At 36.9% G+C, this 144,179-nt stretch overlaps 9 protein-coding genes, 1 long non-coding RNA gene and 3 pseudogenes across 13 annotated transcripts; 10 read left to right on the top strand and 3 right to left on the bottom strand.

Moving 5' to 3' along the window:
* The first annotated feature begins 5,891 nt into the window (after nucleotides 1–5,891).
* Nucleotides 5,892–9,737, top strand: LOC143552691 (mediator of RNA polymerase II transcription subunit 27-like). The gene is made up of 7 exons (XM_077042840.1): nucleotides 5,892–6,181; nucleotides 7,733–7,898; nucleotides 7,974–8,424; nucleotides 8,514–8,573; nucleotides 8,656–8,724; nucleotides 9,263–9,306; nucleotides 9,393–9,737. The coding sequence occupies exons 1-7, from the start codon at nucleotides 5,989–5,991 to the stop codon at nucleotides 9,499–9,501; spliced, it is 1,092 nt and encodes a 363-aa protein (XP_076898955.1). The 5' UTR covers nucleotides 5,892–5,988; the 3' UTR covers nucleotides 9,502–9,737.
* A 14,550-nt stretch (nucleotides 9,738–24,287) lies between these two features.
* Nucleotides 24,288–25,565, top strand: LOC143552692 (putative ascorbate-specific transmembrane electron transporter 1). Its single transcript, XM_077042841.1, has 4 exons — nucleotides 24,288–24,437; nucleotides 24,533–24,581; nucleotides 24,706–24,905; nucleotides 25,407–25,565. Exons 1-4 carry the CDS (start codon nucleotides 24,288–24,290, stop codon nucleotides 25,563–25,565), a joined length of 558 nt encoding a protein of 185 aa, XP_076898956.1.
* Nucleotides 25,566–44,970: 19,405 nt separating this feature from the next.
* On the bottom strand, nucleotides 44,971–46,568 carry LOC143552693 (uncharacterized). The gene is made up of 3 exons (XR_013138696.1): nucleotides 46,079–46,568; nucleotides 45,305–45,466; nucleotides 44,971–45,215 (listed from the first exon to the last, which is right to left on the bottom strand). It is a non-coding gene; the product is annotated as an uncharacterized LOC143552693 (long non-coding RNA).
* A 13,525-nt stretch (nucleotides 46,569–60,093) lies between these two features.
* LOC143552694 (miraculin-like) lies at nucleotides 60,094–60,972 on the top strand. Its single transcript, XM_077042843.1, has one exon. The coding sequence runs from the start codon at nucleotides 60,232–60,234 to the stop codon at nucleotides 60,943–60,945; it is 714 nt and encodes a 237-aa protein (XP_076898958.1). The 5' UTR covers nucleotides 60,094–60,231; the 3' UTR covers nucleotides 60,946–60,972.
* A 908-nt stretch (nucleotides 60,973–61,880) lies between these two features.
* LOC143552719 (binding partner of ACD11 1-like) lies at nucleotides 61,881–64,272 on the top strand (annotated as a pseudogene). Its single transcript, XR_013138699.1, has 6 exons — nucleotides 61,881–62,032; nucleotides 62,947–63,015; nucleotides 63,089–63,201; nucleotides 63,282–63,357; nucleotides 63,412–63,495; nucleotides 63,572–64,272. The product of XR_013138699.1 is annotated as a binding partner of ACD11 1-like (transcript).
* A 10-nt stretch (nucleotides 64,273–64,282) lies between these two features.
* Nucleotides 64,283–70,634, bottom strand: LOC143552677 (uncharacterized; annotated as a pseudogene).
* A 4,742-nt stretch (nucleotides 70,635–75,376) lies between these two features.
* On the top strand, nucleotides 75,377–85,597 carry LOC143552718 (dynamin-related protein 3A-like). 2 transcript variants are annotated; one of them, XM_077042865.1, is made up of 20 exons: nucleotides 75,377–75,730; nucleotides 77,569–77,851; nucleotides 77,942–77,970; nucleotides 78,071–78,172; nucleotides 78,521–78,589; nucleotides 78,655–78,714; nucleotides 78,804–78,917; nucleotides 79,632–79,680; nucleotides 79,777–79,886; nucleotides 80,000–80,092; nucleotides 80,179–80,271; nucleotides 80,347–80,484; nucleotides 81,419–81,532; nucleotides 81,797–81,892; nucleotides 82,203–82,254; nucleotides 82,364–82,497; nucleotides 83,394–83,540; nucleotides 83,628–83,680; nucleotides 83,760–83,859; nucleotides 85,149–85,597. In XM_077042865.1, the coding sequence occupies exons 1-20, from the start codon at nucleotides 75,398–75,400 to the stop codon at nucleotides 85,416–85,418; spliced, it is 2,439 nt and encodes an 812-aa protein (XP_076898980.1). In that variant the 5' UTR covers nucleotides 75,377–75,397; the 3' UTR covers nucleotides 85,419–85,597. The 2 variants fall into 2 exon arrangements, with proteins under 2 accessions (XP_076898980.1, XP_076898981.1); XM_077042866.1 differs by lacking the exon at nucleotides 81,797–81,892.
* A 2,557-nt stretch (nucleotides 85,598–88,154) lies between these two features.
* LOC143552695 (vacuolar iron transporter-like) lies at nucleotides 88,155–91,031 on the top strand. Its single transcript, XM_077042844.1, has 4 exons — nucleotides 88,155–88,454; nucleotides 89,720–89,805; nucleotides 89,901–90,015; nucleotides 90,632–91,031. The coding sequence occupies exons 1-4, from the start codon at nucleotides 88,228–88,230 to the stop codon at nucleotides 90,927–90,929; spliced, it is 726 nt and encodes a 241-aa protein (XP_076898959.1). The 5' UTR covers nucleotides 88,155–88,227; the 3' UTR covers nucleotides 90,930–91,031.
* Nucleotides 91,032–96,326: 5,295 nt separating this feature from the next.
* LOC143552696 (SNF1-related protein kinase regulatory subunit beta-3) lies at nucleotides 96,327–100,873 on the top strand. 2 transcript variants are annotated; one of them, XM_077042846.1, is made up of 3 exons: nucleotides 96,327–96,563; nucleotides 100,046–100,182; nucleotides 100,321–100,873. In XM_077042846.1, exons 2-3 carry the CDS (start codon nucleotides 100,156–100,158, stop codon nucleotides 100,645–100,647), a joined length of 354 nt encoding a protein of 117 aa, XP_076898961.1. In that variant the 5' UTR covers nucleotides 96,327–96,563; nucleotides 100,046–100,155; the 3' UTR covers nucleotides 100,648–100,873. The 2 variants fall into 2 exon arrangements, with proteins under 2 accessions (XP_076898961.1, XP_076898960.1); XM_077042845.1 differs by having other exon boundaries at nucleotides 96,331–96,563; nucleotides 100,088–100,182.
* An 8,510-nt stretch (nucleotides 100,874–109,383) lies between these two features.
* LOC143552697 (coniferyl alcohol acyltransferase-like) lies at nucleotides 109,384–113,797 on the top strand. The gene is made up of 3 exons (XM_077042847.1): nucleotides 109,384–109,945; nucleotides 112,084–112,641; nucleotides 113,214–113,797. The coding sequence occupies exons 1-3, from the start codon at nucleotides 109,526–109,528 to the stop codon at nucleotides 113,619–113,621; spliced, it is 1,386 nt and encodes a 461-aa protein (XP_076898962.1). The 5' UTR covers nucleotides 109,384–109,525; the 3' UTR covers nucleotides 113,622–113,797.
* A 1,319-nt stretch (nucleotides 113,798–115,116) lies between these two features.
* Nucleotides 115,117–122,043, bottom strand: LOC143552699 (UDP-glycosyltransferase 76B1-like). The gene is made up of 3 exons (XM_077042849.1): nucleotides 121,746–122,043; nucleotides 119,692–120,004; nucleotides 115,117–115,985 (listed from the first exon to the last, which is right to left on the bottom strand). The coding sequence occupies exons 1-3, from the start codon at nucleotides 121,956–121,958 to the stop codon at nucleotides 115,117–115,119; spliced, it is 1,395 nt and encodes a 464-aa protein (XP_076898964.1). The 5' UTR covers nucleotides 121,959–122,043.
* A 1,666-nt stretch (nucleotides 122,044–123,709) lies between these two features.
* LOC143552678 (coniferyl alcohol acyltransferase pseudogene) lies at nucleotides 123,710–124,205 on the top strand (annotated as a pseudogene).
* A 382-nt stretch (nucleotides 124,206–124,587) lies between these two features.
* LOC143552698 (coniferyl alcohol acyltransferase-like) lies at nucleotides 124,588–125,974 on the top strand. Its single transcript, XM_077042848.1, is given in 2 exon segments — nucleotides 124,588–125,094; nucleotides 125,314–125,974. Coding segments are annotated over 2 exon segments (906 nt in total). The 5' UTR covers nucleotides 124,588–124,596; the 3' UTR covers nucleotides 125,722–125,974.
* The last annotated feature ends 18,205 nt before the right edge of the window (nucleotides 125,975–144,179 follow it).

The raw sequence follows: 144,179 nt of genomic DNA on the forward strand, positions 1-144,179 counted from the left end.
CCATTATGCGGGCTTTGGCTGTTTGGAAAGATGGGGCAGGTTTAGAAGAGTTGGTGCTACCGCTCCTTGAACTTCCAGTGATGTGGGATTGCCAACATAAAGAAGAGGGAGGGGGCAATATCAAGCAGTGCCTCCGGAAGGTAGCGGACGGCCATTACACAACGGCGATCAAAGTCTTGTGTTCATCCGGGGTCGCGCCTGCCGGGGGGGATACTTTGAGAGCATTGATTGATAAACATCCTGTGGTGGACACCCCGACCATGCCCTCCGTCGTGCCATCGGAACCAGCCTTGCAGGTGGACGGTGATTGTGTGTTGGAATGTATTAAAACCTTTCCGAAAGGTACATCTTGTGGGAGGGATGGTTTGCGGGCCCAACATATTTCAGACGCTTTCTGTGGCCAGGGGTCTCCGACCGCCTCCGGGCTCTTAAAGGCCATCGCTGATATTGTCAACTTGTGGCTTGGGGGGCTTTGTCCAAAAGTTCTAGCGGAGTTCATTGCTTCGGCACCGTTGACCCCCCTGTTGAAGCCTGACAATGGAATTAGACCCATCGCAGTGGGGGCCATTTGGAGAAGATTGGTGTCGAAAGTCGCTATGCGTAAAATAGGGAAAAAGGTGGCTGCTTATCTAGGGATTTCCAATTCGGGGTTGGGATCCCTAATGGGGCAGAAGCGGTATTGCATAGTGCTAACAAATTTTTGAGCGCGTTTCATTCTGACGGGTCCCTGGCTATGCTCACTGTTGATTTTTCTAACGCCTTCAACGAGGTGGATCGGACGACCCTTCTCAGGGAAGTTAGCTGCATACGTCCATCAATCTTCCCATGGGTCCAGTTTTTATATGCCCGCCCCGCCTGTTTATATGTGGGGGATACTCATATCAGGGCTTTTACTGGGGTGCAGCAAGGGGACCCCCTTGGCCCTCTTCTTTTTGCGTTGGTCCTTCATCCGCTCACCCTTAGGGTGCAGGGGACCTGTTCCTTGCCCTTCCATGCTTGGTATTTAGGCGATGGCACTATTATTGGTAAGGCTGAGGAGGTCGCTAGAGCGTTGGGCATTATTCGCTCAGAGGGGGCGTCTCTAGGGCTTAGGCTTAATATTCGAAAAACAGAGGTTTTTTGGCCGTCATGTGATGATTCGAAGAAAGTGTCGGGTTTATTCCCTGGAGAGGTTAGCAGGCCTGCGATGGGAGTTAAACTCTTGGGGGGGAGCGGTTAGCCGGATGCAGGGTTTATTCGGTCTTTGGCAACTAAAAGAGCTTTGAGGGCGGTTGAACTTATGAAACGCCTGCCGGACCTGAGGGACCTCCAAAGTGAGCTCCTTTTGTTACGCTCGTGCATGGGGGTTTCTAAGTTAGTGTTTGGGCTCCGGACCTGTCAATCTGAACATGTCAAAGAGGCTGTGTCCATCTTTGATGCGGGCCTGCGGGGGGCAATTGAAGATATTATTGTGTGTGGAGGACCGCATTTTGGGGACCTCCAGTGGAGGTTGGTTTCCTTCCCTATGCGTTGCGGAGGCTTAGGAATTTTCTCGGCTGAGGATGTCTCAGCATATGCATTTGTGGCTTCCAGGTCTCAGTCGTGGAAATTGCAGGACCACGTCCTGCGAAACGCTGGTGTTACGGGGGTAGATCCTGACTACTCTTTTGCACTTGGTAATATTGGAACAACTCTCCCGAACCTTGATATAGGCGGTTTTACTGATAAGGAGACCGCCCCCAAGAAACCTCAACAAACCTTGGCGAGTGCTCTTTATGGTAAACACATACATGATTTGGAGGAGCGATTCGATATGACCCCGAGACAAAAGGCAGTTTTAGCTTGTCTCAAGGGGGCTCATGCCCAGGATTTTTTGACTGTTGTGCCCATTGAAGGTCTTGGGCAACGGATGTCAGCAGTTGAATACAGAGCCATCCTTAAATACCGGCTTATGATTCCCCTTTTCCCTCCAGATGAATTATGCCCCATTTGTAAAAAAGCTTGTTTGGATAGATTCGGTGAACATGCCCTCCACCGTAAGGAATTGACGGGATTCAAATATCGTCATGACTGGGTTAGAGATGTGTTATGGGATGTGCTTAGACGTGCCGGGATCTCAGCCAAGAAAGAGGCACCTGCTCACTTTTTGACTGATCCGCGTGAGGGAAGATCTACCCTGCGTCCTGCAGATGTTCTTGTGTTTGGCTGGGCAGGGGGTAAGCATGCGTGTGTTGACCTCACTGGGGTGTCCCCGTTGGTGGGGCTGAGAGACAGTGGCTTCGTACCGGGACAGGCGGTTTTGAGAGCGGAGTCTAGGAAGGTTGCTAAGCATGAGACATCGTGTTTGGAGAATCAGCACGTGTTCATTCCATTTGCCTTCGACACTTTTGGATCCCTAGCTCCCGAGGCGGTTCGCTTCTTGGAGCGGGTGCAGAAGGTGGTCCACAGTGACTCGCAGAGCCCGAGGAACCAAGGATTTATATTTAGTAGAATAGGCTTTGCGATTCAAAAGGGGATAGCGGCGCAGCTTGTTGCTCGCTTACCCATTATCAAGATGTAGTTCGGTTTGTGTTATATATAAAAGGATCAATAAAAAAATTACCATATACTTATAATAATATACCAAAGGCCTTAACATATTAATGACTTGTAGCCTGATGGTATCAAGACGTTAATAAGGTGAAGTCCTTTCTAAACAATGAGGGTTAAGTCCCATTTTGAATAAAGTGATATACTTATCGTTCATTTACATTGTCGTTAAATTGAGAAAAGTTAACGATCAACGGAATAAATTCCTAGAGACCATCAAGAGAACATATGAAAAAACAATATATTATTCGTATATAAACATGGGATATTGGTTTTTAATACTCTCAACTTTCACTCATTAGTAGATAACACTCCCAACTTTTGATTTGTCACCCACCACTTCCAACTTTCACCCTATTTTCCTGTACCACTCCCCGTCTAAATGAACACTAATCTCGTTAATGTTTTGGACTAAAATTGCCATTCAAATTAGTTGAGGGGGTAAAACAGAAATTTTATTTTTAACATACAACCTCCATTTCTGGTGACCTCGTTTTTCCGGCGACCTCGTTTTTTCCGGATAATTTGAGTTTTCCAGCTATCTTGTCTTTCAGAACACCATATCCATCATTTCACCGAGCTTCACATATGAATTTGAGTTTTCCGGCGAGTTGAAGGTTTCCGGCGAACACCATATCAATCATTTCACCGCCCACCGCCCCAAAAACGCAACCCCCACCCCTCGCCACCACCATTGTCTCACCCAGCCACCTTCCGGGATCGCCTGCGTGCCGGAAAATCGAGTTGCAGGTTTCCGGCGAACACCATATCCATCATTTCACCGTCCACCGCCCCAAAACCGCAACCCCCGCCACCACCAGTGTCTCACCCAGCCACCTTTCGGGATCGCCTGCGTGCCGGAAAATCGAGTTGCAGGTTTCCGGCGAGCACCATCTTCATCATATCTCCACCGGTGCACAATCTTCATGATCTCCATCACCTTTTTACACCTATGAACCATCTGCATTTTCTGAAAGACGAGATAGTCAGAAAACTCAAATTCGCCGGAATAAAAGAGGTTGCCGGAAAAACGAGGTCACCGGAAATGGAGGTTGTGTGTTAAAAATAAAATTTATGTTTTACCCCCTCGACTAATTTGAATGACATTTTTAGTCCAAAACATTAACGAGGTTAGTGTTCATTTAAACGGGGAGTGGTACGGGAAAATAGGGTGAAAGTTGGGAGTGGTGGGTGACAAATCAAAAGTTGGGAGTGTTATCTACCAATAGGAGAAATTTAAGAGTATTAAAAACCAATATTCCTAGAAACATTCATATAAAAACATGTACTTTAACCCACACATGTTTAAAATCGTGTAACCCAAGTAAAACTCGTTTAACCAAATATTTAAAAGTGTCACACGGGTTGACATATAGTAATGAAGTTTTAACATCTGAATCGGGTTGTAATCAAATAACCTAAATACAACCCGTTTAACTAAACATGTTAACTCAAACAAGACCGTTTTTTCAAACAGATTAGATATATAACATAAAACTTGTTTGTTTTCGCATGGCGTTCGTTTCTCGATTTATTTAGTTTTAAGGATCAGTTTAGTTTCTTTTAGCAATGTTAGGATCAATTGGAGAGAAGAGATCGTTAATTATAATTTTATATGTGGCCTCAGTGTATATAATGTATATTCCTCGTAGGCCCATTTAATTGATCAGGGTTATTGAGTTTGGTGTAAATTTATCTTTTTAAGTAATAGTGTTGGGAGTGCAAATTAACCGAGGCGAACCGAGTTATTTGAGCTTGGATCGATAAAGAGAAAAAAACGATCTAAGCTTCCATGTATGAGAAGGTCATTTAGGTTAGGCTCGTTTAGTTGTGTTTGATCTCTTTTGAACTTCTAAAGTATTAACTTCATATTACACAACCGAGCTTTGACTCGCTTAAGATACCACATGAGCTCGAGTTGAGCTTAGGTCCATTTAAGGTTTTTCTCAATATATATTAAAATAGTAAAAAAAAACATATCTAAACTATTTAATAAACAAAATACGATCCTTCGAAGTTTAGAAAGAATTCTCTAAGCGAGTAGATGTGCACAAAACGAGTATTTTCAGGAACCAGAACCGGGTATAAACCATCTTTGGGTGTGGTCAACAAAAGTCAAAAACCGAGGCGGGTAGGAACAGGTTCCAGGTATGGTTGGGTATTTGACCGGTTTGCATGTTTTTATTGGGTTTCAAGTAGGGTCAGGTTCGGGTTTTACCAGGTAATGGTGAAACCGGTTCTTGCGGGCCCGGAGAGAAACCCAAAACCATGTTTGTAACCCGCTAGCAACCGATCGGCGGTGAAGATTACCGTAGTGGCGACAATTTTAGTAATTTTTACATTTCAGTTTTGGTTTAGCTTTTAATAAAATTAAAAAAACTAAATCGAAATGTATTTCTAAAATTTTATTTTGAAGTAATTTATAAGAATTGTCTAAATATGTAACTAAACTAAAATATTATTAGTCAAATATATCATAATCAATTATCTGTCTATTGGGCCACTTTATGGCACCCTTGGTAAAGTTTTTTTGTTTTTTCTTTGTTTTAGTTTCGGCCCGCAATGAACGCAATGAAAACATACCGAATGTGAATTTATTTTTTTTCTATTTTCATTATTTTGTTTTAGTTACGGTATTGCGTCGAACGCGATGGAAACCGACTTAATTCGCTTAGACTCACTTTGTTTTGTTTTAGTATCAGTACATGCTTTATCAACGATTGAATTTTGGCGAGACGCCACACCATTGGTCCACCCAATTTTTATAATATTATTTGTTTTATTTTTGTCTTAGTTTCAATACTATAACGCGCGTAACCGATTGAATTCACGTGACTTACCGTATCAACGCTTGAGTTTTACCAGCTACCGGGTTTTATCGACTTGCCGGGCACAACGCGCCGGCAAAAATTAGTAGTTAGTTAATAATTAACAAAAAATTATTCACAACGTAAAGTCATTATTTTGGATCACTTTTTTAATATTAAATTTTCAAACTCAAATAACCAAAACCAAAACCAAAACCAAAACCAAAACCAAAACCAAAACCCTATCTGTACCCGGTACCCATAAACTAGCTAGTGTCAGGTCTAGTTTCAAAACTGGTTTTTTTTGCACCTCTAGAAAGGCTTGTCTAGTTATCATAGTTATCACATAGTCAAAAGAACAAATGAACAAGGCCCAAAACATAACATAACAACATAAAATAAACATAAACAAACATAAAACTAAAGACCACAAACATTTATTAATTTGGAACCACTAGTGCACGTGTCACCCAAACTTACCACCCACAACAGACAGAAACACCACCACATCAAAATGCAATCACAACCACCACCGCTGCAACCCGCCGGAACCCTAACAGTATCTCCACCGGAATCTGCCACCGACGCGCCGCCGAAGCAAGTAGCCTTGGCAATGGACCGGCTAGCTCAAGCGGCTCGGCTCATAGCCGACATCAGGCTCGGCGCCGATCGGCTTCTGGAAGCTCTGTTTATTGCCGGTCAACAGTCCGGGAATAATAATAGTAATAATAATAATAAGCCGTTGAATTTGATTGTTCAGGAAGGTGCTTCTATGCGGCAGTATTTACAGGATCTGAGAATGATTGGTGAGTGTTTAGGGTTTCTAGGGTTTGTGTTTTATTTATTATTTAGGGATAAAAGATCGGATCTTTTGTTGTTGTGATACACCCGGATTGGATATTGATTTAGGGTTTTGTTGTTGTGGATATTGATGTTTCATGTATGTAATGTTTAGCCACTGGCTAATTGATGAATAAAATTTCTGTTGGCCGTTCAAAAAAAAGACTTGTTTAGTGGCAAATGGGTCGGGTCGGGACGAAATGGATCATGGGGTGGAATGGGTTTGGGTCGAAACGGGTCAATTGAAAAAGGGTTGTTTTGGTTTGGGTTGGAACGGTCTGGGTCGATTTTTTTTTGTGTGTGATTTAATGTGGAAGATATCGGATATCGGTCAAGGACCAATATTTGAGATATCGGTTATCGCGGTGGGATATCGGATATCGGTAATTTTAATATCATGCGGAATTTATATATATAGCACTTTTAACACTAACAAATTAACCTTTTGCAACTTGCAAAAAATGAAACAATTGTAGCGAGTAGGAACTGATTAAGATTTAGAACACTTAACATTAAACACTAAATGTTGAAAATTAAGACTTAAAACACTGATATCGGGAATCTCGGTGATATATTGGTTAATATTGCCGATATTATCGGTATTGACATTCTGACCAATATTTCACACGAGGACCAATAACTGAGTAGGTTGTGATACTCCCTGATTAGGGTATTAAATGTGTGTGAATTGGGTATTGATTTAGGGATTTGAATTAGGCTTGTTTAGTGTGTGTTAAGGCCGGTGAGATTGATACTTATTGCTGTAGGGGTGGCAAACGGGTCGGGTCGAGACAGAGCATGGGTCGAAACGGGTTAGGGTCGGAACAGGTCAAATTAAAAAGGTTGTTTTGGTTTGGGTCGGACCAGGTCAATTGAAAAAGGGTTGTTTTGGTTTGGGTCGGAACAGTCCGGGTCCAGGTCAAAATGAGAATAATACTTATCGGTTATCGTTCGGGCTGTAAACGAACATATAAAAGAGTAGTAGATCTTAGAATGATTGGTAATTGTTTGATTGTTTGGAGCTTCTACGCGGCAGTGTTTACAGAATCTGAGAATGATTGGTAATTGGTTGATTTTGGGGGTTTAGGGTTTCTAGGGTTTGGGTTTGTTTTGAATAAGTGAGGTTGATATCGGTTATCGGTTCCTTGGTAAAATATCAGTGCAAAATATCGTCCCCGATATTGGACCAATATATCACTGGTATTCAGATATCAGTGATATAAGTCTTAATTTTCAATCTTTAGTGTTAAATGTTAGTATTTTAAGTCTTAATAAGTTCCTAGTTGCCAGTTGCTAAAATTGTTAGTGTTTTGCAAGTTGCAAAAGGTTAATTTGTTAATGGCAGGAGAGTACGTACACTGAATTATTACTCTTAAATTGCTACATATATGAATTTTACATGATGTTAAAATCACTGATATCCCTTTATCATCTTTAGCTAAAGCTTCTGCGGGAAAGAGTATAAGTATTGTGAGTGAAACATTTGAATTTGAATAAAAAATCTTTGCTTTTATTAGGAAGACAGTTGGAAGATTCTGGAGTTCTAAATGAATCACTTAAATCAAGAAGTAACTCATGGGGCCTTCATATGCCTTTAGTTTGTCCAGACGGTGCTGTTGTTGCATACGCATGGAAACGACAGCTTGCAGGTCAAGCAGGAGCATCTGCTGTTGACCGAACCAGGTGCGTTTTCACTTATTTATTATCCCCAACATTTTCTTAATTTCCAGTTTCTGATAATAGTTATACTTGTTGTAGGTTAGCTTTGAAGGCATTTACTGATCAAAAAAGGCGGTTTTTTCCTCATCTTGATGACAAATCAGCAGACGGGCCAGTCTCAAAAAAGCATCGTGGGACCCACACGTCAACCGCGAGCCAACACGAAGACTTTAGTGAGTTAAAAACAGTGTCGGACGTATTAACAGAACTCGAGAAAGAAATCCCAGAAGTCAAAACCTCAACTTATCAGCGACTTGACTGGTCAAAACGAGCCTCGTTACTTCCTAATGATACCCTTGATGATTCACCAAAAGATCATAATAATTTCCAAAGTTCACGAAACATCATATCAGAATCAAGAACCGCAGTTAATGGTGATCAGATTGGCATCATTGAGTTGTTAATCCCGTTTGTATTTAGAGCAGTAATATCATTGAATCCAGCCGGTTCACTTTACCCTGATGCAGTAGCTTTCTTTTCACCCGACGAGGTATTATAATTAATCTTTATATCAATTAAAATTTAATTATTTCACATTTAAAACAATCTCTGTTAATCTCTTTCTAAATGTCTTCACAGGGTGGCAGTTATGTACACACAAGAGGTGTTTCAGCTTTTAACGTTTTTAGAAACATCACGGTAAAGAATTTATACAATATTAGTAAGTCAGTAACAATGATTAACATTTCGTCTTTCATAAATGTTTTTTTTCTTAATGTAGGAACATGCTGCAATGGCTCCACAGCATTTTATCGGTGTCAATGCTGACTCAGCACTATATAAATTACTGGTATAATCTTAGTTATGTTATAAAATAGAGTAAACCGCGGTTTTTTTTGTCCCTGTGGTTTGTCCAAATTTGCGGTTTTAGTCCAGCAGTTTTAAATTTGCGATTTCGTCCCTTTGGTTTCATTTGCAATTAAACCGAATTCACTAACCCCGTTAAGTTTGGTTGTTAAACCCATCAGCGTGCTTCTCACGTGAAGGGCAAATTTGTCCCTTTTCTCCCCAAATACAACCCAACCTCTCACATGAGGGGGCTTGCGAATTAGGATCGGGGATTATTTTGGGAGAAAAAGGACAAAACTGCCCTGATGTGAGGGGCACGCTCATGGATCTAACGATCAAACTTAACGAGGTTAGTTAATTCGGGTTTACTTGTAAGTAAATTGAAACCACAGGGATGAAAATCGCATATTTAAAACTATTGGACTATAACCACAAATCTGGACAAACCACAGGGACAAAAACCGCAGTTTACTCAATAAAATATGTTTATACATCGATTCAAGCATGTAGGCGTTATTTAAACATTGACTTTTTTGCAGCATTGGATCTGCAGTTATCAAACTCTATTCACAAAAGCTTGCAGGTATACCATACAACCTATACATACATATATGAATTTATATGGTTTTTTAGTTTATGTTATATTGTTTAAATATGTGATTGGTGCAGTAAATGTGGGAAGATACTTTCAATGGACAAAGAATCAGCTTTGATTTTACCGCCTGTTCAACGACCATACCGAAATTTTTTGGCGAGTAAAATTTGTCACAGAGTATGAATGATATCCCGGCTTATCACATCGGTTGTTTTCCCAAAGAATGATTTAGACTTGAGAAGATATGAAGTTATATGTAGATATTAAATTAAAAGTTGTATTTTATAGATTCATCAGGTGATAGATTTTCCATCATCATGTGTTATGGCGGTTGATTATTCGAGTTTTATGAGATGGTTGTTTCGTTTTTCGGCCATGTTGGTTGTATTAGTAGTGTCTAGGGATCAGATGGTATGATCTTGTTTTATTTATCGGTTGCGCGCTTAGCCGCTTATGTTGTCTTCATGTTTAACAATGAACTCAACATTCTGCATGTTTACGCTTCATATTTTAGGATTTATCCGAACATGACTAGTTAACTAGTTTCAGTAAGTTTAGTTTATGTAATCTTGAGCTAAATATATGAACATTTTTATTTAGATTATATAATCTAGACCCATAAACTAAAAGGTTAACCCAGTTTGATTTAGTTAAAACTCTTTTAAAACCTAAAAATTATAGATTTTATTTATACTAACAAATTTAAACATCTATTAGAAAAATGTAGATTTTTTTATTATTATAAATCACTTTATTTTATAAGGGCCTAGGCCCATTTTCTTGTGTCAATACTATTCATGAGGAACCCGAAGGCCGAACTTCTAGCTTAGTGGTAGAAGGCTTGAGTTATCTAGTGAAGATTTAAGTTTGATTTTTACTTGTGTCACTTTTGAGTAGAGGTGCACAAAATCGGTTATTCTTAAAACCAGGAACCGGTTTTTTGCATACCGGGTACAAAGTGTGACCGGTTCCAGTCAGGAACCGAGTCGGTTCCGTACCCGATCCGATGGACCAAAATGAGAACTTAGTGGAACCGGTTCCGGTAGGAACCGGGACCGGGTGTTACGTAAAAACCGGTTCCACCGGTTTTTTTTTAAATATTAAACTAACTAACCGTTAGAAACTGGTTCCAACGGCTATATAGCCGTTTTTGACCGTTGGAACCAGTTTTTGTAACTATAAATAGGTTACCAACATTCTATAAATAGCAAGGTATTGTGTATACTTGTTAAACCACTTTCAAAACTCTAAATCACAATTAAGCTTAAACCGACAACAAATTGCAACTAACGACGACGTTGTTATGGTGATCGAAACAACACGATGCCCCGATGTTTGGGTTCATTATGATTTATGTGTCATGACTGATGGTCGTTTAATTTGTATATGTTTTAGTTCGTTTATTATTTAGTTTTAATTGTTTATTTTAGAACTATCGATACTTCATACGTGTTTAATTGGATTTCAGGTCATAGGCGTTAAAGTACTCAATTTGGACCTGTTGTGACACGGAATGAAGACCCAGAATGTCCAGCACGCAAAACGATATCATTTATTGAAGTTGGCTGAAGCAGAACCCATCGCGGTACGCGATGGATGTGCTGAGGGTCCCATCAGGTACCGCGATGGGACTTAAATGAAGACGTTGACTATTGGTCAATCGCGGTACGCGATGGCCATAGAAGACCCCGTCGCGTACCGCGACGGGTTTGCAGACAGATTTTGGTTTATAACATCAGTTTTATCAACAAAGAAACCCTAACTTCGTTTTTGACGACCAAGAGGCGATTCCAGCAGTTCCTATAGGCGATTTCCACTATCCTAGCTTGTGTCAAGATCCTACATATGATTCCTATCATCCGTATCGAAGATTCAATGATGTCTAGGCTCTGCTTCTCCTAGAATTGCACCCGGGATGTATAGTTTGTAACCATTTACAGTTTTTCTCATGTTATTAAGAATACTTGTCTATTGTTATTGAAGATTGATATATGATTATTGATGTTTAGTATTTTTGTGTGTTCAATCGGTTTAGGTTTACGTTGGTCTAAACGATCTGTTACCAATTGCTAGATAATTAGTCATATAACTGTTTGGTTAGATTGAATACGATAAAACGTATAATTACCCTTAACTGAGTCACACTAGCAAGGACTGTTTGATAACCAGTGCCGTGTGTAAAGTAATTGTTGACGTTTAAGGTTTTGTCTAGTTGATCAGTTTTCAGTTAATCGTTAATAATAAATCTGTTAGGTTGCATGAGATACTGTTTGGTTTCTTACTTGAATTCCAGGGTGTGATTTGCTTTGTTAACTGTTTGAAATTCGTTTACTTGTTCATTGCTTAGTTCTCTACATTCACTAAAAATTGCTTGTGTGATCAGCACTAAAACCATTTACTTCATAATATTGTATCTGTTACACGAATTACATTGACCACATACTCCTTGTGATACGATACCCTACTTGCTCTAACTATTTAGAATAATTAGGTTTTTGATTGACTCAAACGACGGTCATCAAAATGGCGCCGTTGCCAGGGAGTTAGTGCGCTTAGTGTTTTTCGTGTTATTTGATTTTTGTGTTTTATTTAATTTTCAGTTTTTAGTTTAAATTTTATTTTACTTAATTTTATCTTTATTTTTTTCATTTTACGCGGGTTGTGTTAGTTGTGCAGATTACAGGTTTATGCGCACCCGCCATTCGGGCTGACAGTCTCCGTTAGTTTACGAGCCCGAAATTGAGAGATTAGCTCGGCAGAACCGAGTATAAAACAGAAATTCTGAGATGGAAGACCAAAACCAGAATCAAAATCAGAACCAGAACCAGAACGAAAACCAGAATCATAACAACACCCAAAACCAAGACCCACTTCCACGAACCAATATGTTTCACCCAGACAACAAACCCGACCCACCAAACTTCAATAACCAGAATAACCAAAACAACTCAGCTCGTGCCTCCAGAACCCGAAATCAAAATCGAAACCGAAATCCTAACCGAAACCTAAACCTAAACCTTGACTTTAACCAAGCCGGAACATCCGCTCCAAACAATAACCCCAGACGCCGAGTTCCGATAAATATTGATGATATTCGATCGAGTGTTCCGACTGAAGATGAGGATGAGGGTGAAGATAATAATGGAAACGAAGGTTTTCGGGTTGCTGACGATGAGGTTGACAGATGGGTTAGAGAAAATCGGGAGGTTGAACCCGAGAACGAGGTTGGTGAACTGGAGGTTGAGGGTGATAATCAGTATGAAGAAGAAGTGGAAGAGCCGGTGATTCGAAGACGGGCTGAACCCGTTAACAGACACCGAAGGGATCGAGAAAGGGTAAATCGGGCGGAACGGCCCGAGAGAGTTCGTGGTATTCCGGTTAACCGGGGCAGTATGGGAAACCCCGGGGGGCAAAGAAGAAATTACATAGCCCCGGCTCATAGTGTAAACAGTCGGTTCAGACCGGCTATCTCAGACGGAGCATCCCCGTTGGTTCCACAGGAACGAGTGCAGGGACAACAAACTTTTAAGTCCCAGCCATCTTACATCAACATCGTTCCTCATTTCAACGGGATTGCTTCGGAAGACCCGTATTCGCACTTGATCGATTTTTTGGCTGTTTGCGGGTCTATTGGTGATGGTACGTACGATCAGGATGAAGTCCGGTTGCGGTTATTTCAGTTCTCATTAAAAGACAAAGCGAAACTGTGGTTTAACTCGTTACCAGCACACAGTATCAGAAACTGGGCCGAGATGCAACAAGTCTTCCTAAACGAGTTTTATTCACAGTCGAAGACGACCGAGGCCCGTTCAGACATTCGTCACTTTTCACAGTTACCAGGTGAGTTATTCCATGACGCTTTTACCAGGTATAAGGATATGATCAGAAAATGCCCACATCACAATATCGAACTGTGGGAACTGGTAAAATGCTTTGTTGATGGTTTGACATACGAGGACCGAAAGCATCTTAAGGCCTCGTGTAATAGTCAGTTGTTGAATCAGCATGAGGAAGATGACTGGGAATATTTAGAGTTCATGTGTGAAGATTCCAAGGCAGAAGCAGCAGCTGAAAGACGAAGACGGGGTAATTCATCCAGATCGGTTAAGTCAGTCACGAGTGACTCTGAAAGAATTACTGAGTTGGAACGTGAACTGGCTGAGTTGAAAAGGGGTAAGAAGAAAGAGGTCGGGAAAGTTGGTGTGAAATTCCCGTTTTATGAAGATTGTGGTGAACTCGGGCATAAGACAGAAAATTGCCCCTAGTATTATGATGATGAGGAGGAGGATGACACCGAGGAATTTAATTATGCCTACGGGGATTCCAAAGGCCAAGGGTTCAATTCAAACACATATCACCCGGGCCTGAGAAATCACCCGAATTTTCGTTACGGGAATGCGTCTTCTCAGTTGAACCCGAATTTTCAGGGATCGAGTCAGAACAGATCGCAGGGTAATTACCGCCAGAGCGGTTATCAGCAGGGCTCGAGTAATCAGAATCGGGGGTATAACAGAGACGGTAACCGGGGGGAAATATTTCGGGTAATCAGGATCAGCGGAAACGGTCCTCGGGTAATTCGGACGAGTCAGTACACTCGAAGTTGGATGCACTATTGAAAGCCATGACTGAGCAAAAGGCCGAGACGAAGCAACAGTTCGAGTTACGGGATAAATCGTCGGAGGCAATGATGAAGCAAATTGGTCAGCTCGCGTCAGACATGGCGAAATTACAAAAGAATGCGGGCCAACGTCCGAGCGACACCACAGTCAACCCGAATCATCACAGTTCAAGTTCGAAAAAACACATCAACCAGGTAAGTATTTTGCGTAATGGTAAGAAATATGATAATAAAGTTGGGGGTCCACCACCTTTGGTTGATGGGGTGGCGGAAGAAATTGATGAAAATCTCGTCAGTGATGACGAGCCGGAACCAATTGAATTAAATAAACCTAACAAAAGTGAAACTAAAAATAATAAATCGGTTCCGAAGGATGACACCAACAACTCTAAGGATAAGGAAAAGGTGAAAACTGTTCCATATCCAGATGCTTTGTTGGCGCCATCAAAGGCGAAGATGACATCAAAACGAGGCCCGCAACAAGAAGAAATGTGGGAAACGTTTAAACAAGTCAAAATTAACATTCCTCTTTTACATGCCATGAAACAAATTCCCGCCTATGCTAAGTATTTAAAAGAATTGTGCACACAGAAAAGGAGTCATAAGATTCCTAAACAGATTGATTTTACCGATAATGTGAGTGCAATTCTTTCGGGTGCTCTTCCACCCAAGCTACAAGATCCGGGAACGCCCATTATACCCATTCAAGTGGGTGATTTTAAAATGACTTGGGCGCTTCTAGACCTTGGAGCTAGCATCAGTATTCTCCCGGGCAGTTTATACAACCAGTACGATTTTGGCTCGCTTCGTGCGGCTGCCATCATGGTTGTCTTGGCTGACCAGACACCGAAACTGCCCCGATGAATATTGACTGACGTGATCGTCAAGGTGGAAGATTTTTACTTTCCAGTTGACTTTTTAGTCCTCGATTATGTTTCGGGTGAGAGGACTAAACAGCCTACGGTTATCCTCGGTAGACCATTTTTAGCTACCGCAAATGCCAACATTAATTGTAGAAATGGTACTGTTGACATGGCATTCAGTAACCGTAAGCTGAGAATTAATGTTTTCACACGTGGAGATAACTCTCCGGTCGATGACGAGTGCTTCATGGCCGATGTCATTGACGAGTGGATTCAGCTATACGACTCTGTCGTCAGTTCGGATGGCACAACGGAGACGTGTTTTTTGTTTGACAGGTTACAGGTAGAAACAGACAAGTTGCTGGAAGATGAGGAACAACAGATGGAGATCGCAGCTGTGCAAGGAGACCGTCTACCATGGTCAGTTCAGGTGGAACCGCTTTCCGAGAAGATTGATACCGGGTTGAAACCGTCAATGCTGGAAGCACCGAAAGTTGAGCTGAAAGAGCTCTCAAAGCATTTAAAATATGCTTTTCTTGGTAAGAATAATACATTGCCTGTTATTATAGCTTCTAATTTATCTATTAAACTGGAAAATGCTTTGATGGAGGTGCTGGTTGCAAATAAAGAGGCAATCGGGTGGACGATAGCGGATTTGAAGGGAATCAGTCCCTCAATTGTGATGCACAAAATTTTAACAGATCCGGCTGTCAAACCCGCGCACGATGCTCAGCGGAGGTTGATCCTGAACATGAGGGAAGTTGTGAAGAAGGAAGTGCTGAAATGGTTAGATGTTGGCCTTATCTTTGCCATATCAGACAGCACGTGGGTGAGCCCGACACAGGCAGTACCGAAAAAGGCGAGCATCCAAGTCGTCAAGGCCGACTCAGGTAACGAGGAAAAGACCATGTTTACGTGCCCGTATGGCACATTCGCGTTTAGGTGAATGCCATTCGGGTTATGTAACGCCCCAGCCACTTTTCAGAGGTGCATGATGAGTATCTTTTCAGATATGGTGGGGGAGTCTTTGGAAATTTTCATGGATGATTTTTCGATTTTCGGCACATCTTTCGAGTCATGTTTAAACCAACTCGAAAGAGTTTTGAAAAGATGTGTCGAAACGAACTTGGTTCTTAGTTGGGAAAATAGCTATTTTATGGTACAAGAGGGAATTGTATTAGGCCATGTCGTTTCGAGTCGGGGGATTAAGGTGGACCGAGCTAAGGTCCAAGTTATTTCCACTTTACCTCATCCCACAAATGTTAAAGGCATTAGATCATTTCTGGGGCATGCTGGGTTTTATAGACGGTTTATTAAGGGCTTTAGTGACATTACCAAACCCTTATGTAATTTATTGCTTAAGGATGCCTCGTTTGACTTTAATGATAAATGTGCTAAGGCCTTTGACATTTTGAAATTGAAATTAGTTGAAGCCCCGATCTTGCAATCACCCGATTGGAGTTTACCTTTTGAAATAATGTGTGATGCAAGTGATTATGCAGTCAGGGTTGTTTTGGGTCAACGGGTCGAAAAGAAACCCGTTGCTATATACTATGCAAGTAAAACCCTCTCGGATGTTCAATTAAATTATACCACAACCGAGAAGGAGTTACTAGCAGTAGTATATGCTCTAGATAAATTCCGGTCTTATATTTGGGGTAGTAAAGTTATTATCTATTCTGACCATTCTGCTGTCAGGTACCTCATGAACAAAAAGGATGCAAAACCGAGACTTATCAGATGGGTTTTGCAGTTGCAGGAATTTGATTTAGAGATTCGGGACAAGAAAGGGAGTGAAAATGTTGTTGCAGATCACTTGTCCCGAATTATGGTGGATAATGGGAACACTGATGGGCCCATTAACGAGTCCTTCCCAGATGAACATATCTTGGCAATTTCACAAAATCCTTGGTTTGCTCATATTGTTAATTTTAAAGTTGCAGGTGATTTACCAGAGCATTGGCCAAAGAGAAAGAAGAAACAGTTGATGACCCAGGCTAAACAGTATATTTGGGACGATCCGGATTTGTTTAAAATTGTTGCAGATCAGATGATCAGACGATGCATACCCGAGGAGGATGTAAGATCAGTTTTGGAACACGCACATTCATCTGCGTGTGGTGGTCATTTCAGTGGCCAGAAAACCGCTCGAAAAGTTTTAACGAGTTCGCGACACACTGTTTATAGTGTCAACAACTCAGGAGTATTTCTAAGCGGGACGAGATGCCCTTGAACCCGATCCTAGTTGTTGATATTTTTGATGTTTGGGGGATCGATTTCATTGGCCCGTTTCCGAATTAACACGGTAATTTTTATATCCTAGTGGCCGTTGATTACGTTTCTAAATGGGTTGAAGCGATAGCCACTAGGACAAATGATCACACAGTCGTTTGCAATTTTGTTCAAAGTAATATATTTTCGAGATTTGGAGTCCCCCGAACCATCATAAGTGATAGGGGATCTCATTTTAAGAATTTTAAGTTCGGGAAATTGCTTAAACGATACGGTGTTGATCATAGGATTGCAACTCCTTACCATCCACAAACGAGTGGACAAGTTGAGGTCTCCAATAGGCAAATTAAACAGATTTTACAGAAAACTGTTCGGACGGACCGAAAGGATGGGTCAACTAAGTTGACCGATGCCTTATGGGCCTACCGAACCGCTTATAAAACGCCAATTGGAACCACTCCTTATAGACTTGTGTATGGAAAGGATTGCCATTTACCGGTTGAAATTGCACAAAGAGCATTTTGGGCTACTAAACAGGTTAACATGGATTATGATGATGCAAGCAAAGCGAGAAAATTGGCTTTATGCGAGATTGAGGAGTTGAGAGACGAGGCATACGATTGCGCGTCCGTTTACAAAGCGAAAATGAAGAAAGTTCACGATGCTAATATCCGGTTGAAGAATTTTGAAGTTGGTCAACGAGTGTGGTTATACAACACGAGGATGAAGCTCTTTCCGGGTAAGTTGAAAAGTAAGTGGACGGGCCCGTATTTGATTGTTGGAGTCGGAAATCATGGTCAGTACGAGATTGAATATTTCGATGATCATTTGAGGCAAGTGGTAAATGGCTATAGATTGAAGCCATATTTGGAGATGAAGGACATACACGAGCTGGATAAGGAATCAGTGAATTTTATTGTAACTTCACCGGTTTATGAAGATAACTGAGTTCGAGGCACTGTCGAGCTGTAGACTTTAAATTCAGCGCTTACGGGAGGCAACCCGGGGTTTGTAAGTGTCTGTCCAGTTTTATTTTTATTTTATTGAGTCTTGTACTTAGTGTCGTCTCGAGTTTTGTGCAGTAAATGCCAAGTGTGGGAAAGCTCGTTGAAGAATGGCAAATTAGAGAAATTCGGTAAGCATGGGTTTAGCACACGTCAATCCAGGTATGTAAAGGTATTTTCAGTTTTGAACGTGTCCAGGGTGATGTCGGGATGCCGAAACAGGTGAGTTTTTGAAAAAATTTCAAAGCTGATGTCTAAACCCATCGCGGTACACGATGGGCATGGCACATCACCTCATCACGTACCGCGATGGGGCAAACCCTAATTTTTTTTGTTGGGCGGCGGTACGCGCCCAGTGCACGTGAACCCATCGCGGTACGCGATGGGTCATGGGGCACCGCCTGACCCGGCCCTTATAAATCCCTTCGTCTTCTATCTTTCTCTTTTTCTTTCCCGTCTTCTTCTCTTCCTTTCTTTCTGTTTTCCGGCGAACCATTACAACCACCCCGCCGCTACCCTCGCCAACCACCACCACCTACCCAGCCGTCCATCCACCGTCTCCCTTCACTCCTGTCTACCCCCAGTCACCATCGCGTCCCACCAGTCAACACCACCACACACCATCACTGCCGCTTCCAACCACCATCATCCTTCACCTCCATCCACCACCACACACAGCCACTACCTACCACCGCCGTCAAACACTATCACCACCACCCCGTCCACCTCCATCACCTACCCCGCCTCCTTCTCCATCCGCCGTACACCATCACCATAGTCACCACCATCTCCATCCAGCCACTGTCGTGTCCGTCACCGCTATTATTATTATTATTCTGTTGACTTTCAGATCCGACATTGAGATATGGCTGATGCACCAGAGTCCTCGCGCACCCGGCGCAAGAGGCAGCGGACTGACCCTCGTGTCATCCGTACGGTAGTGACGAGGTACAGATTGTACCGGGCATCGAGCCCGCAGATATTATGGGTGATGGACGTATTCCTCATCAGGTTCTACGATTTGACTTGACATCAGAGGAGTCTACTAGATTTGAGTGGGTTCGACAGATGCAGCTGCTTCGCCACCGTTTGTTTGACTGGACATTGCTGACTCAGTTGGGGATTCACGACCAAGTGCGTGCTTTGTTGACAGGTCCGTGGGCAGCTGTGCTCGCGTGTGACTCACCTTCATACGTCGAGCTCACACGTGAGTTCTACTCGACCTTTTTACGCCCACGGACTTCAGTGGGCCACGTGCAGTATCATTCTCACTGGGACGACAGCTGTACGAGATGTCAGTCCCAGATTTTTCCGTGGCCACTGGATTTTATACGGCCGAGGACGTTCAAGCGCCTGCATTTCTGCAGAGTATACGAGGTTACACCACACACGCTTAGGCGCCCCGTGAGCACTGGCTCATGGAGACTCACCTCGACCAGTATTGAGCGGAGATCGCCGACGGGGCCCACTCCAGTTCGGTGGTGGAGTCGTCTATTCGGGACCCCGTCCATCGCTACATTCACAGGATCGTTGGCTGTACTCTCGTAGGCCGACATTCGGGCCACGAGAAGTGCAGCAACTTAGATCTGCTGTGTCTATATTCTATCCTTGGCCAGCGACTGGCCAATGTGGCGATGCTCCTGCTCACATCTTTTGCTCGGGGCAGCAGACTTCAGGGATCCTCGGCACACCTACCCTTAGGGCCTTATATTACGAGGATCGCTGACCGACTTGGAGTATTTGAGCGCTACCCGACCATATATTTTACGTTGGGGCCAGCCACAGGTGTTTTTGGGATATCAGAGGCCCGTGGGGCTAGGATTGTTGAGGAGCAGGATCCAGTTGCTTTGGTCCCGGTCCGACAGGGTCCACAGGCACCACCACCAGAGGGATCGGAGGCTGCAGTTTCACTTAGGAGAGGTATTCCGACACGCCGGCAGCGTCGTCCGACTCCACATATCGAGCTACCGCAGCAGCAGCATCCGCTCCGACAGGCCTCAACATCTTCCTCCTGCCAGCCGCAGCAGCCAGTCACATTAGATATGATTTATCAGCAGCAGCAGCTTTTAGAGACCGTGCTGGCACAGGGAGAGCAAACGCGGGCCCAATGGGCCCGTTATGATGATTACTTTCGTTTGTTGTTTGTTTCTTCGCAGGTACCACTACCACCATCATTGATTATTACAGTGGACCCGCGGGTAGATCCGCAGGACGAGGCAGCTGATGATCCACCAGCACAGTAGCTTTTTGGTTACCTTTTTCACTTTATTTTGTTTTTATTATTATCATGGTCTGTATTATATTATATTATATTATATTATATTATATTATATTATATTATATTATATTATATTATATTATATTATATTATATTATATTATATTATATTATATTATATTTTGAGGGATCATGTTTGGGTAACTGGTTGGGTTTATATGTTCATATATCTTTTGTTTGCTACTGTGTTTGATTTTAATTGTATATTTTGTTGTAATCGAACTTTGTGGGTGTTATTCACTATAAACCCTCACGAGACCCCACTCGTCCTCCCGGGCTACCGGGGGGTTTACAGGGCTTGTTGCATACGCTAAATTCAATCGTGATTCATACGAAAGTGAGTTAGGTCTTTTAACGTTTTTAAATAACTTAACAAATTTTATTATGAAACGAATTAATTTGGTTCGGTAATTGTTTTAATAAAATTAACAAATACTCATTTTCATAACTCTTAAAAGACCTATGTCTTACACTTGTGAGAAGCTTGCTTCTACACATCTCGAGATTTTGCAGGTTCGATTGTCAGTTTGGTAATTGGATGAGACAAGAGTACACGAGTGTTTTGAGAGTTCACGAGCCGACTGGTCCTTCTCCAGTCACGTTGATATCAGGTGATTTCAGTTTCATAATTTAATTTTGTTTCTATTATTTTAAACGTTAAAAGTGTAATTGTATAATTGTCAGTAGAACCGCCTCACATAAGCCCCGAAATTTTAAAAATTGATTAATAGTCAAAAAGTCAATTTCAACCCCGTCCCTCAAATGTTCATTAATCGTTCTATCAATTTTTAAATTTGAGGACAATGTTAAGTATTCTTACATTGAGGACAATGTAAACCTCAAGTGTGGGGATGGGGGGAAATTTGAAAAATTTTAGCCCGATAGTATCTCGAAGAGTGTTCAGAAACCAAAGTTGTTAACTGTTAATTATTGCCATTAATGCCAAGTCATAGGTTTCTGGTCATGGTTGGTTTTTCAGCGTATCATTAGTCTTACTCACAAATGTTTTTATTACGAGAAGTTGAAAATGGGGTCGTTTAGGCGGGGATAACGAGTCATGGGGACAGGTACACATGTTTATATCGTCAACCCTATTCCTCCGGCACGTGTGTGAGTTGACCCAAATATATATAATACACATATAATATATAGTACAGACATGTCTTTTGAGTGCTTTCACTGATGTTCATTGATTACGAGATCACAGTTGGCAAAATGCAAAAGTGATAGAGGCAACTAGGTTAAGCCTCGTCTGGATGAGCATGAGTGTGGGTATTGGGGGGTTGGGGCCTCATTATTACACATGTGAGGTGTGGTTTATGTTGGGTCCCTTATAAAACATTTCTTGGACTTATTTTTCGTTTGTTTAACCCCGACATTATGTTACGATACGATCTGGCTTACTAGGTTTTATTTGTATCTGTAATTGTAGTTGCTTTTGCTTTGTATTTGTATTTATCTTATTGTTAAGCATCACGTTATTATGCTTGAAAAAAATGAGAAAAAGACAAAAAGATGTCTGTTTATATTCAGTTATGTATTCTGTAGTTCGTTAAAAAAATGTGAAATCAGTACTGTAGTTTGCTTATTTAGATGTTCAGTATGTTGATAGTTTGCTTATTTAGATGTATATAATCAGTCATTTAATTTTACAGTAGTTTCATTTATTTAGATGTTTTGTAATAAGACGGGTCGGATCGTTTGAGCTACTTAAATATTTCCCTTCCATACCCTTACACCTGGCCCCGTTACAACCCTTTTAAAGACCTCTTGATTTGCATTTGTGCCAAAGCAGCTTGATGGATTAATATGTACTTATGAGTGATATTGAGAGCTGAGTGATACTGGCACATCTTTTGCTAGTCCAGATATTAAACCGAGAGGAGAGATGTTATATTACGAGTGGTATGAGCATGTGTGCCTTAACCGGAAACAAAGTACACCTGTCTGGGCGGCTCTATTATTTTTATTATAGCATTTAACTGTATTTGTGAGATGTCAATCTAAAAACAGTGTCAGTCTGGAAAACTGGGTATGACCTTAAACCTTACTAGTATTAATGTCGATAATCTACATACCTATGATGGAGGTCGATGTTTACTTTAGAGTTTTGCTTGAGGGCAAGCAAAAGATAAGTGTGGGGATGTGATGGTCGGTTAATTTGTATATGTTTTAGTTTGTTTATTATTTAGTTTTAATTGTTTATTTTAGAACTATCGATACTTCATACGTGTTTAATTGGATTTCAGGTCATAGGCGTTAAAGTACTCAATTTGGACCTGTTGTGACACGGAATGAAGACCCGGGATGTCCAGCACGTAAAACGATATCATTTATTGAAGTTGGTTGTAGCAGAACCTATCGCGGTACGCGATGGGTGTGCTGAGGGTCCTATCCCGTACCGCAATGGGACTTAAATGAAGACGTTGACTATTGGTCAATCGCGGTACGCGATGGCCATAGAAGACCCCGTCGCGTACCGCGATGGGTGTGCAGACGGGATTTTGGTTTATAACATCAATTTCATCAACAAAGAAACCCTAACTTCGTTTTTGACGACCAAGAGGCGATTCAAGCAGTTCTTATAGGCGATTTCCACTATCCTAGCTTGTGTCAAGATCTTACATATGATTCCTATCATCCGTATAGCAGATTCAATGATTTCTAGGCTCGGCTAATCTCCTAGAATCGCACCCGAGATGTATAGTTTGTAATCATTTACAGTTTTTCTCATGTTATTAAGAATAGTTGTCTATTGTTATTGAAGATTGATATATGATTATTGATGTTTAGTATTTCTGTGTGTTCGATCAGTTTAGGTTTACGTTGGTCTGAACGATCTGTTACCGGTTGCAAGATAATTAGTCATATAACTGTTTGGTAAGATTGAATACGATAAAACGTACAATTACCCTTAACTGAGTCACACTGGCAAGGACTGTTTGATAACCAGTGCCGTGTGTAAAGTAATTGTTGACGTCTAAGGTTTTGTCTAGTTGATCAGTTTTCAGTTAATCGTTAATAATAAATCTGTTAAGTTGCATGAGATACTGTTTGGTTGCTTACTTGAATTCCCGGGTGTGATTTGCTTTGTTAACTGTTTGAAATTCGTTTACTTGTTCATTGCTTAGTTCTCTACATTCACTAAAAATTGCTTGTGTGATCAGCACTAAAACCATTTACTTCATAATATTATATCTGTTACATGAATTACATTGACCACATACTCCTTGTGATACGATACCCTACTTGCTCTAACTATTTAGAATAATTAGGTTTTTGATTGACTCAAACGACGGTCATCAATGACCGACACAAAAAGTTTTGAGTGATATATGCAATGAACGATTTTAGCTAGGCCTTGCAAGGTTGTCAGTTTGAATTCAGAGCCCACTCAAGTTTTACCCCATTGTGTGTTATATATGAGAGTTCAACTCTTGTGGTGGCACAACGACTGTTAAGTGATAGTCGGTGGTATGGTTTCCCGGAGGGAAAAGCCCCAGCCAAACTCTGAAGCCAGCGTGAACCCGGTTAAGACAACATAGTCTGATCAGAGTGAGACAACAAGACTCTCCAAATTTAGGGAGTGCGTGACCTAACACACAAGAAAGTCACCGTTCTAAAGAATAATAGATATGAGGAAACTGAAATCTCGAAGACCGGCCTGTTCTTATTTGTACGCCTTTTCAAATACAAAGATATTAAAATGGTATAATATGATATTATAGTATAGTATGGTATCATTTCATATTATATCATAATATAATATGTTACTATATTATACGCGTTATACTTGTATAACATATAATATGATAACAACAATTACAAATATCATATATATACAATATCATTCAAGACTTGTATATATACATGCTTTGTAAAGATATGTCTTCAATATTGTTTTACAAGGTAAAACAACAAGTAAACCTATCATTTTCAACTTGTGTCATAGAAAACAACCGCTCGAGTTATCGAATGTCAACGTTCCTGATGACCGTGTTCTCACATTTGCTAGCGGTATCTATTGCCATCCTTGGATTGTATTGGCTTATAAAGTTGAGGGAAGGCGTTGCTTTCACATCTCATGTAAAAATCCAGATTTTCAATATAAGTTTAATAATAAATGTGTATTAAATAACTGAATAATTGAATTTTAATAATTTCATCATTTTCTGGTTAGCCGATAAAAATCTCACCTTAGAGTATTATTTGATTCACAGATGCATCCACTTCTTACGGTACTTGAATTCATTATTTTTTTGGGTGATGGTAAGATTATTATTATATTTATTTTAAGCAATTAAATTCACTTTAAGGTAAGATTATTATTATATTTATTTTAAGCAATTAAATTCACTTTAAGTGTGCTAATCATATCATTATTTTGAATCAGCAATTATAATATACAAGGGGATTCCTGCAACAAGACAAACCCTTAAACTAATTCACCTAATGTTGCATTTGATTGCCCTTCTTGCTGGAATATTGGGCATTTACGCGGTTTTTAAATTTCATAATGAACTCAAAGCCGGACATGCGTACACTTTACATTCTTGGATCGGTTTGGCTACCATATGCTTATTCGGCCTTCAGGTAATCTTTCTACATGTTAACACAGGGCTGCTAAACGGATCGTGTTCACATGTTGATGGACCCAACCTTGTCAACCCAAAATAAAGTTTTGTATATTAATATTTTAAAATTTTAAAGTTTACATATTAGTTGTAGTTTTTGAAGCACCTATATTTAAATTATGCCAATTTATTTGATTATTATTAAATTTTTGCATAAAAAGATACTAACATAGTTTTTAATTTTATTTTATAAATTTATTTAGAAAATTAAATAAATAGAATATTATTTTATAAACTTATTTAGAAATCTCACTTGGCTAACATGAACACGACTCAATTAGCTAATTAATGTGTTCGCGGGTTTGACCCCAAAGTATTTATTTTGACTAAATCAAAACCCACGCCGTTTCGTATAGAAAATTAACATAAGTAATTAATTCAATCCCGAAACAAGGGATTTATTAATCACCTTCCAACATGTTCATATATATCTTACTAACACAACCTTAACAAATGCTAGTTGTTACTTGGAATTGTCACCTTCTTGTTTCCGGGTGCCAAGTCAGCAACACGCGCTACATTTGCCCCGTGGCATATTTTTACCGGTGTAGGCATAGTTTTCATGGCGATCGTGACTGCAGAAACCGGATTAATGGAGGAATTTATGTTTCAGAAGTAGCATAAAGGTCACGAAGCCCTTGTGGTCAACTTTATAGGAATATTGATACTTATGTTTGGGATATCTGTTAGTCTTCTTGTTGTTATTCCTTTGAAAAGGAAATAGTTTACATTTTTTTTATTCAAACATATGTTAATGTTATTGGTCTTTAAAGGTACCTAAACATAATCAAAGTGACCATTTCATCATTTTACTTAAGCAGCTATTTCTATTTATGATGTCATTAATTAACTTACGGATTGACGGTTTTCTTGGATCACTAATTAATTTTGGTTGATTGATATAGAAGATTGCTTGAAAATAAAAGTTTTATATAATAGTGTTGTGCATGCATACAAAATGAATGACATCACGTTGTTGAAATCATGTTAACTACATGATGATAGTCATTACGTATGCATGCGTAGCAATGACGATATAAACGTTTACTTTTTATGCAATCTTCCATATTGATCAATCAAAATCAATTTTGACAAGAAAATATATGATTTGAAAATAAGCAACATTATGAATATAGAATGCAGGGACGGCTTTGAGAAGTCGAAATTTTTTTGGGTTTTAAGTAAAAGGAACATTTTTTAATGTTTAAACAATTTAATTTTAAGTGGGCTTACTTAGTTATGATTTGAGTTGTGTAAAAAACTTTTGTGTAAAAATAAACTTAAAAATGTCTTAAATAAGATTAGAACCCACAACCTCTTGGTTATAAGTCATACCTCTTTGCCACTAGACCAAACTTATGTTTATGTAAATGTGTTGAAACATTGATTATACATATTTTTTTTCATAAAAATACATATAATTTTTTTTAAAAAAAAAATTTCGGGCCTAGCGGGGTGTCGGGCCTGTGGCCGTCGACTACCCTGCCACACCCTTGGGCCGGGCCTGACGGAATGAATGACATCACGTAATTGAAATCATGTTAACTACATACATGATGCTATTAATTCTGTATACATGTATAGCAATGATAATATATAATGTTTAATTTTTAATGCATTCTTCTATATTAATCAACCAAATCAATTATGATATGAAAATAGAAGGCCCACAAATCAACAACATAGTGCATACGGAATAAATGATTGAAATCATGTTAATTACATAATTGTTATTCATTCCGTATACATGTAGCAATGATAGTATAAAACGTTCAATTCTTTTGCAATCTTCTACATTAATTAGCCAGAGTTAATTAATTATCATGTTTAACTTTATTTGTGGTCGATACCATCTACAAACTTACAGTTCTTAATTTCCTAGTAGCAAAAATGAGACAAATACACAAAACTAAGTTGTATTTAGCTAATAAGTAAGAGAAACACAAGTTTTAAGAAAGTACCCAATTTGGTAAATAATTCTACGCCAAATTAGTAAATAATTTTTGTAACTACACTAGTTCGGTAAAAAACTCCTTATTTAGAGCTCATATATATACCGGGAAACATTGCAGTGTATTAAAGTGGGGTTTCATGTGAAAAGAAATGATAAATTTTCACCAAAACAAATGAGTATTATCGACGGATTCTTGTCTGATAGTATAATTTTTTTTACCATCAGTAACAAGTTTATAATTTAAAAATTGTCATAATCTTACTTTGACATTCAGTATTCATTCTTTTTTTTTTCCTAACATAGGTAATAAGCCAAAACTATTATCGCAGTTAAAACAATTCGCTCGTAGCATTCAACCCCTAGTGCCACAAATAATATTTGTTCGCTTTACCTCCAATGGATGGTCCATCCAAGAACTCACATATTTGTTTTTGGTTGTCATGGCGGAGACTCATAGGTTGCCACCCGTCATTAACTAAGGAGTTTTGATCTATTCCACAGTCAACTAATCCCAAAATGCATTGATGTTTTAAGAACAAAGACATTTATTATGAATAAATGATCTCTCCAGTTCACGGCCAATGTAACATTTGCCTAAAGTGTTACAACTGGCAAAGTTCATTTTCTCTATATCATTACATCAATAGTATGCACATCGCCTGAAAATATATCAAAAAAGGGTCTAGAAACTCATCTAGTAAGGTAAATGCCTTAGTTAAACTATAAGGCTTTCTATTCCAAGCTTGCCTTTGTGCCCGGTTAGGTTTTTCTTTCCGGGTATGATTTTTATTCCAAACTTGCCTTCACAAAATAAAAAAACTATAAGGCTTTCTGACATAACACAGACAACTATACAAGGTTCGCACGTAAAACTATTAGTTAAAAGGCATCAATCTCGGATTTTTTGCTATGTCTATTTTGTTCACTAGACCCATAGTTTCACATCCACACATAGTCCTTGCTTTATATTCGGTTTTCACTAAAATCAATAACTTTTGGCTTTAAGACAAAAACACTAGTTTAAGTGAGAGCATTATCTAAAGCGAAAACTATGTCTTAAGCAAAAACGATATTTTTTTAACGAAAACTATCAATTAAGTGAAATCTATGTCATAAGCGAAAAATACCATTAAGAGAGAATTTCATTCATAAGCGAAAGCTACTAACTAAATCGAAAACTACCTATTGTAGCATGTTCTTTGTGAAACACTAAAACCCTAGATCTGATCTTCTGAATTCAACGTTTGAAGCCGAAACCGATCAAGATTATTGCTTCATTGTCCTCTCATAACCCAAACCTTAATTATTTTCATTTATTATTCTATTTTCATTTATGATTTATTTACAATCTTTCCCACACATGCACTTCAATTCTTGGCAAGCACCCGAATGTGCTGTTTGTTCTTTAGTTGTGCACTCATGGTTACAATTTCTATCCGAGAAGCAAGCTCCTTTGAACGTCGAGCTTTTAGACCAACACGTCGCTTTAGGTGGTGCTGGTGGTGGCGCTGGTGCTCCGATACTTTCTTTCATCACTACAATTACACAATTAAGCATTCATTAACATATATAAATTGATTCTAAAAAATTACCAAAAGAATTAAGCAAAGACCACATGATGTGATGATGACAACAACTAAAATAGCTTTTGTAAAGCATAAACGTAATAGATTTGAAGGGTGCATTTTGTTAATCACATGTTAGACATCTTAATTAGTTATATAGTGTTAGATGCATGCATGCGTTCGTTGCATGAAATATAGACATTTTATATTACTATAAACACGCATTTAACATGATTCCCATAACATGGATAATTAAGGTCTCCTAGTAAGTTGAAATGAGATATAATGAAAGAAAGAAGGAAAATTTGTTACTAGTTTAACTTAAAATGGTAAACCCTAATTGTTATTATACGGGTACGAATTCGCATTTTTTTCTTAAATCATTTCTTGATGATTAATTTTAAATATTTAACCATGTATTTGAGCCCTTTAGCTTACGTCGTTTGTGTCTTTTCGTTTAATTAAAAGACGTTCGATCTTTTTACATCTAAGGGACTATTTATGTAGATAAGTAAAAAATGGGTTATTTGTGTAATTTACTTAAAATTAATTATATATAAAGTTTTTTTTATATATTTAATAGGTAGACCAAAGTACCCTTCCTAATAAAAAAAGGGTGTTGCTAAACGTACCCCCGTTTCATCCATTTTTACTAAACATACCCATTCCCTCAAATCTTACATTAATACAATTTACACATTTTTGTTGCTTCTTTTGTTATTTTGTTATCTTTTATTATCATTATTATTATTTATATAAAAGAAATTTTTTTCTATTTTAATTTAATAATTTTTTTTCTATTTATCTTTTTATGTAATTTTAAAAGCCTTTAATAAAAACATATTTTTCTTACTTAGAAAAATGTTTTTTTTTCTTATTTAAAAAATGATTTTTTCTTGTTTTAAAAAAATGTATTTTTTTCTATACTTCTTTTAATCTTTTTGTAGAGTGTTTTTTTTTAATTAAGAGATAGTTTACATTATTTTATAAAAAATCATATTATTTTTTATAAATAAAAAGGTGTAATAACATACAACTTGATATAAAAATTGACTCTTTTCTCATATAACATTAATCTCATGTATCCAAATCTAACAAAAATATTAAATTATTTTGAATACATTTTATAAATAAAAAATAAATAAAAAAAAACTAGCTAGATAAAACATACAAAACTTTTTAAAACATGTAAAAAAATAATAACAAACTTTTAATAAGATCTTAAAGAAGTAAAATAATAAAATCAATAACAAAAATATATAAAAAACTGTAAAACAAAAATAAACTTAATAGTTTTTTATTTGATAATTTGAGATCAAGAATTATAAAATAAAATAAGAGGGACTAACATGTCAATTACAATTGTCAAAGGGAAATGAAAGTTCAGGGGGATGTATGGATAGCAATAGAGGGGGATACGTTTAGCCTAAAACAAAAATTAATATATACATATATAAGAGTTAATTACATGAAAAAAAAACACCACAATGATCAAAATAGCAATTTACTTTTTGTTTAATAATCTGTTCGCCGTTTCTATTAACGTTTATATTTTATATATTATATAAATAATAGACCCACATGGATACATGAAATCTTCTATATATCTTCATTCTTATTTCTTTCTTTGATGGTCCATTTAATCTTTATCCAATTTTTCTTTATAAAATAGTAGCATATTGATTTGATGTATATTGAATGCTAAAAGTGCCTTTGCGGTCCACTTGAATGATCACCAATCCCTACAAGAAATGACGAGCTTTTGCCCTTTGTAATTGCAATTATTTAAAGAAAAAATATTAACTAATATATTTAATCTGATTCGGGCCTCATTAGGTTCTTTGGGCTAGTGCTACCTTTTGGATTTGGACCTATTGATATGATTCATTGGCTCATTGCCAATTTGCCATCAATTTATGTTAGCAGTTTACTGGTATGTCTCTACATAAAAGGCTCAAATTATTTAATAATTTTATTTTGATAATCTAAACTACCAAGTATTGACGTACGGTAATAATGCAATTTGGATTATAATAATCTTATCTGTATGCGGTGGGCCATTATCCCACATGAGACTGTTTCTTATTGGAAACCCCCCCCCCCCTTCCCCCAACCCATTTAAACAATGTTGTCTCATTAGACCTCCTAAAAAAACTTAACGACAATAGATGTTATCCGAATTTCAATTTAATGTTTTAGGGCTTTTAATTGAAAGAATGATACGAGTCGATTGATGTAAAACTTACCCCGAACCGGTACTCCAAACTATATTCGAAGGAGGATACGGTTGTTTAAACTTCCAATTAATCAAGTCAATCATCGTTTGGAGCACTGTTTCGATGTAAGTTTTACATCAATCATCTCGTATCATTCTTCCGATCAAAAGCCCTTAAACCTAAGTTTGAAGTTCGGATATAAACTTAACACCGTTAATTATGGTCCAATAATACAGAAATGTTAAAAAGGTGGGACTTCCGGCATAAATATTCTCAAGTAAGATTATTGGCCAGCCACACAAATGTGGGATTATTAAAATTCAATATGCATAGTGATAATTCATATTGGCTATATAATTAACGGCATTCTAACTTCCAGTTTCGTAATTGAGGGCAATGACTACTCTAATGGCAAATAACCTTGTGCGCCTCTATATAACTTTCATTTATGTTGTTCCCAGACAATATATAACGATTTAATGATAAAAAAATCAGTCAATTGTTCATTAGGGACAAGTGAAAGTATGGTACTACAAATATGTAAGAGTGAAAATGCTCTTAACAACGAAAGTGAGTATTATGTGGTTGAGACATTCAAGAAGATCTGAGTTAACCATACTCCATATTCATACAATTAGGGTCGTAAGACTACTGTAAAAGTACAAGAAAACGATTGCTTTATATAACGCGTATTAGTTAAAAAGTTATCCGAAGCGTCAATGAACACCTTTGAATTGAATACGTCCATGTTAACAAATAGTAATCGAAAGGACGGGTTGTTGTGTTTCACATCAAATTATTGGACTCTTTAGTGGAATGTTTAACCATATCAACCATTATTATATATAAATACAAAAGATTTAATAACAACATTAAAAGACAGGCCATGGCCAAACTGCCATCAAACTCGATCGTACATATATTATCTTAATTATGGCACAATTTGCCCATCATTTCATGGGTACAATTATATAAAGAGTTAGATACAGAATAATATTAATGTAACTAAATAAATAAATTAAAGAAAACTTAAATAATTTTAATTAACAATTAATCAAGCTTTTTTGGTGGCAATTTTGTCTGCCACTATACTCAAAATAATCCGCTTACAAAACCGGACCCCGGGCAGATTACGGGTAACCTGGGGGTTAGATAGATGTTTCCCACGAGGGGTTAGACCCGGCAAAGATGGTTCTTCTGATAACCTGCAAAACAGACACCGTGAGCTCGTCACTGAGAAGGGGGGGTTCCTCCTTGTGACCACCCTCCGGCGTGAGAATCAGACTAGATTGTTCTTTAAATATAAATGTATATTAAGAGATTGCTAGAGCAGATATCAGGTATAATATGATGATAATGTGATTAGATGAGATGATCATACCATTTGGGGTATTTATAGCCGAAGGTAGGTTTCCAAGGAGGTGTGGCCGGCTGAATAGTATTCCTGTTATACCAACTGTGGCCTACGCACGTGCCCTGCTGGTAGTTGGTGGGTAGGCAGCGGCTGATAGTGACCAGGCCTGCTGTGTACTATTCCTTTTCCACCAACTGCCGGCTATGCACGTGGTATGACAGGAGTTGGTGAGTAGGCAGCGGCTAATAGTGACATACAGTACAAGAGCATGCTGCTCGCCATACTGTTGTCAATAAGCTGTCGTATCTTTAGTCAGATCTTTTGCCCATACCTCGTCAGGTACAGTACAAAAGATCTTCCCGTATCGTACGGACTGGCTTTTGGGCGGGAGTATTCCCCCTCCCGCCTTTGTGCGGGATTGTTCCCGGCTTTGCTCATTCCTTCAGGTGACACTGAGTGATTGAGAGCTAAGTGCCTTGTGCGTGTAGCCTTGCTGCGCGGGTGGCCTTCCCTGATGGCTTGTATCCGCAGCTGCGGGAACAGGCAGAGTACTTCACCATTGGGAGGCATTTCCTGCGGGAACAGCTTGCGTACTGCGCGTAAGGACGTCACGTCTCTGAGCATGGTTGGTCCTGCGGATCCAGTTGGTTTCTGCGCAGACGTCCCTCTTCAAGGTGAGTCTTGCGGGTCCAACTGGGCTCTGCTGGGACCTACCTCTTCAAGTCCCCCCAGTCCAATGTTCTTATGAATGTTTAATAAAGTGAGGTGAACTTTTGGACTTAAGCAAAGGGTTTTGAAAAGGGTTTAATTTTAAGGTTTTCCATATGGATTCTTCCCGCGGAAGTCCTTGTCACTTGCAGAAATTCCCGACTTTCCTGCTTGATCTTTGGGTATGATGCGGGTAGGTCAGTAACCTCCTCGCAAGTCAGGAGCGTTGAGTCCTACTTGTGTGGATTCTCCATGAGGTTTTGATAGTTTTGAACATAGTGATCAATTATGTTAAAACCACCAATTCCATCCTGGAGCTTCAAACAATGTAGTTCTCGACGTTCCCGCTATGCGGGGATGTTATTCCCGTTTCCGCAAGCATTGCCCAGAAGATCCTTCTTGGTTTCAATTCCCTGCGGAGCGCTAGGTATGTGAAGGGTTTTGCCTTAACACTGTACCCGCGCTCGTCTTACGGTTACTTTACTTCCAAGGTATTCCTGGCGTCCATTCCCTGCGGGTGCTAGGTATGTGAAGGGTTTTGCCTTAACACTGTACCCGCACCCGTTTTATAGTTACTTGGTTGCCGAGGTATTCTTGGCTTCAATTCCCTGCGGGTGCTAGGTATGTGAAGGGTTTTGCCTTAACACTGTACCCGCATCCGTCTTATGGTTACTTGGTTGCCAAGGTATTCTTGGCTTCAATTCCCTGCGGGTGCTAGGTATGTGAAGGGTTTTGCCTTAACACTGTACCCGCATCCGTCTTATGGTTACTTGGTTGCCAAGGTAAGGGGTATTTTCCCGCTTACTTTTGAATCTTTTTGAATTTTGAAATTCGAAGAGTTGGTGAGAGGATAAGAACAGTCCAAACCTCTGAAACGTCGTGCGACGGTTTCTTCTGACTGTGTCAGGACGTGCAGGAAGTTATGGTGACGTGACAGTACCTGGTCATTCCAGACGCTTTTTCAGGCGCGTGGGCGCGATTTTTCGGGCGCGTGGCCGCGAAATTAATGGTACGCGTCCTTTCAACGGCTGTTGCCAGCTTGCTTTTTGTCACGTGTCATAGTTTCATTGCACCTTCGATTTCTCTCTCTTCCGCATTAAATGCATCGCATTAATTGCGATTAGTATAAAAAGGGGGAGAGGGTTCTTTGTAATCCACACTTTCAGTCTTCTCTTCATCTTCAAAACGATTTCCGGCGAATACTCACCTTTTCAGGCAAGCATTCTCTTGAAATCGTTTTCTTCTTTCATCTGCAAGATGTCTTCTCGTGATCTCGAATCTACAGCCCAGGAGGCTGGGGTGTTCGCCGATGACAAGAGTACTGCTAGCGAGTGCCAGTGTGCTCTGCCTGTCGATCTGTATCAGTACATCGTCAGGAAGTTCATGCTCGAGTCTCTCGAGCCTGAGTTTCCTGAACCCCATCAGACGGTGTATGATGCCCCCAGAGGCAAGATCGGGGTATATGCTGCATTCTTTATTTATGGGAATCTTAGGTTCCCATTGACAAAGTTTGTGTACCGTGTCCTGGAGAGGCACGGTGTGCACCTGACCGAGGTGCACCCGATGGCGATCGCCAAGGTTCGCCATTTCGAGTGGGTGTGCCGGATTCTGGGCATTGAGCCCTATGTCGACCGCCTGATGACCTTCTACTCTTGGAGGTGCATCCAGGGGTGGTATACGTTGATAACCCGGATTAAGGGTTTGAAGATTAGCGCAACCGAGCGCAGTCTTCGCTCATGGAAGCGTGAGCTCTTTTTCATCTCCGCTCGCGCCATCCCCCTTGCCATGAAGTTCAAGAATGGGCAAGCACTTCCCAGCCTTCACGCCTCCAACTACCAGGAGGCGGAATGGTTCTCGAAGATATCCCGAGTCCAATCTCCGGTTTACCGGTTTGCGGAGTCCGGGATGGTAATGCTCGGGATGAGCCGGGTGTGGAAGGATGCGGATGCGCGAAAGATCCCAATCGTCCTTGAATACGGTTCGAACTCTGTTCCTTACGGTATGCTCTGTTCCTTTTTGTTGATTTAGAATCTCTTCTAACTGCTTTTCTTTTATTTCAGAGGGGAACGACTTGCAGTCGCTCCTGTATCCGCGGGAGGCTGACAGTCCCGCTCGGATGGGTACTCGCGCTCTAGACGAGAACGAGTTGCCCGTCCTAGAACAAACGGGGAGGTCTACCCGCTAGGCCACGAGATCCTGAGCGCCAGGCGGCCAGGTAAGGCGCTATTCAACCCTCGACCCCTCAATGTTGAAACCTCTGCTGGAATTCCTCTAATCTTATGTTCTGATGAGGAATCCGCAGATGGTCCTCCGTTGGTGCGGAAGAAGAAGGCTGCCGGCGGGAAGGGGAAGGAGAAGGTGGCCTCCACTGCCGATCCGGTGCCTCGGTCTGACTCAGAGGCCGAGAGCGAGGAGGTGGCGGGGAACCCGGGTGGTGATAGGACCACTGCTCCGGAGGCTGCGACTGTCACCTCCGGGGAGCCCCAGATGACGACGGTGAGCGGCGTGAAGAGGCCGGCTCCATCGGGTTCATCCCCGCCTGTTCGCACTTTCAGGCTCAAGAAAACCCGTAAGTACAAACTTTGTTTTATCTTTAACTTCATAGCTTTCCATCATTAACACTTGTCTTCTTTGTGCAGGCGTGGATGTTGACGCATTCCAGGGTGGAGCGCAGAGGAGTACCTCTCCGCCCATGACGGTAGGCTTGGTCAGCCTACCTGAGGCGACGACCCAGGCGGCTGCGCCTGCGCCTGCTTCCGCTGGTTCAGTTGCTCACTCCGTTGAGCCGACTGTTCCAGCTGTGATGACATCACCGCCGGCTGTCAGTGCCATTTTTACCGCATCTTTCATTGAGCCGGCGGTTACTTTTGCTGCGGATTCCGCAGCGGCGACCGCGGCGGCTGTTACCATGCCTCCTCCGTCATCGGCAACGACGGCCGATCCTTCAGGTATGCATGGGGCTTATCGCCAACCTCTGCTTCCTTCCCATCTGCCTGACCTCTTGGATGGATTTCCCTTGGGTTCAAATGATGGGTTCGGCGGCTATCGGCCTGTTGTTGACCCTACAGGTGCGTAGGGTTCTTTTGGCCCTTTCCATATTTTTATCATCTTTTCCTAACTGCTTTATGTTTTTTGCAGTGTCGGATTCCAATGAAGTGTATGTTCCATGATGGAACATCCGCCGAGGAACAACCCTTCGCACGCCTGTGGAGTGCGTGGACTGGGCTCGTCACGCAGCTCCCAGCGGTGCGTTGGGGGAAGCCATGGCTAGCTACCAGGAGGGTAGGCTAACCAATAAGCTTCGGGTTCTCCTGGCCCGGATGCAGCCTCGCGTCGAGCTGCTTTGTCGTGAAAACGACAAGTTAAAAGCAGCTCGCATCTAAGAAGTAGCTCAGGCGCGGGCTGTCCGGGAGGAGAATAGGAGGCTCTCCGCGGCTGCTGCGGAGAAGGAGAAGGCGTTCAAGGCCCTTGAAGTTGAGGTTCAGGCCCGTCTCGAGGCCCGTTCCAAGGCTGCCCAAGCTGTTAATGAACAGCTTCGGCTGGCTAAGGAAACTGCTAGGAACGCAACTGAAAGGGCCACCAAGGCTGAAGCTGTTGCTGAGCCTCTACGCGTGGAGAATGAAGAGCTTAAAGCCAAATTAGAGGCTCTCCAGCAGGCTCATGATGCCTTGGCGATGGAAGACGCCAAAAAGCTCCAAGAGATCTTGGACCAGAGGGGGGTGCTTGACCACACTGAGCGGAAGCTAAAGGGCGTCGAAGAGGCTGCGGCTAAAGAAGTGTTGCTTGCCAACCTTAACAAAAGTGAAGCCGAACGCGCCCGTAACGAAGCTCAAGCTGCCCTCCAAGAAGCTCTGGTTGCCAAGGAATGGCTTCTTCGAGAAGCGTTGTCTCAGGTAAGCTTTTCATGTCTTTACGCTTTTCTTTGTAAATAGAAAAGGTTCTGATACTTGTATTTTCTTTTTTGTAGGTTGTGCATCGAGTCTTCACGGAGACGTCTTATGACGATGCTATGAGCGCAGCCCTCAACGCTTCTCATGAGGATGGGGAAAAGGCCGGTTTCCTGCTTGGTATAGGGTTCGTTGAGAAAGGCATCCCGCTTTCCAACTTCCCTTTATTTGATGTAGATACTGAAGCTGTATACGACCAAGCAGTGAATCAGTATGCCACCTTCCCGCATCCGGTGGTGGAGAAGGTAAACGAAGTTGCTGCTGCTGATGATGGGCTAGCTATCCTTAAAGCTTTCCTTGAACTGCCACGCTCTACTGATGGTGCTGGTCCAAGTGGAAGTGGCCCTGAAGCTTGATCCTGAATATCCCTTCCCACTGCTAGGATAGATTTAGCTTGTATAGATTTATTTTCTTGTAGGCGTGTAGTTACCCGGCCATTCTTGTAATGAATATTATGAAATATAAATCTTTGTGCGGTTAAGACCGCTATTTTCACTGGATTCCTTGCTTTATAAACGTTATATGACTTGCATACTTTAGTTTAAATTAGCAATTTTCCAAGTGTTTAGAATAAGTTAACCTTTGAACGTGTTAGATAATAGGTTGAAGTTTTGCTTCCTCTTTCGTGATTGTGCGGGTAGGACCGTCATTTGCACTTAGTAGGATGGCTAAACTTTACCTACATCTGACCTGCGTGGAGGTTTTCCTCATCTTTTTTGAAATTTCTAAGTGTTTAGGATAAGTTAACCTTTGAACGTGGTAGATAATAGGTTGAAGTTTTGCTTCCTCTTTCGTGATTGTGCGGGTAGGACCGTCACTTGCACTTAGTAAGATGGCTAAACTTTACCTATATCTGACCTGCGTGTAGGTTTTCCTCATCCTTTTGTTAGAAATTCTCTGTTTTGAATAAGTTAACCGTTCGACGCGCGGTTGTCAATAGGTTTGGTTTCCTCTCATGATTTGTGCGGTTAGGACCGGCACTTTCATTTAGTTGACCAAAGTTTACATATGACTGACCTGCGTGAAGGTTTGTCGTTTTTTGGGTTTATGCGGGTTTTGCCGCCTTCCCCACGCAACGACTTTCACACATGTATGCGGTGAAAACCGGCATCAGTGTTGAATAAATTAACCGTTCGACGCGCGGTTGTTAATAGGTTAGTGTTCAGTTTCCTTTATCATGATTCATGCGGATAGACCGGCACTTTCATTTAGTGGGATGACTGAACTTTACCCTTTAACTGACCTGCGTGAAGGTTTGCCGTTTTTTGGGTTTATGCGGGTTTTGCCGCCTTCCCCACGCAACGACTTTCACACTTATGTATGCGGTGAAAACCGGCATCAGTGTTGAAAGTTCATAAAAGTATAAATGTAAAATCATCAGCGTCGATGTTCTAAGGAGAATCATTTCCATTAGAAGTGGCTCTGGGCCTTTTCTTTACAAATTTGGAATTGATCTACATGCAAACTGTGTAATTGAGCTCCCTTCCATGTTGTTGGGATGGGAGTGCCATCGAGCCGATATGCACCTGGTTCGGGATCTCGTTCTTTACGCAGCATGTAGTCTCCAACATTGAAGCTGCAATTTTATTCGTGTTTTCCCCAAATGGGGTTCTACACGCATCAGCCTGCTCAGCGTTCATCGCGCCACGAGGTGCGCGAGCGTCCCATCTCTGACAAATGCTTCGACCATGTCCTTCACGTCTATGCATTCTTCAGTGTTGTGGCCTTTTGTCTTGTGATAGTCACAGTATTTGCTCCGATCAGCATTGTGACGATGTCGGATTATTGGAGCCTTTGGCCATGGGAGCTCCTCAGTGGCGAATATCTCGGTGACGCTTTTGGTGAGTGGCGTCCATCTTGAGTTCTGGTTTGACTGTACGTTATCCCTTCCGCCTAACCGATGTTGCAAGCCGGATGAGGTGTCAAAGCTTACCCTTGACTGCCAAATTCCTAGCTTCCGCTTTTTGTTTAATCGGGCGGTAAGGACGTTGTCTTCTTTTGTTTTCTGGGTGTAGAGGTTTGTGCTCTGTGGGAGATCTCTACCCAGTTGCTTCTCCGTTTCCGCAAAGCGTTTTGCTGCTGTCATGATGGCATCCCATGTGGATGGCATGCCATCTTTACCCGTTAAGGTGCGGATGAGCTCTGGGTCGTTCGCGCCCTGGATGAAAGCAGCGCGAACAAGATCTTCGCTGATATTACCCAGACTTAGCTTCTTTGAGTTGAAGCGAGTGATGAAGTTTGGCAAAGATTCATCTTCCTCTCGAATGCATTTGAGGATTGTCCATTGCTCTTCGGTATACTTTCTTTGTTGGCTGAAGTGTTGGCTAAACTTCTGTTGGAAGTCTGCCCAGTCGTAGATGTGGTTGACCGGTAGACGATCGAACCACGCTCTAGCTGCCCCAACAAGCGTCATTTGGAACATGTAACACCACGTAGGTTCCGTCCAACTACTGACGGTTGCCCCCGCTATGAACCTGTTCAAATGATCGTCCGGATCAGATATGCCATCGTAAGTGCCGATGTTAGACATCTGTTTGGCACTTTTCGGGACGATTGCTTCCGCAATGTCCCTTGCAAATTTGGACGTTCCCGCCTTTGCAGCATTTGGTGTAAATGCTTTCGAGAAGTCACGTGGACTTCCACCTGTGTTTTTTGGTTTGAAGGCTTCTCCAAAACGCCTTATCGGTTGGGAGTCCGTTTCCTTACGCTTCCCTTATGCCCTATGGCGAGGGTTCGCGTCGGTATCGGATTCCTCCGAATCATCGTCCAAGTATTCTTCGAATTCGTCAGCCTGTTGGACGGAACGCAAGCGTTCGTCCAACTCAGCTTGGAATTCCTTCTGACGTGCCTCCGCCCATGCCTTAACTTCATCGAGTGTTTGGCGGGGGAGCCTTGTTCGTTTCTCTAACTGGGTATCGGTGAATCCCAGTGAGCGATTATTTACTGCACTTGCCCCAGCTTGGGTAACTGGGGTAGTGTTCGTAAAATTTACTTCACTTGCCCCGGCTTGGGTAACCGGGGTAGTGTTTGTAAAGACTGTGTAGCCGGTATTCCCCCCAGTAGCTGGGGTTGTGGTTACCGGAGTTTCTTTAACCATCTTTCCAGAAGTTTGAAAAACTGAAAAGAAATGAAGTTCTAGCTTTTATGCACGGATGGCGCCAATGAAGAAACACTAACCGGACCCCGGGCAGATTACGGGTAACCTGGGGGTTATATAGATGTTTCCCACGAGGGGTTAGACCCGGCAAAGATGGTTCTTCTGATAACCTGCAAAACAGACACCGTGAGCTCGTCACTGAGAAGGGGGGGTTCCTCCTTGTGACCACCCTCCGGCGTGAGAATCAGACTAGATTGCTCTTTAAATATAAATGTATATTAAGAGATTGCTAGAGCAGATATCAGGTATAATATGATGATAATGTGATTAGATGAGATGATCATACCATTTGGGGTATTTATAGCCGAAGGTAGGTTTCCAAGGAGGTGTGGCCGGCTGAATAGTATTCCTGTTATACCAACTGTGGCCTACGCACGTGCCCTGCTGGTAGTTGGTGGGTAGGCAGCGGCTGATAGTGACCAGGCCTGCTGTGTACTATTCCTTTTCCACCAACTGCCGGCTATGCACGTGGTATGACAGGAGTTGGTGAGTAGGCAGCGACTAATAGTGACATACAGTACAAGAGCATGCTGCTCGCCATACTGTTGTCAATAAGCTGTCGTATCTTTAGTCAGATCTTTTGCCCATACCTCGTCAGGTACAGTACAAAAGATCTTCCCGTATCGTACGGACTGGCTTTTGGGCGGGAGTATTCCCCCTCCCGCCTTTGTGCGGGATTGTTCTCGGCTTTGCTCATTCCTTCAGGTGACACTGAGTGATTGAGAGCTAAGTGCCTTGTGCGTGTAGCCTTGCTGCGCGGGTGGCCTTCCCTGATGGCTTGTATCCGCAGCTGCGGGAACAGGCAGAGTATTTCACCATTGGGAGGCATTTCCTGCGGGAACAGCTTGCGTACTGCGCGTAAGGACGTCACGTCTCTGAGCATGGTTGGTCCTGCGGATCCAGTTGGTTTCTGCGCAGACGTCCCTCTTCAAGGTGAGTCTTGCGGGTCAAACTGGGCTCTGCTGGGACCTACCTCTTCAAATACGTCCATGTTAACAAATAGTAATCGAAAGGACGGGTTGTTGTGTTTCACATCAAATTATTGGACTTTTTAGTGGAATGTTTAACCATATCAACCATTATTATATATAAATACAAAAGATTTAATAACAACATTAAAAGACAGGCCATGGCCAAACTGCCATCAAACTCGATCGTACATATATTATCTTAATTATGGCACAATTTGCCCATCATTTCATGGGTACAATTATATAAAGAGTTAGATACAGAATAATATTAATGTAACTAAATAAATAAATTAAAGAAAACTTAAATAATTTTAATTAACAATTAATCAAGCTTTTTTGGTGGCAATTTTGTCTGCCACTATACTCAAAATAATCCGCTTACAAACAAAACACACGACTTTAAATAAGAAAAGGACGAAACATAATGCTTGCCATGAGCCCCATGTTTGATTTTCTAGTTTCTTCATTGCATTGAAATGTAATTTTATATTATTATATATATAAATGCACCTTCAGTTGAGAAGAAAATCATTTTTTGTAAAGAAACACAAATGATATAAGCATGCATGATTCACATAACGTTAGAGGAGAAAGAGGTGGTTATTTAGTTACATATAATCATCTTATTACTGGTCATGATTTAAAGTAAACAGTCAGGCCCGTCTCAACATCCTCGGAGGTCTAAAACTAACTAAAATGTTGAGGCCTTTTTATTTTCTTTTCTTTATTCGTATAGCGCTAGAGAATATACAAGAATTATAGAATATGGATGATATGCCGTGATAATGGATATGAAGCAATCATCCTTAGCTTGTGACTCATCATTGAGTTACTAATTCTAAAAGAAATATACTTTCAAAATCCCATAATACATAACTCTTATTTAAGATGGATGCCCTATAAATCTGGAGGCCTAAAGCCATTGCCTCATTTAGCTTACCCACGAGACGGCCCTGTAAACAGTTGATACTAATATGAGTAGCGTTTATATGGTTATTGTAGCTTTCCACTTAAAAATCCCTTTATATTATATATATAAATGGGTGTATTCAGTACATACATAGTTAGTTTTGAGTAGAGAACTATATAAACAGTTAGTCTATGTTTTATACGGTATATGGTCTAGGTAACACCACTAGTGTTAATAAGGTGATATCGATGGCCTCACTAAAACACCACGCCCCTATCCCCAGACCACTGGTGGTGGGGTTTCAATGAGCAAGCTCACGGAAGCCATTAAGCACCACTCCTAATCACAATTTTTTTCCTTTCCTTTTTTGATTTCTTTTTTTTTTCTTTTTCTTTTTTTTTTTACTCATGAAGTTTTATATAATTTACTATAAAACGATTACAATAAAGTGGCAGGCAAACGGGCAAAAAGTTGCGCCGCAACCCCCTTTTGAACAGCAAAGCCAATCCTGCTAAAAACGAAGTTTTGGGACCTAGAAGCTGAAGAGGTTCCGTGTACGACGCGCTGAACCCTACTCAAAAATTTCACAGCCTCTGGAACCAGAAAACCAAATGTATCAAAGGCAAATGGTAGAAAGACATGTTGATTATCTAAACAAGCTTTCTCGTGTTTAACAACTTTGCCCGATTCAGCCTTCAACGCAGCCTGACCCACAACAAACCCACGGTCCCTGAGCCCAACAAGAGGAGACACTCCTGTAAGATCCACACAGGCGTGTTTCCCCCCTGCCCACCCGAACACAAGAATATCAGCTGGTCGTAAAGTAGACCTCCCTTCAATAGGATCCGTGAGAAAGTTAACAGGGGCCTCCTTTTTAGCAGAATTTTCTTTTGAATTTCAATAATATAAATAAATAAAATGGTGTATAATAAATTATTAACACATATAGGTTAAATGGTAGAGTCAAATGGTGGAGGAAAATCTTAAGTAGAGTTGATATGACAAATGGTCCAGAGTAGTCAAGAGTAAAGTATAACACATAACCTTATATTATGGATGCATGATAATCATAAATATAACTTAACATAGAAAATAAGATGCTTATACGGTACAACGTCATCTTATATCTTATAGTTAAAATAATATTTTACAAACACATACATACAAGGCCAACTTTAAGAGATGGCCGGGTGGTTGATGGACCCCGACTGAACACCCCACTAGGCCCTGAAGTTCTTTTTAAAGTATTATATATATTTTTATGAAAAATAATATCTATATTTAATATTCAAACTTAATTACACAACAACTAGCTTGGTTTAGTGAAGGGTTATGATTTTCAAACAAAAAATTGTGGGTTATAGTCTCACTTGAGACATTTTAACCCTATTTTTATATAAAATGTTTTTTACACAACCCAAATTATAATAAAGTATGCTTATTTAAAAATCAAATGGTTTAAACCCATCAAAATACCCATAAAAAATTTCGCCTTCGACCCAAAAGTTTTTAACAATTCTCGAAGACGACCATGCGTACCTATCGAGTTATGTTACCTTAATTTGCTTTGTATGAACTCATGTATTTGTAATGCTACATCCATAAATTTATTTACAAACTTCATACATATATATATATATATATATATATATCACTTAATAAGTTTTTTTTAATCAGATTTTGTGTCTAGTTTTAATCAACTTATCAATCATAAAATTATCTTTTGAGCATAACAAAAAATAAACAATAAGCGTTTATTTTATTTATATATATCTACTAACATATTAAGAAACAACAACTTTTTAGAATTTATTTCCTAAAAAGTTAACCAAGACAAAACTAGACGCCATTAGCGACCCGACAAAGATTTGCATGAAACCACAATCTTTATGTAAAGTCCAACTGCACATGAGACACCCAGTTACTACGCCTTCATATTCTATTCCCTCTTCACACTTGTTTCTTTTACCCATTACTTTTTTTTCTTTTAATAATTTCAAAAGGTGATCAACCATTTTTAAAACGAAAACCTTTTTATATTTAAACTACCACACTCTTCAAATTTGAGAGTCTTAGTGGTCATACTTTGGTCAGACTATGTTGTCTTAGCCGGACTCACGTTGGCTTTAGAGTTTTGCTTGGGCGTTCCCCTGGGAAACCATACCGCCGGGTGCCACTTGACAGTCGTTGTGCCGCCACAAGAGCAGAATTCTCTGACGTAACACACGGTGGGACGAAAACCCGGGTGGGCTCGAAATCCAAACTTATAATCTTGTACAATGCCTAGCTCAAATCCTTCATTGTCAATATCCACTCAATATGACACAAATAAGGATCGAACTTGAGTCTCCACTTGAAAACCCAAATCTTCCTACCACCAGGTCACAGGAAATCGATCATACAATGTATTAATAGTAACATCGGTCATTATAAAACATAAATAAGAAACAGGAAACACTTGATTTTTATATCAAAAGTTTTTATTTTAAGGTAAGTAATAAAACGATGGTTAGTTGTGTTTGTTTAATACAAGTTAGCATTCCATGTATAAGCAGATGCTCGATACTAAACGATGAACGCTGGCATGTAAATATAGAATATGTGTTTTCTCCGTTGAAGGTGTACGTTCAAATGTTAGCGTTGGTTAGGTGGATTTAAGATTAGAATATTAATTGTAAAAAAAATGGTTATACTTCGATCGTGGGCGTAATCTGAATATTTATTTGTTCTTCAATTCATTTCTAAACTGGTTTTGAACATTTATTTGAGTCACAAGTTTTTCAAACTATATTAGCATATCATCTAAAATTTTTTAAAAAGTTAATGATGCAATAGTAAATACAAGCTTTGAAATTCTTTGTTTTTTTATATCTTTGTACATTACACATTAGTTGTGATAATTATTAATTAGTACTAATATATATAAAAATATATAATATATAATGATAAAAGGACATATAGGCCTAATTTTTCATTACAAAATCAAAGCTTAGATATGTGGGGTTCCTCCACCAACTAATTATATACATCGATCCCTAGAAAAAAGATGGTTTAAGTATAAAGCTAAAATTTCATCTTTTCCATATCATCAATAATTGTTTTATACAACCAATTAATTCTTCAACTCTCAAGCATAAATAAAAACCAAAATTTCCATAAAATGGAAATGTAACTTTTCTTGTAGTTTGCTGGGAAACAAATATATTATTATATAGAAATTAAAGAAGTTTTGTATAATATATCAACATAATGGAGCTCTTTGAGGAACACCCTTCCTTTTATGAGCTACACTCTTTTTAACCTTTAAACTCGAAGTTAACCATGAGTTTCGTTGAATATTTTCTTCAACCGAGTCAAGCGATGAAGAGAATGATGATTCATTTTCGATCGCAAGTCCTTCAAAATCATAATTTTCTTTACAAAAAGAATATGGCACCATTTTGTTACATTCTTGTTTTTTAAAGTCTTCGACAACCACCATCGATACCTGAAACATTTGATATTGTAACTTATAAACAACTTAAACATAAATAAAAATACTTTTTATATTTAAAATAGGGATATACAGATACGCACCTTGCAAGCAATAGAACAAAAGCGATTCGGATAATCTTGAATATGCTTTCCACAAGCTCCACAATATGCTCCATAAATTTTTGATTTTGATAGTTTCGAGTCTTTATTATGTTGAGGTCGAGGATTCAAATGCACCGCTTTTTCACCATTAATTTTGTACGTCTATGTATGAGTTAAAGATTGATTAAGTCTAATTCAATTATTAAGTACTTTAACAATTTCAATTTCAAGATTTTATATTAAGTCAAGCTAGTTATGAAAAAAGAAAGATGCTTACAATTGCATAATTGCATGAGCTAAGATAAGCCATCTAATTGAAATAGAACTAGTATGATCAATTAATTATCCATTTTGTTCCACGTGATTTAAAGTTTTAAACCCTCATCACTTTAAAAATGAATAACTTTATTCAACTCATTGTACTATTAATCTTAACAAATTCCAATTTCTTGTAACTTAACATATTAAATCATAACTAAAACCAACCGATCAACAATGTAACTACATTTAATCAATTTAAAAAAGAAAAATCAAATAAAGAGAAATTAACTTAATTCATCAACCTAAGATTGAGACAACTAATAGCATTAATCTTAAATGGATCAAGAAATCCAACCGAGTATTAAGCAATTCAGTTTCATCAAGTATTCAATACCCATGTTCATATTCATGATCATCATAAATCAACTTTAATATCATAAAAACAAAATTATAATAATAATAATAATAATAATAATAATATACAAATTCAATGAGAAAGCTAGAGAGACATACTTGAATACTGGAGCAATCAAGATGTTTCTGAATATCTTGAAGACGAACAACATCATGATAAACATATCGGCAAATTTGTAGACGATGGTGGTGGTGGCAGCACGACGGTTTAAAACTTGCAACACAATGTTTGCATAAACAAAGATTACAATCAATACAAAACACATTCTTTTCATTCTTTCTCATGTTCCAATGATCAACACAAGCCCCAAAAAATTTGCTTTCCAAAAGATTTAAGATCCATTTACAATCTTCAACTTTGCTCTTTAACTTTAGCTCTTGAATGATCATCATACCCAATATAATAAAATGTTACAAATATTCAAAAGTTAAAACAACTTGAAGCATGTATATGATGAAATGAAACAAAAATGTGTGTTTTATGAGGGAAAAAGGAGACGAGAGAGTGGAGACATTTAGCTTTTAAAGGATGGGTTTTAATCAAGGAAATAGACAAAAAGAAAATGAGAAAATTATACTTATATGTTAAAAAATTAATAATATTGTTAAAAATTAATTCGGGTCATCCATATTTTGGTAATGAATCATTGCTTTATTAATTATAGCTATCCGGTCAAAGTTCTTTTCATCATACATTTTCACTTTAGAAAAATTATTTTCATGTTGTATACCTTATAAATTATTGAAAAGTTAAAAAGATGTTTGAGATTACTTAATGTGTGAGTGAAAAAGTTTCGTAAGTCACAAGGTTGTAACTTATAACTTATGTATAAGTCATAAAGAAGTAAAAATAAGAAAGGAATCCCAAACACCCCCTTTAATAGTTGTATATATTGTAGAAAATATTATAAATGATTTTTCTAACTATCAAAACACATTATTAAAGTGACCAAATATCAACCGTTAAGATATATTTAGCTCAGTGGTATCTGAGGGTGCAATAAATGTTTTCCCTTTTTAAAAGTTGATGGTTCAAATCTCATCGCAAGGAAACTAAGTAGATTTAGAAAACTAGAAATGGTTTTTCTTAACAACTAATGTTATTTTTAAATGAGACTTGAACCTACAACCTACAACGTTTTAATTAAAGGTTATACAACTTTATCGCTATACTAGTTGTCGTAAACTAGAAATGGTTCAACAGTTAACATTAACAAAAGGTGACGAAATGTTTATTGGTATGCCTAATTTTTATATTAATATAACATTTTATGGTGGTGTCAATCAATCAATTACGTCGTTATTATCTGTTTTATTTAATTATTTTGCACAAATCTTTTGAAAAGTTTATTACCATTTTTCTAACAATTTTTTTTCTCTTATTTTGAATTAATCATATTTATTTATTAATTAGTTCAACCACATGGTAAAATATTAAAATACATTTAATTAGAATTAGTAATATAATTACAACAAACTAATGCATTTATTATTGCTAATGAGCTTTTAACTCAACTTGCATGAGAAGAAAAATAAAGATTTAGACGGAAGACTAAACGATTTCACGTTAAAAGTAATCCAATTCCAACCGGCTATTCAACATCGTTTATAAGGTCGCTTTTGCTATTGGTTACCCGGGTAGCCGTTAGGGGTGTTCTTCGGGTTTGTTTTTATGGTTTCGGGTTTTTTGGATCGGGTTCTTCGGGTTTCAAAGTTTTAAATCTTGACCCGAAACCTAACCCGAATATCTCATGGGATTTTCAGGTTCGGGTTTTTTCGGGTTGGGTTAATCGGGTTTTGAGTATCATAGAAAACAAAACAAAAAACAAAAAAAAATAAAAAAAATACAATGCTAAAATTAAAACGTGTTATTCTTTGCTCGTAAGCAAATAATCAAATAATAAACCAACATAACTTGATAAAACAATCCAAAGAAGAGTAAAACTAACTCGAACAATAATCTTCTTCAATCGGGCGTAATTTGGTTGTTCGATTACGGTTGCTATTAGCAATAAACGAAAAACATAAATTCACAATAAATAGTCGATCCATACTAGTTGTTATGACAACAATCGATTAGGAACAGATTTTGATAACATTAGTGGCTAAGACCAAACCTATTATACCTAAAATTATATTTAATTTCAAAACTAAAAGTTTATTCGGGTTCCAGACTTACTTCGGTTTGGGTCCGGGTTTTTAAGGTCGGGTTAGTTCGGGTTCGGGTACATGTTTTTTCGGGTTGTTTGAGTTTCGAGTAAAAGTGACACTAGCCGTTGTTGGTCGTTTAAAATGAAATGCGTTTAGTGTTAGAAAATTTATATGTTACGGAAGGCAAAAAGGAGATGATAAAAAAAGTAAAGTGAGAGTTATTTTGGAAGATTGAACACGTGGAGACGTATGAAACCAATCAATTTTTTAAAGCCAATCAAACAAAAGATTTGGGCCGTAGATTACGCACTTTACGGCGGCGCCGTTTTGCCTCCCCAAAATAGATGAATCCATAAAAAAATGTTTTGTTTCATAAAACTTAAAAATCATTTCACTTTTTGTTTAATTAATATGTAACTTAATTTGATTAAATTATTTCAAACCTTAAACACAAAAATTAAGGATATTAATTATGTCCGGGTAGCGAGTTGTCAGGTTTCGACTGTTTGATAGGCTGAACTTTTGAACTCGAACATAATTGTTTATTTGTTTAGCATAAACACTTAAAGTTGTGTAATCTAAACACAACATGTTTAATATTATTACATTTATATAAACGTGTCAAGCTGGTAGACGAATAGTAATCAAGTCGTAAACAAGTTCATGCGGCTGGTAAGCTGTGTTTAAATGGTTGAACATGTTGATGGATCAATCTATTGTTCTTTTTAACGGCCAACAAATCCTCCAAAAGGGTTGCTTTCATCTTTCGATTTGAGAAAAACCCTCACCTAAGGCCAACACCCATGAGCACTCGCTCGAAGGGACGATAATGAGGTGAGATAAAATTTGTTAAGTTCAAGGATCTAACTAGTGAAAACCACTTACACACCTAGTCTTCAATCATCATCATGGTGTCTTTGAAATTAACTACTGGGGGGGGGGGGGGGGCATTAATCAAATCTGGATAACATGAAATACCAAGTCTCTCTTACCACTCTATCAATAGCTAATTGACGATTGATCGATCTATTTAATTACATAGGTTAGTATATCAAGATGTTCAATTAAAAGTGTTTAACATACTATATCAGCCTAACACAACCCATTAATTCAGCATGTCAATCAGAACACGGTCAATTTATTAATGAGTTAGATATAATAATACAAACTCGATAATTGTCGTCCTAACCGAAATTATGCAAATTGATTTGGAAGATTATGCACGTAATAATCATTATCCCTTGATATTTTCACTCTATAAACTTTTTACCCGATTTGGAATAGTCCACAAATACAACTTAACGTTCTTTAATTTGGATTTTATTTCAATTCTTTACATGCATTTCAAAAGTAACATTGGGACTTTTGATCCAACTTCTTTCGGTGGACATTAGTACAAATAAAATAAATAAGAAATTAATAAAGTGAATTAAAGAATATTAAGTAAATCGTTCTTTTATTTACTCTTTCTCAATTTAGGGAAAAAATTATACTATAATTTCACATTTGAGAATTGCGACGGGGAAAACTCGTTTGGTGGATTTATCGCAACTATAGTTTCGTGGACTATGGATAAAAGAGTTGCTGAATTTAAATGTATACCGGAAGGTAATGTTTTTGAGTGAAAGCAATCTATAAATAAAATAAAAATATATTGTTGATTATCGGTTCTTTTGTCGGCCTTTCAGGATGCGCATAACAATTAACATCTACACAATACGCACCATTTGGAATAATCTCCTAGTGTTGAAAGATTTGATTCATGCATTATGGATATCGATTGGTGGTTTCAATGATGTAATTGGTCTCCTAGTGTTGAAAGATTTGATTCATGCATTATGGATATCGATTTGTGATTTCAATGATGTAATTGGAATATCATGTATAACATGTAATAATATAAATAGTAAATAGTAATAATGAAAATATCATAATATAAATATCATAATAACATGTTTTATACGTTAAACAAGTAAAATAAATAAGAATTTTTTCATCATCAAGTATATGAAGCATTTGAAGTATCCATTACTAAAGGTGGTTAAAAAAACTTGTTTTGGACCCCGACCCGGTGGCTCTTGGCCGGACCCAACCTGACCCGTGGGTACAGACTGGGTTTTGGCCTTTTGTGTTTCTCCATGGAACCAGAATCGAAACCAGGAATACTCGGTCAAAACTCAACCCGACCTTACCCGAAACCCAAAGAAACCCGAAAATCCTGGTCAAATACCCGACTCGATTTTGACTTTTGTTGATCATATTTAAAAATATCTGGTTTATACACCTCTAATCCACAATAGGCATCCGATGAGCCCTTTTGTGAGCCCGAGTGGCATCCAAAGGCGTTTGTGGGCCTATGGGGAAAAAATCAATACAATAAACAAGTAAAATAAATATAAATTTTAATCAAATATATTAGAATTAGTTAATCATGTACCTATTTTCTTAAGTAATACTACAATTATTATAAGTAACTTGACATAGTTTTGGTTGAAAGGTGCATTTGTTTTAAACGTTCATAATCATAAAGTTAAAAGTTATAATCATGATGGTCAAACCTCAACTAATAAAGTAGAGCTGCCAAAGCTCGATTAAGCAAACCAAGCCCAAGTTAATTATTAATACAGTTCTAATAGGCCCAAACTTAATTACGGTTCATTTCACTTTTTCTATATGCCGGGTATATTATTTCAATAATAAGATAAGTTTTCAAGTTCATTAATGTAATTTCATCGTATATTGTTTTCATTGCTAAGTTTTAAGAATCAGACCTGACAACAGGCTTGTCGTTTTACGGGTCCACTAGACAGACCAGATGACATCATAAATAATAATATCAAAGTTAAAATCTATAAATATTTTTATCGAACATAAAACAAAATACGCGTATCTTATGGTTCATATTGGGATTTAGGATTCATAGGAATTTATTGTAGTTAGAAAATCACTGTTCCAGTTTGCTTGTTTTGGCTCTAGCTTATTGCTAATTTTCAGGTTTTAATGAAAGTTGTTGTTCAAAAAGTAAAAGACGAAGATCACCGTTTCAGTTGAGACCTTGCCCTAAATAATTTTTCGTAACTTTCGACGATCAATTATTTTACATCATAGGTGTTGGTGGATTTAGATTGCAATAACCTCTACATCTTTTCTTAACAAAGGCCTAAGATGATCCTTCGTTGTTTAATTATAACAACAATACAAAAAATAAGTAAAATTTTACACCTCTAAAGTGTATGAACACTATTAAAAGAGTGTAGCATATAACGATTTTTTTAGGTATTTATCATAAACTTGTAGTATTTTTATTGTTTGATTTAAGCTCAATAAATGAGGTTAAATCTAGTAAGATGTTATGAACCATTTAAGCCCAATCATATAGCCCATTTCACAGCCCAATCCAATGGTCCGACAAACCCTTAATGCGTGATATAAGCCGAATTAATGAAAGAAAAAAAGTTGAAAATTATGACGAATGTGTGTGTTCTTCCTCCGTATCTACTATGAGTTTCTAATTTCTCATCCCCTTCGTACAAACATTGTCTCTACAAACAAAATCAGTAGAAACTAATTCTATATCTATGTGTATTGGTGTTTAGTTGTGAAAATATAAATTCACAACAATAGAAGAAATGTATACTGAACAATTCCAAGAGATAAAATGAATCGTAGTTCATTTTATGGTCATTTATATAATTGTGTAGAGATATAATAACAAGAATGTATACAACCAAGTTTTTATTAAGTATAGAAAAATATTAACAACAAAGCTTCACACTTATAAGTATGTATAAATCTCAATAAAGTATAAACCACATATACATTCGTCTTGCAATGATTTACTATATTGTCTTTTTACTAGTTATTAGGGGAGGCTATGAGGGTGAGCAATATGGGTCAGTGGGTGTTCGATCGGGACACATGTTATTCGGGGGCATGGAAATTCTAAAAAATTCTGATATTATATATGTGTATATATATATATAGAGAATATCTGAACTTTTATAAGCTCACTATTTTAAAATACCCAAACACTTTATAGACACAAACTCATTCTAATATCATGATGTTGTTAATTATATTTATTACTATAACTCTAATCACCATTTAAAAAAAATAGTTTCACTATTTAGTTCGTCATATTTTTTATGTTCTGTCGGGGTACGTGAATTCTCAGGGCCGGCTCTGCTATTTTTATATTTGTTTTACTAGCTATTTTAGATGTGAATTTTTCAATGTAATAATAAAATATTTTAAAGATCACAAATATCCGAAAGTACATATATTAAAAACGTTAACTAGAATTTAGGGCCCGTGCTTCGTGACGGGACCGTTAAATCTAACAAAAAACCATAAGTAAAAATATTAAACCATAAACTCGCTGCAAGTAAATACGAAGTCAGTCTATATCTAAGTTATGACATCGAAACTAAACAAAAGAAATAAACCCGTTAATGCCAAAATACAATAAATTAATTTTCATATGTGGAACCAAAAAGACGGGCATGTTACTGTTGCGAACCAACACAAATTCGGTTCGTATCAGCGGTACCAACACAAATTCGATTCGTATTAGCGGTATCAACACAAATTCGTAAACATAAATAAGTAATAAAAAAAAATTATTTTAAGGCGAGCTTGTTATCAAACGTTGATACGCGAATATAAACCATGCGATGATGAGATATTTTGAAATCACGAAAAAAGTTCCGGTCATTGTAAAGACGAACTATAAAAAATATGAAAGCAAAATTTAAAAAAATCGTTTAACCAAAAATAAGATATGTAAAGCCGACACTTGTCTACATTTAGTGTTTAAAAATATAGTTGGTTAAATATTTTAATTAGTTGACAAAAATATTATAATAAAGAAAGTAAAGTCTATTATTTTTGTTTTTGAAAATATGATTAGTGAATTAATGGTTATAATAATTGATAAAATATTAACAAAATGAATTTAGTGTTTATAAATATAGCTGGTTAACTATTTTAATTAGTTGACAAAAATATTATAATAAAGAAAGTAAAACCTATTATTTTTGTTTTTGAAATTATGATATTAGTGAATTAATGATTATAATAATTGATAAAATATTAAAAAAATGAATAGTAAAATTGTAAGGAGAAACGAATCTACTTTTTAATATATATATATAATAATAACTCTATAATGTCCTTGTTTTTGGCAAATACTTTGAACTTAAGTTAATGGCAAAGTAATTCCAATATTATATTTCGAAAAGGACAGAAAAAGTAGGTTAGTTTTCTTAGATGCCCTGTACGATTTAATTAAAAAGTTTGAAAATATTAACTAAACACGTTTAGATACTTGGAAGTTTATGATGATTTATATAGTTGGTGAAAAGTAATACTTCAACGTTGGTTGTTTATAAGTTCGTTATCAGATTGTTAAAATCTTGGAATAAATGAGTTCGTGTCTAAAAACATACTGCTTATAAAAAAGTCTGGGACTAAATTCACTTATGAAGTTTAAGTATGGTCGTGACCCTAAACACATTTATTATTTAATAATTTGTATTTAATATATTTATAAACTAACCAAGAGCTGAATTCGAAATTTAGATATAGAGCTCAAAATCAGCCGACTCTCGCTCCCGTAAGTTGAACGAGCCGGGCTCGAGCTTTGACAAGCTCGGATTCTGTTCAACTCGGCTCGGCTCGTTTACACACAAGACGGATCCTAAAATTTACTAAAGACCCTTATTAATCTTTTGTCCTATGTGTGACTTTTCATGATGTCACCTATATCATTATATTACCTCATCCAAGCATATGTAACTATAGAGTATTCTCTTATCCACAAGCAAGCATCCGAAACACGTTCATAATATTTGAAATCAAACATTTATTATGAAGTCACCATCTCTCATGTTCACTAGTGATGTGAGATTTTTCTAGGGTTCATTACTATTAAGATTGTAAACAGGCCAAACCAAACCGAGCAACACCTTGCCCCTTTTGGCTTTGGTTAGGGTTTCAATTTTCAGTTTAAATGTTAAGAGTAAAAGATAAATAATGAAATAGTAAAACATATATAAATAAACGAGCATTAATGAACACATTACCGAATATTCACAAACACAATTGAACCCGTTCAAGCTTTGTTTATGTTGGTTTATTTGATTAATTAAATACAATTCTTTGTTCAAGCTCATTCGTTTAAGAATATATGTAAACGAGCTGCCCATCAAAAAGATTCATAATATTTAGTAGAATGTTATTATGTTCAATTCGGTTACAACCTTTAATTGCCTCATCTATTAAATCTATGAACCCCATAACAATCACAAATCCAAATAACAAAGGATGAAAAATTCAAACAAATCCTAACTGTAGGTCCCGAAACCGGATCAAACAACACAACAAACTAAGTACTAGTCGTTCTTGGATCAACCTCACAACTAGTTGGCGGAAACAACTAGTCGGACCGAGATCTCGGATCTTGTGTGTGGGTATGGTGGAGCCGAAACTTGTAAGAAAGAAAGGGAGTTAAGAGAGTTTTTGGTTACTTGGATAATTGTTTTGCAAAGGGTTAGTTTGGTGTATGAGATACTCACACCTTATATATGTGTGTGTTTACTCATACACCTCTTTCATTAATAATGCCCAATGGGCTCCAAATACAAAAGGCCTCGGGCCCAATACATATAAACGTAAACGAACGAAAACGTAAACTAAAATGATACAAATACGAAAGACTCAATTAAACAAAACCGGGCCTTACAATCTCACTCTAGTCTTTTGGATTTGTCTTATTTCCTTCTCACTACTCGCATTCGGACTCATAGTCAAATACACCATTTGGGTCTTCTTCGAAAGGCTGTTTTTCAACAAGTAATCTGACAAACTTGTTGAACTTTCCAACGATGGCGTCCGTGTAGTCACGACAGGCATCTTCGACTGTGCATAGTGGCGACTCAGTTAGCTTCCTGAGGTCGCGGAGTCCAAATCCAGTCAATTGTGCTCATCAAAGAACGTGAGCTCGTGACTGCGAGTGCAATGCATGATGACATCATCGAATTTGTTGTTGAGTTAGACCTTGCTTGCATGTTTTACAATATGCTAATGCTGTAGTATTTGATTCCTCTTCTTGACCGACTTCTAGCAGGATCAGCAACAGGAGCGACAACATGCTTGTCAACAATTGGCTCAACATTTTCCCAGTTGGCGGTGTGTCGGGTTCGGAGGAATAGTTGATGTCGTCATCATCATCTTTATTTTCTTCACCGGCTTTCTGAACTGAAGGAACGGTACCTGCAAAAGAACAAACGTTAAACAAAAAGGCGAGCTCGGCCTCCACCTCAGCTTCCGTTCCCCTCGTTTTCTCAGCCTCCTTTGACTGCCCAGCATCAGCCGTCTTATTTTCAGTGGCATCACCACTACCATTTCCATTACCACCACCATTTCCACGAGTATCATCATTGCTATCATACTCATCCTCATCCTCGTCATTTCTCTTCTGACTCATTATCGTCTCCATCCAAACACCTGTCAAGATATATTTTATTGGGTCAACACTTAACAAACAATGCAATGAGGACCTTGTACTAAACAAAAGCCCATTTTGACTAAATACTTAAAAATTAAAATAAAATTTTAAAAAATAAAAGAAAATAAAATTAAAATTTTAAAATAAGTTTAAAGTAAAATAAAATAGAAAGATAAACTTTTATACAGACACAAGATTTAGACAAAACTTAAACTAAATCTAAAATAAAAAGATTTACAAAATGATAAAGCAAAAACTTAAAAACTAAATTAAGAGTTAAAACCAAAAAAAATTAGAACAAAATAAGATAAAGTCAAATATTTGAAAACTAAATTAAAAACGAAAAAATCAAAATAAATTTAAAAGTAAAAGTAAAAGTAAAATAAGATAAAATCATATTAAAAGAAATGTAAGTTAAACTAATTTTAACATGTGAAATAAAAATAAAAATAAAAATTTTAAATTTAAAATAAGGAGAAAATTAATATTATATTAATTAATCATATTAATTAATTTACAAAATAAGCTATTAATACTTGTTTTTGGTGATAAAGATCACAACATGGAATCATATTGTTTATGGTGTCCTAGATCACACTTCTATTTGGATATTATTATGCCAAGAACCCAAGGTCGATTGTAAATATGTTTGTCCACTTTAAACTTAACAAGTATTTTGATTTCATCGTGATACGTTAAGGTACAATTTGGCACAATACTTGTGTGGTCCCCTGTGAATCCGACATGTTACAAACTCCATCATACCTCGGGCATACTTTGTGTTCATCAGTATCACCCCGAATTGACTCCGATCCCCTAATGATTGATCAAAACATTTTGAGCTTCATAGACTTTTTGCAAACTTTTCTTTCAAACAATATGTAAAGGTTGAATCATGGACTTACTAGCCTTGTTGACTTATGCCTTCATATAAAGTGTTTAGGACTTACTTGTTTGCCCCACTTACGTGGTTCTAATATACCCCTTTTTGTTTGATAAAATTATCAACAATTTTGTTGTTGATTTTGAATATTTTTTTGAGTATTTTGCAATTTTTCTGCTTTTTCAATAATTTTTGATTTTTTCAATATTTGAAGCTAAAGCAAGAAATAATTTTCATTGTGACCAATCACTAACGGGCTCGTGTGTGACTGACTATTAGGATTTTTGCCTTCATTAATATGACTTATTTGGAGTCAGCAACCGCTTCATAAGAGTGTAACCACTAGGATAGGTAGATATTTAAGTTTATATCACTATGATACTTACTCATTTGTTAAGCCTATCTACACATCAAGCAATGATCTTGTTGGCTTTTGATCTGCTCCTTTCATGTGCTAGGATCACCTGAGACAATTTCCTATCATTTTCCAAAGGTCGGATCGATTTCTCAAAATTTTCTTGTATTTTAATATTATCTGACTCCCTCTAAGCAGGAGCTCCCTCTAAACAAGAGATTATATTTTTAAGATATTTTCAGATTTTCTTAAAAATAAAATAATATAGAATATTTTTGGAAGTCTAGTGACTTAAATTTTGTTTTTCAAATGTAAAATCTTTTTGGTGAGTTAAGACTCATTTTCTGACTTAAATTTTGTTTTTCAAATGTAAAATCTTTTTGCTGAGTTAAGATTCATTTTCTGACTTAGATTTTGTTTTTCAAATGTAAAATCTTTTTGGTGAGTTAAGATTCATTTTCTCCCTCTAAAATTGTGACATATTTAAAAAATATTTACACATTTTTATATACAAAAAGATAAAAGAAATATGAAATAAAATAAAATGCAAATTAAAAATAAAATTAAAACAAAATAAAATAAGACAAAAGTTTCAAATTTTAAAACTTAAAAAAAATAAATTTGAAAATAAAAGTTTAAAATTAAAATAAAAGAAAAAATTAAGCTAAATTAAAGAGGAAACTAAATTAAAAAAAACTTAGATAAAATAAACTTTTAAGAAAAAAAATAAAAATAAAATAAAATTAAAATAATTTTAAAATAAAAATAAAGAAAAATAAAACAACAAAAATTAAAACTTAACTTTGTACAAAAGAGATCATGCCAAGTGACTCAACGAGAAACAAACATCTGGCACGATTAAAGGCTTTAGTAAACAGGTTTGCATAGTTGTCATCAGTATCGACCCGCTCTATTATGACAAGCTTTCGGTTCAGATATGAGAGATGCTAAGCAAGTTGTGGTTTAGTTGTTCCACCAAGTTGACATCTTCATATGTCAGGACTCCATTTGACACTTTTCCTTGTTTCGAAATATTTCCACCCATATCTCCAGCAAAAGAAACGTATCCGCCATCGAACGGTTTAATGTCAAATAGCAAGGATTCGTCTCTTGTCATGTGTCGGGTACAACCACTATCCAAGTACCAAATACTGTTTACAGAATGTCTTGGCTGACCCTTCACACATTAGCAGTTTAATTAGATAGAGGTTCCCGAGACTTAGTTGTCTCGGGAGGGTCAAATGTCATTTTCTCATTGTTGTTTATGAAGTTGTGGGACGTTTCAGAATCAGAAGAGCAGTCTTTAGGATTCCATGCACGAGCAGGTTTCCTGTTTTTAAAAGATTTTTGAGACTGTCTCCTTCTTGGTTTTAAAACATCCTCAGATTTGTCAATATTTGGATGTCTTTTCTGCCTTCTTTTTGATGAATTCTCAGACTTGTCAGTCTTTGAATTCCTTTTTGCTCTCTCATTCTTGGTTATCCAAAAAGGAGGTTTATCATTCTTTTTATTTCTGGATCTCACATCCATTTCGCTGGCAGAACTGTTAGGTTGATCATTTCTTGTTCTTGAGCTTGGTTTAGCTCTTGAACGGAATTGATTAAAGCTACTGTTCGTTTCTCTTTTCATCTTATACCAGCTCTACGGGTTACCACACACAAAACAAAGTTTTCTTCTATCTTCCCTATAGAAACCATCATAATGATAATACATGGGTTGTGGTGAATAAGGATATGGTTGTACGGGAACAAACAAGCTGTCAGATCTATGTACTTAGAACTCGGAAGCTTTGATTTGAATACAATTTACTTAGAACAATTGTATTCAAATAATAATTGTATTCAAATGAGCGATTGTATTCAAATGACGAAGAATTTGAATACAATTTACTTGGAACAATTTTATTCAAATGATGAAGGATTTGAATACAATTTACTTGAATACAATTGTATTCAAGTGACAAAAGTATTTGAATTCCTTTTTTGGAATGTCACCAACTCACTTTCTATCACCTTTCTCAAACCAACCCAAATACATGCAAAACACTACAAACACAAATGTTTTGAGATTCACACACCAAAATCAACCACTTTAACAACTTTAAACCATCTTGTTGAACATGAACAACTTAAATATCTTAAGAACTTCAAGAACACAACAACCCGAAACACACTTATTTTCTCGAAAAATCCGTTTTTACACACACACAAGACCAAAATCCAAGGTTGTGACCAAAGATCTACAACTAGTAGAGCCCGAAAGCTCTGATACCAATTGTAGGTCCTGAAACCGGATCAAACAACACAACAAACTAAGTACTAGTCGTTCTTAGATCAACCTCACAACTAGTTGGCGGAAACAACTAATCGGACCGAGATCTCGGATCTTGTGTGTGGGTATGGTGAAGCCGAAACTTGTAAGAAAGAAAGGGAGTTGAGAGAGTTTTTGGTTACTTGGATAATTGTTTTGCAAAGGGTTAGTTTGGTGTATGAGATACTCACACCTTATATATGTGTGTGTTTACTCATACACCTCTTTCATTAATAATGCCCAATGGGCTCCAAATACAAATGGCCTCGGGCCCAATACATATAAGCGTAAACGAACGAAAACGTAAACTAAAATGATACAAATACGAAAGACTCAATTAAACAAAACCGGGCCTTACACTAACAAGTAACTTTGATACATTCAAAACCAATAATTATGTTTCAAATATTATATTGTAATATGTTACCAGAAAAATTACAAAAACGTAAATACAAGAAACATACACGGACTTATTAACTACTTCATGCTCTCGTGAATTTGCTCCCAATTACTATATGCCACATCACAAGTTTCACAATCGACCACCTTTATTTTACTCCTAATATATTAGAAATTTAGAATGCATGCATGATTAATAAAGAGATTAACAATAATATTAATCCTAATTAACCTTTTGTAATATGTAATTAAATAATTTATGATGACACATCATGCTTACTTGCTATATGGTATATACCCGTTCCTCTTTTTTACAAATGTTTGAAACTACCCATAATACCCGAGTGAGGCTTTTTAGACAAGATGTAAACTGTCTAGACTGACTTTGATGTTACAAGACTGACTCACTTGGAAACACCATCAAGGAGAAAACGTGCCACTGAAAAACCTCCTTGAGTCAAGTTCCGAGACATTAAGATCCCAAACCTTAAAAATCTCACCATGCCATTAGACCAGAAAGTCAATGACGGTATATACCAGTTCCTATTCTGATATCCTGATTTATGGTTGATTTATGGTCCCACCAGATTCGATTATGAAAACTATGTTATTATTAATTAGTTATGTAGTTATGTAGGTTTATACCTATGCCTATATATAGTGTCACAACTCTTGTATTCTTCATTCACTACAAACACAAAATGAAATTCAAGCTTATAATTCCATTTCTCTTATCCACACTTCTATCTTTCTTTAATGTAACATCCACCCAATCCATACAAACCACCATTGTCGCTGCCACGACTACCACAACACCTCTTGACTCTGACGGTCAAGAGGTCCAATCAGGTCTAAAATATTACATAGCCCCGGTCCAATCCAACAATACTGGTGGCGGACTATCTCTAGACACGAGAGACAATTTTTGCCCGCCCTTTGTCGTTCAAGAAAACTCTCAACTCTCAAAAGGACTCTCTCTTCGATTCATACCACTCGACAACAAACAAAACAACATATATTTATCTAGTGATCTCAATATTTTGTTCAATGCCGCAACGATATGTGTCCAATCAACGGTATGGAAGCTAAGTAGTATTGGAGGTGGTGGTGGTGATATGGTAGCAGGACGTAGATATTATGTGAGAAGTGGTGGTGTTATAGGGCGGCCGGGGGTGGGAACGGTGAATAATTGGTTTAGGATTGAGAAGGCTGGTGACATTGGGTACAAATTTGTGTTTTGTCCTAGTGTATGTAGCAGTTGTAAAGTTGTGTGTGGAGATGTTGGGGTTTATGAGGAAAAGGGAGAAAGATGGCTTGCTCTTGTTGACCAACCACTTGTTTTTACATTAAAGAAGGCTTAATGATCATAAATGTTATGTGTGTAACAATGTAACATGAATCATCCATATTTACTTCATAGAGTTTGTAACATTTCATATAACTAATGTGTACCAAATAATACTTACTGTTAATATTATAGTAAAGCGTTTTACTAGGTAATATATACAACGAAGTTCTTAATGGAGGTCGAGGTGTTCATGGTTTGGTTTAAAAGCTAAAACCGATCATTGGCGGCCTCTTTTATATCTGGTTGTTGATTTAGAAATTTTCAAACCGTACCAAACAACTTATACTTGAAACCGGTCAGAAAAAGCCAACCGGACCATAGGATTTTGAATTATGTGACTATTTTATATTTTAAGTTGACAAACTCACAAACACACTTGATTTGTTTGGCTTAGCTATTACATGCATCACTTCTCTTTTATCACAAATGATCAATAAATCTAAACTGTAAAACTAAGCCGAACCCAATCTGTTATCAACCGCTACAAAGCCCCAACCGTTTATGTAATTACCAATGGTTTAGTTTTTATCTACAATGGTAGAAAACCATTACCAACTTTTAGCTTACGAGCTCAAGCCCTAAAAAAGTTTTGTGTAGTTTTTATTTTTTTATAACTCTTTTGGACTTAAATGTATTAGTTTGACACTTCACAATCGAGTTCGGACCAAGCTTTGCCTCGTTTAAGGTATTGCATGAGCTCGGGCCAAGTTTAGGCTCGTTTTAGGTTCTCTCAAAAATATAAAAATAATAAAAAACACATATAAACAATTCGAGCTCGAGCCTAGTCAAGCTCAGGTCAGCTCGTTTTATACCCCCCCCCCCCCCCCCCGGTAAGCCCAAAAACGGACCCAACACTGATTCGGTTCCGTTAAAAATTTATAAAATACATACATAAACTGTTTATAAAAAACAAAAAAAATCGATAATCCAACTTATTATTATTGCACATTTTTTCATCACAGAAATTGGGAGAGGATGATATTGATAGAGGCAACCGAAGTTTTCGCGGGGACCACTTTTGATGGCTTATCTTTTATCATATCCCATCCGCTACAAGCAAACACCTTTGTCTTCTTTGAGACCCAAATCTTCAAATATCCGTATGTATATATTTCATCATACATATATTGAATTTGAATAGGCGTTGTTAATGTATTTGTTAAATTTGTTGTTTTCTTGTTGTGATTGTGTAATGTTTGTAAAGAACTAAAGAATAATAATGGATTAGGGTGGTTGTATTGTATTGATTTTGGTGGTTGAACAAACTTAAATATGTTATTGGTATCTTGAACTTTGGGGTCAATTGTCCGGATGTAAGTTCGGTCCGGGTTATGATCACGATTCACGGGTCACAAATTTTTCGTCCCGACTCATTCGTTGAGGCTAGGGGTGTGTGTGGTGCGGTTCGGTGCGGTTTTTGGTTAAAACCGAACCGAAAACCAACTTCGGTTTTTGGAGTATTTGAAACCGTTCGGTTTCGGTTCTTCGGTTTTTCATTTTGGTTTCGGCTTTTTTGGTTTTTGTCATTTGATCTTGAAAATTTTAGGTAAAAAAAAAGCTTTCAAAAAATAATTAATTTAAATATAAATAATTTTGTTAATTGTAAGATAATAGACTATTAAATATTTTACCAAAAGTATTTGAGTTACATATTAAATTCTTCTAAAATACTTAATATAAAATATAAAAATACAAACATTTAGGAATTCGGTTCGGTTCGGGTTTTTCGGTTTTTATTATATGCAAAACCAAAACCGAACCGTTAGTTCGGTTTTTACAAAAACATAAAACCAAACCGTCGGTTTTTGTTTCAGTTCAGTAGTTTTGGTTTTTTCAGTTCCGGATTGGTTTTTTCGGTTTCTTGCACACCCCTGGTTGAGGCACTTTCAAAATGTTGGCTAAGAAGCATGATCCTAAACATAAACTTTCTTATATAAAAGAAAATAATACATGTTATTTTTGAATGTGGAAATGCTTTAAGAATACATGGTTGAACATGTGCATTTTTAATCAGGAAATGATGGCTGCAACTGAACCAAAAGCTGAAACAAGCGTTCCTCTGACAACCGCCAATGTTTCAGAAGTGAGAACCTAACTTACATTATTCTTTTATTATTCCTTTAGTAATTGTAACTTATGATTTTATCATGATCTAGAATCGACAGACAAAAACAGTGAAAGTTAGTAATGTCTCAAACGGGGTCACCGAGAAGGATATCCGAGAATTCTTCTCGTTTTCAGGAAATATCTATTATATTGAAATGAAAAGGTTTGAGTCACGTTTATTGCCTCGTGTTCATTATGTAACTGTTTAATTAGTCCTTTGAATTTAAACGGTTAACCGTGCAGTGAAAGAGAAACCACCCAACACGCGTTTGTCACCTTCGTGGAACCACAAGGAGCACATACAGCACTTCTATTAACCGTATTTAACTAGTTTTAGTATGGCCGTCCTAATCTTTTCTAACAAACTTTATAGGGAGCCAAAATTGGCGATCTGTCAGTTTCACTAAGCCCGGTTGAGAATTACCAACTGCCTGCGGGGGCTACTCCATACACACCGGTCAGTACATTCGTTTGTATTACTATTAGTCATCAAATTATAATAATTCCATAATTGGATTTTTTTTTGGGAGCAGACCGACACCGAATTTGGACGAAAGGCAGAAGAAGTGGTAAGCACAATGCTAGCAAAGGGTTACATTTTGGGAAAAGACGCGCTACAGAAAGCAAAGTCATTTGATGAGAAACACCAGATCTCATCAAACGCGTCTGCTACTGCGGTTTCCATCGACAAAAAGATGGGTTTGACCGATAAGATAAACACGGGGACAGCTGCCGTGAATGAAAAGATGAAAGAAGTGGATAACCGTTACCAAGTATCCGAAAAAACAAAAACTGCTGTTGCTGTAGCTGAGCAGAAGGCGGGTGAATATGTGTCTAATGGAGCAGTGTGGATCGCAGGTGCGTTTGCTGTGGTTGCAAAGACAGCTGAAGGTGTCCAGTCCAAAACTAAAGAGAAGGTTCAAGTAGCAGAAGAGGGGTCAAAAACTAATGAAAAGGTTCAGAAAGCTGAGGGTTCAAATAAAGACACTCCCGTGACCCCTGTCAAGTCATCCGATGAAAAACAACAAGCTTCCAAATAAATTAAGATCCGGTCCATATAACAAAGATAAGATATGAAATTTTATTATATGCAAATCTAGAAGTTGATATCCTTTTTACTATAGGAAGCTTACAACAGAGGATGTAAAAATGGTAATATACTAATATCTACTTTTACTGTTTTAGTGTGGAAAAATGGATAGCTTTTGTAACTATGTTAACAAAATATAATACCTTTTGTAACCGTGCTCTACTTATTCAAAAGTGGGATAACTTTTATAAACGCCCATCTTCCGGTATGTATTATCATATGTACTGAACCAACCACTCCAGAGACTGTCGACATACAATTACAATATTAGCTTTATGATACTCGTAATATACGAGTTAGTACATGTAAACAGTATGGTTTGAAATAATTACCTTTATGCAGTCAGGCATGTCCTTATCATTTGACCCGTTGTGAATCTGAAAATGCAAAATCCAGAAAGTTGGATTAATAGTTAGATACTTTGATGGCTAGATTTCGGTTGTTTTATAACCGTTTTGGCTGTATGTGAATCAGTTAAGTTTTATACCCATGCGATTTGTTGGAGGGAAGATTGTCCTTTTCCCGCTAAACATGCTAAGCTGACTAAACTGGCTGCTACAGTTGAAGGCCAGTAGCATAATTGTTCATGGCCCAGTAGTGCAAGCACTGCAAGATATTTGGCTGTTTTATCTACACCTTCATCAGATCTTGCAGCTTTCAGATATAACCTTTAAGCGTGACAAGGAAACGGAAAGTTAGTAGATTTACAGTTTACTTGATTGATGTTTTTGAGATTATTGTTTACCATAAGAAATTGTAGATGGTTGGTAAATAGCATTAAAAGTTGAGGACTTCTTGGACGAGCCATTCCATTGCAACAACTTCTGATCTGCTGTATTCATTACGTCCTACATTAAATAGCGTTTGCTGAATGCTGCAGTAATTAAAATACAATGAAATCTCATTAGGAAATAAAATGCATAAGTAGTTTCAGACTTTCAGATCATGTTTACTATGAGCTGAAAGCTTGCAAAAGACGGAAAATGCATGTGATCCGATGATGATAGAAGGGAAAAATCAGACCTGTTGTAGGGCTGGTTTTCTTCAATCCGTGTAGCAAGTGTGAGACAAGCAATGCCAGCAATTTCAAGCTCCATTTGGCTTCTGAAGTATCCTTTGCTCAAAAACCGGTCGAAAAGGTTGACACCTAGGAACATGGTTTCTTTCTGGAGGTCCTTGTTAGCTGATTGCTGGTTTTAAAAAGTATCAAGTAGGATTAATAAACAATTAACCTCCAATTAGCAGTGCGCTTATTCTAGTGAATGTTTTAACTTGTATAAATAATCTTTTAGACTTTTAGTGCACTAAGCGTCGTCTAAGCTTTCTGGTAACTTTAGGAGTTATAAGCATTCACAGAGTGCGTGCAACAACTAATAGTTAATGATCTAGTGGAAACTTAAGAGAAACATTTACATCATAAAGTGGTTATAACGAACCTCCATTATCCAATGCACCATCTGCAGCCTTTGCTGCACACCCAAATCCCCATACTCCTTCATCACACAGTATTCCTCAGCATAGTCTTGTAGATACACTTGCCTCCTCTCTCTTCTCTTCATCATTTGGTAGCTTTCTTCGTGTTCTTCATCTTCAGGTCTTAACAATTTCTAAACATGATAAATTAAACCACGTTATATCTACCATTAATCTATTTTAATAGTAAGTTATCCAGTAAACAACTGCAAAGCTCATCAAACATCTCAATGTAGTACTATACTCAATGTTACAGAAGACACCAAAAAATTATATAATAGAACGAACCAAGAAATTTACATATGAACGACTAACTACAGCAATCGAATCATTGAGTACTTAAGAATCCTAATTCTCAAATCAGACCGTTAACGAGCGGCTAACAAACTCTCTTTGGAACTTGGCGCAAGCAGTGCTTAAGTATAAGAACCAAGTCAAAAGCCATCCAAAGTTTACTTCACTACTTAATACAACTTTCACTTAATGACACATTAGACCTTAAACTTCCTGTTGACTACGTTGACTTTCTTCAGTTTTGACTTTTACTTAGAAACACTTATTATCTATCAAGAGCAATGACATCTATATAGCTAATTGATACTACTATAAATAAAACTAAGATTATCACAACAGAGTGCAACTTCTGAAAAGCAGTATACATCTTCACATAGCAACAATTAACCAACTACTATTTCCAAACTCATATAATAATTAAGGAGAAATTAGGAACCTAATTATATACAAAAAGGAGGCAATGTTATTGATGCAAAGGCATAATCTCTTACAATAATCCTATTTAGAAGGTTCATAGTAATCCAGCATGCTTATTATCTATTAAGAGCAGTAACATATACACAAACATTTGACTGATAATACCATAAATAAAACTATATAACAAAATAGACAACTTTTAAACCGCATCTCCACATAGCACCAATTAACAAACTACTATTTCCAAACTCATCTAACAATTAATGAGAAGCTAGCAAACTTAATTATATACAAACAATGTAATTGATGCAAAGGCATAATTACTTGCAACAATCCTACTTAAAGGTTCATAGAAATCCAGCATGCTTATTATCTATTAATAGCAGTGATATATATACAAACAGTTAATTGATAATAATAATAATAATACTATAAGTTAAACTAAGATTATCACATAGCAACAATTAACAACTTATTTCCAAACTCATCTAACAATTAATGATAATTCAGCAACCCAATCATATACAAACAATGTAACTAATGCAAAAGGCATAATCACTTATCAGAAGCTTCATTATAACTCTGTTCCGACACGAATACCGTAGAAAACTCTGACTTGCAAAACTTCCGACGGCAAATTAAAAACAGCTGAAACGTCTGTGACGGAACCGGATCACCAACCGACCGTTCCGAAAACTGACTACCGGAATCCTACCACGACAATGTAGCGAAATCAGACGAGAACTCAACCTCAGAACTCTCCATAACCACATCCGTACAACCGGCCGACGAGTAATCACTCTCTTCATCAAATGAAAACTGTTCTGAACAGGTTAAATCAATGTCAGTAATATTCAGCTTTGACTCTCCACAACTATCCAATTCAATTTCCTTATCGTTGACTGTTTTATTTGTTACTGACTGACCGTCATTGAAACACGACGACGTTAATTTCGATTGAGGCGAGTCACGTCTAGAATTAACTGAAACTGAAACCGAAACGTCGTCGTTATCTCCTCCATGTTGACTTTCGTTGACCGCTGCTGGTTCTGATAATAAATTGAAACACGACGTCGTTTTGAATTTAGTTTCAGGAGAACAAACGGAGACTGAAACGGTGTCGTTATATCCTCCGTGTTGACCGTCGTTGACCGCTGCTGCATCTGATAATAATAATTCAAAACACGACGTCGTTCACGTTAATTACTGAATTACGTCTAGAATTAACTGAAATCAAAATGACGTCGTTATTACCTCCGGTTTGACTTTCGTTAACTGCTGCTGCATCTGATAATAATAATTTGAAACACGACGTCGTTTTGAACTTAACTTGAGGAGAAGAAGAAACGGAGACTGAAACGGCGTCGTTATCTCCTCCGTTTTGACCTTCATTAATCACTGCAAATAATAAGTTGAAACACGACGTCGTTTCGAAATTCTCTTGAGAATTACGTTTAGAAGAAACCGTACCTGAAACGACGTCGTTATCGTTATCTCGTCCATTAATAAACCGTTTCTGAATAACCGAACACTCGGACCGCATACTAACTTCCGAACTCTCAATTCCGGCTTCATTATTATTAACCACTGCATCTGCTAACATATCAAAACACGACGTCGTTTCGTACTTCACTCCACGTCTAAAACTAACCGAACCTAAAACGACGTCGTTATTCGAGCTTGAATTATTACACAATTGATCCACACACGATGACGATTCCAATACCTCAACGGCCTCCTTCGCGTTACACGGCTTATTAATCCTCCGAAACTCACCGGAATCCGCGCCATTTCCGTCAGCAAAGCTTCGTTTCTTAATCGGTTTATTGTTCGTGGACAGTACACTGGACGAAAACGTGACTTCTCGCGTCAAATTAGGAGACGAATCGACGTCGTATTGAGTGAGGATAGAGGTGGAAAATGTGTGCGTTTCCGGCGAGGTAGCTTTGATCTGAGCTTCTTCATTGTGAATAATGAGTGTGTTTAAGTTCTAGATCTGGATTTTATGAAACTGATTTCATATTGAAGTGTTTTAAAGGTTAGTGTGTGTGAAATGAAAGCAGTTAAGACGTTAGCAATGGAGGTGGTGTAGTGTAAGTGGTGACAGTGAAGAAGAACGGGTGGTTTTGTGTGGGGTCCACTCAGCATAACTGTTTTCACGTAAACCGAGTTTCAAGTTTCAACCATTTTTTTATTTTTTATTTTGTTATTATTATTATTATTATTACAATTATTATTATTATTATTATTATTATTATTATTTGTGTGGTTATGATTTATGAATGATTTAAAATAATCAATATTCAATATTCAACAATAGTATTTTGCTCTGTGTTTAAAAGTAGTTTTATGGAAAATTGGATTTTAATAACCCCAACTTAATATAGTTGGCCAATAATAATTCCAACTTTGAAAATAACTGTTACTGGTTCCAACTTTCACACTATTTGTTTTCATTAAACCTTCGTTAAAAAAAACTTAACGGCGTTAAGTTTTTTTCAAATTTCAAACTGATATTTTAGGGCTTTTGATCGGAATGAGGATACGAGCCGAATGATGTAAAACTTAACTTGAAATGGCGCTTCAAACTTAACTTCGATCAAAAGACCTAAAATATCAGTTTGAAATTTGAAAAAAAAAACTTAACGCCGTTAAGTTTTTTTTAACGAAGGTTCAATGAAAACAAATAGTGTGAAAATTGGGACCAGTGACAGCTATTTTCAAAGTTTGGATTATTATTTACCAACTACATTAAGTTTTATTGATCACTAAGAGTTAGATTCTTTTGAAAACATTTTTTGTGACGTATTGATTCTTTTCTAAAAAGTAATAAGTTAAAAAGTTGTTTTACAACTCAAAATCAAACACGCGTAAAGTAAAATTGTTATATATGTTTAATTTTCTAAAAGCCAAAAGCTTTGGCTTTTCAAAATGTTTTTTGAAAAATTCATTAAGTTAATAAATTGTTTTGAAACTCAATCACAAACATGCTCTTAAATAGTGAAACAAATAGTATTGGTTTTATTTTCGATCAAATTTATATATAAGATATTAGAAATGAAAAAAAAAAAGGATTAATATTGTTGGATTCGGATACAATGGAGTTTGTGTTCCTCCAGCATTGGATTACGATTTGACAAGTAAGAACATGGTCGGGCAAATCCATGATTTATCATTGGTTGGAGAAAAATTTTGTCAGTCTTAAACTAAATTGTTGTTCAAAAAATTTGCAGCTCGAAGCTTGTTCGATAAAAGCTTGAATAAAGCTAACTTAAAAAAAACTTGATTTCAAATTACCGGAGTCAAGTTGGCTCAGTTTTGTAACCGAGTCGATGCTCGGCTCGGCTCATTGGCTTGTTTAACTTCTAGCTCGAGTTGAACCGAGCTGCCTCGTTTAATTTCAAGCTCAATCTCGAACCACGCTGGCTCAACTCATTTATAGCCCTTACAGGTCGATTAAAGGAAGTTACATTATAATTTAGCGAAAGTGTAAACATGTATTCATGCAAGAATTATAAGCATGCTTTATTGCACACCAACTACTTTTATTATGGGAAAATTTACCCATTTTATATACGAAGCTTGTTTTACTTATTACCCAACTAGAAGGTTTATATACGAAACTTGTTTTACTTATGGGAAAATTTACCCATGTTTTATAAGCATCAAATGGCCACCACTTCACGGCCGGTGAAATCGTACTTGATGAAAGTAGCCACATAAACCCGTATACTATGCACACACCTTTGTTATTGTATCGCTCAGTCCCTCTCTTCATCGCAACTTTGATCATATTGTTAGCCTACTAACGCGTAGTACGTATACAATTTGTGGACCGTTAAATATTGCGGCCTAAAGCTAGGGCTTTGGAAGGATCGGCCCTGCACATAATGGTTTAAGTGATATCTAGGTTATAACTCTTTTTTTCTAATGGTCACTTCTATATTTTTACCTTTTATCCTCTTCTACAAATATTTATGAAATTAAAAAAGTAAACATTGATACATCAACTCAACCTCACAAAACTTGACCGTTGTTTTTTTTTAACAACATTCATTAAAACAAAACCAAAACCATTTCTATCAAAACGATGAAAAGGCCGACACCAAAAACAGAACCGGAAACGAGTTACATAACCAAAAAGATTTCCACCTATCACAAATAAGATTAATACATCTCACCCTATTTTTAATCCACAAGAAACTCAAAACATTTATGTCTCCAAGCACTTTAACAATCTTCACCGGCTTGTTTTCGAAAATGTACTCGTTTCTAACCTTCCATAAGCACCAAATGACCACCATAACAATGGAATAGACCATTTTTCGTTTATACCTCACGTCCGGAATCTGTTTGACGACCTTAATTAAGTCTTGGGCTCCTTTAACGCGAAAAGGTTAAATACTGCACCGATTTTCAATGTTTTGCCACACCATATAGTCGCGACATAGCAAGATGTAAAAATATGATCCCTCGAATCCTCTGCCGCAAAACAATTACTACATATATCATTATCCAGACCGAAAAAGAATTTTCTTTTTATCAGATTATCGCTTGTTGGAAGGCGGTTCTGAAGGACCAGCCAAACAATCACGTTCACCTTCATCATAACCAAATTATTCCATTTTAAGATACTCTTCGAGCAAGGAGGATCAATTCTATATGTTCTTCATCAAAGCAACTAAGAAAGACCCCAAAGCATCACCACCGCACACTCAGTTGTCTTCCCCACCCATAAAGCTGAATAATAAAGCAAATCTAACAATGTCATTAGTTCGGTTACCGCTTCCCCAAGCAGGGCTGAATTTTCCAATTCCACTTTATCGAATAACTCCAATCATTAACTTTAACATGATCGGCCACCACATATGACTTCACCCCTTCTAACAAGAACAGAGTAGGGAACCAGTTTTTCAAAGTATTATCGATTAACCAAACCGCATGCCCTTTGATAGTTCCAGTTAACGAAGCTTGAGCTGTTGCCAATGATTTTTCAATCTTAACAATTTATCATATGTGCCATTTAATCGTTTGTTGTGGGGAATAGACCGCCAAGATCTAGATGTGTGATGAATAGTCATTACAATCTTTTTCAAAGACTATCTTTTTTCATTTTAAAACACCATAACTATTTTGATAAAAAAGGCTAAATTTGACTCTTTGAGAGAACACAAACCCAAGCCTCCTTCTTCTTTAGGTGAAGGCCCAAAGTTACTCTATTCCAAGCAACCCAACAAGTTTTCATCTTCTCATTTCCTCCCCCAAAGAAATCTTTTTCGTTTAGCGTCTAAGATATAGAAAATTTTAACTGGGCCATGGTAAAAAAAAAGTAATAAGTTAACTCTTATCTTGTTGTCTTATATATTTATTTGTTTTAATTTAATCTGGCATGCACTTCAATTTGAACCCTAGTGACACCCTAACTATAGTCCAATAATAATACACTCTTCATTTCCATGTACCAAACTATATATAAAACGGTTAACTCATTTATTTGATAAATTCAATAATAACGTGCATTGAATTTTGTGATAATTTTTATGTGTTATACGTATACTTACATGTGTTATACTTATACGCCGTATAAGTATATGTGTTATACTTATACGCCGTATAAGTGTTATCCGCCCATCGCTTATCCGTTGGGCACGTATCTGTCGAATATGTGCAGGTCATTTCCTCTTTAACATGTTTTCATGGGTTTTCAGCAATTTCGGCACCGTCAGCCACCGTTAACTACCTCGGTTGGCCGGATTTTGATTGTTTGCTTGGGTGGTCCAAATGCAAGCTAAGGTAGCTTCGTTGCGGCGGGGCCGTTAAACTGAAGTGAAAAACATACGTAAAACTTTGATCAGCGCACTCATGTTGCTACGTGTAGGGCTGTCACTTTTACCCGAAATCCGACCCAAGAAAACCCCCGAACCCAAATAACCTGAACCCGAAAAAACCGTGAGAGATTTGGGTTTGGTTTCATATCTAAACTTAAACCTTTGAAACCCGAAGAACCCAGCCCGAAAAACAAACCTGAATAACACCCTAGCTACATGTTAACTCATAAAATTTTGATCGAGACGTAAAATATTTTGGTAATCGTATTCGTAATTTAGGTAACTCACATGATATTTTTTAACCAAAATCTTTTTTTCTTTATTTACAAATAAAAATCTACATTTTAAAAGAAAGACTAAAAGTTTATATAAAAAAAGTATTAACTTGCCCTTAGCTTCTTAAAAAAACCAGTAACCCACCATCCCTTCCTTAAATATCCATAATTCCAGTGTTTGCTTTGCATAGTACAACCATTAAGGTATTGAAAACTAAATAACATAAAAGAACCATCCAATTGTAGTTGAAATACCAACCTGCAATTAAATGTATTAAAGCTACATTAGCACATGGTAATCCGTAACTCTTACGAACTCGACAACCACAATATGAATGATTTAAGTGAAGCTCTTTTACTATTATATCTAGCGCGTCTTGAGAAACAAAGTCGTGTAATAGTTTCAAGATTGATAAGTTGCATTCATGCTTCAAAATTGTATTGCTTCTTTCAAACTTGCTTTGATTGATGTATTTTGTGATTTCACAATTTCATCAATACAACTAACAAACTTATCTAAGGTAGAATTTGTTGACTCTAAGTATCTTTTTAGCTTGACATGTTGGTTGTCTGATTTCCAAAGTATAGACATTCATAAGTCCAAACAGATACAAACATTTCTTTGTAATTGTTTACGCAAGTATAATCCGGGTAATTAAAAACACATATAAATTGATCACTTTCATTAAAGTGATAATAATAATAACAATAATAATAAAAATAATACCTTGATATTTAATAAACGTTGTTCGAAGTTGCTTATAATTTTTCTCGAATAAGGGGGGTGCGTGGCCTAGCTTTTATTTTCTAGCTTATGCTTATATTCAAAAGTAGCTTATAGCTTATTTTCTATTATTTTATAAGGTCTTTTTAAGTGTTTTGATTAACTTATATTCTACAAGTTGATTATAAGTCTTAATAAGTTGTTAAATCCACCATTATTCAATTTGTTACCGTAATAAGTTGCTTCAATATTATTAATCCACCATCATTTGAGGGCAATGAGTAACTTACCCCCTTAAACAAATAAGTATATTCAAATATGATAAAAAAAACCATCTTCAAGTAAGCTTCTTCAAATTAGCTTATAAGCATAAGCTAAAAAATCTAAACCAAATACCAAATTAAGCTTATTTTATTAAAAAAAAACACCATGTGTAGTCATAAAGCCCCACCCCTGAACGTTATGCGTCACGTGTCACCCAGTCAGAGTTATGGTTTTTTACAAAAACATGGTGTAGTCATAAAGCCCCACCCCTGGGCGTTATGCACCACGTGGCGCCCAATCACTTTTACACTTTTTTGTTTTTTTTAACCTTTTATTAAGAATAATCAAATAACAATAATATTTTATTAAATAAATATTGCATTAAAATAAAAAAAAAACTACTCGTCTCGTTCGATATATGCTCTTTTTGAAACGGGAGGTGGATGAGAGCTAACATAACTCATATAAGTTGTCGCGAGCACAATCGCATTCGTAACCGCCTCTTCCTTCGCATCGTCTTCGGCTTGTCGGTTGGGCCGAAAAACTGATTATATATATTGGGAGAATCCATTTATAGAGAAGTTGGTGTGAAGAAAATACAGAGTAGAAAGAAAAATTTATAAATTTGATGAGTTTTGATTGAGGATAAAGTTAGTTGATTTGAAAAGAAAGCTAAAACGTCAGGGGGGCGGTGTGCCCCCGACGTTATAATCTAAAACGCTGCAATAAAGCCTCCACTACGGAAGGTGTAAGCTTTGCTAAAATAGCTAGGCTAAACACCCCAAATTCCAACATCCAATTACAATATTCCACATTAAGAATCCCACTATAATCACTAGGCCGAACACCTTCACCTTCAATTTAGGGAGTGTTTGGCATAGCTTTTATTTTTAAGCTTATGCTTATATATAAAATTAGCTTATAGCTTTTTTTATTATTTAATAAGCTCATTTTAAATGTTTGGATTAGCTTATATTCTACAGTTAATTATGTGTCTTAATAAGTTGTTAAATCCAACATTGTTTAATTTGTTAGAGTAATAATTACTAATCCACCACCATTTGTGGACAAATGAGTAATTTACCCCTTTAAAAATAAACTTATTCCAATAAACTAAAAAACCATCTTCAAATAAGCTTATTCAAATTAGCTTATATAAGCTTATAAGCATAAGCTAATAAGCTAAACCAAACACCAAAGTAAGTTTATTTTATAAGCTTTGCTAAAAAAGCTATAAGCTTTGCTAAAAAAGCTAGGCCAAACACCCCCTATAGTTGATTGGAAAAGAAAACTAAAACACCGGAAGGAGGGGGAGGGGAGCGGTGTGTCCCCGACGTTATAACCCAAAACGCCGCAATAAGGTGTAAGCTTTGCTAAAAAAAAGCAAGGCTAAACACCCCTAATTCCAACGTCCAATTACAATATTCCAAATTAAAGTAAAAGGAATCCCACTTTAATCACTAGGCCAAACTAGGGGTGCAAACGAGCCGAGCTGCTCGCCAGCTACTCGAGATCGGCTCATTAAAAAGCTCGAACGAGCCGAGCTTAATCGAGCCCGAGCCCGAGCTCAAGCCTAAAAATTAAGCTCGTTTAATAAACGAGCCCGAGCTTCACTTATCGAGCTCGAGCTGGCTCGCGAGCCTAAACGAGCCTGCCTTTTATATAATTTTTTAAAATATATATTTAATAATTATTAATATATATATATATATATATATAATTTTATAAAAAAATTAAAAATAACTAAATAATATATATTATTTTTACAGAAAATTATAATAGAAAAAAATATATAAAAATAATTAAATTATTTAAAAAATAACTGATAAATGGTAAACGAGTCGAGCCCGAGCTTGAAAATCTACTCACGAGCCGAGCTCGAGCTTTTGAAATAGAGCTCGAAACGAGCCGAGCTCAGTGTAATTTAAGGCCAAACACCTCCGCCTTCAATTCAATCAACCAATCAATCAATCTGGAACTCCAAATCCATTTCAATGGCGGATGAATCAGCTCCACCTGTCTTCCACACCGTAATTCCGATCGTAAACACACTCCAAGACATATTCGTTCAACTCGGAGCCTCCTCATCGGCGATCGAGCTTCCTCAGGTTGCAGTTGTAGGCAGCCAAAGCAGTGGCAAATCCAGTGTGCTCGAAGCTCTTGTAGGCCGTGACTTTTTGCCTAGAGGTTCGGATATCTGTACTCGCCGTCCGCTCGTGCTTCAGCTTCTGCAGATCCAACCGGATGCAGGTGCTGAGTATGGAGAGTTTTTGCATTTGCCCGGGAACCGGTTCTATGATTTTAATGAAATTCGTAGAGAAATTCAGGTATATGAGTATATCTTAACTTTGATTGACCTAGTAGAATATGATTAATCATGATTTCAATTGTTGGTATTAATTAATCTTAACTCACTTTGTTAACTTGAGTATGTTGTTATCTTGTGTTCGGGATGTCGTACTCGTATTCGGTGATTTTGATTCTAAACCCATATTTTTTTTAGTTTATTTTTTTTATGAAACCGGGATGAAAAATAAAATTTTTGTTTTTTTTTACCTTTTTTATTTTCGCATTTTTTTTGTTTTATAAATTTTTTTTTTTTTCTTAAAAAGGGTTTTTTTTTAACCAAAATTTGATACTTTTACCTACCCTATAGACAACTTTGACCAAAATTACCGGCTAAGAAAACGGCTAAGAGATAAAAAGGTAGAAGGCGGCTAAATATTTAATAGGGTGGGTAAAGTTGGTAAAATATTAAATTTTGGCGGCTAAAATTAGACGGCTAAATGAAAAAAAGAAGACGGCTAAGTGAAGCCTTAGCCTACAAGCCGAGTTGGAGCTGGCTAAGAAGGAATATTTTGAGCCGACTAAGTGAATAGACACATATCCTGAAGCCGGCTAAAAGTCAATGATGCCGGCTAAATAACCATAGATGTAGGCTAAGTTTAGCCGCCTTTGACACGTGTCGAATTTTTATAGGCTAAAGGTGTGTCCCGTTTGTTTTTTATAAAATTCCGTGTGCATAAAGTGGCGGCTAAGGCTTAGCCGCCTTCGGTGACGTGTCAGTTGTTTATTGGTCGAAAAGTCAATGATCGGAGAGATGTAGGCTAAAATAGGCATGTCTATTTTGGTAAAATTTTAGTCAAAATTGCCTATTTTGGTAATTTTCCCGTTTTTTTTTTGTCCAAAATGGTTCTCAAAGTTCTCAATTTCAAAATGGTTCTCACATGATCCTAATCCTATATATATATATAAAATTAACCTTATCACTAAACACAAAATAGCGGGCGCTATTTACCGCTATTCGCTACGTAGCGTATAGGTGACCCGTCGCTATTTACCGCTATTCGCTGTTGACAACTATAGTGTGAGGTTTGAATGATGATTTGAATTGTTAGTATTAATTAATCTAAGTCAGTTGGATAAATTTGTTAACTGTTGTCAATAATGTAATGCTGAGTATGTTGTTATCTTGTGTTTGGTGATTTTATGATTCACATGTGAGAGTAACTAAGCATGATGTTTAGAGCTATGCAGTTAATGCAGTAGAAAATTGAATATCGGCCAAGGACCGATATTTGAGATATCGATTATCGCGGTGGGATATTGGTAGAATTTAATCATTTATATATATGCATGTATAAAAATGTAAACATATATAATATTAATAGTAATATCAAAAGTCAAAACTCAAAAAGTGTCAATATTTGAAACATGACCGTCAGAATCGATCAAATATCGGTCATTGTAGCAGATAATTGGTACCGATGTTTGAACAAATACTTTGCTTGGGGACCCATAACCAATATATATCGCCCATATTAACTGTATAGGTTTAGAGTGATAAAGAAAGAATAGTAAATGAGAGTACACGTGAGTAAGTAAGAAATATGCAATAAATATAATTATTTTTTATTTTATTTTTTATAGTTTTGAACTCGTGTTTTATAGGTCAACCTAGTGTTAGTATTTATAAAATTTGTTCTCAAGTCCAATTTTACTGTCTCTAAAAGAAACCACATGTGATGGACATTTGCTCTTTAAATTGCGTTTAAGTTTTGGTTCCATGTTATCGTAAGGCAATAAACTAATTAATAAACTTTTCTGTTGCATAACTTTTTTTAATGCTACGGGTTAACTAATGGACTAATTGGATGATATGCAGGCTGAGACTGACAGAGAAGCAGGAGGAAACAAAGGTGTCTCTGACAAGCAGATTCGTTTAAAGATTTTTTCACCTAACGTTCTCGACATAACCCTGGTTGATTTGCCTGGCATAACAAAAGTTCCTGTTGGTGACCAACCTTCTGACATCGAATCACGTATTAGAACAATGATAATGTCCTACATTAAACTTCCCACATGTTTAATACTAGCTGTGACACCAGCAAATTCTGATCTTGCCAACTCAGATGCACTTCAGATTGCTGGAAATGCTGATCCAGATGGTAAGTGCAGATGTCATTTTTCATCATCTCTTGTTTGAAACCGCTTCTATAACATAAAATGATCCTTTTGTTATTCTTATATCACGTCAGGTTACCGGACAATTGGTGTGATAACAAAGGTGCATATGCAATATACATGAATCCAAACTCTCTTATTTATTATCTACCGTTATCTTGTATTGTTAGTTTCTGACAAACAATGCTCTATTCATTGTTTAGTTGGATATCATGGACCGAGGCACAGATGCTTGCGCTTTTCTGATGGGAAAAGTGATTCCCCTTCGACTCGGTTACGTGGGTGTTGTTAATCGTAGTCAAGAGGTAATTTTGTTATTGTTACACAGTAGTAATTATCCATGTGTCAAACTAAAGTTATTCAAAGTTTTGTTTTGTTCCTTAAAAGTCACTCAACTTTCATTAGGTGTTCCAATCCTATGTAATTTTTTTATCTAAATGTACTTTTTTTATAAATGTTAAAAGAAAGTTAAAATTTAAACATTTATAAAAAAGATATAGGATTGGATCACCTAATGAAAGTTAAGTGAATTTAGAGGCAAAAAAACACTTTGACTTTAGTGGAACACTTTGGGAGCAAATGCTATGCTATTTTTTTTTAAAATAATTTGTTATCTTATTTAATCTAATAGATACAGCTTTTTTTTTAAATAGGATATTTTGCTTAATCGGTCGATTAAAGATGCACTTGTGGCTGAGGAGAAATTCTTTCAGAGTCGTCCGGTAGCTATTTTTACCCTCTTTTTTAACATTTTAGTGGTTATTCCTTTCAACTGATTGCAAGTTAGGTTTATAATGAGCTTGCTGATCGTTGTGGAGTGCCCCAATTGGCAAAGAAGTTGAACCAGGTATTGTTCATTCTGTTCAAGCACTTTTGAAGCTGTCTCTATTTTCATCGATGAAGTTGATATATGCTTTTTGTTTTTATTATTTGCAGATTCTAGTTCAACATATCAAAAAAGTGCTACCAGGGTTGAAATCGCACATTAGTGCTACTTTAGTTTCTGTGGCAAAGGAGCATGCTAGTTATGGGGAAATCACAGAGTCAAAGGTAGTCAATGTCTCAAATTATCCTTTTAGCAACTTTTATGCTAGCTCAACTTGTCGAACTTACAAGAGCTCGAGCTCGTGCACGGCTTGTTGCGAGTTCTGTTTCAAAAGCTCCAGCTCGGCTCATGAGTAGTTTTTTCAAGCTTGATCCCGACTCGGACTCTGTTCATTTGTTCTTTATTATTAACTTATATACATTTATAATTATTTTTATATATATTTCAGTTATAATATTTTATATAACATGACATATTATTTAGTTACTTTTATTATAGTTTTATGTATAATAGCTATAATCATAAAAGTATGTATTAAATACAAATTATATAAACAATAGGCTTGTTTAAGCTCGAGAGCCGGGTCGAGGTCAATAAGTGAAGCTCGAGCTCAGTCTTCTTTATTAAACAAGCTTATTTTTGGGCTCGAGCTTGTTTCGATCTTTTAGCAAGCTGATCCTGAGTAGCTTATGAGCGTCTGCTCGTTAATGCTCCTAATTATGCATTCAAGTAATCTGACTGCTATTGTAATACTACAAATTCTTTACATTAATTGGACCCCTAAGACCTATTTTTCTGTTCAGCTTTGTGATCATTAACAGATCACCGCAAGTTCAGGTCAAATTGGGGTCAACTCAACACAGACTATTGTAAAAAATTGGAGTCAGTTTTATTACAGATTATTTTGCATTATGACATTAGCTCTTTAATCCATGCAGGCTGGCATGGGAGCTCTTATATTAAATATTTTATCAAAGTATTCCGAAGGTTGTGTAAATTCTGTTGCTATATGTATTTGTTAATGATAATTTAATATTTGGAGTCATTTTAAGTATATATATTTATTTAATTTCTGTTAAACAGCCTTCTGTTCGATGATTGAGGGAAAAAATGAAGAGATGTCTACATCTGAGTTATCTGGAGGAGCAAGAATACATTATATTTTCCAGTCAATATTTGTAAAGAGTTTAGAGGTGTGTGTAGGCTCATCTGTTAACACATTTTTAAGTTTTTTTGTGTGGATACTCTAATTGCAATAATTGTTATTATTATTTTGGATGAAAATGAAATATGATTCCTGCTGCAGGAGGTTGATCCATGTGAGGGCTTGACTGATGATGACATTCGAACCGCCATACAGAATGCAACTGGCACTAGATCTGCATTATTTGTGCCAGACGTATGCTTTACTCTAATACTCTGAACTTAATTTATGGTATCTCTGTATGTCTGTGCTTCAAAGTTGGATGTTTTACCTACTTTCAGGTTCCTTTTGAAGTTCTGATTAGAAGACAGATTGCCCATTTATTAGATCCAAGTATTCAATGTGCAAGATTTGTTTATAACGAGTTAATAAAGGTTAGTGTTACTCAATGTTTCATCACAACAAACATGTCGATTTCACTATAATTATTTTATCTTTTTTTTTCTTAGATGAGCCATCGGTGTATGGTTAATGAGCTACAAAGGTTTCCTGTTCTTAGAAAGCGAATGGATGATGTTATCAGGAATTTCTTACAAGACGGTCTTCAACCTTCCGAGACAATAATCGGGCACATTGTTGAAATGGAGGTATGTCGTTGTTTATAGGGATAACTTCATATATATTCTTACTAAACTTGCTAATTTTTCATATATATCGAAGCTAAACTCTAAATATCATTATAAAACTTGCCAGATATCATAAATATATCTACACGAAGTTCTAAACATCATATATATTCTTATGATTGTTCATGCATATCCAAGCCAAATTCTAAATATCATTACAAGACTTGCCAGATATCATAAATATATCTACACGAAGTTCTAAATATCATATATATTTATATAAAACTTGCCAAATATCATATATATCCATTTTGACAATATCCTTAATAAATAATTCATAATATGACCATTTACCCTTCATTTTTGTTGACTTTGTTGATTTCTTTTTACCCTTTTATAACAAATCTTTTAGTGTTTATTTGTTTTTACTTGTTTTCCATTTTATAGTTTTTATTTCATCTTTGGGGTGAGTTCTCTATGTGTGTATATTGAAGAGATCTATAATATATTATAAATTCGTTTTGAGTGAATATTAAAAAAATTAGGAAACTTAAGAAGGATATCAATTTAAGTCAGTTGGAAAGGTAGTAAAAAATCAGTTAATATTGGCGTTAAATTTGAGTCAATTGAAAGGCAGTAAAAAAGCTCTGTAAGAGGTGAACATCGGGTAAAAGATGAAGCAAAACATGTAAAATTATGAGTTGAAGATGGAGAAAGAGAAAAAATTGTTGAAGTTATTAAATAATTAAGGGTAAAATGGTCTATTATGAATTGTTTTTAAGAAATATGTTGGATATATATGATATTTTGATTACTTAGAGGGATATTTATGATATAAAGAATTTGCTTCGGATATACATGATATTTGACAAGTTTTGTAGGAATATATCTGTTATTTAGAATTTAGTTCGAATATATATGACAAGTTTCATGTTTTGCTGGATATTATTTGCAGATGGACTATATAAACAGCTCACATCCGAATTTTGTTGGTGGGAGCAAGGCTGTAGAAATAGCAATGCAGCAAGTCAAGTCTTCTAGGGTTTCAACTTCAGTTCAAAAGCATAAGGTAGTATTATTGTTTCATATTTACTCACTGGCTAAAGGACTCATTTCTAACAATCTTGGTTTAAAAAGGCGCGCTGGGTCAGAATTGGTCAAAGTTAGGGTCTGTGGAGGTTAACTCTCAAGGGATGGAGAAAAATATGAAAGGTTTATTTGGTAAATAGGTTTATATGTAAAACAGATGAGAGATATGCTGCTTCTGGTTGTAAACAAAGCTTATCTAGTTATACAAAGACACACTAACAGTTGGTTACATGTGGTTGGTCAGGGTGCTGCTGAGCTGGACAAGGCACCACAATCTGAAAGGAATTCCAAGTCACGCTCGTTTCTTGGCTGGCAAGGCAATGGAGTCGTCACCGAACAGGTTTTTCGGCGTTGTGAACATATTAAAATATTTTATGTTAAACACATTTACTTAAGGTGGCAAAATGGGTGGGTTTGTGTATCGGGTCAAAATGGGTCGGGTCGGTTTGATCCATCAACAGCTTTGTGTCTTTTTTTATATTTGATTTGGAAAATTATGTTATTACAACACTGGAATCAAGTTTATTAGAAGTTATAAATATAACCCGAATCACACTCGTTTCTAGTTGCGCGGTTCGCAAATGCCACCTGTCAATTAATTTATTTTTCATTTTTTCGAGTCTTAGTTTGTAGTAATTTACATTTTGCAGCAAAATCAATCTGGGTCCTGGCCGGTTGGTGAGGTTGAGAAACCGAAATCTGGTAAGGTCTTTCTTTGAAACATAGACACGAATCACACGATACAAAAAAACGTCATGGAGATTATTATGATTAAATGGTTGTGAAAAATTGATTCCTGTGGTTTTTCCAGGAAGCACAAGCTTGGGAATCTCAACAATTTTTGGTGGCTCAACCAAATCGTGTTCTGCAAACAAGCCATTTAGTGAACCTGTTCATACCATTGATCATATGGATTATTCATCTTCATTCATTCATTTGAGGGAGGTATGATTACAGTTTTATAAATTACTAGTTGCCTGGGCTGACCTGTTTAACCCAATTATTTAAACGGGCCATGTTCAGGTTGACATGTTTATCCCGTTTAATTGAATAGGGTTGTTCAGAAAAAATGCTGCTTTCTTGTAAAAAGCTCGAAAATACTCTACTTGAAAAACAAACTCGTATGTAAACGAGCCGTGCCAATCTGCCAGAGCCAGGGTTGGCTTGGCTCGAGGCTTGCTCGTTTAAATTAAACCCCAATTTTTGATATAGTAATAATACTGGTAATAATAATATTAACAATACTTATTAAACTAAAAATAGTAAATATAACATATAGAATTTGCATCTCAATCTTAAAAAAATAAAAATAGTACAATATAATGCTATAAACTTTTTAGTTTATAAAATCTGTATAATGTATATGTTAGAATGTTATCTTTTTTTGTCTCGTATATATCAGTGTGTAAAAAATGAACGATTCGAGCCAGGCCAGGTCGTTTAAGTTCGAGCTTGAGCTCGAGCCCAACCTGGCTCAGTCGGCTCTTTACAGTTTACAGCCATACAGTCAACCCGTGTAATTAAGACGACCCGTCAACTCTCTTTATTCAAATCTCGACATGCTAAGGCATTTCTTACAACCCGCCAACTCGTGTAACCTATTTACATTTTGATAACAACCCATTAAACTTAAACTCGGTTTGACTTATTTTGATAAATGGGTTAAACAGTTGCATAAATTTAAGTCTATGGGTTAAGGTTGATGTATTTGACATGAATAAAATATATGGGTCATGTTTGGGTTGACCTATTCAACTGCGAACCTGACATTGATTGACACCCCTAGTTACTGATTGACATGAAAAGGATTTAACTGCTAATGCATGTTGACTTTTGTATAGCCACCGATAGTTTTGAGGCCATCTGATGTCAACTCAGATCAACAGGCCATTGAGATTCAAGTTACAAAATTGTTGTTGAGATCATATTATGATATTGTCAGGAAGAACATTGAGGACTATGTGCCTAAAGCCATTATGCGCTTTCTGGTAATTATGACGTCATTAAAATTCTACTAGTTTTGTATTCAATTATTCTTTTAATTCCTTTTCTTGCTTCTTTCAACTTAATATTAGGTTGGCCATACAAAAAGAGAGTTGCACAATGTGTTCATTAAAAAACTATACAGGTAATAATGGATCAATGAAGATTACTTTATTGTGTTTTATTATTTAAAATTCTGATATCTAACAGTGTGCCGGTTACAGAGATGATTTGTTTGAACAAATGCTGCAAGAACCTGATGACATTTCTATAAAGAGAAAGCGAGCCCGTGAGTTGCTGCACGTTCTCCAACAAGCTTTTCGGGTATGTTTCTTCTAACTTGCATACTCAGATGGTATAGTTTAGCATGGGTAGGTTTTGGGATCAAAACAGAAAATTCGGTTTTCGAGTTTATTTTTTAAAATCGTTTGGTTTTGGTTTTGGTTTTTTTGGTTCTCGGTTTGGATTTTGTTAGGCTTTGGATTTTTCGGTTTTTTTGTTTGTGCTTGAACCTAAAAATAAGTTGGTTCAAAATATTGAATGTGGGTCTAAAACTTTGGGCTAAATCTTTTTGTTAATCAATGATTAGTTGAGTTTTTATATGTTTTGGTTAAAGTATCTGGGTTACACCGTCTATTAGATTCTTATAATTTACTTAAAATTTCAAAATAAAAAATGAAAGTCCTTAAATTCGGTTTGATTGGTTTCGGTTTTAACTACACGCAAAACCGAAACTGAATAAAAAATTTGGTTTATTCGATAACATAAAACCAAACAGTTGGTTTTTGTTTCGGTTTGGGTTTTTCGGTTACAGATCGGTTTCTCGGATTTATGCACACCCCTGGGTTGATCAAAAACATTATAAATAGGTTGTGTTTGCGGGTTGATCAAAAACATTATAAAAACCACATGGACCTGAATGTCACATGCTTATTCATGGTTCGACTCGAACTCGGTCTATTTGACCCAGTTTTTTTGGCGTATTAATATACAATAAAAAAAAATACAAATGCGAATAAAACAATTACATTTAAACTATAAAGTTTGTTTTTTTGTTTTCTCTTCTCTTGAATTTTGACCTAAAATACCCAGTCAGTTTAGATTACATTTAAACAAAAACACAATTTAAACAAAAAAATGTAAGCGTAAACTGGTCAACCCGCGCAGAACCGGCCCATAGGGGTGGCGGGGTGGTCGACGGCCACAGGCCCAACACCCCGTTCCCGGATTTTTTTTTAAAAAAAAATTATATTTATTTTTATTAAAAACAATATGTATATTAATGTTTAAACCTAATCACATGACCACTAGCTTGGTCTAGGGGCAAAGGTGTATAACTCTCAACCAAAAGGTTATGGGTTCAAGTCTCATTTGAGACATGTTTCATCCTATTTTTATACAAAAAGTTTTTACACAACCCAATTTATAACCAAGTAAACCTATATAAAAATTTAACTATTTAAACCAACAAAATACTCCTTTTTAATTAAGCCCCAAAAAAAATTTCGCCTCCGGGCCAAATTTTTTTTTGCTTTTTTGGAGCCGGACCTGAACCCGCGTACCCGCTAATTCAACTGCACATGACCTGTTTAGTTATGTTTACTATTTGTTAGACATTGGATGAACTGCCACTGGACGTGAAGACGGTGGAAAGAGGCTACAACTTGACCAATAATGATCCAACTGGTCTCCCTAAATTTCATGGGTTTTCCACATCATCAACGTCTCCCGTTGCTAGTCATTCAACGGACTCTGACAATACCGCTTCACCAAATAATCAAAGATCATCCGAGTCTCATTCAGGTGAGTGGAGCTCACCTTTCTCTGGCCATTTTGAGATAAGCAGAGGTCAAAGTTGTTGTATTCTGTGTAGAAAAGCTTAGTAACTATATGATACACAAATGAGTTTCAAGTTTTATATTAATTTCGACGTGTCGTATGGTTATTAGGTTTTTTCTAATAGTAGCCATGTAGTATTGTTTCAAATAAAACAATTTGGAAATTTGTACGATTAAAAATAGACTAGCGATGCGTGACTTGTTTTTATGTTTAACTATGATATTATATGAACTTTTCCAAAATGTTATTTAGCTTCATTGTTAATTTTTTTGTTGTAATAATTATTGGCATATTTCATTGCTCTTCTATAATCTTGCATTTTGTATCTTGTATGTTGACATTATCCACAACTTTTTAGTTTGTATTTGGATTGATTATACAGATGTTAAAATTTTCTTTTAAAGTGTTTATTTTCTATTTTATTTTCATTTTTATTTGTATTAGTTTGAAGTCTTTTAGATTTTGCATAAAATAGTAGCGAAGATCTCTTCCAACTCTTCACAATTATCAATTATGCACTAAATCAATAAATGCTTAATTACATTGCAAATATATATACTAGACGGGTGCCAATTTCTTGGTATTGTGGAAGATAACGGAGTGGAGTTAGGTATGATGTGGTGCTGAAGAGACATTGTAAAGTGGGAAACAAAATGACATATACATCATTTAGTCTAAGTGAGATTTTTCTCACATGTGGTACCTGGCTTCATGTACCGATGTTCTTTGGAATGACGTGTCGGGTTTCTCCGGTTCAAACTTTTTACATCCAGAATCGGAAGCCAAGCCCTGTTTTGTCTCGACTATTTAACGAAAATACTAAAGAAAATAAAGAAAAAAGAAGCTTATCTTAACTACGAAACAGTAGATTATCTCAATCACGAATGATGAATCGATTATCGAATGATGTCTAAATTCCAAACACAATTGTTTAAATACAAATCGATTAATGTTAAACTGGTGGAATAAAATCAAACAACCTTGAGTAGAAAAGTTGTGAATGTGTAGCCACGAATTGTAGCGTTGTAACTTAACAACTGAACTGATCTATCGTAACGGGTTCCTGGAAGCCATAGTTCATTTAGGTTTTTTAGGTTAATCCAAAATACATAAAACAAAATCAGTAACCAAACCGAATTATTATGGTTCGGGTTTTAGTTATCCACTTCCATTTTGCAACCCTTATTAGTAGGGGCGAGCGTAAACCGGGTAAGACCCGTGAGACTCAACCATCTCATCAAGTTTTAGAACCTCCGAAAAGGTTGCAGTCATGGCTTCCGAAGAAGACGACGCTCCTGTTTGGATAACAGATGACGGGCCGTTAGTGGTGGTTACAGATCCTCTAGACGGGTCCCACAATCTTGACGCATCTATCCCAATAGGAACCATTTTTGGACCGAATCGTTAAACGAAACCAAACCGAAAACCGTCATAACCGAACCGCACTGAAACTCTTCATTTTTATCATATTTTCCCGCCTTTTTTTCTCTAGTTCATGTATTATACGTATTAACAGTTTATTACTATCATTTTCATGTATTTATATCTTCATTTCATGTACTAATATATCAATTCCATATATTTTTACCTTTATTTGATGCAGTTATACCTTCATTTCATGTATCTATGCATTCATTTCATGTATTTTTAAGCAAAATTTTAGCTCATGTTTGATATCGGTTCTTAACCGAAATTAACCGAACCAATAACCGTTCGGTTCGGTTAATGCTAATAACCGAACAGAACCGTGCACACCCGTAAATAGAACCATTGTGAACGGATTATTAATACCTAGTATAGTATTTACCATATTTATTTCCTTTTAGAAACAATTTAATTTTGGTAGTTTGAATACTACAATACCTTTTAAAAAGTTATTAAATATTTTCCAACAGTTTAATTTTGGTAGCTTAAATCATCGCACGTTACACGAAATCTATCATTTAAAATTACAGAATAACCGGTCTCATATAAAAACATAAACGTACTATTAACTGTTCTTTTACATCCCACATAATTTGTTTGATTAAAAACTTTAAATTTAAACGTGTAATACAAATTTTCTATAATTTTAGCTTTTACTAAAAATACTTTAAACTATGGGTATTAGTTGATAACTTTCATATGTGTCATTTAAAATAAAAGAATTACAAAATTATGAGTTTGTGACTGGGATAACAATAAACTGTTAATTAATGGCAAACTTAGTTATTTTTTTTTTATGTTAGAGCGAGACTTCCATTTATAAAAAAAAAAAAAAGAAAAGAATAGTAAATGTGTCATTGGTCAAATTGCTAATACGAGTATTAGTTATCTGTCAACAATAAGCTGGTGATAAAGTAGTAAGAAAGAGACTTGGTGTTTTATTTGACCCAAGTTCGATTCCAGCCCACCCCCAACATTTAGTTTCAGCGGCATCGGAATGATATGATACTAGGCGAGTATGTGACGTTCACTAATTGGTTCCTTGAACTGAACGAGTTTTATCTCACCGCACTGTCGTGCCTTCAGGCGAGTGTTCACGGGCGTTGTCCTTGGGTGAACATTTTCCTCGAATCAAAATACAAGTGTATCCCGATACGATAAATTTAACCAGTATCCTATGTGAAAAACTCGTTGACCGTTAAAAAAATCTATCCGTCAACGAGCTAAACAGTCAAATCTAACCGACAAGAACAATAATAACATTCCCTAAACATAAAGGACCATTACCGAAACTTTCACATTTCCCATGCCACCTTAACACCTTGTGTACGCACCGCTTGCATCAAAACGCTTTTCAAAATTTGTATGAATAACAAACAATTAACAAACCACACACACACACTCATAACCACCAAAATCCGATAACCAATGGGCACCGTAGACGAATCGGACAAGCACTTACTCAACCGCCACACGGAGAACCACTTCACGGCCGGTGAAATCGTCCGTGACGTCATCATCGGCGTTTCGGACGGTTTAACCGTTCCGTTCGCGCTTGCGGCTGGTCTGTCCGGTGCTAACGCTTCGTCGTCTATTATTATTACTGCCGGTATTGCTGAGGTGGCTGCCGGTGCTATTTCTATGGGACTCGGAGGGTAAAACCGTAAACCTGACTTAATATTATTACGGTTTTTTAATTATTATTAATTTTAGGTTTAATTTGTTTATTATGTTACGTATAGTTTAATTATGTGTTTAGAATATGTGTATTGTTGACGTGATTATTATGTGGTTCGGAATATGTAATAGAATAAGTAATTGTTATGATACTTTGTAGGTGATTGTATACGAGTGTTATCAGGTTGATTTTAGGTTTAATTTGTTGATTTTGTTAGTGTATAGTTTAATTATGTGTTTTGAGTATGCATATTGTTGATGTAATTATGATCTGGTTCGGAATATGTAATAGAATTGAAGGAACTGTTATATACTTATATACATATTACTTTATATCAAATTGTAAGTGAGAGTTATTAGTTAGATTTTGGGTTTAATTTGTTGATTTTGTTAGCGGAGACTGTGATTCGTGTTTCGGATGTGCATATTGTGATAGTCGAAGGTTGATTAAGTGTTAGTTATAATACTTTGCTGCTGATTGTATGAGAGTTCTGTTATTAGGTTTAATTTGGTTGATTTTGTTAGCGTATACTGTGACTACGTGTTTTGAATATGAATGTTGTTGGCGGAAGCGTCATCTGGTTCTGAAGTTGAGATTGAAGGATAGAAGTAAAGGTATGATCAGGTAGTTATTATAATGCTCCATTGTAAATTGTTATATGTTTCGATTATATGCATGTTGTTGGCGTTATCATTATCTGGTTAAGAATTTGTGATCATAGAATCGAGGTTTGATCACGTAATCATTATAATACTTCGTAACAAATTGTATGATAGTGTTATTAGGTTATAGAATTCAGTGTTTAGGTTTAATTTGTTAAGTTTTGTGATCGTATACTTAATCATGTTATTCGAATATGCATATTGTTTGCTTAGTTATCACGTGCTTCTGAATTTGAGATAGAAGTAAAGTTATGAACAAGTGATTATTATAATGCACCATAGCAAATTGTATCTGTTTCGAATCTGCATGTTGTTGGCGTGATCATCATCTGGTTCGGAATTTGTAAGGAAATCAAATTTTTGGATCTGATAATCATTGCAATACTCCATAGCAAGTTGTATGCGAGTGTTATATTAGGTTATGGAATTCAGCTTTTGAGATCAAACATACTGTTCTCAATGCTGAATATCTGATACAGATTTATGACAAATTTGATATTGGAGTTTACCGAGCTCTATTATTATTCAGTTTGATTTTTATCACTATTACGTGTATAATGAAGTGGATTTTAATGAGTAGGTATTTGGCTGCAAAGAGTGAAGCTGATCATTATGCTAGAGAGCTACGTAGAGAACAAGAAGAAATTGACACCATACCCGATTCAGGTTACTTCTTAGTTCATTAAAAAAATAGATTTATGTTCAAAAGAATCACATTGATTATTGATAATTTTTGTTTTGATATATATAACAAACTGTAGAGGCGGCTGAAGTGGCGGAGATACTTGCTGAGTATGGTGTGGAGCCACATGAGTATGCGCCTGTCGTGAATGCTCTGAGGAAGAACCCTCAAGCCTGGCTTGATTTCATGATGAAGTAAGTGTTACTACATAAACATTCATCATCCGCCACCTATTTCTTGATTTTAGACAAATGGAATCTTAATAGTACATGGTTAGGAAGCTTTTACTTGTTTTAATATATGTAAGCTAGCCATCGATAAGCTAAACATCGTCTTTTTATATGTCTTTCATAAGAATAATATTTGTCTTTACAAATTAAGAGAGTTTATGCATGTCAGCATGTGATGTGTGGCAAACCAGAAGCAATCTGTCATTCAATTAGAACAACTATAGTCTATAAACAATACTGGTTTGACTGTATTGTTCTGAGTTTTAGGTATATAAAATTGACCATAAGTTTCTCATTTAATCTTTTTTATGTTATAAATTTTGGCTGTTTTAGCATGTTAGCCACACTTTATATAGGTCAAAACAGATTAAGTTTATTCTAGACAAAAAGTTGTCTTCATGAATCATGATACACTTTAGCCATATAAAGTAATAAGGAATATTGCAAAAGCAGATCTGAAGAATGTCACATGTACACTAAAGTCTCCACCCAACCCGTACAATATTCACTTGGTTTGACCTGAACCCGTTTTGACCTGTAACTTAGTCTTAGTGAATATTGTGTTTCGTTTGTTATTCAGATTTGAACTTGGACTTGAAAAGCCCGATCCAAAACGAGCACTTCAAAGCGCATTTACGATAGCGATTGCATATGTAGTGGGTGGATCGGTCCCTCTTCTACCTTACGTGTTCATCCGAGTGGCTCAAAAAGCTTTGGTTGCATCTGTTATTGTGACCATATTAGCCTTGTTGATCTTTGGGTTTGCCAAGGGTTACTTCACTGGGAACAAGCCGGTTTGGAGTGCCTTGCAAACGGCCTTGATTGGAGTCGTAGCGTCTGCAGCCGCTTTTGGCATGGCTAAGGTCGTGCAGGGCTAGTACTGGTACACGGTTACTTTGGTATTGGTTTAGGCTTTTATAGTCAAACATGTTGGTTTTTCACTTTAGATGTTAAAAGTTCGGGTTCCACGGATTTTCTTTTATGAAAATTGGTTGTTATCGGTATGGTAGACTTTCAATAGTTAATAACACAGGTATGCCGTTTTTTTAAGCGGGCTAAAAAACAAAAATTTGAACTGAATAACGAATATGGATTCAAGTTCCAAATATTCGTATCGGGAGCGAATCGAGTTCTGAATTAAGTTTTCAAATTGAATTCGAACCTAGATTTTACAATCGAACCAACCAGATTATTCAAATTCAAAATCGAATTATATAGTTCTTTTTTATAAAATCGAACTGTATAGTTCTTTTTTATAAAATCGAATTATATAGTTCTTTTTTATAAAATCACAAACGCATGTGTATTTATTTATTTATTTATTTATTTTTCGTAGTTAATTTGGTGTGGGTGATTGGGGTTTTATTTTAGTTGTATGTGTTTAAGCTCCGTCATTGCTAACGATGACTTCAACCCATTTTCATCCTTCGCCCATTCAAACTTTTTCTCTCTTTTAGTTTGACCTATTATGACTCACTAAACATTTTACTTAAAATTAAAACAGCACATGAGGTTATAACCTAGTTGTACGTATAAAATGTATTAACCTTGTACTAGTACAAATAAAGTTTCAAATGTTAGGTGACATTAGTTTGAAATCCAATACATAATGTAACATTAAAAATAGTTGCGAAGTGTTCCATCTTATATGAAGCCTGCAGGGTTTACACTTTTGGCCATTTTCACATAATAATATGTTTTTAGTCTTCACTATCTGGTACTTTGAGTAAGCAATTAAGCATAACATGTATGATCCTAGGATATAATGTTATTTTATTCTAACCTTTAACACGTGCAAGTCACATGAGGTGAGTTGCCGTCAAAAACAAAAGAACATATGACACTTTATGCTTTGACAAGCAGTGAAAAGAAAATATCATAACCATATATTACGCCTGAATATTATCAACTAAGTTAAAAAACCGTGTATTACACGGGGCTGGATAATTATAAAAAATGAACAAATGCAAAAAAAATCCGTATAACAGTACTAAATTATGTATTACATAAATAACATAGAATTACATTTCAAAGTCTATAAATAATTTCTTATATACAACACTTTACGCTATTATATGATAACAACATTAGATGCAAAATCAAAGACAAGAAAACATGGATCCTTTAGGCAGTAAACTAACTGAACATTCAGTAAGCTGCTCGTAAACGGTTCGGTGGGAAGTTTGTTAATTTAATAAAGGAACAAACATGAACAAATATTTGTGTTCATTTAATTAAACATACGAAGATGAACACATGTTTTGTTCGTCCATTATGTTCGTGAACGTTTCTTTACAAACTACATCACCCTAATATCTAATAAAAACAAATTTTTTTTTTGTGTCCGTTTACGTTTATCCATATATGCTCATTTATGTTCGTGTTTATGTTTGTTCAAATACTGCAAATCTGCCAAACAAAAAATTATTTGGTGTTATGGAGAGTTAGTTAAACAAAAGTTTCTAACAACGAAATGAAAAATATGATATATCTTTCATATCTGTGTTTCATGTCCATCACATTTCCAAGTTGGAAAGCACCCCTAACGTATGCATCAAGTTAGTAGTTCTAAAAACAATCATGTAATCAGTTCTAAAAACAATGAACATTACAATTTGCAAATCACAATGTAGTTATTCAAAAGTTTATAAATAACATGTACCTTGTTAAAGTTCTACTCGGATTTCTGGTGCATTTCCTTCCAACCAACACTTGCAGGCAACCACATTTTACTTGATGATTTCTTGTGAAATAAACATGACCAATTTATTAAACGGGCCAACCTGAACATGATCATATCCATTAAACGGGATAGAATAACTAACCCAAAACCTGATTATTCGGGTAGTGTCATCAATTGTTGGCTCGAACACAACTGGTTGGTCAAACAGAGCAGTTTAAACTATAAGAAAAAAAGATACTTCATTATAGGAATAAATCTTCGTTTTTTATTCCAAATGGGGTTATGTTCAAGCAACGAATCAAAAACATATCATTACTAAATTTTATATAAACTTATTTCTAATGCAATTGGACTCATAAGGTAAGAAAATTCAAATTGCTTATCTTACAAGTAACAATTGATAATCATGGTGGGAAAGCAATCGTAAACAGACAAACACCAATTTTTATTTGATATCAAACAAAAAAGGAGATATATAATCCCTAACACCCCTACCATTACAGATTAAGTACACATTACTTTGTGGCCAAACATATAGGCTAAAAATATATTTAAAAGACGTGTGCTATTCATGAACCTACACACTATGAAATCAATTAACAAACATGTTGTGTCTTGGATCTAATAAATTTACAAAAAAAATAAAATTTAAAATCAAACAAAGATTTATTGAACCCGCATCAACATTCCCTTTTGTATTATGAGATGTTATGAGGTCGACTATTAGCGAGAGATAATTTAGGATTAATAAATCTAATCGATTAAGGTAAACAAACAACATTATGATAAACTTCTAAAATCGATTATTAGGGTTAGCAATTGAACATGCGAATAGAATTAAAAAGATTGATCGATTGAACTTGATTTATCCTGTGATGTGAAGGTGGATCGATTAAATCCAGTTGAAGCTGTAAATCGGATTGAATCTCTTTAGATGAGATGATTAAATATATGAATAAGATTAAGACGGTTTGATAGTTAAACAGTTGATTGCTAGGGTTAGAATCGTGAGTTTCATATCTCTAAATAAGAACTGCAATCTGGATTTGAATTAGTATGTAAATATGCGTTTGTAAATTTGTATTAATAATTTTGAATTAATTAATTAAAGTTAATTAAAAATGATTAGAATTTGCATGTGGGTTGTTTTAAACCCACTCTTTTATTAGATAGATAGATAATAGAGCATTCTCGGCCCAGTTCCTTAAAAGTTAAAATTATGTGATTGAGTTTTGTAAGTTATATATCATGGTTAGACCGATGGGTATACACCAGTGGTCAATCCTCATTGGCCTAGATGGCAGTCATATGATAGTCCTCACTTGAGGGGTCTCACTGGACCAACCCCCCCCCCCCCCCTTCTATATTTTGGTCACGCGTGACATGAGGCTACTGACAATGGTAGTATGCTCAGTGTTCCCCTTATTTGAGGGTAACCAATCAAAAATATTTTTATTTTTTTTTCTTTTTTTTCTAGTTTTTTACATTATTAAATAATGAAATGATGGAGAATGATGAAGAATAGTGTATTTCCTTGGTTGAATGGTGATGTTGAATGATAAGGGAAAGCTGATGTAGTGAATGAGGGGAATGATGTTGAAAGGTGTATACCCTTTTGCTTTATTGGTGGTTGTGGGTGTAAGAGGGAACAAAATGTAGTAAGAGTTAAATTTAGGTTATACTGTTCATAATATATAATTTATACTGTTCATAACATATAATTTTTTAACATTTATAGTAAGTGATTGTGATTGGAAGATATAAATAATAACAATAAAAGTATAAAAAGTTATTATTTAATTAAATATTAAAGAAAAAGTATTGAGATTTTTAATGTAATTTAAATGGATATGAACAGAGAATAAGATGGAAATGCTCTTACAACTTCAAGGAGAGAATCATATACATTGACTCATTTCAATATGTTATTCATATAATCAACTATTTAACTTGCAATGCTAAGCGTAGAAATGTAGAATCATATACATTTCAATATACTTTTGTTATTTATACATATAATAACATGAAGTTATGAAGAGGAAAAAGTTTATGAAAATGACTAAACACGTAAAAAGATGCCATACGGTTTTTTGTTTGTTTCATTAAAGCAACAATATTATGTCCCCTGTATTAGATTTTAAAATAATTATACGAAAACTAATATATATTCATGTCGGCAACCTCCTATTGGCACATGCTAAAATACTTTATTTTAAATCAATAAAACTAATTATATGCATCTTCGGTAGCTCAAGGAGTTGAGTTAAGAACATGTTTTAAAAAACGGTATTTTACTTGTACTGGATTGGGTTAAAAAATTGTATAATCGGTTGAACTGGGTTATACCGGGAGGTTCAACCGGTTGAGCAGTTTACCTTATAATTTTTTATAAATGTAACTTTAATACAAAAATAACCCAAAACTAAATGATTCTTATAACAAAAAATAATCTAAAAGTTAATACATAATATTAAAAAAAAATAATGCAAAAACAATCAATTTTAAAAAATAGTCCTAATGTATACACGTTTGAATGTTAAACTGTTGGGCTAAAATTAATTTTGAAAAATTATGGTCCACAAATATTGAAAATTTCTCGGGCTTAAAACCAGTTTACCGGTAAAAACCAGTATTTTAGACAAAAACCGCCGATACGATGTTTTAGCAAACCGGTCAACAATACCAGACACAAAATACCGGCCTACTGTGTGAAACACGGTTTAACCGGTTCAACTGGCCGGTTTGAACCGGTTTTTAAAACACTGGTTAAGACACCCAAAAAATTTTGACTTAAAAATTAAAGTTTTTGGGTTCAAGTCTCACATAAGACAAAAAAAATATGAGGTTTTAGGTTAGGTAAGGGGGTTTTCACATCTATAGTAGATTTCCTCCTAATGGTCGTCTTCGGTAGTTAGGGAATGGAGATGAGCGGCGGGCCTTTGGGTTTACACATCTATGGTAGGTTTCCTCCTGAAGGTGTTGAGAAGGTTTTCACATCTATAGTAGATTTCCTCCTAATGGTTGTCTTCGGTAGTTAGGGAATGGAGATGAGCGGCGGGCCTTTGGGTTTACACATCTATGGTAGGTTTCCTCCTGAAGGTGTTGAGAAAAATGTTATTTATATAACAAAATATATTAAATTTATAATAACACTAGCCACATGCTATTTTCCAATGCGATATCATACTTATAGCATGTTTGGGATTGAGTTTGAAAACAATTTATTGACTTATTGTTTTTTTTTTCGTAAAACAATTAAGTTAACAAAGCGTGTGGCAATCACAAGATTTTTTCTTATTTCAGCAAAATGCTATTACTCCAACGATATATATATCAATTAGTTTTTTGCATGACTTGAAGACAACCATTCTCAATTCTTTTCATTCAAACCGCTTACATATTCCAGTTACATCATATTCGACGCATAACAACATAATCACATAAAGCTCTACATAGATCTTATCATTATCACACACCGCACACAACATTTTCTCACCTATACCGAGTTTTCATCCGATAATGATACAAAAATAATCATATCAGTGTCCCGTCAGTAATCCAAACAGCCATTTAATAAACAAAGTTAAAAAACGTGAAATTTTACGTAAGTCAAATGGATCACGAGGTGTGGGCCTAATATTGTCTCAGTGGGCCTAACTCTCGGTCCGTTAAATAACCTCTTCTTCTTTCTTCTTCCAACCGATTTCTAGGGTTCCAATAATCGCAATAACAATAATAATAATAATATTCTCAATTGCGTAACTGATATTCGTGTAAATTGAACCGATCACATAGTTGAAGCCTAATCGATCGATTATTACTGCAACAGGTATAAATTATAAATATCTGTATATATTTTTTTTTATAAATTGTTGTTAATTTGATCGATTATTTGATTATATACGTTTAGATTTGTTAGAATGATATGTGTATTGCTTTGATCTTGTATTTGATGTGAAAATTTTGATGTTAATTAGGAGTAAGGCGTAGAGGCGTATTCTATCTGTACAGTTAATGCTGAAAAATATCGGATATCGGTTAAGTACCGATATTTGAGATATCGGTAATTTTAATATCTTGTAATATATATATATATATATATAGCAATTTCACACTAATAATTCAGTATATATATACTTTTTTACTATTAACATATTAACCTTTTGCGACTTATGAAACACGAAACAGTTGTAGCCAGTAGGAGCTGGTTAACCGGTTAAGACTTAGAACGCTTAACATTGAGCACTAAGAATTGATAATTAAAGCTTAAAACACTTATATTGAAAATATGGTCAATATTGCCGAAATTATCGGTACTGATATTCTGTCTGATTTTTTATCAAAGGACCGATAACCGATATATCAACGATGTCGACTGCATAGTCAAAAACTGATATTGGAAAATTGTTGATATATCGGTCAAATTTCGGTCACTATCGCCGATAATATCCGGACCGATGTTATAACCGATGTTTTTTCAAGGGACTGATAACCGATATGACGGTGATATATTGACAAAATCGACTGCGTAGCTTTGTATGGAATACCAGTACTGTACCGACAGAACACAATTGGTATAGGTACTTGATTTTCATGTTTTTGTATTTTTCGGTATTTTTAATGGTATTGAACCGAAAAAAATGGTATGGTATAAGGTTTCACTTGTTGGTCTCAGCTTCTAGGGATTAGATTCTATTCTGAAAATTTAGGAAGTACTATTTTGTTAGAAATTTAAAGACAGAATTACAAATTTTGTCCTTTAAAATAAGTCGAATTACGGTTCGTGTCCTTTGTTAAGTTTCCTTGCAGGCGGTGTACTTTAAACTTTTTTTTCCTACAAGTTTTGTCCTTTACGCTAACTGGGTTAGAAAAAGTCAGTTAAATGCCCTCACGTGAGACGCATGTGAGGGCATTTTTGTCTTTTCGTCTACCCTGCAACTTCATCATCATCTTCTTCTTCTTCTTCATTTTTTGCATATCTCAATCAAAACCCTAAAATCATCTTTAATATGTCAAAATCAAATTACAGTCTCCAACCTCCCGTCACCGTCTTCCCCACTCAACTGCCGCCACCGTCTCCCAGCTCCAACGACGCCACCGTTGGGACTGGGTGCCGGAGGTGGTTTCTTGGCCGGAATTTGGTCGGCCGGAGCTGGAGATTTGGTGTAAACTATGTTTGGCTCATCGGATCTGTGATTGTAAGCAACACCCACATCAGGTCTTGAATGACTCTTGCTTTTGCTGATGCAAACGCCCATTTTTGGATCGAAATTGAGATACCCAGATGGGGTTTTGGTGGAATTGAGTACAAGAAAATGATAACCCAGCTTAAAGGTGGGATTTTTATGGTTATTTAATTTGTGGAAGAAGAGACGAAAGAACGTGGGTAGCTTGTAGTTGGAATCCTGAATTGAATAATCAAAGAATCAATCCGGACGCGTTTGTTTATTGGTTTGAATGGATTTGACTTGAAGAGGATTATTGTCTACGTGTGAAATGGAAAGAGGGCTACCACCATGAAAGTGATAGCAAAGCAATCACCCACCCAGTCCCATGTGAAATGGAAAGAAACCACCTCCGGCACCCAGTCCCAACGGTGGCGTCGTTGGAGCTGGGAGACGGTGGCGGCAGTTGAGTGGGGAAGACGGTGACGGGAGGTTGGAGTCTGTAATTTGATTTTGACATATTAAAGATGATTTTAGGGTTTTGATTGAGATATGCAAAAAATGAAGAAGAAGAAGATGATGATGAAGTTGCAGGGTAGACGAAAAGACAAAAATGCCCTCACATGCGTCTCACGTGAAGGCATTTAACTGACTTTTTCTAACCCAGTTAGCGTAAAGGACAAAACTTGTAGGAAAAAAAAGTTTAAAGTACACCGCCTGCAAGGAAACTTAACAAAGGACACGAACCGTAATTCGACTTATTTTAAAGGACAAAATTTGTAATTCTGTCGAAATTTAAAAGAATTTTTAGGTTGAGAATTTTTGAGTTTGTGACTACCTTTTTGATTTTTGGTTTAGATTTTCTAGGATGTCAGTTTCTATGTATCGTTAGATATTAAGTGAAATCGAATGTTTGTGACTGATGGGATAATAGTGTAATTGTATGAAAGTTAAGTTTTTTCACGACAGAGATAGTGAAGTATGGTTATAATGTTATATGCCTGCAATATGTGTATGTTTTTCTGTAGGAGACAATTGACAACCAACATTGTATAAAATCACAAATGATTAAAATTATTGGTTTAAAAAGTGATTGTGGATAAGTGTGGTGGTCCTGGTGGAGACTTGACTGAATTTTTTTGATGTGAGGGTTATGAGCTGTTGATTGTGATATGAAAACAACTTGATAATCTTTCATTATAAAGCTTACACGCAGGATCTAAAGGCCAGGTATCAAAACATAAACTGCTATAAAGTATACACTTAACTTTCATTTAGTCTTTCAACCCTTTGCCAAATGCTAAATACCAAATGATAAATTGCTATAAAGTATAAACAATTTGGTGAATCAAAGATGTATTTTTACGCTATGTATTCCAAGGTGCGCGCCATGCATATTAGACGCAACGCAGTAGTAACGCCTTGTAGCCATCAGGGCGCGAAAACCTTGAAAAATTTTGGAAAAAATTAAACTCGTCTAAACAAGCCAGAAAACAGTCCAAACTATAGTCTAAAACAGCTAAAAATGGTCTGTTTACACTGTGTTTTGCTTGTCTTGGACGTGTGCTTTTAAATGCCTAGGCGAAAGGCTCACCCTGTGCGCCTTGAGTGTGCCTTTAGCATGAGGTCATAGGAGTCTTTAACTCGAGTTCAGACATTGCCATGATGTTTGGTTTTAAATCACTCTTATTAGGAATAGACGAATAGTGTCTCGTATCTTTTAGGCAGGAGATGACAGATGTTTACCGAAGGTTAGTGCATAACATGTATATTGTATGTAAACCATCAACTGCATATTTCACTAGAAGGATAAGTATTTGATTTTCTCCAATTAAAGTTTATTCTTGAGGAATCCCGAGCTTTCTAAATACTATATTCATTAGTCATCCGTTGTTTAATTTATCACAATGCCAATTAGATTGGATCATATATGCTTCTTTACCTTCAAAGATACCATTTACAAAGTTATCAGACGGCCTTGATTTTATTTCTTTAACGCTCTGTGAAAGTAAAACTACTGAACTGCATTTCACAAACTTCATCATAGTGTCGATCTCATTACAAGTTTTCCACCATCTTTTATTGCATAGGGGGTGAACCGTCTAACAACGTGTATCATATTCAGTTCTAATTGTCTTTTTTATAGATAACATGTTACTGCAAGATTGAGTTATCTATTGTCTTTCAGGTTAACCGATTCAGAGGACCCCTTTTGATGATTTGGAATTATAATTTAATCTGCATTTCTTCTTCAATATGAACAATTCTCGTGGTCAAGATCAAGTAAGCTTCCCCGATTCTCATTATATAAAATGGTCAAATCGTTATTAATATCATTGCATACAACTTTCTAGCCGTTTTATTTAAAGAGTTTAATCATCATCGTAATATTATTGTGTAATAAAAACAACCCTATCGTAGGAAACACCTGTTGTAGCCGGTTTTGAAGTCCCAAGATCACCCGACGCAAGTTACAACAACATCTACACTGCAAGTGAAGACGACGGGCGGGACCCACCCGTTGTTCCTCAACATCTGCAACACACCGTGCTAAGCTACCCCACCAACCGAGGCCCAGCTGCACCCCTACCCGATCCTCAACATGTTGTCTTGAACCATCTCTACATTGAAAATCGAGAGGCTCCACGGTCGGTAGTGGCACTCGGATTCTCACACCGGTTTCGGGCTAAATATGTGAACGTTGTTCTCTATAAACCAGTTCAAAGAAGGGGTAGCAGCAGCACTTGATTATGACTGTTTCGGTAAGGTTTTAAGTTTTAACGAAACTTGTCCATGTTTTCTTATGATTGGAAAAGTTGAAGTGATTATTGAAAAATTTGGGACAGTTTTCATATGTGTGGATTTGAAATTGTTAAACTGGTGTTGATAAAATTTTGCACATCTGTGACTGTTTTGATATGTATTTGTGTAAATTTAAGAACTTGCAATGTTTTTTAAGTATTTTGTTTTGTTTCTTTGTGTAATTTTTATGATAAGCTTTAGAAATTAAATCAGACAATTTAGTAATTTAATATTTTAACAATAAAGATTAATTATATTTGTATTCAGTATAATGGTTGGTTAAGCAATTGATTCAAATTTTAAATGAAAGATGATATATGGGTCAAGTTATCTGTACTACACTGCTAGTTGTAATTACGTCTTCGACTTCAATCGTCTTCTTAGTGGGCGATAACAACGCTTTCTTTTGTCGTAAAAACATCAGACTATGTTATGGCATTAGTCATGTTCGAACTTTTTAATGAAATGGTTGTTTTTGTGCGACAACACGCACTTGATTGACCAAACGAACCAACCAATCACAATGACTGTTCATGAGTTTTATAAATACATTTGATATGTGTTGGTTATCATCATCAATAAAATACCACCTAATCGTTGTTTTGTATTAGTTATGAAATTAGTTTTTTGATGTTTTAAACTTCATGTATGGGTCAGATGCAAGAATACTGTGCAATACACGACGAGTCTGGTTCGCGCATGTATTTGTTTCATCGCCAAAATTTGCAATACACCAGAAAGTGATACGTTATAACAATCTCGTGTACGGTATGATTTTTTGGTGTATATAACAGGGTACTCATATGAGTAGGGTGTATGGCTTTCAAACCACATGGCAAGCACCACCCTCACCTCATGTAGGTAAGGTGCATGGCTTCATTCCATGACAAAAGTTCACCACACAAAATCGATTCATTGTTGACAACTGAAGAATTTAAATGAATTAATAAAGTTCTAGGGTACTTGTTATTATGTGTTACCGGTAATTTTGTAGTTTATGAACAATTAAGGATAATGAGATAACAATACATGATTAACCGGAGTTTTGTCTTAGTATAGCTTTATTTCAACTACAAAAAGTAACTAGTTTGCTTTCTTTCTTTTTGCTGTCCATAAGCAATCATTTGATACTTTGACGTTGGGGCCTTTGCGTTTTTAGAAAGTAAAAGATGTTTTAAACTATATTTAAATAAAAAAAGATAAATTTATATTACATTTAAAATAATTTCTATGATAATTATTGGGCGGTAGTTATATGTGACGTCGACTAAAATTCATTATTGAGTTTTCTTGTTGAAAAGGATTTAAATAATATTTCATTATACTTTGTTTTTGTTATATAAACTAAGTATGAAACATTGAAACCAATTGAGGTTAACATTATTTTATTGATCAAGAATTGTATGAACGATGGAAATGGAGTTGACACTATAATATACTATCTTATATTTACATCATCTTATGGTATTATAAAAGGTTACCTACTTTTATTTTATTAATTAATTTCTACTTCATTACAATTAAATAGAGCTATTATCATTCAACTCTTAAAGAAACTTATAAATGAAGCTATTAAGGAATTGATCGGTTGGTTATAAAGTTATAACCAAATTTATACTTTGTTTGTTTGTATTTTTTTTGTGTATGCGTGTAAATAATTGGATCACGTAAAACAAGTTGCAGTTAAAATCAATCTTTTTATAAAATATGTTTCATATCGGATAAGTTTGTATTTCTTTTTAACTTATATATTTGTCGTATTTCTCCGTTTCAAATTACACAAATACTCTATGTGGTCAACCCAAGCACTAACTATTATAAAAATCGTATGTTTAAGGTATGGGGTTTAGGTTTGAGATCTAATTAACTTCTATTAAAAAAAACCTCATTTAAGCTTATCTAAAGTGACCAAATACCTTTTAGTTAAAAAGAAAACGTTGTCATCTAATCCACTCCAACTTAGTATAAAGTAACCATTTGTGGATTTGTGTTCGGTTTAAGCCCAAACCAGACGCGTGCACACCTTTATTTCTTGCCCTTCAAATGACTATACGTAGAGTTCTCCATGTCAACTTCTCGGATAGCGAACCACATCTGGGTGGCATGGTATTCTAGGCTTGGGTTTTGGCCTCCTTAGCTCCACTTCCAACTTCACACGTCTTGTTAAAGGAAAAGAAAACAAAATATTTTTTAAGAGAATTATGATTTGTGCCCATGTGTAATATAGGCGGTGACATTATACAGGTCTCATTTCCAAATTGAGTGATCTCTGTCATCACTCAATATGAGATCTGTATAGTGCCCCACCTATATAGCACAAGAGCACAAATCATAATTTTCTCATTTCCGAAAGATGAATGAAAATCTATCTTGTTGCGCACGTTCATAACCAATACGTCCATAAGCATTACATATGAACTCAATGTATATTCCCAATTCGTTTTTGACACCTAATAATATACATCACACAAGAGACTATATATAAGTGGCAAATGGTGCAACACAAAATATTTATATGAAATACTAATTTGGCTGCGTGCATAAGCACGTGGGTTCACGTGAAGACACTTGATACATTTGTTTATCCAACGGGAGGTGATTTATCATTTATGTATCACATAATTTTATTATTATACACACATTTTTAAATGCAATATGATATTATGGTTCATATTTTAATCTCTCCCTTATCCATATAACTCATCCGGTGGCATATTTGTATATTTGTACACAATAAAACACGAACACGATACAACACAAACACGAAATGTGTATACTTGTACACGACACGAAAACTTATCGTGCACATGTATTCTAAACACGAACCTTTTACTACCACCTGACATACACGATAAACTATAAAGATCTAAAAACTAGATGAATAATAGGTTTGATAATAAATTGGATTCCAAGTAGAGAGATAGGTAGGGTTAACGATGAGGCAGCAAGTTCTGATGACCGGAGGAAACACCGACAGCTGCAATGTGGTGACGACAGGAGGAAACACCGGCAGCTATATTGCGCTAATGGCCGGAGTTTAGAGGAAGAGCTAATGGCCGGAGAGGGAATGTCGTAAGTGGTGACGACTGAGAAACAGAGAGTGAGAATGTTTTAAGAATTTAGGGTTTAGGATATCTTATAATTATACCTTTTTAGACACGAAAATTAGCAGGTAAATTCGTGTCTACTTGTTTATACACGAAACCTGTTAAGATCTTATCTATTACCTGTTAAAGTAATGTAGGTACGTGTCATGTATTCGTGTCTCGTGTATAAATTACCTGCCGTACGGACACCTATTAAACTTAACATGATTTTAAATGGTTGTTAGTATAAGATACAACATGTTACTATTTAACAAACATAGAAAACCAAATTTGTAATTCGAAAAGAAGGAATTAAAAGAAATCACAAAACATTGAGACTATTTGTAGTGGGCGAGGAAAGGGGCGACAATTGGGTGATTTGAGGCGCGAACACCGCCCCCTAGGCGAATTGTGGGGCGAAATGTGGGGGGCGACATATTCTTGTCCGGTTAATTGTTGTGAAGAATATTGTTAATTTAATATGTTGTGTTATATATATATATATTATTACTATTTGTAGCCCTACACCATTACACCCCAAAAACAAAAACCTATCATTTGCTGATTGGGCGTCCCATAACGCAAAACGTCCCATTTTATAGCCCATACACATGACCAAAGTGACCAAATCCTGTAACACATTAGGCAAAGAGACGAACACATACATTGATACATGCGTCAAGATTTAGAGAATATAATTACTATCATCTTTCACATCAAAATGATAATAAATGGCAAGTTAGAAGAAAATGAAACGAAAGATATAAATATGGAAACCAAACAAATGGATTAGTGGTTACATCACTAATATGTGATAGGCTATATACATTGAAACTATACATGTGCTCGATCCTTAAATGCAAAGGTGAGTCATCAATCAAATTTTGTCCCCAAATGCCATTTGCTTTCTATTGCTAGTCTTGTGGCATTTTTTTCATTTATGAATTGGGACAATAAATAATGGACGGATCCTCTAATCCCGTGTTATTTTTGAACGACAACTTTAATTAAAAACAACAAACTAGCAAAAAACTAGAGCCAACTTTCATTAATCATGTGTTATCAACAGTGCATGGTTTTTTATACTTTTATGATCAAATGCAAATTCATATTTAACAAAATCATTTACACTTCATACATCTTATGGTGCTAACACAAAGTATCATTACTTGGTATTTTTCGAGTGTTCTTCATACTGTTGAACTTGTGCCCAAAGGTTGTTTCTACATCTTTGTTATATTTTTTGATTCAAGCTACTTGTTACTACGATCATTTAAGAACATATAAGTTGTTTGTTTGTAATTTTGTATAATAGTTAGTTGTACAATCAATATCCTTTTTAGTTATAAACACATCTAAATTTATCATGAGAAACAATATTACATATAATACATTATAACTATATTTTGTTTATGTGCTTGTTTTTTTATCAACTATTTAAATAATCATACAACCCTTCTGGCTTAGTGGCAGGCCCGATTGCATTTCTTAGGAGAGGCCTCCCGCATGAGTATCGTTGCTTGTGTCCGGTGTGTGGGTGAGGGAGGGGGAATCCCGTCATCCCTTGCCACCTTATTCGAAGAATACTTATAAATCTTGCGTTGTGAATGCTCTAACACTTAAAAGAACCGTACACATTCACATAAACTAAGTAAGACTGACGCATGTCCCCAAAATTTGCTATTCATTATGAATTATATTTTATGTTATTGATTGACAATATAATAAGTGATTAATAAAATATAAGGCTGTCTCCCTTGGTACATAGCACCAACAACTAATAATAAAATAGTAAATCCTTATCAATGAATATTAAACAAGTATTTGTTTTAGTGCAAAGTGTTGGAAATTGATTGTGTAATTATGTTCATGCATCCTTGTTTTCGTGAGTTACAAAAGTAGTCCTTTAGATGTGTTACAACTTGTAACCACAAAAGGCAACCAACTTTCAGTTTTGTGATTTGAACCTTCATACCTAACATGAAACAATAAATTTGTATTAAATTCGTGTTGTGTTTTTTCTAGACAAATTAAGACACCCCTAATTTGTTTTCTTATTAGGTTTCACCAAATTCTCATGAGATCTGATTAGGTTCTCATGTATTATTTATAAGATTGAGGTTTTGATCAAATAAAAATAAAATTAACATGCTAATTGTAAGAATCAAGTAAATTAATTATGTAATTAATTATAAAGTAATTATATAATTACTCTATTAATTATTTTATGATGTAATTACATTATTATTCTACCCGTATATATAATTACTTACTTGATTCTCATAATTAACATGTTTATTACATAATGTAATTACATAATTATTCTATCCGTATATATAGTTACTTACTTGATTCTCATAATTAACATGTTTATATAAATTGGTTGTGGCTTAATGGTAGAGCACTCACTTCACTAGTGAGACGTAGGGGGTCCAAACCTCACTATCACCAATTTATATGGGAGATATAAGGGATGACTCTGGCTTGCCAGGGTTTGAGTCATGATCTCACCCGGTTTTACCGGCTCCTCGTTGTCGTGCCATTTGGCGGGCGTGGGGGTCGGGTTTTATCCGATGAATCCCTCAATAGGTGGACTGCTAGGGGCTTTGTCCGTCTGGACTAGTGGCAGGCTCGGGCTACCTTTAGCCAATGGGGGCCGCGTACGGAGTACCCGGCGTTGCTTAGTTGATCGTTAAAAAAAACATGTTAATTTCATTTTTACGTTAACCTTCCCCTATGGAACAACGTCTTAGTTCGTGTATTGCGGTGATGGAGAGGCGCCTATCTCTTCCACATCATCACCATTTAACCTCCACACCATTACACATATCAAAGAGGAGGGTGCCAAAGCGCGATGAGCCGCTTTAGGCGCCTGTGTAATGGGGAGAAAGAGGGCAATGGGAGGTGAATCCTTATGTTTCTCCAACCAATCATATTCACATATCAATTTTTTATTAAAAACTATTATTTAGTAATTGTGTTGTTAGTTACACCATCATGCGTTTTGATGATTAAGCCATTAAATGCCTATCCATTAACATCATTAATTAACTAACCATCATTTATGACGCATATTCTTGTAATTTGTCAAGATATACTTTACCAAAAATCATGGTGTTTTCTCACGGTATTCGATCAATCTATAACTATATTAATGTTATTTAATTCTCTTGATGTTGTTTTGAAATATGAGACTGTTCTTAAAAGACGAGAGTTTTCTTTCTTTCTTTTTCTAAACTATAGTTTAATTGTTTTTTCATGTGATTCTAATTTGACTTTTAGAATAGAAAAAAATGCTAGCCGTAAAAGAACCAATTGCTTGCATAAGAAGATCGTTTTACTTGGATTACACAACGAATTATATAACACACCCTTAGTAATTTAGATTAACCCGAAGATCGTTGCGCCGGGTGGGTTGATAAAACCAAGGCGCGTGGTAACAAAACCTACGCATTGTCGGTCCCAGGCATTGAGGTGCTAAGTCGACGCAAATTCGATTGTTTTTCATCATGCTCATTACAATACCATAACCAAAACGAAAATAAAATTAGCATTAAAAAGGTTTTCGTTATGAAATGGGAATTAAAACAAAACACGGTGAGTCCACACGAATTTGGCCAGCTTATGTCACATTCGTTACGGTAGAACTAAAACAAAAACAAAATGAAAAAAAAACTTGACATTTAGTCAGTTTTCCTTACGTTCGTTATGGTCAATGTTGTAAAAGTCGTAATCGATCTAGGCGGGGAGTAATCGGGGAATACTCGGCCGCCTACTCGAGAGTTTTACAACATTGGTTATGGTACCAGAATTAAACGAAAAAAAAAACAAAATGCTGCGTACCAATAAATTGCTATAAAGCGGCCCATTGAAGCTTTGCGACACCAACGTTATATTTTATACTTATTAGTAATAATAATAAATGAAACAAATACCCCAAATTTTGGAATCCATGTATTAAAATTTTGTCTAATCTTATCCAACTGTTAAACTAATGCTTTAATTTTTAAAATAAACTAAAGCTTGAATATCTTTTGTACCGGAACTCTTTAAAATTACCTTCTACTTTTAGAAAAATACTCAAGAAACGTATATATCTTAAATTATACAAACCTAATCGGTAATCACCATAAAAATGTCATTCTATTGTTGTATCATCTTAAACCGATTGATGTTGGCATACCACAATTAGGTTATATTAATAACAGGGTGTTTAAAGTATGTTCAACCGATTTTAGTGAAAGTTCTGGTATGATTGCGTGAACCACCTTCTATGATTCGAGAAATGATAAAACAAACAAGACATTTTTAGTATTAAAACCGACGTGTTTAAGTTTAGACGGCTCATTCGGTTTTCACTATTTTAAACACCCTAGATGTCATGGCATGTTAGGAATATTAGGATATTTTTAACATTCCACTAAAGCAAGAACACCTAAAAGGAACAAACACTTTAGTCTTTTCACAATTTCACTTTTGATTGGCTATATCTCTTTGTTATACTTTTTCTCCTTTAACAGAAAACAGTCAAAAACAAAACAAGAAAACAACCAAAAGTCATTTCACCCGATGGTATCCGATAATGTAATAAGTGCTTTTTTTCTATAAAAATCGAGAATTCAAGAATACCATGTTTAGATTGTACTTTGGTTTTTGTTATATTTAGTTCAAACCATTTACTTACACGAATACAAGAATACCATGTTTAGATTGTACTTTGGTTTTTGTTATATTTAGTTGGAGGTGTACTGTTTCATTTATTCACGACTAAAAGCATCCGCAATGCATAATGTTCACAAACCGTCACATTAGATTGCAAACGTCCTTTAAGGACACATATTTCTTTTGAAACTCCAAATCTTCACAAACTCTACTAAAAAACTAAACTATTACATTATATATGTATATATATATGTTTGTGCATGAGATGTGATAGTGGGGGCCACATTAGGAGTCCATTGAGGTCCTTGAATCCGGACTTCAATTCCAGACGCACACCACAAACCACTTCAACAATACATAATAAAGTCCGTTACATTGGATGTCCTTAATGAAGCACTTCTGAGTTCCCATAGTGGACATTTACACTTTTATTATAAGGAAATTTCCCACCAATTTATTCCAAAAATAGCATAGGTTTACAAAAAATCCCCAAAATAGTCAATTTTTTTCCCATCGTCCGACGGAATTTTTGAAACTTTAAAATCGCGTCACGTGTCAATGTTTTAATGGATCCGACGGGATTTCTTAAAATTCTGTCGGATCCAACTGAATTTATCATCTTCTACATCTCAAACCACGAACCTTCAAAACCTACTTCAATTTCCATCTTTCTTATTTCTTTATAGTAAAAAATGAATGTTTTTGTCCGATTAAGAATGTTGTAGACTGTTATGATTAGAACTACCATTTAAGAATCCAACTGCTGACTGACCTAGGGTTATTTTCAAGTTGAGATGAGCCGAATCAAGGCGAGCTCGTGCTGAACTCGGTATAATCATAATAACTACCAAAATCTAAACCATTTCATGCTACAAGATGTAAAGAAAGTTGTTTTGTTATTATTTAGATATTTGACCAACTTAATAAAAAAAGTTTTTTAGTTACAAATCTTCAAATAGCCTCTACATTTCAACTTAAACCAGTAGACATGGTACCCAATCCTCTTCTATAAATAACCCCTCATTTTGCTCATGTAGACTTGCATATCTTAAAACACATTTCTCCCTATAAAAGACATGGGCTTTGAAGATAGTTTTACAGTGAACATGACCAACAAAATAGTGGTGTGTGCACATGAACTTTGCAATGACCACTGGTTACCCTTTACCAACTTTGATTTGCTTGTGCCACCATTTGATGTTGGTTCCACCTTCTTTTACAAAAAACCCTCAAACGGTCGCAGTTTCCTCGACATTGTTGATACCCTCAAAGAGTCCTTATCTCGAACTCTTACACTCTACTCGCCCATGGCCGGTGAGATAGCATGGAATGGAGTTGTCTTAGAGAATCAAATTCATTGCAACAACCAAGGGGTTGACTTCTTTGAGGCTGTTGCTGATGTAGAGCTTAAGGAACTGAATTTGTACAATCCTGATGAGTGCATTGAAGGCAAACTAATGCCCAAGAAACAACTGCGTGGTGTTCTTGCTATCCAGGTAATGCTTAATATTAATTTATCTTTATGTTAAAGCTTTTTAAGTCAATTATGCATGCATTAACCTGCATGGACGATATGCAACGACTTCCTTTAGTCGTGGTAACGACAATTTCTATCATACGGGGGACTTGAACTCAAGACCTTTTAATTTCTTAGCTTTGCTTTTGTCGATAGATCATCCCAATATTGGTTAATTTGTTAGTTCACTGTGTAAATGTTGGAATCTCATTATATCTCAATTATTAGATTCTATGTTAATCTGTTTTATATATATTACAAACTAGCTGACATGCTGTGATATTTAATATAAGTAAAATCACAATAACATTCATGTTTATAGTTTATATCAAGATTTGTGGTACTTAACAGCCAAATAATGTTTCCACAAACCCCACACTGATGCATATGGAGATTATTAATTGGAGAATATATTTATCTAATTTTTGTAAAGAATCTAAATCATTTAGTAATACAAATTTAATTTTTTTTACCGTTTACATACACATGTGTAAGTTATTTATCTACATATTTGTAAGTTCTATAAATAAACGAACAATCTAACAATTTGTTCATTGATCACCGTTACATTAATACACTTTTTTTCTAACTTTTTAAATATGAAATGAATGGTTAATTTTTGTTCAGCTTGCTTCATGTTTTGCACACAGACACATATATTCAAGAAATGTCAAGTATAGTATTTGAGAGAGAATTTGTTATATATTTTGCGTTAGATATATATAGAAGTTCCTGGCTACAAGAACTTTAATATAACTAAACGTACGTTGATTTAATACATTAGGCAACAATAAAAGGGTGTTGCTAAACATACCCCCCTTACACCGTTTTTACTAAATATAAACCCCTCTTAACTTATTAGATAAATTACTATTACCCTTTAACATTAATTATATACATATTAGTCCATACAACATATTTTTCACTTAATAATAATCTTCACTACCTATATCAAATTAAAAACTATTAAGTATTACTATTAATTTATTTTTTTAGTATTAATATTGTAAATATTTATAATATTTTTTTTTAATTTTAATAGTATATATATTTATAATATCCTTATTTTACCTCTTTATCTTTTACAAAATAAACCCGAAACTCAAAAACCTAAAACCCTTTAACATTAATTATATACATATTAGTCCTTACAACATATTTTTCATTTAATAATCTTCACTACATATATCAAATTAAAAATTATTAAGTATTACTATTAATTTATTTTTTTAGTATTAATATTGTAAATATTTATAATATATTTTTTTTAATTTTAATAGTATATATATTTATAATATCCTTATTTTACCTCTTTATCTTTTACAAAATAAACCCGAAACTCAAAAACCTAAAACCCTAAACCCGGACCCTAAACTCTAAACCCTAAACCCGAACCCTAAACCCGAAACCTAAACCCTAAACCCGAAACCTAAAACTCGAAATCATAAAAAAAAACGCAACTTGCAAAAAAAATATAAAATCCTTGTTTTTGTGCTAATTTGGTAATTATATAACTTCAAGGGGTAATATTAAAATTGGTTTTTACAAGGGGGGGGGGGGTATGACAAGCAACCAGGGGGGTACATTTAGCCTGACCCCAATAAAATGATCTAATTATAATATAGAGCAACAAAGTTATCTCATTTTAAATGTCAAATTCGATCATACTGAAAACTAAGTTATCGCTCTTTGGTGTCGATGAGTTGTTGCGCACAACCCGCTGAACTTTTTCAGAAACGTAGTAGCATCAGGAGCAAGAGACTCAAATTTAACGAAAGCAAAATGGAGTATCATATATACATATCTAATACATAAAGATATTAGTGACTATCATTTGTCAATATGTCATAATTTCTATTGATTAAGACTAAAAGTTACTTCTACTAGTTAAGACTAAGAGTTAAGTTATTTAATATAATTCAGAAGTTACAAAATTCTATATTTTTTGGCGGCTCGTAAAAAATAAATTAATTGAAACCTAAAAATGTAGACGATTTAGTAATTGAAAACCAAGTAATATTTGATGATAAAACACAATCTGTGATGTTTTCTCTTTGCTTCAATTGACTTTTATGAATTTGGTACTCCTATAGTGAACTGACCACAATAAAAATGCAGGTTACAAAGTTAAAATGTGAAGGAATAGTGATAGGTGTCATGGTTGATCATCGGATAGTGGACGGTTACTCAGCTAACATGTTCATCTCATCATGGGCGGACATGACTCGATCTAAAGCCTCATCTATGATTCCTTCATTTGGCAGGTCTTACCTTACTCCAAGGTCCCCAATTGTTTATTCTCCTTCAATCGACAATGTTTTCACTCCGTTTCAACCACCATCCAACCATGATAATGACTTATGTAAAGAAGATGATCAGTATAGACTTGTTAATCGCATATACTATGTCGAGGGTGAGCAGCTTAAAATGCTACAATCACTGGCAAGCAAAAACGGATGTAGGACGTCCAAGCTAGTGGCGTTCACTTCTTTCTTGTGGAAGGAAGTAGCATTGAGCATGGAAGACTCGGGGGAAAACAATGAAACATGTAATGTGGTTGTTACCGTTGATGGACGAAGAAGGTTGAGTGAGGGAGAAGGAAAGGAAAAAGAAAAACTAATGGCTTCGCACTTTGGAAATGTTTTATCAATGCCATATGGGTCGAAAAACCCACAGGTAAACACTACAAAAATAATAAATATTACCAACGTCGGTAAAGGTTGTTACTTAACGAAATCTATCACTAATTGGGCCGTCATAAATGTAGTAGCGGGTCATATGATACATGGGTACAGTTACTGTACACTAATGCCTTAACGTACGGTAGGTACGCGAGACGCTCATAGGCAAAAACCTAAAACGCTCAGAAAACTTAAACGCTCAAAAAACGGTCTTCGTGAAAAAAGTGAAAAATTGATCGATTAACCATCCAAAACTGTTTTTTTTGAAGAACAAATGATTAATTGGATATGTATTGACGATTCCGGGATGTTTGGATGTGATTTCATGGATCGATTCGTGAAAAATTGGATTCGCGTACGTTAATGTACGTTAAGGATTAGTGTATTGGATCTTTTCACTATGATACATACAAATTGTAGATGGATATTACCAACATATTTTTTAGTAGCGTAATTAACTGAGTTAAAGTTAGAAACTTTTTTTTTCTTGAAACATCTAACGTCAAAACTCTAGCACTTGAATTAGACAATGTTTTTGAACCTTATAAACTCTTTTTAACTTGGTAGGAGTTAAAGGAGATGCCACTAAGCGATGTAGCTATAGAAGTACTAGAGTTCTTGAAAACCGCCACTACAAAAGAGCATTTCTTAGACATAATAGATTGGGTCGAAGAACAAAAGCCACAACCATTAATATCAAAGGCCTTTGCCGGTAAAGACATGTCATTCTCTATGTCAGCTGGACAAAGATTCGAGACCATGGACGAGATAGATTTCGGGTGGGGTAAACTGGCATTTGGATCTTGCCATGTTCCTGCTGAAAGAAAGGACTGTTTTGTGATGACAATGGGTAGTCCCATAAACAATGAGGATTGGGTTGTTTACACCCATATGCCAAAGAAACACATGGATTACATTGAGGTACATGCAAGTCATGTCATCAAACCCTTAAATGCCGATTACCTCAATATTTAATACAACTTATGTTGTGCAACTTAGCTAAGGTGATGTTTTTATTTTGAAATTGTGTGTTTGTTTGCTCTTAGATATAGGTGAAGAAGGGCCCATAAGGTAAGTGGGTCTCTAATTCACATGTTGGGTAATTATTTATATTAATTTTGTGCGTATGTATTTATGAACATTGTTTAATTATATATGTTGTGCAATTTGTGGGTAACTTTGGTACATAACAATATTTACGTATACACGGATACACCCCTCGCCCTAAAGACTTGTATGTGTTGCAATATTGGCTTCCTAGGTTATATCACTTTGTACTAAATCCATAATACACAATGGCAAAGAAACAACACTTGAAATTGCAAAGGACACTATGTCAAAATGGATACGACCACACGAAAAAACTGTGACCCTAGGCCTGTGGCCACTCATATTTTTTCAGCTTAAGTGTGACCAAATGTTGCATCACCGTAGGTATTATACCGTCACCTTACATTTTAGTCGCCGTAGCAACTCAAAATAGTACCAATGTTTGTAGCTGAATTGTTCATTTCGTTTCAATATGTATGGCTCAAGGGTACCAAGTACCAACGACCACATTTATGCATTTTAAGCGTGGCTGTTTGTGTTATATGGTAAAAAAAATGTGTTTTGGCCATATCCATTAAAAAAAACAATGGCTAAAGGGTTGTTGGAATCACGCGTAATAAATGTGGATAAAGGGTACCAACAACCACATGAACGTATTGAAAGGGTGGCCGATAATGTTATACGGTCATAAAAACTATGTTTTGCCCATATCTATTTCAAAAATTTGTGGTTAAAAGATTGTTGGAATCAAGCATAACCGACGTGACTAAAGAGTAGCAACGACCACACAAATTATTTAAGTGTCATTATACAGTCACAAACAAAAAAGTATTTTTAGTCACCCATTTTGAAAAACCGTGGCTATAAAAGGTTGTAGTAACTTGTATTGATCATAAGTGTACCTAGCTAAATGGTAGCAACGACCACAACAGTGTATCCTGAGAGTAACCATTTCTATAATATAGCCACAATAAAGTTTGGTTTAGCCACATATATTTAAAAATATCATAACTAAAGACTTCTTGTTATTTATCATTTTGTCCAAATAAGGGTTGCTAAAGGGTAGCTACAGTCACATGTCGTATCGTAAGTTTGGCCGTTTGTATTATATAGCCACAAAAACGTTTATTGTAAGCCACATCCAATTCTGTAGCGAAAGTATTGTTGTAATCAAGCATTTTGTCTCATTAAGTGTGGCTAAATGAGTTCATCCACAATTAAGTGTGAGGGGTCTGCTTATTCTTGGCTGAAAAAGTAGGGGAAAGTAAAAACATTAAATACACGAAGAACGGATAAAGAAGAAAATTACTCTATGCTTTTTATTTTAAATTGAAATCATTTGAGGATACAAGTTTTACATCCACAATTTTTCTCTCCATTATGTACATGAAAGAGAAAAGGATTGCATACATATATATAGTTAGAATGAGGAAATATAGTCAACTAAGTTGTTTAATGACTGACTAGAAGAGCCACCTTCGGCAAGGGAGAGGTTTACCTTCTCCTTTAGACAACGTATTCTCTTACGCATTTCTTCTCCTTCTTGATCCATCATTACTCGTCTAATCGCCGTCTCAATTCCCACCCTTTCATACCCATCCTCCAACGATATGCCAATCTTCCAAACGTCACTCACATATCTTGCGTTTATTGGTTGGTCAGAAAAACGTGGGGTACAAATCATGGGAACTCCTTCACATATGCTCTCTAATGTTGAATTCCACCCATTATGAGTCCAAAAACACCTTGTTGCCCGATGAGCTAGTACTTCTTGTTGAGGAGACCATTTCACTATGCGTCCCCTCTCGCCCATTTTTTCAAGGAAGTTTTTTGGCAATGACTCAAGCCATTCTGAACCAACAACCATCCCTGGTCGAACCACCCACAAAAATGGTAAACCAATATTAGCCAACCCATGAGCCACCTCTTGAAATTCTGTCTCAGTAATATGTGCAAGACTTCCAAAACTAACATATACGACTGACATGGGAAGTTGTTTATCTAGCCATGAGAGAATGGTTCTGTCTTGTTCAATCAAACTGCTCGTAGACGCTGAGAAGTACTTGTGGAATGGACCTAAAGTGAAGCTTGGAACCGAAAAGTCTCGGGAGACAGCTTCTAGAGCCAATTCTTCGAGTTCTTTGAAGGTGTTCCATATTATCCCTGATGATGCCTTCATTTGATTACGCACGTTGGTGGCAAAGTCTCGCATACCTTGTGGGTTGGTTGTAATCTTTTTGACATCTTTAAATTTCAGAAATGGATATTCGGGCAATGATGCTTCATTATCTGAGTGTGAGAACATCGACACAACATTCAGAAAAGTATAAAATAAAACCCCTAGAAAGATATTGTGATGTAAACATCATTATTTTGAAGTGAAAATGGTCTTGTGAAGGATGAGTTGTTAAAAACACCATTGAACTTTTGCAATAATCAAATTCAAAAAGACCCATCAAAGGTCCACACAATAATACAACCAACAACTTACACATGGACTGTAATATACTAAAATTCGAAACAATAAAATAATAAATGTCGATTGTTAGAAAATTGATAAACCGATGAACCGTTAATAAACGAAAAATCATGATTTACATATAAATTATATTTAATATAAAATATTAAATAATAAATTGATATGATAATCTAATTGAATAAATATTAAGTAGATTGTTGGTATATATATATATTTTTGAAGGGGTTTTCAAAATATAAATATATGTATTTAAATAAATTAAAACAGGAAAGGATAATAAAACAAATGAATTTGAGACCTGCACCATGTCATCTACGTTATTGTATGTTCGGAACAAATTCTTTGAGTTATCCTAATCCAAATCTAAGCGATTAAACCGAAAATTTGGTTCCTTATCACTTGTTTAAATATCATATATCGCTTCTCTCTTTTTCAAAAAAAAAAAAAAAAAAAAAAAACAGAGAGAATCCTAAATCACCTCTGCTCATTTTACACAACCCATCATAAATATTCTTGAACTTATCCACTAATGAGAGATTATCTCAAATATTTAGTTTTATCTCCAACAACTAATTTCACAACAGCATTGGGAAGAAGAGTCGTGTACTTGTGTTTATCTACTTTGACCTACTCTTTTTATATCGATTATACTTACAAATTCTTCTCCACAAAACCCTACCATCTCTTCGATCTCTCTTCGTGAAATACTCTGTTCCAGCTACGACGACCGCCGGTGATTCTACTGCTGACGAACCGTCATGAACCGACCACCGACCACCTAGCAATCTGAGTTGTTTCTATTTAGCCATATTAGTTTTAAATTCCGACAACATACGCCACCACCACCACGTATCATGTACCACCAACAACCGCCGCAAGTCCGACGCCACCGGTGTCTTCGTTAGTTCACATCTAGTTTCCGGTAACATACGTCGTGCACCGCCACTCGTTTCAGTTTCCCGCAAGCACCGACCGTTTGAGTTCCGCCTTCGATTTGTTTTGTTTATAGAACCATCTCGTTTCGTGCATCACCGACTGTGTGTTCAACTGCTTAGGTAATCGTCTGATTCCTTTCTTCTGTTATGTATATGATTAAATTATTCGAATACGGCGGCTAGTCGTTGATTTGTCCGGTAACGGGAAACGTTGTTTTTTTTTTGAAATAGTACTTAAAATATATAGTTATATGTACTATAAGTCATGCATGATTGCATGATATGAGAGAAGACTAAAGAAGCAATGGTTACTGTGTGTTTATGATTTATTATTTATTTATCTATTTTATTGGTGGGGTATAATAATAATAATATTATTATTATTATTATTATTGAGTAAAGTTATTTAAATTACTCTATTCTTTTATAACTATGTAGAGGTTTTAATCTATAAATTATATAACTAGCTATATTTTATAAGCATAAACGTGTTTGAGTATTTACTAAGACGATTATATCATAATACGTTATGTCCATCACGGGAAAATCAACGAATCCGTCAAAATAGTTATGTTAATACATCTAATTAGAATTGTAATCAAACCATAGGTTATCGTATGACGTGCACACACTTAGATTTAATTGATTGTGCTTTGCTTACTCAGTGGCCATTAAGGTACGGTTTTTGTTTTTGTTTCCTTTTAGTATTATTTATACTCCGTTACTTTGTTGTACGGATTCTGTTTCTTGTTACTTCGTAGTACGGATTCTGGTTTCTGTCACTCATAGTATTAATTATATTCTGTTACTTGGTAGTACGGTTTCCGTCTTTGTTTCCTCTTAGTATTATTTATATTCCGTTACTTCGTAGTACGGATTCTGTTTTCTTCACTCATAGTATTGGATTTAGTCCATTTTATATTCTATGTCCGTCACTTCGTAGTGCGGATTTTTGTTATTTTTCAGTTTCAGATTGAGTTCAGTTTATCCGTATGATATGTTTAATATTAAGTTTTTAACATGCAATAGGTTATATATATTTTGTATTCATTGTTGCATGTTCCTGTTCGAATTTAGTTATATGAATTTAGCTTCAGTACTCTGTTACCCGAGCATTTCTGACTTGTCGTTGGGGCGTCAACGACATGGCACTTATCGTGACAGTGCGTAATCAAAGTTCACGGCGTCTCTAACTAGTACTTTTGAAGTATTAGGGCCACTTAGAGGCGTATAGATCGATCTTAGCTCCGACTCCTGACTCCTGACTCCTGACATGGCACTTATCGTGACAGTGCGTAATCAAAGTTCACGGCGTCTCTGAAAGTACTCATGTAGTACCTTGGCCACTTAGAGGCGTATAGATCGATCTTAGCTCCGACTCCTGACTCCTGACTCCTGACTTCTGTTTGAGATGGAACAATGTGTGCACGCCACCCACACCGTCTCCTTGGTGCATGGACTAGCTAGCTGTGTACCCCTCTGTTTAGGCTCTGGGTGCTTCCGTATTACACGACCTATTTATTTTAACATCATCGTCGTGTATATTAGTAATTATATTTTGTTTCGCTATATTTCTGGTCCGTTTTGATATGAGTATATGCATTTGATTAAATTTGAGTATATTCAGATTACGTCCCGATCGTGTATCGGATTATGTTTCGCATTTAATTATAGTTCAGTTAAATGTTACACGTTATATGTTACACGTCACACATTTTATGTTACAAGTTATATGTTTCTGGCTCTGGGTGTTTTTGTTATAGTTCTGATATATTTCCGCATGCGTTTGACCATGTTCTGGCCAAGTGTCGGATCATACATCCGAATTTTATTAAGTATATGTTTCAGTAAAAAAGTTGGTTTCGAGTTTGAATTGAAGTTCGTATATTTATTCTCTTACGTCTGTCCTTACCTATACTATTGTTCTTTCCGTTACTGGGCAATTTTTGGCTCAGCCGTGTTTTCTTGTTTTGTTTTTCTTATTTTGTTTTCAGGTAATCTGGGATTCTGGGTATTTTAGTGAGGAGAGATAAAAAAATGAAGTTCAAGCTTCTAAAAGTTAATTCATTTTGTTTAATATATGACGTAGGTTGCATTAATTTTTGTTGTATTTTGGATTGTGGCGTTGTTTTGATATCTGTAATAGTAACACGTTACAAACTCGGTTACATGAGAACTAACACCCTGGCCGGTAACAAAGGAGCTAGGCTCGACTCTTGGTAGTCGAAAAGTTGGTAACCAGCTCTCTCCTAGTCGTGTTGGAGCCGACTCCTTTATAAAAGTATATTAGTCGGGCTCTTCTGTAGCCAGATGACGCCACATGTAAACTATTGGTTGGATATTGTATCTACCCAGCCAGGTGTTTTGTGTTATTTTGTGAGAGCTACATTGTTCCCGCCTATTCCGAAATAGCTAACTTGTCATCGTTTGATTGGCTCGTTTTGGATATGACTATTTTTTAAAAGTAAAATTCAATTACTAAAATTTTTTTCCTTTTTAAAAGTGGGAGGAGAAGCTATATTGCTATAATATGCATAAGTATATGAGATGAGTTAGAATGCTAAAGATATATTTAAATGACCTTGTTTTGTAAGGTTAAAGCAAGCCCTTTTGTCATAAGCAGGTAAAGCGTAATAAGAAAGGGCACTTTCGAGACTATTTGTTCGTAGTACCATCCGAGGTAGCTTCAAGTCATCAGCCACAGCCTGCGTGAAGTAGAAAGCCGAGTTTGAGATTACACAAGCAACCCTTTCTTCACTTGGTTCAGTCAAAAACCTAGCCAGACAATCCCTAAATGGATCTACACAACTTTTATTTAGGTACTCAATAAAATAGGTAGCGTCTTGTCTAGTAGACAACTCGCCAGCTATCTCGTAGAAGCGGTCCTTGATGGGCTTTGATATACATGTATTTATACATCTCGGATCCCTTGTAAAGTTGTGTTTATTTAATGTTTCGAGTTCGTTTTAGTTCGTGTTTTGGTTTATCTTTTATTATTTAAGGTTTTGAGTCAAGTTTTATATATTTATCGTGTTTTAACTCTTTTGATGTCTTGCATGTTAAACTTAATTCTTTATATCATTTCATGCGAAGTTTATGTTTGTTTTACTCGTCAATGACTACATGATTAGTTTACTTAGAGTTTCGATTTGTTTTCATGTAGATGGTGGCTTTGGAGTCAAGGAAAAGAAGTTCTAGAAGTTTCTTATCGTTACTTGGAGTTCAAGAAAGGGGCCTAACATGAATAAACAAGAAATAATTGCAAAAAACGAAAATTCCCCAAAAAGGGGCGCCGCGCTGCGCCTAGGCAAATGCCCAGGATGCCTAGGCCGGGCGCCTAGGCCTTTTGGTCAGCCAAAAATTGCAAGCCCAAGCCCATTCTCGCTTATATAAACATCTTCATTCCCTAGCCGATCCTAAGCTTATTTCCAGCCGTTTTTGAGAGAAAAACCAAGGGTTTGAAGGAGTCTTGGAGCTAGTAATCAAGGAAGATCATCAAGCTTTCATACACGTGTTCGAGGGTCGATTAAGACGGGTTATTTCGTTCTTTTTCATTACCTTAGTTCATAAATCTTTCTAATGTTTTCCTTGGTTCTTTGGTTTAGTTATTTGTCTTTGATTTTAACTATGCTAGGCTAGACTTCATGTCTACCTAGGTTTGATGAACATGTTTGAGACTTGATTCTTGCTTTGGATAATGTTTTGATTATGGTTTTGTTGATTTAATAGTAAAAAACTTGATTTTGTTTTCATGATGCATATAAGTATTTATTATCTTGATTGATTGTTAACTATTGCTTCACATAGATCTTTTATCTTTTGATTGTGTTATTTAGATTTAGGGTTTATGTTTAATCAATTACTTGGTGTTTTGATTATTATGATTAAATGGGCCCGTTAGATCATAGAAGCTTATTGATAGTTGGTTAGGGTTTTAAATGCTTTGCTAAATTCCAATAGCTGTAAGGTGAGGAGTTGTTCATGTGTCTTGGTCAATTGCATGCTAGGATAGTAGTGACAATATTCTTGCTTATTGTGTTGATCCATGTTCATGATGTCATATTAGCTTATCAAGTTATCTAGGGTTTAGTGTTTCGTAAAATTGCTTGCTTTAGATACTATTAATTAACCCTAATTGATGACTTTGCGGAAATCAATTCAACTGATTGCTTAATAATCTAATAATTGTTCTTTGGGATTTCATTTGATTCAGTCAAAGATCCTTAGGGTTTTGTTAGATGAATATGTTTTGAAATCAGTTTCCATAATCATGTTATTTGTCCATTGCTTGATGATTGTTGATACATGGGATTCTTACCTAGGTAGATTCCTTCTTTGATTGATTTCGATCTCGTGACTGGTTGCTTGTTTCTCGTTTACTTGCTTATTTGTTTTCTTAGTTTGATATTAGTTTAAAATCCCCCTTAAAACATTAATAATAAATAGTCGTGTCGTAAGTCGAGTCTAATTAGTTAATTAACGTAATTTATAGAGTCCTGTGGGTTCGATATTCCGGACTTACTTAGCTTAGTACAATTGACCGGTTCACTTGCCGGTGTTTTGTTTAGTTGAGTCTTAGGTCTTGTTTCTATTACTTGTTTAATGTAGTTAATATTTATTGACTGTTTTTAGCACATCAGGCTTAAAGATGAGGTGAGGATAGTTGGAAGGATTAGGAGAGTTGTATTCAACATGTATAATGGTAATCTTGAAACCACGCGTGTGGAGAATGTTAGCTAACTGAAGCATAGGACTTATATGGCTCTCGAAAGGTAGCGGAAATAATATTATTCTCGTGCAAGTTGTTGATCGAGGAGTGATATCGCGGCTTCCATGGGTTGTCTCCATATTCAGCAAGGCTCAAAGCTGTAGAGCCAAGAAGAATGAAGGTTTATAAATTAGTTCTCACATTCTAAGTACTTTGCTTCATATTATAACATGTAAAGTAATTGTATATATCCCAAATTGAACTTTGATAATGACACTTATTAATATAACCTCTTGACCACATCATATGATGGCTCATATTTATATTTTTTTATGGCATATGTGTTTCATGTGATTAATTTGTCAAAATATGAGTGCTGAGTATGATTAAAACGTTCCATTATAAGCATATTTTACCTGCTATTATAACGTTATTTAATATTGATGACTCAAATAGATTTGATCCCTAGCTACTCCTGTTAAACGTGACCTGAAAAAAATATTGTTTGACTGTCACATGATAATATAATATCATACGTGACTTTATAATCATAAAACATAATTAATAAAAATATATAATAATATAAAAGTTAAAATGCCCGTTTGATTTACACGAAGGCATACAATCTCATGCTCTAGCGGTAAAGCTAAATATTAGGGGCGGTAAATGTCGTATATTTTTGTCCAACATCAGCGAGTGAAACAAATGTCAAGATTGATATACACTTCATACATGAAAAGGTACAACTTGGTCATATTCAAGTGCTCCGTCTCCGTGTACCCCTTGATTCTCAGTACGCAGACATCTTTACCAGGGTCTCGTGCACAATCTTTTTAAAATATATTGGTCGAGTTTGAGTGTCTTTCCTGCTATGATAGATCGAAATTTGGATGAATATTAACAAAGATACAAATTTCAGATTTCTCCAACACTAAGGTCACCCCTGCAGGCTGCAGCTGCAGCTGCAGCTGCAACTATCTATTATTTATTATGTTATGCAACATACATATATGATTTACAAAATGTCAAACTAAAGAAAACTATACTTAAAACTAATTAAACTTCTTCAACAAAAATATTAATAGTTGATAAGCAATCAAACCAAAGCATATCATTAATAATAAAAGATTCGTGATTGAAATGGCCACAATATTCTTAAGCATGAAACATGCAACATGAATCAACTAACTACTACATATACATATGATTGAAAAACAGCTATTTAAGTTACCAATATTATTTAATAAATAATGCATAGTTTGACAAAAACGTATATTAAGATTAAATTAAATGGCTTTTAGGATAACTCAAAAAAATAACATACGACCTCTATGGATTTGTGTTAATCATAAACCTTTTTTAATAGCGTTTAAATTATCTCAAATACATGATTGGGCCTTTTTGGGACGGGATGCCAACCGTTCATAATGATTTTGACGCACCAGGTGTGGCTCACCCAGGAACACCAGCCATGAGGAAACCTCCCTTAAATCAGGTTTCAAACGTCAGACCTCAGTTAATTAGATCTCAAGCCTTAACTATTACCCAAACGATTGTATCAGAAGGTCAATGATGTGTTAACTATGGATTTGTTTTAAGCACCAACTAATGGATAATGAAGGCTCAGTGACAGATATGTATCTCTTCCTAACTTTTGTTTGTATTAAACTAGCAACAAAAAGATAGATACGAAAGCTTAAAATTAGTCAAACCAGTTAAAAAGAGAGATATGAAAGCTTAAATTAAATTATAATTGTTTTAACGGCGGATGCAACACCTACTCATGACTCAATACTATACTATCTATATATACCTTCCATTTGTTAATACCAACCTGCATCTCTTTCTATACATATTCATCTCTCTTTCAATTCTTATCTTCAAATTAAACATGGGTAGTGATGGTAACTATTTCTTTGTGAAGGTTATTGACAAAATAGTGGTGCATGCAGAAGAACCATGGACTGACCATTGGTTACCTTTTACAAACCTAGACTTGCTTGTGCCACCTTTTGATGTTGGTTCTTTCTTTTGCTACAAGAAACCGCCACATGGCGGTTTCCCGGATATTGTGAAAACCCTTAAAGATTCGTTGTCTCGAGCTCTTACGTTGTACTACCCGCTCGCTGGCGAGATCCTTTGGAATGAAGATGTTGGAGAGAATCAGTTTCGTTGCAACAACCGCGGTGTGGACTTCATTGAAGCTGTTGCAGATGTGGAGCTTAAGGAACTCAATTTGTATAATCCTGATGAGAGTATTGAAGGTAAATTAGTACCAAAGAAGATGCATGGGGTGCTTGCCATCCAGGTAATTAAATTCTAGTTACTTGTTAATATATGTAGTAATTTAATAATTATGTTTAAAATGTGTTATAGTGACAACTTGATGAATATAATAAAAGGTTTAAAAATTCAATGTATCATGACTCATGGAGATAATTATCATGCTAATGATTTCATTTAGTACTATTATAAATCAAACAAATAATTTTTTATATCAATAATCATGTACCAAATACAGCCAACAGTTTTGTAGTGACAATGTGGCACACATGATCAATATTCATATGTTCTATAAGTCAACGTTAATACTATGTAATTGTATCTTAGTTTACAAAAAAAATTATATTAATATGAATGGAATCAATAACTTATAGTTATAGAACCATAGCAGTAATATATGCCTACCATAAAATGCAGGTTACCGAGTTAAAATGTGGAGGCATAATGATAGGGTGCATGTTTGATCACCGGGCAGCTGACGGATACTCAGCCAACATGTTTATTTCATCATGGGCAGACATAGCTCGATCTGAAGCCCCGTCTATGGTACCCTCTTTTCAAAGGTCCATCCTCAATCCAAGGTGCCCAACCGCTTATTCATCATCAATCGATGACGTGTTTGCTTTGTTTGAACCACCAACAAAGCCGGATCATGAGCATAACAGTAGCAATGATGATCATGTACTCATTAACCGCGTATATTACATTGAGGCTGAGCAACTTAACAAGCTACAATTGTTAGCAAGTGAAAATGGCCGAAGGAGCTCGAAACTAGAGGCGTTCAATTCTTTCTTGTGGAAGATAGTAGCACTGAGCATGGAAGACTCGGGAAATCACAATAAAATGTGTAATGTGGCTCTCGCCGTTGATGGACGGAGTAGGTTGAGTGAGGGAGATGGAGAAGAGAAAGAGAAACTAATGGCTTCTCACTTTGGCAATGTTTTATCAATGCCATCTGGGTTGAAAGATCACAGGTAATAAATTTATTTAAGGGTTACTTATTTCTTTTTGATTTGTTAAAGATGAACATATAATTAAGTTAACCAAAACACTAGAATGATTTTACAGTATTTGTTCTCAAATTTCTATTTTTTCATTAGTGCAAAAAATTGATACAATTCTAAAATAAAACTTAGGCTACAACCTATACTTTTTACATGAGTTGCAAATAAAATGTTTTAAAAACTAATTTGCTTTGGTCTAAAACATTAGGAGTTGAAGGAGATGTCATTGTGCAATATAGCGACGGAAGTTCATGAGTTCTTGCAAACCGCCACCACGAAAGACCATTTCTTGGACCTAATAGATTGGGTGGAAGAGCGACGCTCACAACCACTAGTAGCAATAGCATTTGCCAGCAAAGAAATGTCAGTGATGGTGTCATCAGGAACACGATTCCACATCATGGACAAGATGGACTTCAGATGGGGTAAAGTGGTGTTTGGATCATGTCATGTCCCATATGGCAGGCAAGAATGTTACGTGATGACATTGCCAAGTCCGACCAACCACAACGATTGGGTAGTCTATATGCATTTGCCAGTGACACAAATGAACTACATTGAGTCCCATGCCGGTCACATGTTCAAGCCCTTGAATTCCGATTACCTGCAGATTTAACGCGTGTTATCATATTCTTAATTTACATGTATATTGGTTTGATATATATTTGTTTTATGTTGAGAAAATATCGTTCGTTGGTATGACATTAAACAATAAACGTTTCTCACGATCTAACAATGTTAATCAATTAGTACATCTATGATCTCATTAACAATAATAACAGTAAGTAGTTTGCCATTCTTTTTCCTTATATGCATGAAAGCCATCCACAGTTAAGTTTTCTAACTGATGTTGAACATCAAGCACCATAATACGCACCACCCGTCTATGATCAATTGTTTCTAACAGTTATAAGTTCTGCATTTGTGTTTCTTTTAATGCATATCAAATTAGGACAACGATTACATTTCAGCATCCATGATTTCCATACTAATTAGCAAGAAGTTTTTGTTTTGCATATTTAGTTTCTTGTGTGTTGTATTTCGAAATTAAGAAAAAAGTTGCCCCAAAACTCTAGCCGAAATAGGATATGTTTTGGCTAGAGCGCTCAAATCTGCTACCAAATCGCATTGCAAGATACTAAAGAAAATAAAAGCTTTAAAGATTGATTTATTTTTCTAAATAGCTAAGAATAGACAAAATTTCTCATTATGTATTTTAAAGAGCATAAAAACAAAATTACTACAATCCCATTTAGAAAAAAGTGGCTTGACTAACAAAAGCAAAATGAAACCAGTTGCATTCTTAAAGGAATGTGGTTTGCCTTACACAGTCTTCTTCCTATTAAATTCTTAAAAGAGTTTGGCCAACTTGAAAAAGCTAAAGCAGAATTCACATCATGTAGATTAGAAAGGAGAACATTGCATGGAGAAACAACAAAAGATTCACATTGAAAGTTATTTTCTTTATGTTATTTGCCACTTCAAGAAATTCCATATGATATATCGACCCAATAGAAACCATATGTGGTCGTTGGCAAAAGCCCTACGACAACTTATCCTGACGATGTGTCGTTGCAATAGGCGTCATATAAAAAACATAAATTGACGACTTGTCATCGTTATTGGTTAGTTTATTTCATATTCCTTTTCTTTTAATCAACATAGTTAGTGGTCGCCAACTGACTTATATTAATTCTGTTAAATATTTGTTTCTATTTGCCAAAAAAGTTAGCAACGAACCCTAAGCGACATAAAGCGTCGCTAGACCACCCACAACAACTTGGACCTTTGGTGACTACATTTGGCCAACGACCCTTACGGCGATGGCATGTCGTCGCCACAAGTTGTAAAAACTTCGTCTTATCAAATGAACTTCCTTGAAGTGTGTACTTTTCTTGATCTCTTCTATAGTGAAAGTTCTTAAAGAAGTCATTACATTGTGATATAATTTTTCTATAAACAAACAAAAAGATTGTTAGGTATAAAACACTATTCTAGATAGACAAAACATTTTGATTCATTGATATCTGTATTGTAAGTTGTATTTGTTTGTTGAACTAACGAACATCGATTATGGATATCTAAAATATTGATCGTATGTTGGTCTTCTTAGGTGTGTCATGTAGTTTTGTAGGTTCATTTTGAAATGTTTTAAAAACCAGAACCAACTTAAGCATAGTAATTCAAGATTCAGTAAATAACGAGAAAAACTGATTATGGTTGTAAAAACAAATTAAAAACTTTACTAAAAGCATTTTAACCTTCTCCAAATTAACAGGATGAAAAACATATCAAGAAAATAATGGAAATTCTAACGGGTCGGTAATGGAAGGAAATATTCAAAGGAGCATAATAGGACAATAACATTTGATAATTAATTATATCGAACACAATATGCAAAACGAGTAATAATTTATTAGGATGTGAAACGAAAACAAAATTTGTTAAGAAACTGAGAAAAAGCTATATCCATTTTCAATCGTAGTTTATTGATCAACTCGTGATAAATTCGTTAGAAAAAAAAACAAATGTATATTAATTATACAACAATTAAAAAGTATATGTTGCAACCCCGAATGTTTCACGCGTAGATGAAATGAAAAATCTCTGACAATGGTTTAATCTTTTAACTATTTTTCTCTTAATTGACCTCTGTTAAAAAAACACTTGACATCGTTAGGTGTTTTTCCGAATTTCAAGCTGATGTTTTAGACATTTTGATCGGAAGAAATATACGAGTCGACTGAGATAAAACTTATCTTGAAACAGTTATACAAATGGCTTAATTTTTGTTAATTGGAAATTCAAACACCTGAATTAAAACATTGTTTCGTTAATTACATTAGTCAACTCGTATTCTTCTTCCAATCAAAATCCCATAAACATCGGTTTGAAAGTCGGGAAAAAAAACTTAACGACATTAATTTTTTTTAACGGATGTCCATTGAGAGAAAAATAGCCGAAAGGTTGAATCATTGACAAGATTTTTAAAGGAGGGGTTATTGTCGACCTATACACAAAATGTTAACTTCTTTGATTTTAAAATTTATTCAATATTTGTTATCTTTTTAATCGATTCTCTCTTAAACAAGCTTAAGAAAGTTAGACATCACTAATTAATAATTTAAATGCATAAGATTTTAAAGTAACAAAGCATGCCAAATTTAGAAAGAATTAAGTGTGCAAAATCAACTTTCAACAAATTCATCAATAGTGGTTGATCGATCTCCATTTGATTACCACTCTATCTTCATTTTTTAATAAGATTTGGTTGGTTTTAAGTTTCCAAGCAATGTCTTCAAATGAGACTTGCATATTTAATTTTATGCATTGAAGTAAGTTAGACTACTTTGAAATTGTCTTCAAACATTTTGGATATTTTTAAATCACCGCATGTGTCAATCACCCAAGGAGTTAAGTCTTATATTAAAATATATTAATGCAATTTGAAGACGTATATACCAATGTGGTTGGTGGCCAACTGACAAAAGCAAAGTCTTTAAAACACCAAAGGGTTAAGAGGTTTTGTGTTCAAGTCTCCCTAACGATAGAAATTTGTCGTTCATAAAAAAAAATGAAGACGTATAACATGTTGGATGTTTTCTCATGGAAGATTCTGCCAACCATTTTGTTACTTACACTTCTACTTTGTAAAAATATCCGTTTTTATAAACTTTAAAGGTTCCAACTTTATAAAACTTATTAAAATTTTTAGAACTTGTTTTATTATTCTTAATTTTGGGTTTTAACCATTTTCTTATTAAGCCAATTTAAAAAATGAAGTATTTAACTCAACTTTCGTTTAGTTTAGAAAGATATATTTATAAGATTTATAAAAGTGTGGTCATTATTGAATGATCTTAGGCTCAATTAAAAAAACATCCTTCTTATATTGATATTTATTGTATGCTGATCAAAGATGTGTAGACACGTTAATTGCTCACACCATTCACAACTGATACATGATTATACTACTTCCAATGTTAGGCTCATCGTTGTATTTTTCGATTGATTTGTACACGTAAGTGAATTGTTTGCTTGATCTTATGAATCTCTTAAAGCAAATCATGACCCATGTTGATTAGGGCATGGTCAACTTCTAGATATAAGATTATATGATTAGAATCTAATGAACGAGAGACATTAAGGATATGGAATTGAAGAAACACTAGGTGAACCCTGGGCAGATTATAGATAATCTGGGGGTTAAGTAATGTTTCCCACGAGGATGAGGTTCAGCAGAGAAGATTGTTCTTCAGATGACCTGCAAAACATACACCGTAAGCTCGTCACTAAGAAGGGGGGGTTCCTCCTTGTGACCACCCTCCGGCGTGAGAATCAGACTAGATTGCTCTGAATATAAGTGTATATTAAGAGATTGCTAGATAAGATGAGATATCAGATGATGTCCTTACCATTCCAAGGTGTTGGAGTATTTATAGCCGAAGGTAGGTTTCCTAGAAGGTACAGCCGGCTGAATAGTATTCCTGTTCCACCAACAGTGGACTGCGCACAGGCCATGCTGGTTGGTGGATAGGCTACGGCCAACAGTAACAAGGTCGGCTATACACTGTTCCTTTACTGCCGGCTACGCATTGTTCCACCAACTGTAGGCTGCGCACGTCCCATCGTAAGGGTTGGTGAGTAGGCAGCGGCTAATAGTGACAAACAGTACTAGAGGGTGCTCCTCCTCGTACTGTTGTCGGTGAGCTGTCACCCTGTGATTGGTTCATGGGCTGTTCTGGTCAAATCGTCTGTTCTGTCCATACCTTAGTAGGTATAGTACAAAAGATCTTCCAGAAGCATACGGACTGGCTCATTTAGGCGGGAGTATTCCCGCCTTGCTCATTCCTTCATGTGACTACTGAAGTAGCTAGTGCCTTGTGCGTGTAGCCTTGCTGTTAGTGCAGGTAGCCTTCCCTGATGGCTTGTATCCGCAACTGCGGGAACAGGCGGGGTACTTCACCATTGGGAGGCTTTCCCTGCGGGTACAGCTGGCGTACTGCGCGTAAGGTTTTCTCTGAGCATGGTGGGTCCTGCGGGAGCAGTTGGTCGTTGCGCAGACGTCCCTGTTCAAGGTGAGTCTTGCGGCTCCAACTGGGCTCTGCTGGGACCTACCTCTCCAATGTTCTTCTCATGAATTATTAATAAGTGAGGTGAACTTTTGGACTTAGCAAGGGGTTTTGAAAAGGGTTTAGTTTTTAGGTTTTCCGTGGTGATTCTTCCCGCGGTTTTCCTGATGTCACGCAGAAATTCCCGACTTTTCTGCTTGATCTTTGGGTGTGAAGCGGGTAGGTTTGTAACTTCCTCGCAAGTCAGGAGCGTTGAGTCCCACTTGTGTGGATTCTCCATGGGGTTTTGGTAGTTTTCAACATATTGATCAATTATGCTAAAACCACCAATCCCATCATGGAGTTTCAAACAATATAGTTCTCGACGTTCCCATCATGCGGGGATGTTATTCCCGTTTCCACAAGCATGGCCCAGAAGATCCTTCTTGGTTTGAATTCCCTGCATAGTGCTAAGTATGTGAAGGGTTTTGCCTTGACACTGTACCCGCACTCGTCTTACGGTTACTTTACTTCCAAGGTATTCCTGGCGTCAATTCCCTGCGGGTGCTAAGTATGTGAAGGGTTTTGCCTTGACACTGTACCCGCACCCGTCTTATGGTTACTTGGTTGCCAAGGTAAGGGGTATTTTCCCGCTTACTTTTGAATCTTTTTGAAATTCGAAGAGTTGGTGAGAGGATAAGAACAGTCCAAACCTCTGAAACGTCGTGCGACGGTTTCTTCTGACTGTGTCAGGACGTGCAGGAAGTTATGGTGACGTGACAGTACCTGGTCATTCCAGACGCTTTTTCAGGCGCGTGGGCGCGATTTTTCGGTCGCGTGGCCGCGAAATTAATGGTACGCGTCTTTTCAACAGCTGTTGCCAGCTTGCTTTTTGCCACGTGTCATAGTTTCATTGCACCTTCGATTTCTCTCTCTTCCGCATTAAATTCATCGCATTAATTGCGATTAGTATATAAAGGGGGAGAGGGTCCTTTAATTCACACTTTCACTTCTCTTCATCTTTAACGATTTCCGGCGAATACTCTCCTCTTCTCAGTCGAGCATTCTCTTGAAATCGTTTTCTTCTTTTATTTGCAAGATGTCTTCTCACGATGTCGAAGCTACAGCCGATGACAAGAGTACTGCTGGTGAGTGCCAGTGTGCTCTGCCTGTCGATCTGTATCAGTACGTCGTCAGGAAGTTCATGCTCGAGTCTCTCGAGCCTGAGTTTCCTGAACCCCATCAGACGGTGTACGATGCCCCCAGAGGCAAGATCGGGGTATATGCTGCATTCTTTGTTTATGGGAACCTTAGGTTCCCATTGACAAAGTTTGTGTACCGTGTCCTGGAGAGGCACGGTGTGCACCTGACCGAGGTGCACCCGATGGCGATTGCCAAGATTCGGCACTTCGAGTGGGTGTGCCGGATTCTGGGCATTGAGCCCTTTGTCGACCGCCTGATGACCTTCTACTCTTGGAGGTGCATCCAGGGGTGGTATACCCTGATAACCCGGATAAAGGGTTTGAAGATTTGCGCAACCGAGCGCAGTCTTCGCGCGTGGAAACGGGAGTTCTTCTTCATCTCCGCCTGTGCCATCCCCCTTGCCATGAAATTCAAAAATGGGCAAGCACTTCCCAGCCTTCACGCCTCCAACTACCAGGAGGCAGAATGGTTCTCGAGGATATCCCGAGTCCAATCTCCGGTTTACCGGTTTGCGGAGTCCGGGATGGTGATGCTCAGGATGAGCCGGGTGTTGAAGGATGCGGATGCGCGAAAGATCCCGATCATCCTCGAATATGGTTTGAACTCTATTCCTTATGGTATGCTATGTTTCTTTTTGTTGATTTAGAATCTCTTCTAACTTCTTTCCTGTTTATTTCAGAGGGGAACGACTTGCAGTCGCTCCTGTATCCGCGGGAGGCTGACGGTCCCGCTCGGATGGGTACTCGCGCTCTAGACGAGAACGAGTTGCCCATCCTAGAACAAACGGCGGATCGGTTCGTGGAGGTCTACCCGCTAGGCCACGAGATCCTGAGCGCCAGGCGGCCAGGTAAGGCGCTATTCAACCCTCGACCCCTCAATGTTGAAACCTCTGCTGGAATTCCTCTAATCTTATGTTCTGATGAGGAATCCGCAGATGGTCCTCCGTTGGTGCGGAAGAAGAAGGCTGCCGGCGGGAAGGGGAAGGAGAAGGTGGCCTCCACTGCCGATCCGGTGCCTCGGTCTGACTCCGAGGCCGAGAGCGAAGAGGTGGCGGGGAACCCTGGTGGTGAGAAGACCACCGCTCCGGAGGCTGTGACGACTGTCACCTCCGGAGAGCCCCGGATGACGACGTTGAGCGGCGCAAAGAGGTCGGCTCCATCGGGTTCATCCCCGCCTGTCCGCACTTTCAAGCTCAAGAAAACCCGTAAGTTCAAACTTCCTTTATCTTTAACTTCATAGCTTAATATCGTTAACACTTGTCTTCTTTGTGCAGGCGTGGATGTTGACGCATTCCAGGGTGGAGCGCAGGGGAGTACCCCTCCGCCCATGACGGTAGGCTTGGTCAGCCTACCTGAGGCGACGACCCAGGCGGCTGCGCCTGCGCCTGCTTCCACTGGTTCAGTTGCTCACTCCGTTGAGCCGACTGTTCCAGCTGTGATGACGTCACCGCCGGCTGTGAGTGCTATTTTTACCGCATCTTTCACTGAGCCGGCGGTTACTTTTGCTGCGGATTCCGCGGCGGCGACCGCGGCGGCTTCTACCATGCCTCCGTCATCGGAAACGACGGCCGATCCGTCAGGTATGTATGGGGCTTCTCGCCAACCCCTGCCTCCTTCCCATCTGCCTGACCTCTTGGATGGATTTCCCTTGGGTTCAGGTGATGGGTTTGGCGGCTATCGGCCTGTTATTGACCCTACATGTGCGTAGGGTTCTTTTTGGCCTATTTTATATATTTTTATCATCTTTTCCTAACTGCTTTGTTTTTTGCAGTGTCGGATTCCAATGAAGTGTATGTTCCACGATGGAACATCCGCCGAGGAACAACCCTTCGCACCCCTGTGGAGTGCGTGGAGTGGGCTCGTCACGCTGCTCCCAGTGGTGCGTTGGGGGAAGCCATGGCTAGCTACCAGGAGGGTAGGCTAACCAATGAGCTTCGGGTTCTCCTGGCCCGGATGCAGCCGCGCGTCGAGCTGCTTTGTCGTGAAAACGACAAGTTAAAAGCAGCTCGCATTAAAGAAGTAGCTCAGGCGCGGGCTGTCCGGGAGGAGAACCAAAGGCTTACCGCAGTGGCTGCGGAAAAGGAGAAGGCCTTCAAGGCCCTCGAGGTTGAAGTTCAGGCCCGGCTCGAGGCCCGTTCCAAGGCTGCCCAAGCTGTTAATGAACAGCTTAGGCTGGCTAAGGAAACTGCAAGGAACGCAACCGAGAGGGCCACCAAGGCTGAAGCTGTTGCTGAGCCTCTACGCGTGGAGAATGAGGAGCTTAAAGCCAAATTAGAGGCTCTCCAGCAGGCTCATGATGCCTTGGCGATGGAAGACGCCAAAAAGCTCCAAGAGATCTTGGACCAGAGGGGGGTGCTTGACCACACTGAGCGGAAGCTAAAGGGCGTCGAAGAGGCTGCGGATAAAGAAGTGTTGCTTGCCAACCTCAACAAGAGTGAAGCCGAACGCGCCCGTAACGAAGCTCAAGCTGCCCTCCAAGAAGCTCTGGTTGCCAAGGAATGGCTTCTTCGAGAAGCGTTGTCTCAGGTAAGCTTTTCATGTCTTTACGCTTTTCTTTGTAAATAGAAAAGGTTCTGAAGTATTTTTTCTTTGTATGTTGTGAATCGGGTCTTCTCAGAGATGTCTTATGACGATGCTATGAGCGCAGCCCTCAACGCTTCTCATGAGGATGGGGAAAAGGCCGGCTTCCTGCTTGGTCTAGGGTTCGTTGAGAAAGGCATCCCGCCTTCCAACTTCCTTTTGTATAATGTGGATACTGAAGCTGTTTATGACCAAGCAGTGAACCAGTATGCCGCCTTCCCGCATCCGGTGGTGGAGAAGGTGAACGAAGTCGCTGCTGCTGATGATGGGCTAGCTATCCTTAAAGCTTTCCTTGAACCACCACGCTCTACTGATGGAGCGGGTCCAAGTGGAAGTGGTCCTGAAGCTTGATTCTGAAGATCCCTTTCCACCATTAGCGTAGATTCTTGCTTTTGTATAGCTATCTTTGTAATATTTGAATTTGATGGAATAAAGATTGTGTTAGCTCTTTGCCTTGTTTATTTTACGCATGTTTTGATCTAACTTAGCAATTTCTTTAGTACTTAGATAAGTTAACTTTTTAACGTGGTAAATTATAAGTTTGTTTCGCTTCCTCTTTCATGATTGTGCGGGTATGACCGTCACTTACACTTAGTAGGATGGCTTCACTTTACTTATATCCGACCTGCGTGGAAGTTTTCCTCATCTTTTCCTTTGAAATTTTCTAAGTGTTCAGAATAAGTTAACCTTTGAACGTGGTAGATGATAGGTTGAAGTTTTGCTTCCTTGTTCGTGATTGTGCGGGTAAGACCGTCACTTGCACTTACAAGGATGGCTAAACTTTACTTACATCTGACCTGCGTGTAGGTTTTCCTTAAAACTTGAGATTTCTAGCGTTGTGTTTATGCGGGTTTTGCCGCCTTCCACACGTAACGACTTACTTCTTCCCCTATTTATGCGGTGAATACCGGCACATAAGTGTTGGAAGTTCATAAGTATAAAGGTAAGGCTATTAACACATTGTGAAAGGAAAATCATTTCCATTAGAAGTGGCTCTAGGCCTTTTCTTTACAAGTTTGGAATTGATCTACATATAACATTTGCGTAATTGAGCTCCATTCCATGTTCTTGGGATGGGAGTGCCATCGAGCCTTTCGAGCCGGTATGCGCCCTTTCCCAGAACTTCTTTAATAAGGTATGGCCCTTCCCAGACCGGGGCCAGCTTTCCTGGGCGTTCTTGGTTCGAAGCCTCGTTGTTACGCAGTATGTAGTCTCCTACATTGAAGTTGCAGAGTTTTACCCGCGTGTTGTAGTACTTTTGCATTTGTCGCTTGTAGTTCTCTTCACGTACTGCGGCTAAGTCTCTGCGTTCTTCGGCTAGCATAAGATCTAACCGTCTTTCCGCATCATTGTCTTCTGGCTGAATCAAGACCCTTGGTGAGGGTAAACCAATTTCGACCGGGACCATGGCTTCAGTGCCATAAGTGAGACTGAACGGGGTTTCTCCCGTACTGGCCTTCTTCAGCGTTCTGTTTGCCCAAAGGACGTGCGGAAGCTCGTCCACCCAGCCGGATCTGTGTTCCAAGAGTCTTTTCTTTATGCCTTCGACGATGCTCTTATTTGCTCTTTCCACCTCACCATTACCTTGCGGGTGTGCCACTGAGGTAAAGGTGTGGGTGATTTGAAGTTCTTTCAGCCACTGTTGTAGCTTCTTGTCAGCAAAGTTGGTGCCAGTATCGCTCACCAAATTCCGTGGAAGTCCAAAACGACAAATAATAAATTCCCAAATAAATTTTTTGATATGTTTCGCGGTTGTTTGGGCTAAGGGTTTTTGCTTCTATCCACTTGGTGAAGTAGTCGATGGCTACCACTAGGAACTGAACATTTCCTGCTGCTGTAGGAAATGGGCCTGTCACATCGATGGCCCACTTCTGAAATGGCCATGAAGAGGTGACTGGAACAAGTTCATTCTTCGGGCGGTGCGTGTTGGGTGCGTAGAGCTGGCAAGACCTGCATTTTCTGATGTATGCCAGCGCATCCGTATGCATCCCCGGCCAAAAGTATCCCGCGTTGTTTAGCTTTGCTACAACAGCACGTGGACCTGCGTGTACTCCACAGATGCCTTCGTGTACTTCCCTTAGGAGGTAGTCAGCATCTTGGTTGTCCACGCATCTTAAGAGTGGGCCAAGAAAGTTACGTCTGTAAAGGATGTCATCGATGAGTTGATAATTCAGTGCTTTACAGCGTAGTTTTCTTGCCTGTAATTTTGACTCTGGTAGTGTACCTGCCGCAAGGTATTTTATTATTGGTGTCATCCATGTTTCTGTGCCGGTTTGGATGACACAAATTTCCTTGTGCGGGACCGAAGGTGTCTCGAGGAGTTCAATGCGGATGTCCTTTCCTAAGTGGGTGAAGGCTAACGATGCAAGCTTGCTTAACGCATCCGCAGATTTGTTTTCACTTCGCTTGACGTGTATGACTCTGCAGTCGTTGAAATCGCGCATAAGGGATTTTGCTTGTGCGAGGTACAGGGCCATTGTGTCGTTCACGGCCGTGTACGTCCCGTTGATTTGATTGGCTACTAACATGGAATCCACGTGGGCTTCCAAGTGTTTCACTCCCATCTTACGCGCAATTCTCAGCCCAGCCAAGAATGCCTCATACTCGGCTTCGTTATTCGTACTTGGAAAATCCAGTCGAATAGCGTAAGTGTATTCTTGGCCTGCTGGGTTGGTTAGTTTCAGCTCTGCGCCTAAACCCTCGTTACTGGCTGCTCCATCAGTGTAGAGTCGCCAGACATCATTGATGTCTTGTGCTGGAGAGGGTTGAGCCTCTTCCTGGCACTCTTTTTACCGCGATGCAGGCACTTCTGCGATAAAGTCGGCCAAAACCTGGCCTTTTATGGCTGGTCTTGGCTTATACTTTATCGCGTACTCCCCCAACTCAATTGCCCATTTGGCTAGGCGTCCCGATAACTCGGGTTTGCCTAGAACGTTTGCAAGTTTGTAGTTGGAGAGAATGGTGATTGGGTGACCCTGGAAATATCGTCTTAACCTGCGTGAAGCGTGTATAAGTGCTAAGACTAATTTTTCGAGGGTAGAGTACCGGGTTTCTACGTCTGTTAGGATACGGCTGACATAATAGATTGGCATCTGGGTGCCTTTTCGTTCTACTAGCAGGACTGCCCCGGTTGCTCTATCTGTTGCGGAAAGGTATAGGATTAAATCCTCTCCCGCTTTTGGTGCTGTGAGCGTTGGGAGTTCGATCAAGCGTGACCGAATCTCCTGAAAAGCTGCTTCCGCTTCTGGTGTCCAGCGGAAGTGCGTTTTCTTTAAACAGTTTCTCAACGTTGACACGAAGGGAAACGACTTATCCGCGTGGTTTGCCAAAAAGCGATTAAGTGCCACTAGTCGTCCATTCAGTGTCTGAGCCTGTTTGATGGTAGTAGGTGATTCCATTTTGATAATGGCTTCGACCTTTTCAGGGTTCGCTCTGAAGCCATCTTTAGTGACGATGACCCCCAAGAACTTCCCTTCTTCCATTCCAAAGGCACACTTGCTCGGGTTGAGCTTCATGTTTATCTTCCTGAGCGTGTTGAAAGTTTCTTCGATGTCTTTCAACATCGCTTCTGGGTCAGGGCTTTTGATGACCAAGTCATCCATGTAGACTTCCAAGTTCCTCCCAATTTGGGCATGAAACTGGTTGTCCATCAGGCGTTGGTATGTGGACCCGGCATTCTTAAGTCCGAATGGCATCATTTGGTAACAAAATGTGCCATCGGGCGTCCGAAAAGCGGTTTTGTCCTGATCATCAACGGCCATGTGGATTTGATGGTACCCCTTATACGCGTCCAGGAAGCATTTAAGGCGGAACGGTGCCAACGAATCCACCTTAAGATCAATTTCGGGTAACGGATAACAATCTTTGGGGCATGCTTTGTTCAAGTCCTTGAAATCTATGCACATGCGCCATTGTTTGTTATTCTTCGGTACCATAACGGGATTTGCAACCCAAGTTTGATATCTACTAACGCGTACGATGCCTGCGTCAAGGAGTTCCTTGACTTGGGTTCTACACGCGTTAGTTTGTTCTGGCCCCATTACTCTGCGCTTTTGTACGACTGGCGTAACAGCCGGATCGCATTTGAGTTTATGCTCTGCCTTACTTCGGGGTACACCAGTCATGTCAGCTGGTGTCCACGCGAAGATGTCAGCGTTTTTTCGTAATAAGCGCTTTAGTAAGGTGCGTGTGGGATCAACGACTGTTGGGCCAATGGAAACGGCCTGGTCAGGGTACTTGCAGTTGAAGGCCAATCTTTCTGGTTCGGTGATGGTTGGTTTAGCCATCTTTGGTTTGGGTTTAGATGAGACAGATGCGATGCATACCTGGGAAATGCCGGTGATCATCGCTACACCCTCAGCTGTTGGCCATCCCATCATGCCGTGGACTGAGGATACCACGGCGTTGAATCTTGCCATCCCGTCTCTTCCGAAGAGAATGTCGTATGTGTGGTGTGGCTTCCTCATTACGACGAAATCCACGTCTTCTGTGCGTGAGTGATTCCCGTCCGTAAGAGTGACGGGGAAAGATAGGATGCCCAGGGGGGAGTTTGTGCTGCCATCGAACCCTTCCATCGAGGCGCAGATCGTTTCCAGGCGCTCTTTGTCTTCGTCATCTAGCTTGTCGAAGAACTGCCTGTACATCACCGTTGACGAGGCGCCGTTGTCAACAAGAGTGCGAGAAGTGATGTAGTGCCCCAGCTGGCTTTTGATGACGATAGGGCCTTCTTTGCTGGGTCCTCCTGGCACTCGCGGGAAGCGCACCTCAGCTTCCTTCCACGCGCATGGTTCTGTCGTTCGCCTTTTTCTTCCTCTGATCTTCCCATGAACCATGTTGTTGCTGATGTCAACGGGCTTTCGTCCGTTGCCTCGGTACCGGTTGTCGTTCCTTCCTCCCTTCTTGATTGATGCCACCAGGTGTGCCAGTCTTCCATCCTTGACGAATGCTTCAACAATATCCTTCAAGGATGTACACTCTTCCGTACTATGACCTTTTGTCCCGTGGAAGTCACAAGATTTACTCTGATCCGCATTAGGTCGCTGCCGGATCATTGGAGCTTTTGGCCATGGTAGCTTTTCAGTGGCAAATATCTCCGTGACGCTTTTGGTGAGTGGCGTCCACCGGTGTTTTTGGCTTGAAGGGTGTGTGTGATTTCTTCCGCCAACAAGAGGGTGAGAGCTGGATGAGGTGTCAAAGTTTACCCTTGACTGCCAGATACCTAGCTTCCTCTTTTTGTTCTGCCGGGCGATCCGAACATTGTTTTCTCTAGTCCTCTGCGTGTAGAGGTGTGTACTCTGGGGAAGATCTCTTCCCAGTTGCTTCTCCGTCTCGGCAAAGCGCTTGGCCGCCGTCATGATGGCATCCCATGTTGATGGCATGCCATCCTTACCCGTCAATGTGCGGATAAGCTCTGGGTATTCGGCGCCCTGGATGAAAACGGCGCGAACAAGATCTTCACTTATGTTACCGAGACTTAGCTTTTTGGAGTTGAAGCGAGTGATGAAGTCTAGTAAAGATTCATCCTCCTCTCTAACGCAGTTGAGGATCGTCCACTGTTCTTCGGTATATTTCCTCTGCTGGCTGAAGTGCTGGCTGAACTTGTTCTGAAAGTCCGCCCAATCATAAATGTGGTGGACCGGTAAACGATCGAACCATGCCCTGGCCGCTCCAACCAGAGTCATCTGGAACATATAACACCACATGGGTTCCGTCCAGTTACTGACGGTTGCCCCCGCAATGAATCTGTTCAAGTGGTCGTCTGGGTCGGATAGACCATCATAAGTGCCGATGTTGGACATTTGTTTGGCACTTCTCGGGGCGATTGCTTCCGCAATGTCCCTTGCGAACTTAGACTTTCCTGCATTTGCAGCAGTTGGTCTAAAGGTTTTGGAGAAGTCACGCGGGTTTCTCTCCGCATTTGTTGGTTTAAAGGCTTCCCCAAAATTCCTTGTCGGCTGGAAGTCCGTTTCCTTACGCTTCCCTTTTGCCTTATGGCGAGGGTTTGCGTCGGTATCGGATTCTTCCCGCTCATCGTCTGAGTACTCGCACTCACTGTTCATATTGAGATGTTGGCGAGTACTGCCGAATTCGTCAGCCTGTTGAACTGAACGCAAGCGTTCATCCAACTCAGCCTGGAACTCTTTCTGACGTGCTTCGGCCCACGCCTTAACTTGATCTAGTGTTTGGCGAGGGACCCTCGTTCGTTTTTCCAACTGGGCATCAGTGAACCCCAGTGGAATATTTACTGCACTTGCCCCGGCTTGGGTAGCCGGGGTAGTGTTCGTAAGATTTGTATAACCGCCGGTGTTCCCAGTTACTGGGGTTGTGGTCACCGGGGTTTCTTGGTCACTTACTGGCCTTGGGACCGGAGTAACGTTAACCATTTCTTCAGAAATTTTGAAAAAACTAACAATTAGTTCTAGTTTTGGTCTCACGGATGGCGCCAATGAAGAAACACTAGGTGAACCCTGGGCAGATTATAGATAATCTGAGTGTTAAGTAATGTTTCCCACGAGGATGAGGTTCAGCAGAGAAGATTGTTCTTCAGATGACCTGAAAACAGACACCGTAAGCTCGTCACTGAGAAGGGGGGGTTCCTCCTTGTGACCACCCTCCGGCGTGAGAATCAGACTAGATTGCTCTGAATATAAGTGTATATTAAGAGATTGCTAGATAAGATAAGATATCAGATTATGTCCTTACCATTCCAAGGTGTTGGAGTATTTATAGCCGAAGGTAGGTTTCCTAGAAGGTACAGCCGGCTGAATAGTATTCCTGTTCCACCAACAGTGGACTGCGCACAGGCCATGCTGGTTGGTGGATAGGCTACGGCCAACAGTAACAAGGTCGGCTATACACTGTTCCTTTACTGCCGGCTACGCACTGTTCCACCAACTGTAGGCTGCGCACGTCCCATCGTAAGGGTTGGTGAGTAGGCAGCGGCTAATAGTGACAAACAGTACTAGAGGGTGCTCCTCCTCGTACTGTTGTCGGTGAGCTGTCACCCTGTGATTGGTTCATGGGCTGTTCTGGTCAAATCGTCAGTTCTGTCCATACCTTAGTAGGTATAGTACAAAAGATCTTCCAAAAGCATACGGACTGGCTCATTTAGGCGGGAGTATTCCCGCCTTGCTCATTCCTTCATGTGACTACTGAAGTAGCTAGTGCCTTGTGCGTGTAGCCTTGCTGTTAGTGCGGGTAGCCTTCCCTGATGGCTTGTATCCGCAACTGCGGGAACAGGCGGGGTACTTCACCATTGGGAGGCTTTCCCTGCGGGTACAGCTGGCGTACTGCGCGTAAGGTTTTCTCTGAGCATGGTGGGTCCTGCGGGAGCAGTTGGTCGTTGCGCAGACGTCCCTGTTCAAGGTGAGTCTTGCGGCTCCAACTGGGCTCTGCTGGGACCTACCTCTTCAGGAATACAGTACAAGATGTAAAGTATGATTGTATTGATAGTATGGTGGTCTTCTTTAGTTGTCTCATTTAGTTTTGTTGGTTCTTTTTGAAAAGTTTTAAAAATCAGAACCAACTTAACCATATTAATTAAAGAGATCGAGTAAATAAAGAGAAACAATGATTATGGTTGTTTTTTTTCGGAACAACCAACTAAGTAAAGCCGGGTATTCTGTACGAGGCCCTCATTGGTTAAAGGTAGCCCGAGCCAGCCACGAGTCCGGACGGACGGAGCTCCTAGCGGTCCACCTATTGAGGGATTCCCCGGATGAAACCCGACCCCTACGCCCACCAAACGGCACGACAACGAGGAGCCGGTAAAACCGGGTGAAATCAGAATTCGAACCTTAGCAAGCCAGGGTCATCCCTCATATCTCCCATATAAATTGGTGATAGTGAAGTTTGAACCTCATACCTCTCACTAGTAAAGTGAGTGCTCTAGCATTGAGTCACAACCAATTTATAAAATGATTATGGTTGTAAAAACAAATTATAAACTTTAGTAAAAGAATTTTAACCTTCTCCAAATAAACAGGATGAAAAACATAAAATAATGGAAATTCTAACCGGTCGGTGAAGGAAGGAAATATTCAAAGGAGCATATTATATATATAGGGCCATAACATTTAATCATTATCATATCGAATTCACAATACGCAAAACGAGTAATATATTAATTTGGATGTGAAACGAAAACAAAATTTCTTAACTGCAAAAAAGGTAGATCCATTTTTTAATCATAGTTTATTGATCAACTCGTGATAAATTCATTAGAAAAAATAAACATATGTACATTAATTAATATACAACAATTAAAAAGTATATGTTGCAACCCCGAATGTTTCACGCGTAGATGAAATGAAAAACTAATATTGGATTAGCTTTAACTTATCTAAGAGGACAAAATTATATTCTTAAAAAAATTTAATTTTTAATAATTCAATCTATTAACTACTGATCAATATTCATATCTATTAACAATCAAACTAGCGATAATTATAAGTTCATTACTATAAATTTTGTTGCCAATAATCTTATCAATCTAGCATATTATTAACTCCACTTTTATTTAATGACATGGCATGTGATGGCGTCAATAAAAAAAGATGTTTTGCCACGTCTTACGATGCATCAGACATAAACAGAGTTAACGCTATGTTAAAGTGGGTTTGTTAGTCCTAACAAAATTAAAAGTTAAGATTGTCACTAGTTAAATTGTTAGTAAAGATTAATATTTGCCAAAAACAATAGTTTCGATTATTAAAATTCAATTTTCCTATGATCAATCTTATATGTGAAAGAGGATGGCCAGCTTAGGAGTGTTAAAAATTGATATTAATCTTTTCAAACCTCTCAACACCCTGCAACTATCTATAATTGATCACGTAAAGTAACATAAAATGTCAAACTAATACTTAATTTGTAAGTTGTTCATCAAAATATTAATAGTTTATAAACGATCAATCAATCAAAGAATATTTGATTAAGATTAATGATAAAATATCCGTAATTGAAATGGTCAAAGTTTTCCAATTACGAGACATATAACATGAATCAAGTCCTCAACCAATAAAACTATGGTTTTTAGGATATATAATCAAAAAACACAACTTTTAAGACAAACAAAATCATTCATAGAATACATCGTACAATTCTATACTAGATCGATCAACTTGGGAATTTGCGTTAACAAAATAAGTAACAAATTAGTGTTGGATAAGTGGAAAAAATATATATTCTTTTTTAACGGTGTTGAAACATTGTTTTACTTAATAAAGCACTAGCATGAAGCTTAAATTAAAGAGAAAAATAATAAGAAAGAATGAACAAAATGGGAAAAACTACACCATTTGACACTTCAAAAGTAAAAAAATAAAAAATAAAAAATAAAAAGAAAGATGTTGCCTTGATTTCTTCCATTGTTTTTATATCCGATATAGTCCATATTAAAGATTTTATCATTCCTATCACACCAAATTAATGATATTATATCTATTGCTAATTTTTATTTTATATATTGGATTACCAACAAATAAATTTGGCGGATTTGGTTATTTATTTACGTGGATTCGCCTATTGACGACGCATGATACCTAGTCGTAGGATAGCAAACACGAGATCACGCCTAACAAGAAAATAAAATGGTTATCAACAGACGAATCACCTGGGGTGACATGACAATATTGGCAAAAGGAATATGAAGAAATCTTCTTTAATAAGTGAAGGTTGGTCACTATCAAGCCGTTAGGAAATTACCCACTACAATATTCTCGTTATTTGGTATAAACATCCTTGAACTTAAAGAGAATAAGACATGATGAAAGGAGAGCGATATTATGACTAGATTAAGTGAGAAATCGTTTGTATAGTATGATTAATTTTATACAAAAAGAGAAAGAAGTAATTTCTATAATGTAGGAAAATTCAAGACCCATCTTTTTAGACCTCTCAACCACTCAAACGGACACCCAACGTCGCCCCTGCAACTATCCTATAGTTTGTCATGTAAAGCAACACGATTTACAAAATGTCTATAACCAAAGAAAACTATACTTAATACTAAAACTTGTACAAAATAATATATATTAGTAGTTGATATATAATCGAACTAAAGGCGCATATTTGATCAATAATAAACAATTCGCAATTGAAATGGTCACAACATTCCTAAGCATCAGACAACTAACACAAATTAACTAATTAATCACTATACATACAAACATAGAGAATTGACAATCGATAAGACAAAATAGATAAACCTAGGAAAATGTCGACTAAGTCACATACCATTT

This window comes from Bidens hawaiensis, unplaced genomic scaffold, assembly GCF_021521415.1.
Source record: "Bidens hawaiensis isolate Kalapana, Puna unplaced genomic scaffold, B.hawaiensis_p1.1 tig00017009_1, whole genome shotgun sequence".
Lineage (NCBI taxonomy): Eukaryota > Viridiplantae > Streptophyta > Magnoliopsida > Asterales > Asteraceae > Bidens > Bidens hawaiensis.

What these genes read in the sequence shown, in the direction of transcription:
- LOC143552692 (XM_077042841.1), top strand. Translation starts at nt 24,288, where the DNA reads ATGTCAACGTTCCTGATGACCGTGTTCTCACATTTGCTAGCGGTATCT. An exon ending in ATATAAGTTTAATAATAAAT is followed by an intron (nt 24,438 to 24,532) that starts GTGTATTAAATA and finishes TTTGATTCACAG; the next exon opens with ATGCATCCACTTCTTACGGT. An exon ending in TATGCTTATTCGGCCTTCAG is followed by an intron (nt 24,906 to 25,406) that starts GTAATCTTTCTA and finishes AACAAATGCTAG; the next exon opens with TTGTTACTTGGAATTGTCAC.
- LOC143552699 (XM_077042849.1), bottom strand. Translation starts at nt 121,958, where the DNA reads ATGGAGACAACCCATGGAAGCCGCGATATCACTCCTCGATCAACAACT. An exon ending in ACCTCATCTTTAAGCCTGAT is followed by an intron (nt 120,005 to 121,745) that starts GTGCTAAAAACA and finishes TGTATATCAAAG; the next exon opens with CCCATCAAGGACCGCTTCTA. An exon ending in CTTTAACCTTACAAAACAAG is followed by an intron (nt 115,986 to 119,691) that starts GTCATTTAAATA and finishes TCTCACACTCAG; the next exon opens with ATAATGAAGCATCATTGCCC.
- LOC143552697 (XM_077042847.1), top strand. Translation starts at nt 109,526, where the DNA reads ATGGGCTTTGAAGATAGTTTTACAGTGAACATGACCAACAAAATAGTG. An exon ending in GTGGTGTTCTTGCTATCCAG is followed by an intron (nt 109,946 to 112,083) that starts GTAATGCTTAAT and finishes ATAAAAATGCAG; the next exon opens with GTTACAAAGTTAAAATGTGA. An exon ending in ATGGGTCGAAAAACCCACAG is followed by an intron (nt 112,642 to 113,213) that starts GTAAACACTACA and finishes TTAACTTGGTAG; the next exon opens with GAGTTAAAGGAGATGCCACT.
- LOC143552696 (XM_077042846.1), top strand. Translation starts at nt 100,156, where the DNA reads ATGAACAATTCTCGTGGTCAAGATCAA. An exon ending in ATTCTCGTGGTCAAGATCAA is followed by an intron (nt 100,183 to 100,320) that starts GTAAGCTTCCCC and finishes ACCCTATCGTAG; the next exon opens with GAAACACCTGTTGTAGCCGG.
- LOC143552691 (XM_077042840.1), top strand. Translation starts at nt 5,989, where the DNA reads ATGGACCGGCTAGCTCAAGCGGCTCGGCTCATAGCCGACATCAGGCTC. An exon ending in TCTGCTGTTGACCGAACCAG is followed by an intron (nt 7,899 to 7,973) that starts GTGCGTTTTCAC and finishes TACTTGTTGTAG; the next exon opens with GTTAGCTTTGAAGGCATTTA. An exon ending in CAGCACTATATAAATTACTG is followed by an intron (nt 8,725 to 9,262) that starts GTATAATCTTAG and finishes ACTTTTTTGCAG; the next exon opens with CATTGGATCTGCAGTTATCA.
- LOC143552695 (XM_077042844.1), top strand. Translation starts at nt 88,228, where the DNA reads ATGGGCACCGTAGACGAATCGGACAAGCACTTACTCAACCGCCACACG. An exon ending in ATTTCTATGGGACTCGGAGG is followed by an intron (nt 88,455 to 89,719) that starts GTAAAACCGTAA and finishes TTTAATGAGTAG; the next exon opens with GTATTTGGCTGCAAAGAGTG. An exon ending in TGGCTTGATTTCATGATGAA is followed by an intron (nt 90,016 to 90,631) that starts GTAAGTGTTACT and finishes TTTGTTATTCAG; the next exon opens with ATTTGAACTTGGACTTGAAA.
- LOC143552718 (XM_077042865.1), top strand. Translation starts at nt 75,398, where the DNA reads ATGGCGGATGAATCAGCTCCACCTGTCTTCCACACCGTAATTCCGATC. An exon ending in CAATTGGTGTGATAACAAAG is followed by an intron (nt 77,971 to 78,070) that starts GTGCATATGCAA and finishes TTCATTGTTTAG; the next exon opens with TTGGATATCATGGACCGAGG. An exon ending in AATTCTTTCAGAGTCGTCCG is followed by an intron (nt 78,590 to 78,654) that starts GTAGCTATTTTT and finishes ATTGCAAGTTAG; the next exon opens with GTTTATAATGAGCTTGCTGA.
- LOC143552694 (XM_077042843.1), top strand. Translation starts at nt 60,232, where the DNA reads ATGCCTATATATAGTGTCACAACTCTTGTATTCTTCATTCACTACAAA.